This window comes from Seriola aureovittata, chromosome 9, assembly GCF_021018895.1.
Source record: "Seriola aureovittata isolate HTS-2021-v1 ecotype China chromosome 9, ASM2101889v1, whole genome shotgun sequence".
In the NCBI taxonomy this organism is placed as follows: Eukaryota; Metazoa; Chordata; class Actinopteri; order Carangiformes; family Carangidae; genus Seriola; species Seriola aureovittata.
The window spans coordinates 6,956,635-7,098,897 of record NC_079372.1 but is presented as its reverse complement, the minus strand read 5'-3'; the positions used below and the strand labels follow the sequence as shown (position 1 = coordinate 7,098,897).

Here is a 142,263-nt window from a genome sequence, read left to right as displayed (position 1 = left end):
GAGTGTTTCAGAAAAGTGAGGATCTGATATATTCTAAAGTTGCCTCTGAAAATGAACTAACTGTGTGTAATGACCTTGTTTTAAAAGGACACTGTCAGGACTCGCCTGTAAGTGTGTGTGTGTGTCTGTGTGCAAGAGCGCGTGTCTACAAGACAGAGAGGGCAGAGGGAGGCGGGCACGCCCAAACGATGGTGTTGAATGACGCCCGTCTCTTGCTTCTTGTGTATATCGGTGCGTCCTGCCATTGGCGGAGGACAGTGAAAGGTACCCAGCGCTGGCGCGCAGGGGGCGGGTGGAGGGCTTGTTTATAAACCCAGATCTCTCCCCGTGGGCGGGAACAGCAACAGTAGAGAGTGAAAGTGAGGCGGAGGGAAGAGATTGAGAGACGGTGGAGGAGACGAGGCTGTGGCGGTTGTGGTTGACCGGGGTTCGCGGAGGGGGCGAGGCGGCCGCCCCTGTATGCGTCTTCAACCGCGCATGGACGACCACCTCAGCCTCCTGCAATCACCCCCGCCGAGCGCAACCAAAACTCGGGGCGACAACCTGGTGAACCACGGATACACAGACACAGAGGCCGACGTGATGACGGTTGTGGCGTGTGACAACATGTTGGAGGAGTCGGCGGCTCTCCCGGGCCACCACTCTCTGGACCGATATGAGCCGGATCACGAATGCTGCGAGAGGGTGGTCATCAACATCTCAGGGTTACGCTTCGAGACGCAGCTCAAGACTCTCTCCCAGTTTCCAGAGACCCTGCTGGGGGACCCCAAGAAGAGGATGAGGTACTTTGATCCTCTCAGGAATGAGTACTTTTTCGATCGGAACCGACCCAGCTTTGATGCCATTCTGTATTATTACCAGTCAGGCGGGCGCATCAGAAGACCCGTTAATGTGCCCATTGACATTTTCTCTGAGGAGATCCGCTTCTATGAGCTGGGTGAGGAGGCTATGGAGAAGTTCAGGGAGGATGAGGGCTTCATAAAGGAGGAGGAGCGGCCGTTGCCAGAGAATGAATTTCAAAGACAGGTGTGGCTGCTTTTTGAGTACCCGGAGAGCTCGGGTCCCGCCCGGGGAATAGCGATAGTGTCTGTCCTGGTCATTCTCATCTCCATTGTCATCTTCTGCTTAGAGACATTGCCGGAGTTCAGGGACGAGAACAGGGATCCGATCACCATTGCGCCTGTGATAAACGGCACACTCCCATATCTCATCAGCCCCTTCTCAGACCCGTTCTTTGTGGTGGAGACGTTATGTATCATCTGGTTCTCCTTCGAGCTGCTGGTGCGCTTTTTTGCATGCCCGAGTAAAGCCACGTTCTCCAAAAACATCATGAACATCATAGACATTGTGGCCATCATCCCCTATTTCATTACCCTGGGCACAGAGCTGGCAGAGAGGCAAGGGAACGGACAACAGGCCATGTCATTAGCGATTCTGCGCGTAATTAGGCTGGTTCGGGTATTTCGCATCTTCAAACTCTCGCGTCACTCTAAAGGGCTTCAGATTTTAGGACAGACTCTAAAGGCCAGTATGCGTGAATTGGGGCTATTAATCTTCTTCTTGTTCATCGGTGTCATCCTCTTCTCCAGCGCTGTTTACTTTGCTGAGGCAGACGACCCAGATTCGGGTTTCAACAGCATCCCGGACGCGTTCTGGTGGGCTGTTGTCACCATGACCACCGTGGGTTATGGGGATATGCACCCCGTGACAATCGGAGGAAAGATTGTGGGGTCTTTATGCGCAATCGCTGGTGTGCTGACAATTGCCCTGCCTGTACCTGTCATCGTCTCCAATTTCAACTACTTCTACCACAGAGAGACGGAAGGCGAGGAGCAGGCACAGTACCTGCACGTGGGCAGCTGTCAGCCTCTGGCAGACACTGAGGATCTGAGGAAGACTCGCTCCTCTTCCTCACTCAGCAAGAGCGAGTATATGGTGATAGAGGAGCACGGGATCAACAGCGCGTTCAAACAGCAGCCTAACTTCCCCACCACCACGCAAAACAACTCGCAGAATTGTGTGAATATAAACAAAAAGATTTTCACCGACGTGTAGCCAGTTTTTAGAGTCATGGCCCTGAACACAGGAGGAGGAGGGGGGGAGGGGGGTGTGATGTGTCAACACAACAGCTGGTTCTGTGGTTGCGCACAAGCGTGTGGAAGCCCCGGTAGATCACAGGAAGCGAGAAAAGGAATAAAAGAGAGGAAAAGAAAGAGCAAATCCTGCCTGTTCAGAGACGCCGCTTTGTGCTCCATTCAAAAGAATCAGGATTTTTTTTTTTCATTTCACTGATCTGAATTCATAACTCTGTACGGTTCCATTCGCACTTGGAGAGAAAGAACTCCTTAAAGTATTAGGCCTTTACTATTCTTCTCCGAGGGAAGGAATTGACCTGTTGTGCGTTGTGCAATGGCCAATATATCATCACAACAGGTAGAAATAGAAGCTTTGTAACTGTGAAAGATGAGTCCAAATGTATGCTACTCGAAGGACACTCACATTAACATGCGTTATGAGTCGTGATTCGTCCAGTCATAGCCTATGTATACTATTGAGAATCATTTAACTATTTGTGTGTGTTTAAACACATGTAATGTCTGAAAACACAGTTCAGAGTATATTATCTCAATTAGACCGTTCTGTGCTATGCCTTTATTGCTCGTTAAAGTCTAGTCCAAATGCTACTGTCTTAAAAACAACGCCCCTACAATTTCTTAACATAAAAGGTCCTGATAGGCTGATTTAATGCGTAAACGGCACCATGTAAACAAAGGGGCCAGCCGGCTGTCAGTGTCTCATCATCGGCACACGTGAGAGAGGAGAAACACAGAGCTCTTTCACAGACACACACACAGCGATCAAAGATGGAGCGTGCTTCTCTTTGGATGCCTCAAATATAGCCCGCTGTGATGCAGTCTCCATGGCTACGGTCGTTTCCTCGGTAACCCCCAGTCACCGTTGCCATGGCGCCCTTGTTTCCACAGTAACCTCCCTGATGGCTTGGAAGCTATATTGAAGATTCTCATCTAAATAGCTTGTCTTCAGTCTCTTAAAAGACTGTCAAGTCATCACGCATGGAGTGCGTAAAATATGTGTCCAAACGTGCCCAGCGCCACTATCACTTATCACATTGACACACACACACACACACACACACACACACACACACACACACACACACACACACACAAAACAATTGGAGTAAGGAGGTCTGTTTACAAATTGCCACCATGAACTGCCCCTCAAAAACAAAAAGGAAAAATGAAAAAGGCACAACTCAGAGAGATGCCGGGAAAGGGAAAGGAGAGACAGCGTGTGAGGAATTATGAATGGACTGGGAGCACATTGTGTCTGGCTGTCCTGAGTGCGCTACTGCGGGCGCTCAGCAGAGGCTGCTGTTCTCCCACTGATAACATTGGTAAGTTCTGGGCACTGTCATGCCCCTGTCTCTTTATGAATGATCTATTTGCCTTTAGTCGCAGCCCCTGTTTTAAGTGATTGTAGATTTAAACAAGTGTTTTACACTCGTGTCAATTCATAATGACACTGGTGAAAAAGACACTTTATGAAGATGCACTAAGATGTGCAGATAAGAATAGCTGCTTATAATTCTTACATTAGTTAAAGTAAAGTAAGGAATCTTTGTTTGTTTGTTTGTTTGTTTGTTTGTTTGTTTGTTTGTTTGTTAAAAATATAGTAATATATCAGGAGTTGCAGGTGTACACATGTGTGGACCTCCATCAGTCTGAGTGTGTATGTTGGCTTTCCTGTATTGCATGATGGGTGTGATGCTCCTGCCCAGGTGGTCTTTGACCTTCAGCTGACTTTGTCTATGCAAGGAATTAAGGGCACCAACAGCAAGCCCACCCAGTTTGCCTCAGTGCTGCCCACTGGTGGCCACCAGGACAGGTGGCTCCATAACTGCTTTGTGTGACTTCTTGTCTTCTCTTGCCATCACCATCACACAAACAACACAAACACAGATGTCAAATAACAATGAAATACCAGACAGCAAGATTACAAACACAGCTGCTGGTTTGACACTGGTATTGTTGCACACATCCTGTTTTCTTATGCAGGGGGTTTACTCCGTATTTTATTTGATAAAAACTGTAAATTATCATTTGCATGCTCATATTATTTTATATTAGTGTGTTAATTGGGTTGGAAATTGTTTTAGCAACAGTGTAACCCTCTACCTCACTTTTTCTTCCTGTGCCAGATTCCTGTCTTTGAAGCTGCTGCGCTGCTATTCTTGCAGATTTATGTCTAGATTTATGTTCAGTGTCCACCCTGACTGTGATTACTCTGAACAGAAGTGAAACAGAGACGAGGGTGAGCAAGAAATAACATTAAAAAAAACGATCTAACAAGCAGTTGTGCTCTGAATCTCTTTAGTGTGGCTGTGTGCTTTTGAGCACATGTGTGGTAGTAGACTGTTAATACATATACCTCTCCAGTCATGGTTGAGTAATAATTAGGGCAGTCCAATTAGCTGTAGTACCCTAAAGGCAAAGTGGGAGGTCCTGCAGAATGACCTCCTCATTGACTATTCCTTTCCATTTTGACCCCTGACCTTGACTTCAAAATTTTTCTGTGAAAAACTCCATATTCGTCATCAGTTAAATGGTTTGCTCATTTCTCAGGTCACATAAAAGCTCCAGTGATGAGAAACAGATCTATTGATCAGTAAGCAAGATATATTACAGAGGAAATGGGAGCTCATCTTCTAATAAGATTGGTCAGTGTGGGAGCTCCTCTCATGAGCACGGGCAGGATGGATTGTTAGATACAGGACCAGGCGTACTCATCTTTTCAATTTTTACTCTGTCCACCTGTGCTAATGTGAATCCCCACAGCTCACATGAGTTTTACATTTTGTTGTCAGACTCTAGTAACTTCTCCTCATCTCCCCTCCTCTCTGTTTAGGATTGCCACAGCTGAGACATTTTGTTGATGCTTGTATACAGGTTAACTTGCAGTTAGTTAGCTACTACGATACACATCTACTTCACAGACAGTCGAATGCCTCCTCTCCTCTCCTCTCCTCTCCTCTCCTCCTGAACTGACAGTGTTTACAGTTTGATTTTTGCATGAGCAGTAATGAGACAGCAGGGACAAGAGGAGCAGCCTTGCATCGTTAATAAGACCACCGAGTTGTGTGATGGGTCTGTCTACGCTATGTGGCTCTAACAATTTTGCTTTTTCTTTTCCTCCTCCTCCTCCCCCCTCGCTCTCCCCTCCTCTCAGGTGAAAGTTGTTCCATTTTTCTGCTCAGACCTCCTGGAACCCCTGACGACCCCAATTAGACTGTATCCCATTTAGGTAAATAGACTATGTTTATAAGGAGTGTAAATATGACATGGGTGAACTAACATTCATTGATAATTACTGAGAAAGGTATTCTCATTTTAAAGCTGTATAGATTATCCATTAACCGGCAGTGACCCTTTTTCCCTGTAGGGGCACAATGACTCTGGTCTTTCTGTTGGGCCAAAGTTAAGAATTGAGACAGAACTCCCGCTGGATCAATTTTTCTTCCCCAGCCCTCGTCCTCCTGACTGGTGTCCTCAAACCTGGACTTCTAACAAGCAGTGCCTATCAGACTCCTCCTCCTCTGGAAAACCATTCAATCCAAAATGCAACAAAATGCAATCGCAAGAATGAAAAAAAAAACAAAAAAACAGACGTATAACATATCCCAAATACAGTTTTGTAGCCGCAGTTTTATGACTGCTTGTGTTCTGGAGTTAACACACTGTGAGTGTAACCATCACAGGATCAAAAGTGATTCAGACAGTGACAGAATTCAGCTGGGACCGTGTGCTATGGACTCTGACACTTCTCCATACTGCTTTCTATATACAATTCAAAAGGACAGCTACAGGAAACAGCCAGCAATTTTGCAAAGCACATTTCATTCCTGGACTTTACAAGGATTTCTACACTCTGTATTCATGTTTCTGGGAACTGATGTTCATTACGGACAATAACTGACAAACAGCTTTTGCTTCAAGTCAAAAGTGGCAAAAACTGAAGCCAACCATGATTTGCTGATATGAAACTGTGATACAAATGAAAGACTGTTAGCCATATGCCTTTGTTAGCTCTGTGTGCTCAGTATTGCTAATATGTGAAACACACACATACAGTATGTGTGCTGGTTGCTGCTATTCCCCTGACCTACACATGGAGAACAATACAGAGGCATGAACATACACACTAACACAGACACACAAACACGCACACACGTATACACATGCCTGTGGATGGCTCTCTTTTATCCCAGAGTGCACTGGTGTTTTTTTTGGGATGGGGCAGAATGTTGTCAGGGGAAGGCTGTGTATGCCAGTATTTGTTCTGTGTTATTCTGTGCTGTCTTAAACATGACCCATATAAAGAGATTACGAGTTGTACTGTCTTTATTTGAGAGGAGCTGCAGTCTGCTTTCACTCAATTACTGAGAGAATGGTACTCATGTATGTCTGGGAGAATATCTAGGTCCAACTGCAGACCTCATTGCCTTCTCTGTGTACAGTATATTTCAATTATGAAAAATATGACGAGAGGAGGTTGAAACAATATAACCCATCGTGTGTGGATGGATCACTTCTCTCATTCACTCCAATATTTTGTTTTTAGTATAAGCACTCTGATCAATTTGTGTTTTATTATTCAACAGGAAAAAGGTGCAAAAACAGGCAGAGCAAAAACATTAAAAGGTTTAAAGTAGGGCACCCTATCAAGTGTTTAAAGTACTTTATATAAATGTGATGACAAAACATTGGGACATATTTCTAATGGTTCAGTCCTTCAGTGTTCCATTCAAATTTCCTGAGTTTATCGGAGCATTAGCATCCGTTAAAATGCTGTTGAAACACAGGAAGTGTCACTGTTTAATAAGTGTTTCCCATTCAGAGCCTTGCACAGTGACCATCTTTCAGTAGTGAACAGTAGCGTCTGGCTCGCAGCCGTTTAGACGCCTGGTTACAGAACAACACACTCATGCAACAGAAGTCCCTGCTGTAGTTGTGCTGAACAGACAGAACAAGGCAACCTCTCTGTAAAAGGGTCACCGGGTGAGTCCTTTATGAGGGAATACTTCATCTTTTTGTAAACAGCAGCGAAACAGAAGGAAAATATTAAAAAGAAAGACAGCATTCTGTCTGATTTAAAAATTGCAACATCAGATGCACCAGGGATTTATATTTGGCATTGGTGGTTCCCACTTTCAATTCCATGATAAAATTATATCACGCTGTTTGGCTGCTCCCTGAAGTGCATGGCTGGGCCTTAAAGAGAAATGAATATTGTACGAGCCCAGTGGAAAACTCAAGCTCATCTCTGAGCCCGAGGTGGTAAATATTAACATTCTTACAGAGGTTTACAGCCATCACACTGTCACACTGTGTATGAGCAAGTGTTCTTTATTGTTCCAGTAAGCGCACCAGCTTACGGCTCTGCCATCCACCTTGGCTATTGTGTAAGAATCAAACTGCCTGTGTGGATGATACATTGGAAATTCAGTAAGGTAGTTCTTGAGAAAATACTACCAACGTTTTCCATTACCGCACAGTTATGGACAGGTCCCCAACTTTCTGCTGTTGCCTGTTTGCTTGTCATTGTCTTTTTCTACCTCTGGCTTTGCTATGAAAGGAGTTTGCGATTTGAGATCATTACAATCCCTATGATGTCACCAAAGCACACAACCAGCCACGGCGCTACAGCAGGAAATCTCCATAGCAACAAGGGAGGGTTGTTGGTAAGATAAAGAGAAGAAACCATATAGAACAGATTCAGCTCTCTGCAGGTGCATTGGAGGGATCACGGCTTAAGCTGTCTGTATCAGCATCAACGGCTGCTGCATTCATGTGCACGCAGCTTCTGAGAAGGACAATGTTGACTGTGTGTCATTTTTGTGTGTGTCTGTGTGTTTTGTGTATTTTATGTTTGTGCTTGTATCTCTGGCAGAGGATCAGTGTATTGCCCCAAAGGCAGATTGGGCCTCAGGGACTCCATTTGGACAGCAGGTCTAAGTAGAGTTGAGACAATGCCAACACTACCCACTGACGAGCCAACTTCAGATTATATGCACACACAAATAACACAGAGGTATTATAGGGCTGAATGCCAACAACAGCTACTGATTAAAGAACAGTCCAACATGTCCAGGAAGATGGAATGACCTAAACGTGTAATAACTTTTTATTTTGTTTTGTTTTGATTTTTTTCCACTTGGGGGCAGCAGAAATAAATTGTGAACACAGAGAAACATTATCATTCATTTGGAGCTATGTTTCAGTTGTTGTTCTGTTGCCATCTGGCAACTGCAAGCCCAATATTTACTCTCTTTTAGCCCTTTTTTTGGTCTGTACCAAGTCCTGACTGAAGAATGTGGCTCTTTAACTGCTAAATGCTCCACTAGCTGGTCACTAACTGCATCTGGTGTTAAGCAGGTAGTGTGCAGTGGGTTTTTCACTGAAAACAGCAGCTTGTTGCATCTGAAAACAACACGAGTGAACCAAAACAGTAAAGTTGCTGAGGGCTGAAACTCTCTTTAAAGCTCTGGACATTTTTTTCTCCTTACCCGAACCGAAGATGTCAAATGTTGTTCAGGTCGTAAAGCCCTCTGAGACAATTTTCTGATCTTAGGATATATACATTTGACTTGACCTGAATTTACTAAAGATCCTTAAAAACCTTTCAAAAATTGGTTGACCCCCTTCAAATAAGCACACTAACATACAGTCTATGAGTCTCACCTTTTCTTTTGTGACTTTCAATCATGTGATATTTCCATGTTCACCAGAAGGGTCACACCATTGGCAGTGCAGGGAAGGGATGGTTGCTAAGGCTGATGATGCTGTTGCTAGTGCTCCCACAAAAATCAGATTATTTCTTGATGCTGATTGGCTGATCGGTTCCCCGTTCCCAGCCACAGGCGCAGCACACCAAGTCGGACTCCCTGTCCAGACATATGTCCTCTGTGCAAACACACAAAATAAACCCATATCAGACACACACACATACAAATACTCTTAGATGCACACTAACACACACAGGCACGCATAAACACACTTTCAAAATAATGTCTGTCGCATGTTCAGACCCAGATGTTAAGTCACATTTGATTTTTTGTAGCTGTCGGAACGGGGGGGATCTGCCGCCAGTCATCTCAGGTTTTGTTGTCAAAACAAACAGATGGTAGAGACGGTGATAGTGTAAAACAGAGAGAGAGAGAGAGAGAGAGAGAGAGATGCTGCTGTGCTCTACTAGATGACTCATCACTCTGTCATTGTGACCTTTATCTGCTACCCTCTCCACCTCTATTGTCCCATGCCTCCCCGTCACTTTCATTTTCTGCACTCCTCTAACTGCATTTCCTGCTGACTATGTTACTCTCCTCACTCCCTCTTCTACTCTTTCTCTCCTCTGTGACACATATCTGCTCTTCCTGACATAACTTCAACCTTTTCCTCCCTTCGCTTTACCTTCTTGCCCCCTCAGATCATTGCTCTGTGGGGGGTGGGGGGTGGGGATGGTCAGGTGTAGTCTTTCCCAAGGGATGTACGCTGGCTCTGACACAGTGTTGCCACAAGTTGCTGTCACATAAGACACGCACGCTACAGCCCAAATGGTAGCTGATGCCTGTGGCTCCCAGACTGTGGTCATATACATTAACTGCTGATCTGATTGAACTGACTAGACAGGCAGCACTTAACTGTTGTCTGCAGTGTGGGAAGGAAACTGGGGGAGATTTTCTGTGGGTCACTGCATATTCAGGGGACGTTGCAAAAATCAGGCCAAGCTTTGATGTAGAGGAGATCTCTGGATATGCCACACATATTCACTCATGCAGTATATACATCATAAAAGTTTCCCCTCTTAGCTAAGCCACACCTCCAGATCAGTTAGGTCATTGATTTTTCTTTGTTTTCTAAGGCTGAGACAACAACAGAAAGTGAAACCACATCCAGAATCAATACCACAGTACTCTACTCTGAAGGTGAGGACATATCTCATCATGAAAGCAGTGATCATCATCAGACTGGCTGCTCTCAACAGTCAGGTGGACGTCTTTCAAGGTCACTCTCTAAATATAGGTGTGTTTGTGTGTGTGTGTGGGTGTAGGGGGGGGACCCAAAAGGGAGACACGCAAGGAGAGAGAGGAGTGAGGGGGGAAAATGGGGAAAAAAGAGTGACCATGGCAACTAATTTCCTTCGCCTTTGATACCTACATTCACTTTGAAATTAAAGGTTACAATGTCTTCTGGAGCTGTCATTCAGGAATTTAGTGTGTGTGTGTGTGTGTGTGTGTGTCTGTGTGTGTGTATGTCTGTGTGTGTGTGTCTTTGCATATGGATTTTATCTTTACATATGCGCTTGTATATATGTCTATTGTACTGCACTCTCAATAAAGAAACACGGAGTCAGCATGACTTTGTCTAAATGTGTATTTCATTGTGTTCCGGTGGTACGTGCATGCACATGCCAATGTGGTGGGTTAATACATCTGTCTGGCTGTGTGTGTGTGTGTGTGTGTCTGTGTGCGTGCGTGTGTGTGTCGCGTGTGTGCACGTGTGTGTTGTAGCTTGTAAGTGAGTGATCACCTGCTGCAGCACCAGCAGAGGTCATCCAGGACGACGCTCCTCCCCTGCAGTCTGCCGTCATGAGTTGGATCGACACCCTCTTCTCTCCTTCACCCCATTTCTTTCTCACTCTCCTCCTCCCTCGCTCACTTCCACATGTCCTGCTGCACAGAAAAGGGTGGGGATTTTAGGTGTGCAAGTCTGCTGACTCACTCACTGATGCACAAATATGTGGATTATCCCACAGCTAGGGCCCTTGCCCAGCCACTATGATGTATGAAGGAGTCACGATCAAAAAATGCCAAATTGAATCTTAAAGATGTTTTATGCGGTGAACAATGCACTGACATGATTGATGCAGTCAAGCAGAGTCATTAGTTGGAAAGCATTCTTCAGTTTCTATGAGGTTCCATTTGGTCTGCTTGGCTGAACACAAAACAGAATCAATGGTCCCATTCTTTTGAGACTTGGCACAACCTGAAGCTGAGCGGGAAGTGGAGACAGAATTAAGGATCTAAAATGGTCAGAGGGTTAATGGTCCTCAAAACTCTGGGTCATCTGTGTGCCAGTAATATAAAACTATTTATCAGGGTTTTCAAAGGCTGACACTGTGCCCCCTGATTCTCAGTCAAGTCCTGGAGTTAAAGAAAGTCTCTTTTTTCTATGACCTATGAGTAAATGTCTGGACATTTATTCATAATGGATATTGGAGCATAATGGTGTCATCAGAAAATTGATATTGCATTGGATCGAAAAATACATGTATAATGTCTGTGTATTGTTTAGACTGAGTTATGACTTTACATGAAAGTATTAGACTTTTTGTGCAAATTGCGAGAGTATAAGTATATTAAACTATTTTAACTGCCTAAATTGCCTCCATTACCTGTCACAGCTACTGCTGCAGCTCCAACTGTTGACAGGCAAAATCGACGGGAAGTGAGAAATAAGCTCAATGATATTACCTGTATCTCTTTTGAATTATGTTCATTTCCAACCACTTTTTTTTATTATTAATATGTTTTTGGCTCATAACATTTCCCTGAAACATAGCCTACTGTATCAACCTGCAAAACATTCAACAAGTGTTTTTTTTTTATTTTTTTTTATTGTTTTCTTTCTAGAAGATGTGAAGAAATTCAGGTATAGTTAAATTATGTTAAATTATGGCCCAGGTATAATATGGTTAGGGGTTCATTCTGTTATAGTTAGGCAAGGCCTCCCACTTTCCCATTGTTTTCACTGTGTCCCCTCCTACAGTTTGTCCCCGGTTTGTCCCTGTTCCTGTCTGTGTGTGTGTGTGTGTGTGTGTGTGTGTGTGTGTGTGTGTGTTTATCTGCTGAGTGTGGTATCCAGTCCCTCCTGCCACCTAATCACCCACACACACCTGAGGCCAAACTACTATGCACCGCCTGCAGCATAAAAACCCGGATCACTCTTCCACTCTTCTCAAGACCGTTGCAGTCTGCCAAGTTGTACAAACACACTCGGCCAGCTCTAGTTACCTTAAGTTTACTTCCTCATCTCTGCCCTCCAACTTGACCTTGTCTTTTTGCCTCGTCTAGCTCTCCAGCCACAGACGTCCCCTGCTCAGCCTGCCGCTGGCCACATTTCCAAGAACCACCTGCCCAGCTCCATCATCGATTCCAGACCTCCTACATCTGAAACATCTTTCACAATAAACCCACTTTTGAACTGGAGTCCAGATTTGTTACAAAACCTAACACGTTCATTCATAGTATGGTTACAGAATGGCTTAGTTTAGCCAACTAACAGCCTACCAATTGGTTTGGGTTACGGAAAAGATCACGGCCATGGTTACGAACACTGATTTATAACATGAAATGGGACATGAATGGTGCAGGCAAATGTGAATGCAAAACAGTTGCAAGAATGAAATAAAACATTACAGTCAGTATAGGATGTGACTCACCCCCTCCCCCAATGCCCACAACTCAATCCCATATCCCATACTCTAAGTGCCCTCGTGCTCGTCCCACTCATAAAAGTGTGTTATAGATAATTGCTGCGAATGTGATGGTGGATGATGAATTGTTACACTACTGACACCAAGCACTGGAAATTGGTGGCCGGGCTCTCCGCTGCCCCCCATTTAGAAATGGGCCCTCTTCATTTACATTTATGGACGATGGGGGTTTAAGAGTTCCTGGCCATCAATCAACCTGCTTATGTAACAGTGTCAATGTTTCTCATTGAGACCTTCAGCCAGAGTTGAAAACAGTAGCTCAGCTCGATGCAGAGTGACTGCTATTAATCCCTGCGGTCCCATGCCATCATCTTAATCAGTATTTCAACACTTTGATTGGACAGGGATTGCATATCACATTGAACCTGTCCTTGGGCTGTGCATGGGGGAATGGCAGAGCAAGGAGAAGGTATGAAGGAGGACATGTGGTCCTCCCTTATGTCTTCTCTAGGGAGTCGTGGAGTCTCTTGCTCTTTCGTGTGCAATTCCTGCTCTCTGCCTGAAGACATATCTGGGTTTTCACCTGGCCCACTTTCGAGCCGCGGAGGAAAGAAGGGCAGGCAAGACTGTCTGCAAGAGAACTTCACTGTAACAGTCAATTTGACCATATAATTGCTGGACTCTCGGCGTGAATTTCATCTTCAGTTTGTGATTGCATTAAGAGCTGTTAGCATCTGTCCCCTGTGAGTGCGAGCGTTCGCCTGCATGTGCTGAATAGGTGGGGGCAGTAATTAGTGGACTGTGATGCAGTACGCAGGCCTGTAAATGATCAGAGTGGAATCAGCGACTCAACAAACTGTATACTCATGCCAGCCTCTGTATCCTGCATATATTAAAGACCTCACAGGTGGCACACACTGTTTACTCATACATCTAAAATCTACTGTCATAATGTTTGTGCACATACTGTACTGTTCTATTTGTACAGACTAACAAAGCAAAGCACACAGACAAACATGCACAGACAAACACAGGCACAGGGGTTCTGTCAGTATAGCCAATCAAACCTGTACACAAATGCTCAAATCATGAGAGATGGGAAAGTTACGATAAAAATGACTCATTGGGTTACTGGAATGGCTCAGACATGCTGGCCCACTACTCTGGTGATATCCACACATGCTGCAGCTGATGGCTCACCAGTTCCTCATTCCTTCAATTCATTCCCCTTATTTCGGTCCAGAAAAAAAAAAAATCCCTGCTGTATATCTTTTCCTCATTTTTCCCTGACATTCTTCCAGAGCCAAAAAAACCCCCAAAAAAACACAACAAAGAAACCCAAACAAAAAAACACTGTTAATATTGTGTGTATTCTTTTTTTTTGCTTATTTTCTTTCTATCTTTGGACCAGAACTAATTTGCTATGCTTGCATGTATGTCTGCTGTCAAGTGTGAACGTAGCTATGGGCACTGGGCAAAGTCTGTTACCACATTTTAGGATATCATATCCCTCATCTTGTCACTTTCTACCTCCAAATGTTGTTGTGTCCTTTATTTTCTCCTGAGACGCGCGTGTTTGGTTGAAAACCGTTCCCACCCTTTGGTGGGCGATACTTCCCCTTTAATGTGGAGCAGCGAGGACAGGAGTGTCAGGGAGAGAGGGGCAGCGCAAAGGGACGGGGCGAGGCGCGCAAAGAAGCTCTTAGTATGCGCTGCGATGCCCAACTGCAGCCCACGCATCTGTACTACGGTGAATTATGGTGAAATATGAGAGACGTGGGAAGAGCCGGCAGCTCAGAAACAGTTGGTCGTGATGAGATGACACAGCCGCTGGATAGATTAGTCAAATGAGGGAAGAGGGACAGATATGAAGGAATGGACTCACGACCTCAAGGCACCTTTTAAGAGGAGACAAACTGGATAAAAAATACATGCGTCTGCACACCAAGAGAATCAGGGTGAATTCCTGCATGCCATTATCTGAAATAATGCTATAGTCAGACAGATAATGCTATGCTGCTTTGTTTAGTGCATGGAAGTCTGTTGTGGCTGTCCGCGATCCACTCAGGAGAGGGCTGTAAATGGCTTGAGCATGTCTGGCACCTGCCACTCCAAACTAACTCACCCGCGCTTGCCAATCAACTACAACACTTGCCATTTAACGTTATATCCCAGTGCATGAACTTGGCTGCTCTGTCTGAAATTTATTGACAACAACAGTTGTCCACCTATTACAAACGCCATCAGAGGACTGCGTTATTCCATGGAATGGGTTGTGAACATAAGCCTCCATTTGTTACTAATGTGCATCATTGGTGTGTTCATATGGATATTCCCCATCAGAAAAAAGATGGTGGAATTACGCGGAGATAAATTAGGAAATAACGTTTGCGCCGAGATGCAGAAACCTTCGGGCGGAATACGGACCTGTTTGGGGATCAAACAGGTGATTTCGCCTTAGACGAAATCCGCCGAAGCGACGCATGGGTGCTTCCGAGTAGAAATACTGACAGCATCGCCGCCTCCCGCAACCTCCTTTCCTCCTTAAGTCTCCGCAGATTTCAGACTAGAGGATTACCTTTGCTGCTGTGTGACAGGCGGTGGCATATTGTTCTGAAGTGGTGGAGGGGGCTGGGAGGGAGGGGGGCGTCAAATGTTGCTGATGCCAGCTTTTTAAGATTTGTTTAACAAAAATCCCTGTTCCACCACCACCAGCAGCAGCAGCAGCAGCAGCAACAGCTTCAACCTGTAGCCATAGCTGCATCACAACATGTATCTGCTGGTGACTGAGGCAAGGGAGGTAACTCCTGCATCCTCACGCCTTGTCCCCTCTCTCACTCCCACTGCTGCGTTGCTGCAGAGCCGGAGCTTCTGGTGATATATGGCTGACAGAAAGGAGCTGCTTTGACCGTGGAGGGACTGACTTTGGACCGGACACACCTGCTTCGCCCAGTTTACACATTCCCACTATAGAAGACAGACTGTAAACGCGCCTCATAAGTGCCAGTGACAATAGGTAGGACTTTTTGGATGTTTATTCAGACCTTGCTGCTTTTACTACCAAAATGACACATCATGTGGCTGTGTGATGAACAATCTAGTAGTTCTCCAATATCTTCAAACATATAGCTTTTATGTAGTGGCCTATGAAGTTTGAAGGTTAAGGTGTGGGCTGCTCAAACAGCTCTGCAGTAACACAGTGGGCCATGTCAACCACTGGCAATGACAAATATTCCTAAATATAATCTACTGATAAACTATTAATTGGATAAGTGACTTGATGAAGTTTTTCTTGGCTTTGGGAGGGAATGTAGATCACATCACACCTACAGAGGGAGGAAATTTATCTCAGAGATTGTATGGAGCACTCAGCATATAATCAGATTTGTTGCTTGTAATTGCACCCTGTGAGAGCTGATACAGTATTACTGGCTAGCATATTGATCCTACAGTGTGCTCAGATGAGAGAGAACTAATACCCTAATACACATAGACACAATGGAGCCAATGCGCTGAAGTGGTTCTGCCCCTCCTGCCTGTTATTTTCAACTGCCCTGCTCGTGCCTGTTTTCAAGAAAAGACCATGAAAAAACACAGCGTTTCTGGGAATTACTGATGGTTTTTGGTCTGTGAAAAACGAATGCATCAGAAATACATGCCAATGAATACAAGTTGTTGAATCTGCATGCTCAAATTTAGGATTAATAAATCGGTTCAAAAGTATGAGTTTTCTTGCTCATTGCATAGTAAAAACAACATGAAACGGATGGTAATCACATTAATATTGTAATCTTTCTCTGCTTTCTGTCCTGTCCTGTAGCTCCTCACTGCCTGCACCTGAACCCACGAGTGTGGGGAGTCTTTATCCTCCCTTGGCCCTACGTGGCCCCACCCTCTCTGAAAGCTGCAGGTCCCATCTCCCTCCAGCATGACGGTTGCTACCAGCGACCCTGCAGACGAAGCAGCAGCACATCCGGGTCAGCCTCACGACCAGTATGACCCAGATCCGGATCATGAGTGCTGCGAGAGGGTGGTCATCAACATCTCAGGCTTGCGCTTTGAGACGCAGCTCAAGACTCTCTCCCAGTTTCCAGAGACACTACTGGGTGATCCCAAAAAAAGGATGAGGTATTTTGATCCCCTCCGGAACGAGTACTTCTTTGACCGGAATCGCCCGAGTTTTGATGCCATTCTGTATTACTACCAATCAGGAGGAAGGCTGCGCCGGCCTGTTAATGTAACCCTGGATATTTTTTCTGAGGAGATCCGGTTTTATGAATTAGGTGAGGAGGCTATGGAAATCTTCAGGGAGGATGAAGGCTTCATAAAGGAAGAGGAGCGGCCTCTGCCAGAGAATGAATTTCAGAGACAAGTTTGGCTGCTGTTTGAGTATCCGGAGAGCTCAGGTCCCGCTCGCATCATCGCCATCATCTCTGTCATGGTGATCCTTATCTCTATTGTCAGCTTCTGTCTAGAGACACTGCCAGTTTTCCGAAATGAAGACGAGGAGATGTATAAATATTCGTCCCAGTCTATGTACAACACCACCTCTACCTCTGACGGCTCGACATATTTTACGGATCCCTTCTTCATCGTGGAGACCCTCTGTATTATCTGGTTCTCTTTTGAGTTCCTGGTTAGGTTCTTTGCCTGTCCCAGTAAAGCTGGATTTTTTGGCAACATCATGAATATCATTGATATTGTGGCAATCATCCCCTACTTCATCACGCTGGGCACAGAGCTAGCAGAGAGGCCAGAGGACAGCCAGGCAGGCCAGCAGGCTATGTCTTTGGCTATTCTCCGTGTCATTCGTCTAGTCAGGGTGTTTCGTATATTCAAACTCTCACGTCATTCCAAGGGGCTCCAGATCTTGGGGCAGACTCTGAAGGCCAGCATGCGTGAGCTGGGCCTCCTCATCTTCTTCCTGTTTATCGGTGTGATCCTCTTCTCCAGTGCCGTCTACTTCGCAGAAGCAGACGAGCCACATTCCCAGTTCAGCAGCATCCCTGAGGCCTTTTGGTGGGCAGTGGTTTCCATGACCACCGTAGGCTACGGAGACATGGTCCCGACGACCATTGGAGGAAAGATTGTGGGGTCTCTGTGCGCGATCGCTGGTGTGCTGACTATTGCCCTGCCTGTTCCTGTCATCGTATCAAACTTCAACTACTTCTACCACAGAGAGACGGAGGGCGAGGAGCAGGCGCAGTATCTGAATATCCCAAGTGTGCCTAAAGCCAGCTCAGCTGATGACCTGAAGAAGAGTGGTCGGAGCGGCAGCGGATCCACTCTCAGTAAATCTGACTATGTGGAGATCCAGGAGGCTGTGAACCACAGCACTGAGGACTTCAGACCAGAGGGCATGAAAACAGGAAACTGCACCCTGGCCAACACTAACTATGTAAATATCACTAAGATGCGCACAGATGTATAATGCGAGCTACTGTAGATGGTTAACTTCAGCTGGGGTCTGCAGGGACTGTTACAGTGAATGAAGGCGTGACTCCCTGTATTGACCAACGTATGGCGCCCGGTATGGGAGTCCAGAGGCAGATGAGTGAGATCAACGTGGAGAAAAGGTCAGTCGACAGGACCACATATTCTCCCACATCCTACGGACCTATCATTGCATATCATAGAACTGCCCCCTGTCTTATTTAGGACGTTGTCAGTGTCTGCATGGAGTTAGTCTTACTTATGTGACAGTAGTCGTCCTGCTCGCAACAGTAGCCAAATAGTAGCCTAACCAGTAATAATCAATATTAACAGTGTAAAGGGACCACAAGTTTCTACCTTCTTGCTCAAGCTGCCGTCGGGAGAAGATGCACGATGACAACAACTTCAATCAGCGTAACCTTAATTTTTCAGTGTAACTTCACGTATGAACGATTGAAAACAGGGCACAATATCAGCATTCATGAGCTACTTTAACCTGCTGCTCTAACTGCCAAGGTCCTGAGAAACAAAATCACCAAGATCACAGCTGTTCTGTCAGGTGGGGGGTGGGGGGGGGGGGTCTTTTCTTGCTTTTTCTGTGAGAGAGAAAGCTGGAGTGCACTAGCTTTACTCCCTCGGCCCTCACTAGATATTGTCTAGTGCAAGCTAGTGGCCTATGTAGAGACCTACAGATAATGACAATGCTGTTCTGTAATTCTGGACCACAATAGCAAAGCACCTCCTTTGTCCTGCCATATTTCCTTCTCTGGTGAAGCTCAAGTGGATTTATCATATGTAAACAGTCTCCAAGACTCTGCCTTTTTTCCAGCCAAAGCAGGCTAACAGGTGGACAGAAGAAATGTCTCTCCAAACAAAGTGAATGTCTTATTTATTGTTGTGTGTTCATTTGACTTGTTGTAATGTATGATTTTTTATTTTTTTTTTTAGTAATGATGATGAATGTGTGCTTCTTACATATATTTTTTATGGTTAATGTGGAAAGAAAGACTGTGAACATTTTCTCTGTAGTGTTCTGAGTGAGTGCCTATTCCTCCATCCTCTTAACTATACCTTCAAGTGTCTCTTTAGCTGTCATCTGCTCCACTGTAACAGTGAGTACTGTTTCGTTTGACCCCACTGCCCAGCATAAATGTTGCTGTTTTTGACTTCATAGCATTCCATGTTTGTAGAAATACATCAAATGAGATTAAGTGAGAGATTTAGTAACAAAACCTGGGTGAGATTTTCGTTTGTTGTTTTTGTCAGGTGCTAATTTCAGCACAGTTTAACATTTACTGCAGCAAAGCGAACTAGTTTGATGTACAATCCATTAAGGCTTTTGTTAACCCTAAAAGTTTTAAATGACCAAACACCCCAAATTAAAGAAAGACCTCGATGATCGACTAAAATAAATCTCTGAGATCTTTAAAGTCCATCTGTTTTCATACCAGCAATGCCAACTACTCTAAGCTTGCATATGATATCCAGAAGTTCATTAGCAATACTAAAATTGATTGATCTTACCTAATCAAATTGATAAATCATTTTTATCCTCTCATGCTCTCCAGACCATATATTTCTCCCTTTCAATACATCAAAATTAGTAAACTTTGCCTGCCTCTGGAACAAGTTAGAAACAACGAAAATGTTTCTTTCAGTGATTTTACTGTTAGATTTTACAGTGGTTATGTGTTGCTATTTCAATTATCAGGTAACCAAAGAAGAATGTGCTGCCACCTGGAACATTATCATATTTCTTGAATTAGATTTATTTTGTCTCAGAACTTCTTTTTTTTTTACCCATGTAGATTCAAGAGTCATTCCATTGGTGCATTTTGCCCACATAATGCAGGACCTAGAGTATGTGTCCTTTATTAGATGTTATTCTGCTACTGTAGAGCTGCATGTTCTCTGAAGTGTTCACTGTAGCATGCATTAGTATGGATAATACTCAAAAGGCAAATTTACTTCAATATATTCCTATATTTCTAGAGATGCTGGCGCTATGTGCAATATATGAAAGACAAGTGTCTTGGTTTAAGAAGTGTGAGCGATGCTTTGCATATGCATCATTTTTGCCATTTGCTATTTAAAATATTGTTAAATCCAAGTGAAGTGAAAGAGAGCGAGAGCGACAGGAAGAGAGAGAGAGAGAGAGCTGTGTTTCCATGAGAAGATTCGTTAACTTTCTCTGTGTGGAGGATCGAGAAAATGACAGCAGGTTAAACATGAGAGGAAAGAGGGGAGGTTTGATTGGTTTAAAAAAATACAGCAAGGTGACATGAGAGTCCACAACGGGGGACTTCTAAACCTACAGAACACTCCACAGTTCAGACATTAACTAATGCGCCGCTCCCCTCAGCTTTATTGTCTTTATAGACTGTCGCAAGTCACAACCCAGTAACTGTATCTCAAAGTGAAAGCACAACAACAGCTACTATCTGCCTCTAGCCCGGTGGATGCAGACAGATCCAAAACAGTTGGTTAGTCCGACTTTTTACTCAGCCAAGTGTATCATAATGCTCCGAGGGACTGTCGGAGTGCCCCCTATCTCTGACATATAGATCCATCATGCTCAGTGTGTTGTGTTGTCTGTGCATGTGTGTGTGTGTGTGTGTGTGTTTGTGTGTGAGTGAGAGATAGAGAGAGAGAGAGAGCGAGAGAAAGAGAGTGAGAGAGAGACAAAGCGACTGTGAGAGAAATAGAGAGCTTTTTAGATACAAGCTGAGCGTGTAGCTTTTAGAGACAATATGGTAGCAGTTATCTAAAACACTGCTCTTCTTGACTCCAGGCCAGAGCGACTGTGGTGCTCTGTATATTCTATTCCATCTTAGCACACTGTTTACAGACTGTGTATATACTGAACACATGCATGTGGGTATATAATACACATAAAACTGAAAGGAATGTCTTGCAGTAGAGATGAGATCTAGGAGCATGTGATTGATAGATTGAGATAAGCTGCAGTATCAGCAAGAGCTGATACTGGGAATTGAGGAGAGGAGAGATTGGGAAGGAAAATATTATAATGAACGTAAGATCAACACTGCCCACACCCTGTGCTTTTTACTCTGATATATACTTGTATTTCTCTACACTGTACTGGAACACCTATGTGACTTTATGTGACCTATAAGCTTCGTCTGGACTGCCGTCTCTTCCACTCTTGTTACCAAGTGCGCAATTGAAGTGACACTCGTCAAGACGGAGACACTCTCGTGGAAACCAACAAGACGGCACATCCGGATCTGAACCAAGGAAAACACATCTTTGCTCTTCTTCTTCTTCTTCTTCTTACTTCACAACACAAACAAAAGGACACTTGACACACACACACACACACATGCCGGACATTTGAATACATACAGCCAGTGCACACACGTGTTTGTGGTGACGTCTGCTGTCAGGTCGGACGCACAGCTGTGGTTTTATTCAACTTCGAGGACATAAACTGAATGGACTTAAACCCACTGCTGGTGGTGAACACACATAGCCATGTAAACAATGTATCTAACAGTTACAGCTGCTTTCAATGATGTCTTAAAAATGCCTAAAGCTTCAGCTTTAAAATGAGCTTCTGCCATGTACAGATTCCTGTGTAGCAGGGAATCAAAGTGTATGCTTGCTGAACTAATCCAAGAAACTAAAGTTGTATAGTAAGTGAATTATCTCCTATGTTTAGTATGCTCTAGGGACAAAGGATGGAAGTATATTAACAACAATCAAAAAGGAAATATGATTTCAGTGATAACTTCAATTCATTTGTGTCATCAGACATTGTGCAATTGATCTTTTTGTTTGTTTTGTTTTCACAATGTTTTTGTATTTGAATGGGTTGAGGTTTAACTGAAATACAGATGCAGGCCGTGGTCAAATAGATTCTTTCTGCACTGTCCTAATACATATTTACCCCCAGCCAACAACTCCCACTTTCTTCTACTTCCTCTGCCTTCTTCAACTATTCGCCGGTCAGAAATGTGTTTGATTGAGATTCAGATAATCCTCAGCTCCTTCACTCTATTATCTTCTTGTGGTGGATTCTGCTCAGCTCTCTGTATAAAACCTGATTTGTTTATTTCTTTTTCTACCATTGTAAGGAAAAGACTGATCCAAGATGCAAACTGTCCACTGATACACACAAAGGAAATATGGATCTGGACGCTTGCCATGCCCTTCACAAGGGCATACGATGAATATAAACTGATTAAAAGAAAATATCTAGAAAGAGATACTTTCATCATTCAAAATAACTGTAAATCAAAACTATTATGAATACTAATAATGGTCTCATGATTATATCAATAATAACATCTTTACAATAACCTCAAGCCTCTGTTTTGCTTCTGTCTTTCTCATTTCATGTCAACATGTTTCACAGACAACGTTTTGTGCAGACAAATAGACCTGAAATTCTAATCGTGGATTTCAATCAGTTTGTCTCATAATGATGCTTATATTATCAAGCAAGCCCAAATAATGTCACAATATATTTTTAACTACAAGGTGTTTCACCCCTTAACAACATACAGTCCGTCATACATCCAGGATAAACAGAAATTTTTTTTTCTTTTTTCAAAAAGTCTAAGTCAGTTATTGTTTACATGAAATCCAAACAACTTCCTGTATGTCCTGTGTTAAAAGACAAGAAAGCCACTCAAGCGTACAGCGTGTAACAGATTCCATTCTTCTTCAGCGCTCTTAAAGCAAAGATATTAATGCCCCGAGAAAGAAAATCTAGATGTAAAGTATAAATTCTTGTGTCCATTAAGGCATGTTTGAATTGACTATCGACCCTCACCTCCTCAATTGTTTTGTCCTGCTTCTCCCCTTAAGTCAATCTTAAGCGCTCTGTGGTTTACTGAGAAAGCAAAGTGGTCTATTTATAAAACCAGCGAGGGGGAAAGTGTGGCAAAGAGAATGAGGAAGACAGAGGAGAGCAAAACGCTCTTGACTCCTGGTTCAACTTAGAGTGGCACAAGTACAAACATTCTCTGCATCAGTGCCATTTAGTCGAGTCTAACACTGCCACTGGTAGCTGGAAATGTTTGTCTCTCCTCTCATTGTCTCTCTTTTCTGCTCTTATTACGGCGGCTTGACTTTGTTCTCTCGTTCCCCTCTCTATTATTTGCCCCTCTCACATTTCATTTCCCACACTGGCCTCTCCAGCGGCTCTCAGCACCAAAGTAATGTAGAGTGGGTGAGCTGATTCTTCTCCCAGACATATATTAGCAGGAGTGTAATGCTCCCTCTGGCCATCTCAGTTGACCGGGTTCCGGTATTCCAGCTAAGAACAGAAACTAGGCAGCCTTCCAGATAACTGATGGGTATTGATCCACTGATTGTTGTTTGATTTGCTATGTATTAAACATGAGCTTAGATCAAGCAAAGCCAGACGGACAATATTCCAACTATATCAAACATCTGTGGTTCCTCCTATCTTATAATGTGTGTGAGGTCCTCGTCCTGACTGACGCTTTTATTTTGTAGGCAACATTTATTAAATGATTTAAAGTGGCCGCAAGAAATATAATGAAATTCATATATTAGCAATAAGTTTCCCCCTCCAGTTTCTCTCCTAAGGCCTGTCATTTTGATGGACTCAAGTGCACTTGTGTTCGAATGTCGTGTGAGGCCAATAGACCAAGTGAATAGCTCACATGCTGTGAACATTTGCCCATTGCAATATGGGCTGATTTATAACCTAATACGCAGCCCAGTTAATGGCCTGTCATACTGAACTTTCTTTATAGCACAGCAGGTTCCACAGGGGAAACCTGTGTACGTACTGCGTGTACATCTGAATATTTATATGTATGTGTGTGGAGGAGGGGTAGCCCTTTTTTCATCACTCCTGTCCCAATAGTGAACCCCCCATATATTTACCTCCTCTATTAATAGCATTAGGTTCCCTTTCTGTTTATAGGGAATGCCTCCTTCTTGCTATAAATAGTTTACCAGCCGACAGACTGTGTATATTGCACAGTTTATTGTAATTCTAAGTGTGGAGAACCAAGATTTTTTTGTTGAACACAAAGAGAGAAAAAGTAAAATTAAGGTTATTTTTGATGAATGCAAACTACAGTGTGGAAAAAAAGGGTTTTCAAAAAAAGGTTAATATATGTGTCTATTAGATGCAGGGACAATGTTTGGTTGAAACAGGGAGTGAATAATAGAAGGGGTGGAGTGGGAGCAGGGTTAGATTTTGAAGAGATGAGGAGGTGGGTGTATTAGTAAAGAATGCCACTGGGGAGCTCCAGCTTGTCAATGTGTTTAATGAGCTGAATTGATTTACGGGTTTGGCCTACATTCTGCTCTCCATCATATAGCTTTACTTACAGCCCAACACAGCACTGCAAGGGTCTTCAATATTGTCTTAGCTATTAAGATGGATTTTTTTGTATAAGAAATAGCTTTTTACAGCTGTGTATAACTCTGGTGATATTTACCATTTTAAATTATACTAAATAAAAATGTTCACAAGAACATTATATTTAAACAGAGGCCTACATTTAATAAAATAGAGTGAGGAATTTCAAGCTGGTTTTTATAGGTAATGTATATTAAGTTTTTCAATGAAATTCTTTATTTCATCCAATTTCTATGGATGACTTGCAGTTGCCATCTAGCATATAGGTTCACATTGCATATGGAGAAGGAGGCATTCCCCATAAACATAAAAGAAACCTACTGCTGTTAATATTTTCAGCCATGCTGTTTCTTTACTGTACTCCATCTGTCTTTATAACAGCTATAGCAACAAAATTAGCCATTGAAGCAAAACAAACCCAAGGCCCAGAGTAAGATGTGGAGAGGATTAACAAGGTAATCTACATAACCTACCAAGCGCTGGAGCGAGCTTCAGAGAAGAAAAAAAAAAAAACTCCCAAAAATAATTCATGACAAAATAAAGGAGCAAAAGGAATACACCAGATCCCCATGCTCTCTTTTTAGCATAAACATTGTTGCATAATAAGCATTGCTGAAAGTGCAGAAACTCAGTCACACTTTACACTTGACAAGCTGTGGCGACCTCTGTGCAGACTGCGGGGGGGAAAATAAATCCTATCTAGAATCTACCACCGGGTATCTGATCTAAACCCCCCCCCAAAAAAAAATAAAAAAAAATAAATAACACTGAGCAAAGACAATAAAAAATGAAAGGTTTGGCAGTTCTGCAAAACTCAATGTCTGCCTGGACTGACCTGCTGCTGCTTTCATGAATGGCCTGCAGAGTGAAACTGAGTCATGCACAAGCAGTGTGGTCCGGCAAACATCAGGATTATTTTAAACTCGATACCAGTTATGAGGCATCTGAATTGAGTTAAAGAGCAGGGGGCCTTCATTATTCAGCCGCATGTGGGTTTCTAGTGGCTGGGTGGACAGACGGAGGGCTTCCTTAAAGGTTGCCTGTGCCTGGGCAAGTTTGCGTTTCAATTTTTGTCTTTATCGAATTTTCAGTGAGTAACTGAGTCACTGTCAGTTAACCTTTCTCTTCACTCATCGATTCCCTTGATGTTAACACATCTGCCACCTAGTGTCCACGAGGAGACATAGCTGTGTCTAGAAAAACTGAGCTGGAATCAGTAAGTATCGGGCATTAGCCAACCTGTTGAGTCACATTTAGATATGTGTCAAAGAGCTCATTTTACAAGACGGACGAATCATCACACTTTTAACTTTCTATGAGGAGCCTTTACCAAAAAATAGTGCGATTCCATTCCTTTTTGTAGTTCAATCCAAAAGAAAGAAATGAAAACTTGAAGAAATAAATAAAGAATCAAAAGAAACAAAGAAAATGAACGACAGACTGTCAAAAACCCTTAGCCTAGACACATCACTATCAAAAAACCTCACCTCCAATATGCTACAATAAACCTGCAAGATGACAGTGAGGTAACTTCCTCGCATAATGTGTTGATGAATATTAAAGAGTCTTTTACGTATGACAGGCAAGGTTGTGTGCGTCTGTGTCTGTGTGTGAGTGTGTGGCTAAGTATAATAAAAGTCACCGCAGCGAGGACACATGAAGGCAAATGATACCCACTTCCTCTCCTCCTCCCTGCACCTCCACCCTCTCATTGCTCACAGGCCCCCTAAAATGATATCGTGGGGCTTAAAATATCCCACCCGGATAAATAATTCATAAACTCAGAAACCATGTTCTGCAATCGCTCCTGGTCTCTGGTTCTCTTTCCCGTCTCTCCCTTGTTCTTTGGTCCCTGCTGCGATTGTTTCGCTTCATGCAGGTGTGTTTCGACTCTTCTGTCTCTTCTGCAGGCTCAACTTTGCTTCGTTGTATGAATTATTTTTTCTAGCTGCCTCTCCTTATACAACAACACTGTAAAATGCAGATTTTTCAGATGTGTTCATACAGGTCTACTGGACACACACACACATACACACTGGCACACCGGTTTGCTTTTGTTGTACCTCCTGGTGTATTGATCAAGTGTTACATGCCCCCCTTCTGATCATGTGATCCTCCAGTGTCACTGACTCATGGTCTGTGTTTTTCCTCTCTCCAGGTGAGGCTGCTCAGGGTGATTGAGGAGTCAATAAAGAGGGGAGAATTTTTCTCTCTCTTTTCACTCCTGGCCTGACAGCAGCAGCAGCAGGAGGAGCAGGTTTTTTTTTGTTTTTTCTTTGCCTTTTTCTGGTGGGTCCGATGGTTCAGTTTTTGCGGCTTTATTTCTGTTGTTAAGGGTTTAGTTTGGGGATGTTTGGTTATGGTAGAGGGAAGAGCCCGGTTCTGACGGCCCTGTAGGGTTGGGCCGAGGTGGCTTCCCTTCTTTTGTTCTTTTTATTTTTGCTGGCCCATCAGTCCATAGTTAATTGGGGAGGCTCTGGGGTTAGTTAACCTTTTGATTGATGGTCATGTGTCCTCTGTCTTTTTTTTTCTTTTTGCAACTCTTGACTTGCGTAACCATGTTAGACCTCTTTGGGTAACGAGTTTTCTCTCGGGGTCGTAACATCAAGTATGCATCAGAAGTGCATCACACAACAGGTGGTGACTGAAGAGCATTAGCAGTCAACGGTTACTTAGCTTTAGCATCTCTGTCTCACACTCAAGGGGCCCATTTACTTTTCCTCTATCTGCTGTGTCTCCTGTGTTCAAACAAAACCAAATCTTCCAAATACACCCCAGCCCCTCCAGCTTTGTCTTTGTAGTTATAGCCCTGCTCTCTTTGGCATATTTTTGTGTCTCTAACAGGAAAGCAGAACAGACAGAGTGATGGAACGAACAGCTTTGGGAGGAATAGAAAAAAAACAGAAGTGTGAGTGACTGAAAGAAAAGCAGGAGATCAGGCCTGTTGAGACACGTAGTAGTCTAGGATTCCTGGAAGAAGATGGCGCCACTCATAAATATGGATTGGATCGTGTAAACACACATAAACAAACAGAAGTGCCATCCACACTTGTGAAGCTGGAAAACTAGCAGTGAGATGCATGCTGCGGAGTGTGTCTGACGTACTGTATAAAGAGGCCAGCGACTTGAAAAGTTAAGATTACTTTTCAAAAAGGAAGAATGGAGCCAAGCTTCTTAAATGTGACAGTACATCCCGAATATGTATTTATGGAATTAAAAGTTAAGAGTCTCAAAGAAAAGTGCTTTTTTTTTTTTTTTTTTTTTTTTTCCTTCCCCCAACCGAAAACTGAAGATATACATGTGTTCAACTGGAAACACATGGAGCCCATATATGCAAGCAGCCAGCAGAGAAACAGCAGAGATTTTCAATAGCATAGGTGGAAATTTCCTTGAACAAAATAAGAATCAGCCTGTGTTTCTTGGGATTAGTGCACTTCTTCTTTACCTGACAGACTGTCCAAAACTGATACTTAACACAAAAGCAATCACTCAGACAAGCAAAATCCAATCTAACCAAAAGCTTAAATTTGAGAGCTCAGGCCTGAAGAGTGATGTTTGAGTGTGCCAAAGTGCAGTGCCACTAGTAGCCTGCGGAGGGCAGCCTCTCCATACTGTGCAGTCCTCCCCATATGACTCTGTGCTGATCTAGGCTCAGGAGCCCAGACAGACAGTGAGTTATGAGTATGCAATAGACGAAGTGCTGCTGGTCTATAAGGAACGCAGGATTAGAACGTATTAAAGTATAGGTTCATATCTTTCTGTCTTAAAACAACACTCACATGCCCATACGCACCCTGGGGTTTAGGTCATTATGATCATTCCCCCTGTTCATACTGGCTCTGAAAGGATCTTTTCTTAACGCAATGTCAGTGTATGTGATGGGGGACAAAATATACAAGCCTCTGTTCTGTACAGCTGAGCAGTCAAGCAAATCTGGTGGGTATCTTCCAAACAGTCTTTTAAAGAGGAACTCTGTCAATGCTGCACATCAAAGTCTGTTCACAGGTTTTGAGGAGTACTGTGCATATAAAAATGTATATGGTATTAATGCTTTGGTGGCTCCAGAGGCAGCTGCTCAAAGTCTGATATATTGGCTCGAATGATGTCACTTGAGGCAGTAGTGGTCAGAGCTTAAGACAAGTTTTAATATGAAAAAATCTAGTGGAGTTAGAAAGAAGTGTTAATGAGACCTCTGTAGCCTGCTCCTCATCTCCACTTAAGGAAGACTTGCACTGTTAGTAAGACTGCTGAAGCTTTATTGAGCTGAACTTCAAAATGCATTTTAGCAAAGAACAAGGACCTCTGTCTCAGCTGGTACTATAGGTCAATGTAACATCAGAAAGCTAGAAATGAAAATTGTGTTGACGTCAAAACCAACCTTGGCTAACTGACATCATGACATTCAGCACACACCGGGCTTTGATGATCTTTGATGACCTCATGATGACGTTGGAATGAGACATTTGGAAGATGTACCAACAACTTAACATCAGCTGTTGTCAATATTCTGGGTCAAATTGACATTGGCATCAGATGTTTTCAACCTATATTTCAACCAAATATCACCGTAACGATACTGGTAGCCAGCTGAGGTTGTGTTGTGATCACTTCAGGAAAGGATCTGTTCATGGCATCATGGACGAGAAATAATTAAAGGAAATGATATCAATGTCCATATGTCAGTATTATTTTAAGATAGCCTTTAAAAATGTGAACCTATATGCTTTAAAGACATTTTATTATGACAAATAGCAGAATGCTTCTTCAGCATTGTGATTACAAGTGGGAAAGTTATCATGACTGATGGTGGTCAAGAGAGCATAAGGCAGTCTGGCAGAGGGAGACAACCCTTTTTTAATCTCCTTAGTCTAACTGACTCTCTCTCTCTCTCTCTCTCTCTCTCTCTCTCACTCACTCACTCTCTCCCTCCCCCCCTCTAGATAAAGAGACACAGCTTTGGTTTCAGGACGAAGAAAAACAGGGATTTTGTAAGCGGGGAATTGGCCAAATTAAGCGTAATCATGTTGTTGTTATATCACTCTCACATCTGGCCCCAGGGTGATTGCCCGGGTCACGTCCGCCGTGCCTGCTGTCAGTGCGATCAGCCCCGGGGTGACAGGAAGCGCGCTGTCGCTGTGGTCAGTCGATCCAGTGCGCACTAACCATGCCTCCGGCACGGCCCGGAGCGCCAAACTTTCACCAACAACGCTCGGACGCCTGTAAGACCGTGAAGGTAGGCCACTTTCCTCTCCTGGAACCGTCTGTGACAGCAAGTGCGACAGGTGCATGTGGGATCGTTCGCCTCGATGCGGTTTTTGTTTTTTCTTTTTTTCTTTTTATATTAAATAATATTAACATTTATTCAAAAAGAATTGAGGGAGCGGCTGCACCACTTTTTTTTTATTTAAATCAAGGCAAATTTTTTCATCAATCTGGACTTTCCTCTTTAATTTAGTTGTATAAAAGGTTGGAGTTGCTCAGTGAGGCATTTGTTATGTCTATGCCTAAATCACAGCTGGTACTTAGTAGTCTGCTATACTTACAGCCTGTACCTCACTCACATCACTTCAGGACTCGTTGTAGAGCATCCTGTGCAATGATGCTGCATTAGTTTCCCCCTTTTCCATCTCAGCTGTTTTCAAAGGCACCTGGGCTTGATTTGTCTTAGACTGGAAACAGGCCTGGCATGATGAATTTAAACAGGTGTAATAGCTACAGTATAGATAGTGTTAGATGAGAGTATATACGGCATGTATTTAATGTAATATTTTCATCTCCAAGTAAGAAATAACTACAGCTGTTACACAAACGCCATCAAGTGAGAAGACGTAAGTTTTAATGCAGTGCACTGCATTGACAGAGACATGCATCTGTAGAAAGTGCTACTGCTCTTTGGTCATGAATTTCCGCTAGGGGATAAATAAAGTATCTATCTATCTATCTATCTATCTATCTATCTATCTATCTATCTATCTATCTATCTATCTATGTGTAGTTAGTTATAGTTCATGTTCATGTCAAAACGAATGACACTTTGTGTCATGTGTTGTCTGAGTGTTACCCTGAATGGAAATTCCTTGAATACTGAATTGTTTCATTCATGCCCTCATTATTCCCAGAACCCCTCAAAACTCTGCTGACTCTCCATCCTCCACTCACCTGACATGACACAAACACACACACACACACAGACACACACACACACACACACACACACACACACACACACACACGCCCCATTTTGTAGTCCATTAACAACTTGTATGACGCACAAGGTGGAGCTTAAATTATTTTTGGGATAAGAAATCTTCCTGGGGGCAAAAGTTTGTCTTGGTGGAGAGACCTGGTGGAAAGTTAGAGTGCATAAAAATAATGTTTTGTGTTTTGTTTTTTTTAAATATGGGTTATTTTTTGATAATGATGCTCATTTTTCTTCCTTTGTGATGATCATCAGCCAAAAGCTATAATCTAGTCTATTGTATTATTTAACATCACATCAGCAGTTACATTTTCTTCTAAGCTTGTGTAGGCGTCATACTGTACATTAGTAGACTTGTTACCGAGTCTTTCCAAGTTAGTGATCTGTTACTGAGGGAGAGAGATGAAGTCTTCAGGGCTGAAAGTGTACAGTATGTGTCATGTGATTATTTTATAAGCAGATGTGGAGATTCACTCAATATGCATGGTGTATTTAGGCATCTGTGTGTGTGTGTGTGTGTGTGTGTGTTGTGTATGCGAGTGTGTTACTTGTTTGTACGCCACCTGAGATTAGTGATATGTAACAGAGAGTCAGACCAGATGGCCATATTTTTCCCGTCTGGATCTGGCAGAAAAAAAAAGAAAAAAGGCTTCTAAAAAAAAATAACGTGATATTTCTGTAAATGAGACAGGCTTAATCCCCACTGTGGAGGAAGAGTGCCAGGGTGGGATTGTGAGGGGCGGAGGGGAGGGTGGGAGGATTGGGTGGGGGTGGGGGGGGTTGGCGCAGGAGGGTGACCTGGGTAGGCGGTGGGATGGATGAGAGCCTGTGTCTGTGTCTGTGTTTCATTGCCTTTGAGGTAAAACTAAATGATGGCATAGATTTCAAACAGCAGCAACTCACATGGTTTAAAGTTGTTTCTTTTGTTTTGTTGCTGTCAGTTCAACAAGAATGGACTGGACATTTCACTGCAACAAGTAATTTCAACTCAAAGACAAACTTCTCATAATGGGGACAGATAATGACACTTGTACCCTGCTCAGTTACCCTTGTTTCAAGATTTAAGAAAATCAATATCTTATTAGGCAAATCACTCGCAATGACAAAATGATTTACAGGCCTTGAAAATGTATTTTCTAGTGTTATTCCACTTTAGAGATTGTTATGTTCCCTTTTTTATCCTTTTATTGTCTGAGTTGGTAAACACATATGCCACAAACTTTTCGTCCACCAATCAGAGTTTAGCAAAATTAAAATCTGAGGAGGGTGGGCCGGTTCAAGTCACTGATCACTGTCAATCAAATCTCATAAAACCACACCCACACAATCTGGATGATGCAGAGTAGCTGACTGTTGATGGGCTATACATTTGGACCAGCCTTTATTATGAAAAATGAGATACATTTACATTTAGTCGTTTGACAGATGCTTTTATCCAAAGCAGCTTACACATAATGGACTAAAGCTTCAGTGCAGGATGAAGGAGTTGTACCATGTACTGTTTATATATAACAATGCTTTGATAATGGTTGAACTTGTACATAAATCTTCTTGTCTTGTCCGTTTTTTAAACCCAGTGTTCAGTCTTTGTCCATAATTAGAAGTAACAAGAAGCAGTTTAACTGGCTTATACATTTGCCTTTTTATTAGAAGTAAAATGTAGGCAGTAGACTGTCAGTCTGATTCCATCAAAGAGCATTCTTATTTATTCTGTTAGTCACCCTGTGTATTAGCTTCCAGTCTTGTCAGTATCTCTGTGTCTCTGTGCTATGTGCTGTTTTTAGATGCTCTACAGGAAGTTTTTAATTTATTAGGAGGTGGTTTTGGCTGTACTTTGCTTGTGATGTTGTTTGTGTGTGTGTGTGTGTGTGTGTGTGTGTGTGTGTGTGTGTGTGTGTGCGTCTTGTCAAAAGGCCAAGGGAGGATTTTGGTCCCAGCTGCTGTGCACTGGGACTTGGCCTGGAGCCTGCAGACACACCCATGTCAGCATCAGCAGCAGTGTACATCTGATGAATGCCTCACAGAGACGGCACGAAGACAACAAACCTGCTCCAGACAGAATATTTACATGTTTCATCAATATTTTCTCAGGGCATTTCATATCAGCTTTGTTTAATTCAGTTTCACATGTGCCGTCCACATATATGTACTGGTGAACACTTTCACTCATACAATTCATTATGTTTAAAATATCTATTCACTATGGGCATGTCTGAGCCGTGGGTAATAATCAAGCTACAGTTTCTTTTGGAATAATCTTCTTTAATCAGTGCCAACACACCAAGACACACAGACACAAGACAGCCAGCTTCCCTCTCTTGGTGTTCACATCACAACCCCTTTTATACTCATAGCTGCCCCCCAACAACGTTGTCTGGAAATTAAATTGACCGGAGGCAAGGGGCCATGAATGCTAGACTTCTACTACCATGTGAACACAATTATAAGTCATAATACTGGAGTATTTATGATAAAAAGTTGAAGTCTGTGGCAGCCCCAAAATAATAATGTGGAAATATACCAACTAAAAACATATTATGTACCACAGTGTTTTTAAAATGTTTTTAAAACTCAACAACTTACAATAGTAAATTAAGTAATGAAGGTAAAGCATAGGAGCATGTATAAGGCAGTATAAGGTTACAAAGACATAGTTGCAGTCTTCTATCTATCTATCTATCTATCTATCAGTCATTATCCATATTGTGCACTTATTAACAGCCTCACTGTTAATAGTGTGACACATTAACCTTTTCAACCATGTTGGACATGTCTTCCCTTGCCTGGTCTTTGCCATATAACTTGGTATTTTTTGCGTGCGTGACTGTGTTTGAGTGTTTCATCTTTGCTCGCTCTTCTCTTAAGCTGACCTCCCAGTGAAAGTGTCATTGCAGCTTTATCATTAGGAAAAAAATCAGAAGGGGAGCAAAAGAAAACAAGACCACTTTCAGGATACACAGTCACACATGCTGACATACAGTAAAAACTTACAGTATAGTGTCACATCATGTAACTGCCACACACTGAAGTACACCGAGGGTCCATTTTGCCTCTATTTTAACTCTATTAATGAGAAGCAGCGTTTGGCTCTGGTTTTGAGCACTGCATTACCAAATGGACATTTGTAATTCATATTTCAGTAAGTGATTTAAAAGGTCAAGAGAGAGGGATAAGGTTATGATATTCTAAAAATCTGTTATTCGGATAATAGGTGTTTAATAATTAAAAATATATTCTCTAATGCCAACTGTAATACTGTCTGAAAATGTTTACGGGAGGCTTGTTTGTACTGAATAGAAATGACTGACTTTGTGTACTGTAGGTTTGTTTGTCTGTGTCTGTTTTTGTATGTATTCTCATATAAAAGACATCTGCATTATCAGTTTGCATTCAATGGAAACATTTAATATGACTGCAGGAGGTAGAGTGATGTTCATTTAGTGCAGCACAAAGTAAGGGTGTGAAAGTGACATTTTTAACTGGAGGAGCAACTAACAATTACTCATTTATTATCGATTAATTTGACAATCTATTGATTAACTGTTTTATCTTTAACTGTCAGGAGATGTTATAATTTCCAAATCCAAAACCCAAATATATTTAGTTCACGCTCATACAAGAAAAAGAAAAGAGTCAAACACCCACATCAGAGAAGCTGGAACCACCATGATTAGCATTTAAATCTAATTTCTTTTAAAGAAGGAATCTTTTGTTGACCAAAAAAATCAATTTATCAACTAATCGTTGCAGCTCAAAGTGGTTTTCGTTGCTTAACCTTATCCAAACTTTAAATGGTTTAGTTTCCACACGCGGATTCTGCAGCTGGACGAAATTAACTTTCTGTCTGTATGTTTTGATAAATTAAAGAAAGAAAATGAAATGCCGTATGTGACTCAAGAAGCATTATAATTCTGTGTATGTGTGTGTGTGTGTATGATTGTGTGTGTTGCTTCTTGTGTTTGTGTGCCTATCTGTGATGGCTCGCTAGTATCTGTGTTGATCTGACGGAAGAGATCCCTCGGCTTATGGCACTGAGCTGCCCAGCCTGCATTAATCTGCTTAATAGGGTCAAAAGTGTGGTCCAAAAATACCAGCTCTACCAACCAATGCCCTCACACAGCCAGAGACCCCACCACCACCACCACCAGCACATCACAGGGGCATAACAAAGGAGTCCGGCACACAAGGTCAACCGCACTGTGTTTACTGCATCTTGAAGTGAGAGCCTCTCCACAGAATGAAAAGTTGACGGTAATGCCCACACACTTGTGTGAGCGCACTTAACAGACACACCAACTGTGCTCAGCTGCAAACATCTGGCACACTGCAGATTTATTCTTGTGATAATGAATTATATTCAGTGAAGTATGTTTGAATTTAGGCATCAGTTTGTGATGCAGTCATGTTGGGTTAGTTCATTGGTTATTAAGCAGGAGGTATGGACAATTAAAACAGCTGCAGCAGAGGCAGCTTTAAGTAACTCTGCATAACAGCATAGTAGCTAAGTAGTTGTGGTGGTGCCATTATCACAGTACACTATATGATGATGTATATTAGAGAATGGAAAGGGAAGATAAAATGGAAATAAGTATAATAAGTGTAAAGAGTCTGATTTGGATCCTGTGATCAGCTGTGACAAAAGCATCACTTGAAACTTTAATGACGCCTCAAGCTTGAGTGGAATTACTTAGAACACGCACGCACACACAGTCACACACTCACAAAGACAGAGAACAAAAAATAAAAACCTTTGAGCTGAAGTCAGAGCTGAAGGTTTGGGCGACATAATGGCTGTAATACTCTGTATTTGTGTCAAGATTGATCTCTGTATCTTTAAATACCTTCATGCCTTAAAAGACTGGAAGTCAGCAGCCTTGGTCCTCACCGGGCAACAAACAAAATAGACACATCTAAGGCATCAATGTGACATAATTCAGCTCAGTTGGAGGGAGTGAGTGTGCTGCTGTTTGCAATCCTTCTGTCTAAAGCAGTTCATACTGTTATGCTGAAAACACGGCATGTGTCTGACGCATTTGTTGATGCGGTGGTGGCAGTATCATTGCATTGGTTTATATAGGAAAATACAATGTTTTGACATCTACATGCATCTCTAGCAAAGCACAGGCTTGTAGTTAAGCTCTATGTGCCTGAACATCTGTTCATGTCTACACACATGTGCTAAAGTAACAGGGGTTAGCTTACTCAAATGTACAGTTGCTCGGATCAGCATGTAATGCGATATTTCTGATGCATTTTCCCAGGTTGCCCCACACAGGCAGTTGTTTTTTTTTTTTCTTTCTCCCCAGTGTATATGCGCCGTGCTCTCCTGTGTTTGTACGCATCAGAGCATCACATGTAGAGATACTTCTCCTGTGTATTAATAGCACGGCAAGAATAGTCAGAGCGCCATGGGTTGGTCGTGGGCCCCATATGACACCCCTGTTTTACGCTGTCCTACCACGAGTCAAGGTCACACTGCCTCCTCAGAAGCAGTTCGTCCTCACGGCTGCGCTGCACAGCTGCTGGTGTCTTTTTCCATGCATATATGAATGCATTACACCATATGATATATACGTGGAGTTAAACACACAGTTACAGCTTAAATATCTGATTATTATGTATTCAGTTCATTTTTTGTCATTGCTTTGATTTTATGACCTATTAACCCCCAAATCAACTCTTCACCCACTAATGCATTAACCCATCCTAATCCCTGGCTTTAGCACAGAGGCTTTTTTTTTTTTTTTAAATGTTGTCATTAATTACATGGAAATAAGTCTTATATTCCAGAATGTAGACAACATTTTATTAGGATGGTAGAATGAATATCAGTTTTAATCTTATTACACATATATATATATATATATATATATATTTTTTTTTTTTTTTTTTTTTTTTTTTTGCCAACATGTATCCTGTAATTCTTGAAAAAGTTCATCATGTGTTTATTTAATCCCTACATTGACTACTTTGTTTCTAGTTTCATTCTTTTTTTCTTTTGCTTGCTTGAGCGTTTGCAAATATGCAGCACATTTGCTGTCATCTGTTAACATGTGTAGATATACGGTACTGTTCAAAGGTCTGTAATAAAAACTATGAAAAGTCATATTTCCAGAGGGCCTTCTTTATATTCCTGCATGGGTACTTTTAATTCGGCCACAAGTCAAATTGAAGGCCATAAAACAGGATTTAATCCCTGTCACATTACAAAGATATTAAGGGAAATAGACATGTTGACTAAACAGCGTTGACAAGACCCTCCACAGTAGCTGTTGGCACATACTCATGGAATTATGAGAGCGGAGTGGCAGCCTCCTGACATGCCTGTGTGTATAAATATGTTTTACAGTGTGAGGACAGGGAGGTATGGATGGGTATGCCTGAGTGTCACTCTGTGGAATCTGACATAAGATCATTTATAATCTCAGAGGTTGCCAAAAGACACCTGAGGGCCCCTTAAGAGATCAAATTTCCACCTTTTTTAGTCATTTGTCATTTAGACCAGACAACATTAAAAATACATGTTCTCAACGTGTGCAGCTTAGACAGAGCTTACAGTTAAAGAGTTAAAGGAGGTGATAATATGAGAGCTCTGCTGAGTTGGAAAGCTGCGCGGGGTGAGGAAGGAAGCTTTGGTTCACTCTCTCATCGTTCTTTCTTTCTCTGCCATGTTGGACATGTTAATGGAGTTGTTAAACATGAATTATTTATTGTGATACTGTAAATAAATCAGATATAGATGTGGCCTCTGTGTGTGTGCGTGTGTGTGTGTGTGTGTGTGTGTGTGTGTGTGTGTGTGTGTGTGTGTTTGCAGGGTGAGTGAGTTAAGCATGGAGAGATCTGAGGCTCTAATCAGACCATTCCAGTCAAGAAGGCCTGGACCACATCACCCATATCACTGTGAGACAGCTTATGGCCCACCTGGAACAACACACACACACACACACACACACACACACACACACACACACACACACACACACACACACACACACACTTGTATACAAAATGAACAGTCTTTAGTATCAGATACTTTCCCACTGTTTTTCTATGCTTTCGATGAGTTGTGTGCATGCCTGTTTGAATGTGTTCGTGTGTGTGCACGTGGCCTTTGCCACAGCTCTAGTTTCTACTCCAGCATAAGGTTACCCAGTGTGGTCTGTGATAGTCATTCTGATCCCGAAAGCTGCAGCAGTGGCACAGCTTGTGGAGGACCGTTTTCTCCCTCTTCAGTTTTTGCTTTTTACAGCATATTGTACACACATGACCTGTAGACTTCTTGCTAAGTAAGGTAAGGTGTGTGTTGCCTTTTATAGCTCTGTCTGTGAGCCTGTCTGGGCAGTTTATGCTGTAGTTCCCATTACCATTACCTAGTTGCTTTCTTTAACAGAAATAGAGAATATTTTGGACTGCGGCTTTTGAAATTAAGTTCCTAAACCTGAGACCACTCTTCACGTGCCTTAAATTAGATTTAATTCTCTTTTTAAGAGGATGCAGGATCTTAATTTAAACATATAACTCAACAGATCTCCAGCTCCACTTTAAGGTAAATAATAAATTACAGGTAAATAGTTGAATCAGTGCAACCATCTTGATCTGTTCTGGAAACAATAGTCTTTCTGGAGAGTCGGAGCAGTCATACGTCTTTCAATTACTTTTAAAGACAGACATGTAAGCAGTTTCTGTCACATTAAGCAAAATCAAATAATGATGGCTTATTGGATTATTGAAAAAACATTAGGTATTGGTCAAGCAGAGCAATATCATTGGCTAACTTTCAGGTATTGATCTAGTGTTTTTGCCCAGTGGACTATTTTAAGATCATGAGAAAGTTCTGGTTGCTCAAAGGTTCAGATTACGTCATTTCAGTCATGTGGTTAAAGAGGAGAGGAGTGAAGGGGTTTGATTTGATTGATCATTTATCATTGCTATATGTTGCCATCCTACATTAGAGTTGACCTTGAAGCTGTCTCATTGATTTTTGTTGCCAACTTTTTCACATCAGACATATTTACCAGTTACAAATTAACCTTCTTCCTGTGCGCACAATCGATATAGCTTTTGTTTCTCTTACCCCCTCATCATCATCTGTTCCTTCCCCTCTTTCCTTGTCAGAGCTGCTGTCCCATCATCCTGTCTGTCCATCCACCCACCTATCAAGTCCCATTCTCTCTCACTGTCACTTTCCTTCTTTTGCATTCTGTCCTCATCCCACCCAGTCCTCCCACCCACATCCGTCACCCCAACAATTTTCATGTCATCCTTCTTATTCCCTCTCCCTCTTTCTCTCTCTCTCTCTCTCCCTCTCTCCCCCAGCAGGATTGGTATCACTGGCGTTGGTTTTAGGTGGTGACTCATCTCTGGAGTCTTTAATTAAACATCTGCGGGCGTCACCACTCGGTCACACACACACATGCACACATGTACAGTATAAGCACACTGCACTGCACACAGATGCACACTCAGACGAAAGCACGCACACACACACACACACACACACACACACACACACACACACACACACACACACCTCACTGATTGGTTTACTAACTACTGAATGATCTTCATGCTGATGAAAAGTTTGTGTAAATTTAAATGCAAAGACAAACATCATGGTTTTCCTTTACGGCTAGAGGAAATTGAGGGGCACAGTACAGTTTAAAAGTGAGGCCTGGTGTCTGGAGGAAGTTAGACCCATGCTATCACGATGCAGTCAGTTAATTATGCACTAATGTATGCGCAGCCCCAGTTACCCTGTCCTGTCTGCTCCTCCTACAGCCTGCATTGGGGTCATTACAGGGTGTAATATGGGCGAGAAAGAGAAATAATGTGTGCACATGCAGGTCAGTGAATGTATGAACTAGTTCATAATTGATACTGTGTATGTACAATAGATTACAAGGTGGAAGAGGTTGTGTTTCATAATTTGGGTGTAAAAAAATCATAAGTTTATGCCAATGACTGGACACAGTGACTTGAACAGTGATTTTAGCATTTAACAAATAAGCCCTCCATTAGCTGCACTTACATCCAAATGCTAAGCTACTCCTTTTGTTTAATGTTTGTTGTTTTCCTTTTTCAATTGCATGACTCACTGCAGTGCCTCTTCAATAACAGACTGTGGAAAGAACTTTACTACTACATCTTTCAAATCATCTCCTGCCACTGATACTGTATAATCTCTTTTTTTCTTTCTTCCCATATTCTGGCTGCCTCACCCTGTTCCTCCTCTTTCTGCCCTCATTTCTGCATCTCCCTCTCTCTCACTCGCCTTTCAGTTGCTGGTTGCCAGAGGGATGGGTATCTAAGAAACGACGAGTCATGATAGAACATGTGCTTTCAGACGTCATATTCTTATCACCTGATGACAATTAACACAAAACAAACCCTTAACCATTGACAGAATCACACTGACTATCTTTCCCTCTGTGTCTCTCGCTCTACAGGTGAAAAAAGAACAGAGGGGGCAGTCAGTTTGTCCCGTTACTGTAAGTGCTGCTGAAGACTGGTACTCTGCTGCCAAATCTGGTGACTGAGCCTCCCGTCTGTCTATCTGTGTGTGAGTGTGATTGTCTTATCCTGGGGTCCCAAGGCTTTGCACTGGCTGAACTGCAGCCATGGAGGTGGCCCTGGTAGACTTTGAGAGCCTGGATGACCTTGATGTCAGCCTTGGGGATGAGGTGGACACTTATGCTGATGAGACCACAGCTCTCACGGTGGACCTGCCCCCAGAGCACAACAGCCCAGGCAGCAACTACCATCTGCGAGCCCCTCAGCTTTCCTCTTCGCCTTCCCATCATAGTCCTGTGCCCTCTTGCATTTGGGAATCCACTTCATCTTCGCCCATTCCACAGACACAGACTCTGGGAGTACCCCAGTCCCCAACGATGCCAACTCCAACTAGGCGGGGGCGCAGTAGCTGCGCAAGCATGATCTCCAACTGGAAATTGCTACTGAGCAGTGAGGGCACTAAGGAGAGTGAGACAATCTTCAGTCGGCTCGCTAAGGAGTGCTGCGAGGATCTGTTTGTAGATAAACGAGGGCTGGATGATGGAGACCAGAAAGTCATCATCAACATTGCTGGTCTTCGATTTGAGACGCAGCTCAAAACCTTGGACCAGTTTCCTGACACACTGCTAGGAGACCCTTTTAAAAGAATGGACTACTTTGATCCAATGAGGAACGAATACTTCTTTGATCGGAACCGACCCAGTTTTGACGGGATATTGTATTACTACCAGTCAGGGGGTAAGGTCAGACGACCAGCTAATGTTCCCCTTGATGTGTTTGCAGATGAAATTTTGTTCTATGAGCTTGGAAACGAGGCCATGGAGCAGTTCAGAGAAGATGAAGGATTCATAAAAGACGTTGAGATCCCTCTACCTGTTAATGATGTGTATAGACAATTCTGGCTGCTGTTTGAGTACCCGGAGAGCTCCAATGCAGCGCGGGGTGTAGCACTAGTGTCTGTTTTTGTTATCGTCATATCCATCATTATTTTCTGCATGGAAACTCTTCCAGAATTCAGAGATGACTCTGACCCAGTTGTGCCCACACCTGTACAATCTTTCAACCAATCCAGTGGTTACTCCTCTGTGGCTCCACCTAGTGCGAAGCCCACAACTTTCTCCGATCCCTTCTTCATCATTGAGACTGCCTGCATCGCTTGGTTCTTCTTTGAGCTGTGTGTGCGATTTTTGGTCTGTCCTAGCAAAAAGGAATTTTTCCACAACCTCATGAACATCATTGACATTATATCCATCATCCCCTATTTTGTTACTGTGGTTACAGAATTGGTCACAACGCCAGAAGAGAGCTCAGGACAGAACATGTCTTTGGCCATTCTTCGTATCATCCGCCTTGTCAGGGTGTTTCGTATATTCAAACTCTCCCGTCACTCCAAGGGGTTGCAGATCCTGGGTCAGACTTTGAAGGCCAGTATGCGTGAGCTTGGCTTGCTCATCTTCTTCCTCTTCATTGGAGTCATCCTCTTCTCCAGTGCTATCTACTTTGCTGAGGTAGATGAGCCTAACACACAGTTTGTCAGCATACCCGATGGCTTCTGGTGGGCTGTGGTTACCATGACCACTGTAGGCTACGGGGACATGTGTCCCATTACCATGGGGGGTAAGATGGTGGGCACCTTGTGTGCCATCGCGGGTGTGCTGACCATTGCTTTGCCTGTTCCTGTTATTGTTTCCAACTTCAACTACTTCTACCACAGAGAGACAGAAGCAGAGGACAAGTTGCCTTTGGCAGATGCGCTTGAGGAAGCCATGAAGACTGAGACAAGTACCAAACAGGGTAGCAGCACCTCACTCAATATAGCCAATGGCATCTGGCAGAGTGACAAAGGGATATAACTGTCGAAGGAGGAGGGGAGGAGGAGAGACTTTGCCACAAAGCAAGGGAGAAATATTAAAGAAGAGAATAAAGAGGAAATTAACTGTTATGATTTCCTTTTAAAAAAAAAAAAAGGTTAAATGAGACATTTTGTTTGTACCTACTGATACTAAATATGTTTTATAATGATATACAGGACATACCGTACTTACCTCTTTGGTGTCTATTATGGAAACGACACGTTGAAAATAACAGACAAGCGGAAGAATTCCATCCATAGTCATGTTCAGGATTGTATGTCGACATATTTCAAATGCACTTTGTGTTAGGACTCTTCTTTTAGTTGCATAGAAGCAGAACAAATCCATCATTGTCATAATTCAGCACTATGTATGTTTAAAGCTGTATTTTTATAATCTTGGTCTTATTTTTATTGTCTTGGCCAATAAACCTAATGCTTATAAAATGAGATTGAGATTTTGGGCAATATAAAAGTTAAATCCTGCAAGCCAAAATGTTGATCTGATCATAAGTGTTAACTGCATTGCTGAGCTACTTCTTGGTTCATCTTATAGGACTGACCTTTCTGCTGCTGGAAAAGCTGACAAATCATTAGATTTTTATGATGAGTTATTGGTTATGGAAAGGTGAGCATTGTGTTTGTGCAGCCCACAATTTCTAACCAAAGCGAAACTGTAACTGAGATTGATATCGGACAGTTTGGGTAATGCCTTTTATCGCTCATCTTCTTCAAAACAGTTGCTTGATGCATATGGTCTGTGGCGCCCAGTAGATGCTGCTGCTGTCTGCGGATGAACTGTGCAAAATAATAACTGATAGGGATGTTGGCCAACCATACAGAAAAATGAGACCAAGGTTGTTAAAAAGGCTTTAAAAAAACACCAAAAAAAACCCCAAACACAATTTTCCTATAAATGTCTGAATGTGTAACTTGTGTATTGTGTGTAGATTATAGCCCTGCTGTATTTATTAGTTCAAAAATGTATCACAGTTCTGTTGTATCTATTCATTCTCTCTGATAAGTAGCATGGGTAAGAATCCTCCACTATTAATGGCGGTCTAACTGACTCCACGCTATGTATTATAATGGAGTGCCTTAAATTATGTATTTGTCATACTGTTGAATTTGCCATACATAATCTTACTGTAACACCTATGTTCATCATGGATAAATACGTATTTTTGTTTTCAGCTTGGTTGAAAATGTAGAAGTTAAAACCTTTCTCCATTCTAGCGTTTGTTTGTGTGTATGAGTTCTTTTCCAAAATTCTGTCAAACTAAGAAAAGAAATGCATTCTGACCTGAAACACAACCTAACATAGCCAAACTTTGTGAGGCAGAGTCTATCCTTCAAAATTTGGATTTCATGCTATTAACATCATCATTATCATCCATCAGTGGATATTTTATTGAGCGAGTAAAACTAACAGTTACACCATTATTAGAAAATTATGAAAAAACACATGAAGTGAAAAAGAGGAAGAAGAAGCCAAAGATAATTGCTTTATACAGGGGATAAAGGGAACTGTTGCAGGGCCAGGAGACATTAGACGAAAATGTCCCATGATCCGTCTTATTTTGTAGGCATAAGGCGGAAAATGATGCTGCAGCAGTGCAATGTGAGTATTTCTTTCATTAGGTTTTTCTGAATATAAAAATCTTGGAAAGTAAATCCAGACTCCAGGAATACAATATAATCTCAAACTGGTTGAGCATACCATTATATGCATTTGTATGTGTTTCCTGTGTTTGACAACCAACTTCAAGAGGATAATGATTATTACAGTGATTATACAGTATGTCCGTTTTTATGATATCGTCACTCTCTCGTCTGTGAAGCCACAGTTGTGCAATGATTCAGAAGTAGACTGGCCTGAGCTGACCTGTGTCGTCATGGCTACAGCAGATGAGGGTTTATTACAACAAGACCATGACACTGTATTTGTGTTTGGATGTATGATAGCATTTCAGTATATGATTTACTGTTATGTGGATGCAATATATTCTGAAATTTTAAATCATGTCTTCTCATGTTTTATGTGTGTTTGTGTGCACGCAGGTGTGTGTGCATATGAGAGACAGAGGGAGAGAGAGAGAAGTTTGCGTTCTTGTATTTTCTCCTTATCTCCATTGGTGTCCCCCTTCAGGGAAGAAAATCCCTCGTTATACAAGATTTCGTCATTACTTTCAGTAACCTGTCTCTGCTTTCACTGTAATGTTAGTGCCACACATACACATACACACACGCGCACACACACAAAGACAGAGGTCACAGCAACAAGGCAAGTGGAGAAACCGTATCACTGGAAGTCTTCCAGACAACAACAGGATGCCAGTGTCTGGTTGACATGGAGGAGTCTGGAAGCTATTAATGCTAGCTCGCACCACCTGATACCCTTCTCTCTGGACTCACCTCAACACCTCGTCTCAGGCCGAGAAGGCTCCTCAAAGCTTAACATATGGATTCAGTAAATACTAGAAGCAGAAAAAATAAAAAATGAAATCATTTTAGAAATCATTTCCCCATTTTATTTTCCATGTGAAAAAATATCTCACAGTCACCAATGAGATCCTAAAATAAGCATTCGTTTCCCGCAAGTGTGATGCAATGTGAAAAAGCACCAGACTCTTTATGGTGTAAGAAGTGAGTCTAATTTCTTCATACCAATTAACAACGAAAAAATATGTATCATGCATATTCATATGAGGTAGCTGGTGGGCAAAGTTTCTGTCACAATATTCAAGGAATAGTAATCTGCAGATTATTAGAGATTTCTGTTTTTGATATGCAAAAGACACAACACTAAGGGGATGAGACTAACTGCTTGTTGCAAATTATTCATAATTAATAGTTAACTTTTATATATTGCTCATAATAATCAATCAACTTGCCAAGTTCTATTTTTAGATTTAAAGTGTAGTTGCTACTTCATGATGAGAAAAAGCCTCTCAATCATGAGCAAATCTACAATATGTCGCACAACTGGTTAAAGGGTCATAGTATAATATATTAACATAATGTGGAGGGCTTCATTTCAGGAAGCTATTTTAATAGAAGAATATAATAAATGATTATGCAGAACTCACATTTTAAAAGCTAAGCAATCAGGTTTAGATGCATTTTCTTTAGTGAGTTGCTGTTACAGTGAATTCCTGCACATGTGGCTGAATAACATGTGTAGCATAAACATAGACATAAACAAAAATCTAAACTTAGATGCAGAAAATACTGTAAATGTGACCACATTATTGAGATATCAGACACGGGGACAAGTTTGACCGTGTTCATGCAGAAGATGAAAATCAAGCAATAGAGTAGACTTGCAGGGCGTTTTTTTTCAATAAAACTATCATAACAACTTTTGATTTGCAAGAAATGTCTCATTAGCAATGCAGATAAAGTTGCACTCACAGGCAACTTTAGAGCTGAATTTTGTTCTGTCATATCACAACTGCTGTGTTATTATGCAGAGTTGGGAACAATGAAACTAACACACAATGTTTCAGACTCTCAGAATGCCGCTGAAGAGAGCTGATGAGTGTTATTTGACAACTCTTGATCCGCAAATTGTTTTCCAACTGCTGTATTAAAACCGATTTGCATTTCCTCCAACCTGACAACAGGAACCCTAAACTATCAATGGATGTATGGCCCAGATTACAACCATAGGAAATGAGGGACATCCAAGGACAAAGAGTGAAAACAGAGCTGCTGATGGAAAGTGAGAAAGGAGGGATGAATGACACTTGGAAGGAGACCAGATCTGAGTGTTCACACGCCACCTGGTCTCCGGTAATGGACTGTCACCCGCATAGATAGGTTACAAGCAGGTACGGAAATAGGTTAACAAGCGATAACTGCCAGACACATAAATCGGTATGTTCACACATACGCACCCATGCTCTCGCACACAGACACACCCCCAAATGCAAAGCAAAATGATATCCTAATGTGGTGCAGCATTTGTAATTTGTGTTATTGAAGTACAAGAAGAAAAAAGTTCCAAGTGCTCCTCTGACAGTGTAAACACGCAGTAGCACTGCTGAATGTAAAACTGATAAAAGCTTTACCCCCGAAGGCACATATTTGATATTTGAACCAAAACGAGTAAAATAGACAGAAAGTTAAAACACTAACTTTAAAGTTACTTTAATGTTTAAAGTAAAGTTACTAGTTGCTATAGTTTCCGCGCTCTTGTTACAGTTTGGGAGGGAGCACAAGAGAAACGGTTTGGGAATGGACTTTTGTATTTCACCCAAAAGGCCACGTCAGCACCGAAGAGTCCTTTCCCCTTGCCTGCTTTTCCGGCGCTCTCCTCCTCTCTCCTCATGCCACTCAGAATACACCAGTACATAATGCTCTGTGTTGCTCTTGGTTCAAAAACAGCAAACAATTGTCCAAGGACATATTCAACTTTTACTGTTACTGTTAAAAGTAATTAAGATACACATATTTAACAGATGTAGACGTCTTTTCCCAGACAGGATCGTTGTCTGTGATCGTGGTTCAGGTTTATAAACTGGCAATAGCAGCTGCACTTTGAGTAGAAACTAATTTGATTTCCATGGATTCAAACTCAAATTTGAAAAGGACATTCCCATCTGAAATGTTAAATCCAAATATCATACATCAAATCAGTCAGAACTAAAAAAGCTTTTGATATTAATCTTTGAGAGTCTGTCTCGTGATTTATCCAGAATCTGTGTGTGTGCGCATGTGTGTGTGTTCCATATACTCATGGCTCTGTGGGGTTTTAACCACAGCTAGTCAATCCGACTCCATCCTTTACAAGGTCGGGTAGGTCAATAAACTTGTATTCCAGTCACCGGATACCTCATCAAAATTGTAGTCGGTAACGTAATCCAAACTCAGTGATAGTGACTTCCAGATTACTTTCTGTATTTTTTGTGTAAATAAATAGGCTACGGTATAATATATGGAATTATATCTTAAATTTACAAATTCTTAGTTTCTCACTCTCACCTCAAAACTGTTTCCCCAAACAACTGCTTAAAAGTTACTAATGAACCACACATCAATATACGCACATACACTGTATCCTCCACTGTGCCATATATGCACACAGCTCTCCCACACATATATATATATGTGTATGGGAGAGCTACTCTGAGTGTCAGGCTGCATGTGTGCGTGCGTGTGTGCATGTGTGAACGCGTGCCTCAGGATATTAGAATTTAATTGAATAGAGGGATAATATGAAGAGTTTGTCATTCCTGAAGTCTCACAGACGGTGCTGTCAAAGTTTTTAAATAATAAGGCTTCTGACTGAAAGGTCAATTCCTGCATCAGCAGGATAAATCTGTGTAGAGAAAGTGAAAGAGCTGTGTCTGCCACTCCATCATTACCACCACTGACGTGTCTTTGGGCAAGGCCCTTAAACAAAAATACCACTATTTTACCTTAGAATAATGGTTTCAAAATCATTTTGATGGTACACTGACTTGTAATAGGGAGAATGGCGCACTGAACGCCCGTTCTGGCACTACACAACACTAACTATTGGTCTTCAGCTAGCTGTGGCCTGTGCTCAGTATTCTCAGTATGGACATCATGGCAGAGGCGAAGAGACTAGCTCCTAGCATCTACATTTCAGCACACCACTGCTGTGGGTTCAGATGTTTCCAGTCAATCAGATTAGCCAAATGCTCACTTGACATGAGTGGACAGCAAGATATCTGGTTTATGCTGAGATGATGATTTTGTGTTTGTTGCCTGAGCGACTGATAGGTTTTGTTTCTGTACATAAACTGTTAGTTTATATATAAAACAGGAACGCATCGGAATTTAAAACACATAATGAGATAGAGCGCAGCAGTCATAGTGAGTGTTGGTCATACACGGGTGAAGGTGCAACAACACTCCTGATCCTGTTTGTGGAGGTGTTATCTTTTCCATGCAGTATTTGAAGTTAATCTGCTGGGAAGCCATAAGATTAAACTGCTGGGTTTACAAAGCCCCACACACACATATACAACACACACAACCAAACAACATTTACACATTCACACATTTACAGATTTGGGCTGTTCCTTATAGTGCCTCCCTGCAGTACCCAGTTTAGACAAAGAATATTTTCTTTACTGCACTTTCTCCCCTTTCTTAATGATGCGCAAATGAACTAAACTATATTGTTGACTTTTTCAAAAAAAAAAAAAAAGTGCATGTGTGAGTTTGTGTGATCAAAGGGCTGAAACTGCACAGTGGAAGATCCTTGTCAAGTGCTTAAAGATGCATGAGAGTGCTTCATCATTAACGAGATGCTTTGATGGAAAGTTCCACAGCGGAGTGAGAAAACAGACAGAGGAGGCTACAACAGGCGAAGGATGGAGCGAGAGAGTTTGTGTGACACAGAGGGAAGAACTGGCACACTGTTCAAGCCAGGGCCTTCCTACTCTGAGTGTCAGGCTGCATGTGTGTGTGCATGTGTGTATGCATGTGTGAACGCGTGCCTGTGTGTCCATCAATCAAATGTATTGAGTAGCCAAAGCAAGCGCTACATATAATGTTATATCTTTTTATATTATTACTATAGTTATTTTAATATTGGTCATTTATGTGGGCTGGATACGTTTCATCTATAGTCTCCGGATATTAGAATTTAATTGAATAGAGGGATAATATGAAGAGTTTGTCATTCCTGAAGTCTCACAGACGGTGCTGTCAAAGTTTTTAAATAATAAGGCTTCTGACTGAAAGGTCAATTCCTGCATCAGCAGGATAAATCTGTGTAGAGAAAGTGAAAGAGCTGTGTCTGCCACTCCATCATTACCACCACTGACGTGTCTTTGGGCAAGGCCCTTAAACAAAAATACCACTATTTTACCTTAGAATAATGGTTTCAAAATCATTTTGATGGTACACTGACTTGTAATAGGGAGAATGGCGCACTGAACGCCCGTTCTGGCACTACACAACACTAACTATTGGTCTTCAGCTAGCTGTGGCCTGTGCTCAGTATTCTCAGTATGGACATCATGGCAGAGGCGAAGAGACTAGCTCCTAGCATCTACATTTCAGCACACCACTGCTGTGGGTTCAGATGTTTCCAGTCAATCAGATTAGCCAAATGCTCACTTGACATGAGTGGACAGCAAGATAGCTGGTTTATGCTGAGATGATGATTTTGTGTTTGTTGCCTGAGCAACTGATAGGCTTTGTTTCTGTACATAAGCTGTTAGCTTCCGTTTCTAGCACCCTTAACCACTTGGACTCAGAGCCCAACAGACTTTATGTGACAGTGTCCTATAATTACCACTTGTGGCTGCAGAGGCTGCTGCTGATGCTCCACTAGAGCATCTGAAGGCAACAAATCACACTATGACTATTGGCCTGTTTTAACTGTGTGAATGGATCACAGGTCGTCAAGAATAACAGACGGGGTGGTTAAAAACCAAGTTCTTGTGAGACCAACTCAGAACAAAACTGTGTTTCATTGCAGCCAGTCATGGGATGCATTAAAGTGGTAAACTCTCATTCTTGTCATTTACATTTCACACACAAGTGTGTGATGATGACTCCTCTGAGTTGTTTCCAGCTAGTTATTTATTTTCAATTTATCTGAAAATCAAATTTATAAAAGCAGTATTACAATGTTGCAGTTGTTTACCAGTTTAACTGGAAAACAGCTATAGCAAGGAATGGGCCGTTTTGAACAGATCTACTTTCTCTCTGGAAAGAATCACAGGACTGATAAATACAACTTGCTATAGATTTAAAATGGTTAAAGGACTTATTTATGATGTATTTAACAGATATGATCAGGAAATTATCAAAATAATTGATTATAGTCAGTATGTGTAAAATCAAAACATGATTTTGATTATTAAAGGCGAGTATAGACATTTAATCCTGAACCTATGGACATTACACTGTGGCACATAACTCACTAGGAAATACCATCTAAATTAAAGTGATGATAAGATGAAGACGTAAGATGTCAAGAGAGGAGAAAGGTGAATATGTGAAGAGTAAAACAGTCGGAATTAAGACAAATGGAGCACCGCCAGTCTGCTTTACAAGGAATAGGCGATCCTTCGTGCGGGGCATCATCATTACACTGTGTCTTCATCTAATCAAGTGGGCTCTAAATTTAGAGGATGAAGGAGGAGGAGGAGGAAAAAAGATTAGAAACAGAAAACTGTCAATCTGCTGCTGTTAATTAGTCAGTCACATCACCAGGTCTTGCTGAGTTAGTCTAAAAGATCATACACACACATAGACATAGACACACACACACACACACACACACACACACACACATACACACACACACATACACACACACACACACACACACACACACACACACACACACACACACACACACACACACACACACTCATTCATTAAAACATGTAAGTTTTTCTCCCTGGTGAAACCTGACAACATCTGTTTAATTCTGTCCACTCAATCAACAGACATAATCTAAATGATCCCTTCCAGATCCCACAGATTACACATCTTCAAGACAGACAAACAAACACAGGGTGAAAGTTGGTCACATAAGGCTTGGGCATCTAAAGGTGAAGAATTTTCTAGAACTTAAATATCTGTTCACAATTTGGTGAGATGATAATAAATCTAAACAAGACTAAGAGTCTGCAGCCACTTTAATGGGGCGGTTCTCTGAGCTTGAGCTAAATGCCAACTTGCTAACATGCTCACACTGACAATGCTCACATGCTTTAGCAAGTGTAATGTGTCATGGTTTGCTATGGCAGACACTTTTTGTTTGTTCTGTTTTGGACTTTCTCACTTCCTGTTTTATTTTGTAATAAGGTTTCCTTGTGTCTCAGTGTTTTGCTTCCTGTCTTGGTCTTGTTTGTGTGGTGATTGTCTGCCCCTCCCTAATGTGTTTCACCTGTGTTCAATCACCCTTGCCTCCCTTGTCTATATCGTCACCTTCCTAAAATAATGGCCTAAGTCATGTTTTGACAAAAATGTTTTTTTTGCCTAAATCACCCCCTCATGATGCTGGCCACCTCTGGTAAAATCGCCTGAATCCTCAGTTGAGGGGAACATGCAATTCTACCCCCGGTTGTATAATGGCCTATGTCAAAAGTGTGACTCTTTTGTTGAGTTTTTTGTGTTTCCTGAAAAACCTGAAAAAATGACTTAGGCCATTATTTTAAGAGGGTGTCGATATAGTCTTTGTGCTCCCCTTTGTCTGTGTTGGTTCGTCTGTTTATTTCTGGATTCGTCCTCATCAGTTCACGTTTTCTGTTCATGTCTGGTTCGTCTCCAAGCTGTTCACGTCCTATTCATCTCCGGGTTTGTCCTTGTTCTGTCCTTGTTGCCTGTTGTCATCCCCTGCGGTTCCCTGTGCCTGTTGTTCTTTTGTTAAATAAACCTGCCTGCACCGTCTCCCATGTGTTGGCTGCATTTGGGTCCACCCCTACTTACCTCAAACCCTTGACATAATGTTTGCCATGTGCACCATTTTAGTTCAGCATATTATCTAACATTTGCTAATTAGTGCAGCTGAGGCTGAAGGGAATTTCATTAGCTTTGCATTTTGTGAATCTTGAAGATATACTGATGCATCTTCTTGAAGATATACCTGTGGGCTTTCTCTGCGTGTTAATAAATGTGGGGACAGCCAACGAATTAACAAGTAAGGACTCGGGTGCACTAACATGCACATGTACATGCAGTAACATGGCTACCAAAACACAGAACAGAGAACCTTCAACTGCCGAGAAGATAATCTGCCTCCTGTCTATACCGACTCACGCATGCCAAGTCTCTCACAAGTGATATGCGTTTTCAGGTGCCATAGTTCATACGTAGATTATTTCTGATACAGAGCAGTGGCCTGGACTGGCAACAGCTGGGTGCACGTATGGGGGTTTCGTTCTCTGCACAGAAAATAGTTGTTTGCTGCTATATTGTTGTTTAAAGTCTTAAAAGGCTTACCTTCAGCAGCCAGATGACGGAGAAAACATACTAGATTAACTCACTTCAACTGATAGATATACCACAGAAACACACACATATGCCCACACATGCAAGCTATACAGTAAAAAAAACTCTTTAATATCTCTAATACCTTAAACCCTCTCTCAAGTGTAAATTAGGGGCCATGCATACACAGACACAAGCTTGCATACATGTGCACATACAGTTTAATACTACAGCAGGCATTTGTATGTAGACCAGCACACACACACACACACACACACACATCTTTGAGATATGTGTGAGATGGCCTGTTTTTACATACATATGTGTGACAAATTAAAGGAAAAATCTACATAAAGAGTGATAAAGTAAAATGTTGTTCCACCATGAGCCTCCAGTGCATGATTTGCATGATGTGACTCCTGAGGTTCATGATCTGTAAAGAAGCATCTTCATCCTTAACACTTTTCCATTCAGTTATTCAGGCGTTTCCTTCTGTCATGTGTTACCCTTCTGTAGCTTCAGTAAATGGATTGCATTAATTTATCAAAAGAGCCTTTGGTGTCATCAATTCACACAAGCACTCACACAGTAGGCAATGGCCTAACCACTGGATGGAACCGATGGTGTTTCAGTGTCTTGCTTAAGGGCACTTCGACATGTAAGCAACGGGAGCTGGGAGGGAATTAGACACAGATTTAGTTTATTTACATACGTAAAGCATGGAGCATTCAAGGTGTACTATCAAGCCTTCTGTGTGTCAGATGTCACATGCCTGTGACCAAGTTCCCGTGGTCTTGCAGCGACATCACTCAGTGCTGTTTTTGAATTCCTCTGTCTTTCTTTTTCTTGCCTTTCACTCATGCTGAACTACATCCAATCGGGCATAAACAACACCTCTCCCGCCTCGTCCCCATATGATCAGCATTTGTCATCTGATAGCACAGGATCTTTTAAACAAGTAAACACACAAACACAGACTACAAAATCTTACTCAGAGAGCAACTTTCACTTGTTTTAACTTTAACTTGATAATCTGTTATATTAATGGGAGTGTGTTTTTGAGAAAGAAAGGAGAAAAAAAAATCATCATCTTAAAGGTCATCCTCTTTTCTCCTTGGTGCTCCATCTCCATTGCTCAGTAGCAGGGAGGCAATGACACTCTATCAGTATATAAACCAGCCAACCTCTCTGTCTGTCTGCCTCTCACACAGAAAAATCAAAACATTATGACAAACACCTGTCAACCTGATCATGTGCCGTCAAATCACCTAAATATGCTCTGTTCACCCTGTTGCCAGCCGGATTAGTGAAAAGGTCATTTACTTTTAGAGGTATCATCAGTAAAGAGACAGGCGGCTTCCAGCGCTCTAATTTTAGCCGTGTCAGTAATTTCTTCAAATCAAATTTTCATGGGCTTTGATAATCCAGGAGAAGAGAGGAGACACAATTAAACTTGTGATTTCTTTTCTCCTGCATATGGACCCCGACAACTATCAGTTTTACAGACCCCACACTGTATTTTCGCTCTCTCTTGACAAAGCCAGCTGACTGGGTGGATCAGTGGCTGGTGTTGGACAGCAGCAGATGTGTGTGTTATCCGTATGATCCATCCACACTCATTATATAAGAGGATCTCTCCACAGGTAACAGGCCATCTGTCAGAACATGGAGCACTGATATCAAATGGTCTGTCCCAGCCCCGTGCCAACACATGTTACCATTCAGGCAGGAGTGTTCAGGTGGATTAGCTGATCAAGTGAGTATGTGGTGTAGCTTGAGGGTTAAGGCACCGACTGTGAACATCGACACCCCAGATTCAACCCTGCCTGGAGGACTTCTTTGCACCTTTCTCTTCCTTCATTGCCTGTCAACTTTTTACTATCTATGATAAATATTTCTGTCTATGGTGTTTGTTTTTAAGTGTGTCTGCAGTGGGATTGTGGTCAGCAGATTCAGCATGATATACATTTATTCTTATTTTTCAACTACTACAGTTTTTTTTTTTTGTGCTTTATGAAATCAGTATTTCACATGTTTTTGTAATCTAGAAGTATCCTGCAGTCAGTGGAGACAGCAGGTATAGTCTACAAAGGTGGTACAGGTGCAAAGTTGAATCCAAATCATCGGACTCAAATTTTGATTGAAGATTTTATTTCTGAAGTGTTTCTTCGGTTCAAGGATTTCAAAGAAAAACAATGTTTTTATGTTTGTTTGAAGTGTATTCTCCAGGCTGGGTTTGGCTGAGAGATCTGGTAGACTTTTTGATATCACAGCAGCATGCTTAATTCCCACCCCAGCTGTACCATCCTCCACACTGCTCAACGCTCCATCATAGGGGTATTTTTTATAAAATAATATATCAGTCCAGACGGTTATTGTCAAAAGTCAGTGTTTTCATTCTGAAATCAGTAAATCCATTAAGTAAATGATAAGAAACAGGAAGAGAAAAGAGAAAGCCACTGTAAATTAATGAAAACTAATAGGGGTGAAGAGGGGTTTTGGTTTTCATTTCATAAAGAAGCGAGACTCTCCCCTCAACTTAGGAAAAACTGCAATATTTATGCAATTCTACATACAATGATAAAAATAGATATGTATTACATCTGATGATGCCATATGTAAGTGATCAGATGTTAGAATATCTTTCATAATCAAACCAATGAGTCAACCATTATGTTTGTTGGCCTAAAAGAGTTGATATAAAGCAGCAGTAACTGCAGTAAATAGCTAATAGCTAATTGTGTCTCAAATTAAGAGTGGCAGGAAGCATGGGCTGGTAGTTAATATCTATCAACAGCAACTATAAAAAATACATGGTACGAGAAAAACAAGGGTAGCATCATTTATTCATTTGAAGTCACAAACAGGATTCCAAAAACACTTTGGCTTTGGTTACAATATGTCACAATGGAGCCAAGGGAAGTCAATGATTTTTGCTCCTAAAACAGGAAAAGCATCATTGTGCGTAGTTACAAATTACATCAGCATTACTTGTTTGAATTCTTTTATTATTTCCTGCAACCATTTCCTAATTGGAAATGAGGAAGCACCAGAGGCAGCTTACACTTAAGGAGACAAGGAGTGAAAGAGTGTAGTGTTCAAATAGCACATCACAGGACTAGTTATCACCTCTCATGTGAACATAAACTTAGGAACCTTCCAGATAAGTGCCCTGCAGCTAAACTCGGAGCTTGGCTCAAACCCCAAGTGTTTTTGTCTGGGATGTTCCATTTAAAAAATGGTGGGATTCATGATTTTCTACACACAAGTCAGCTGATCAACCACTGGCATCCAATCTTCCATCAGCAGTCTGTTTTGTTTAGTGGAAACAGAATTCACTGTAAGCTGTAAAAAATGTTCTTAGCATTTTAGATATTAAACAATGTTGATAATTCTATCTCAAAATCAGGATCAGAATCAGATTTATTCGTCACTACCATAATATGCATTTCATCATATGAGCGGAATACCGTACTCCATAGATCAGGGTGCAGGTCACATTTAAAAACAACAAAAGACACATTATACACAGGGCACAGTATTTGTGTGACATTAACATAAAAAACATGAAAAGAGAGCAGCATTAAAAACTTTTTATAAGAGCAGCTTAAGATAAGATAGGAAAAAGTATAGTACAGTACCCTACAGCATAAGCTAAGTCAGCAGTTATACCTCCACCAAGGTTGCCCTCATCAGAGGGAGAAATGTTGGTTTCTGAGACCCTGTTACCCAGTGCCTCATCAGAGCAAAGCTTTCAGATTCCAAACAAGCGTAATTGTGACCGCACAATATCTGCATATTCATGTGGGCTGAAGGAAGAAATTGATTTTGGTTATCCCGTGACTTTCCACCCTTCGCCAAACTTCAGAGTAAGCATCCACATCAGTTATCCTCATTCCTGTTGCTTGCTCATTTGGAGTACGTTCGGTTAGCTTCATATACTGTAAATATTGTAACACAAATCCGGTACAATGTTGACTGGAGAAGAACCAATTACCACAACAGCTATGGATTAGTGGAGGTCTGCACTTACCTGATACATAGACACAATTTTAAAAGTATGAAAAACCTTTTTAACCAGCTTAGGTAAAATAAAGTTACCTTTATATAAAAATAAACTCAACATTCAAGACTTGTATGGTAGACTGATAATAAGGACTCAAAAAGGCTTAACTTCACATAAAAACATGCAACCTGATGTACTAAGAATACAGTGTTTACATTTCTGCTTGCTGAGCTAAAAAAAAAAAATTAGTTGATTTCTCATAATGTCATTTTGGTTTAATCTTGTGATGGAGCGATGGACTGTCAGTGCAGACTCCTACGCTTGATATTTTCTGAATGGGCAGAAAAGGAAAAGTTATTCCAAGCTGTTGAGTGACTCTGTTCTTGAAGTGTAATTTTCAGCCACTGCAAGAACAAGATGATGGGCATAACCCTAAAACACAGAGATGATTCAAGTCCAGTCGAGCTGAGTCCAACCAGGTTGAGATAAGCATGAAACAGCTGATCTTAGTTAGAATTAGTAGCAAAATAGGTAAATAGTAATTCTGAAAGAATGAAACACAATTTCAAGGATAATAATGTGTTTAAGGATGCTATGCTGTCTTACCTGTCGGCCATGTTTTTCTTAAGAGTACGGACAAATATGTTGGAAAGGAAGAAGATATAACATCTCATGGTACACCAGGTCCAGAAAACCAACTCTGGAGCCTGCCTGAACAGCAGCTCTATTCTGAGGGAGACAGAGAAGACAGAAAGTCATTACAGCACATTTGTAATTGTTAAATTTATGTCAGTCATACCGATGACCAAAACAATACCTGTGGATGAATAATTGTGGATGCCTCTCTGACTTATATTGTTTTATGCCTGTTTCTTTATGCTAAGCCTTAAATATACCAGACAGGAATGAGAATGGTATCAGTCTTGCCTGTGTTAAGTACCATATTTTCAGTGTGTTTGTTACCTCTGGCTGCTCTGGAGTACGACGTAAAACCACAGCATGACAGGAAGGAGTAGGTACGATAGGATTCTCGCAGGGAGTCCGAACATGCTCACATAAGTCAAGGGATTGCCCAGCAGAACTGAAACACATATGTTGACAGAGGCGATTTTTTACAGAGGGTAAGTGGAACAAATATAAATGTTCAGCCTCAGCTCTGAAAGTAACAAGACATACTGCAACGTCTCTAATGACAACAAAAGCTGTTAATCTTAATGTAGTTAACTCTGTGTGTGTGTGTGTGTGTGTGTGTGTGAGAGAGAGAGAGATAGAGAGAGAGAGAGAGAGTGCTGGCCATACCATTCTTTACCATGTCAAAATGGAGAGGAGATTCTTGAACTGCTTGATTTCCGTTTGAGTCGCCCATCAGCATCGTCTGCATGTGTGTGTTGCCTATAAAAGATGTCAGCGTAGCCTCCATCTTTTTTGCGTTCATCTCCTCATCTTCCTCTATGGCGGTGTTCACATGGGTCCACGTTTTACCTTGGTTATAGTTGAGCTGCTCTTGGGATAGTTTCTGTATCATAATATATGGGGCAAGATCTGCACACGAGGGGGGAAAGACATGAAAGAGAAATGAGACAGGTGGATCAGATTTAGTCTGTATGTAACAAAAATAAATGACTTTACAACTGTAATTTCCCCCTGTATTTTTACCCACCATTACGCAGAAGGAAATGAATGGCGTCTTTGTAGCCACTGTAGTAGGCTTGTTCCAGCTCCTGGAACACAATTAGATGTTACAAAATAGTCTTTCAGAGAGTCTTTGTGTGTTAGACAGATGCCGTACATTCACAATGATTCATCAAAATGACAGACTGAGATCTTCACATTTAGAGTTTAGCATCCAGTGAGATACAACAAGGGTCTGACCTCTAAAGCCATGGGGTAAAGAGCATTGATGACCCTGAAGCTGTTGGCCATGTTCATGTTCAGGGTGGCTCCACTCACTACCATTTCCCACCTGGACAGTGGTTCTGTGGGGCAGATATCGGTGTCTCCAGAGAATGGAGAAACTGTCAAGGTTTGACTGCAGGTTCCAGACAGTACAGGCTGCATGCTGGTGAAACCCCCATCTACGTAATACTGCAAGATAAGATCACGTTTATGATGCAGGCCAAACAATGTGCTCAGAGTGAGTGTGTGAGAAGGGCATCAAATACTCACATCTCCTTTGTAGGACGGAGGCTGCAGACCGCAGTAGCCAGGCACAAAACAGCTACATAGCAGAGCCTAGGGACAACACACAACAATTTGAAGTGTCCATTTTTGGGTTTCCAAACTGCTCTCGAATCAGTGAGGTGTGGACCTGTAGTGCAAACTCACCTGTACGACATCCTCTTTGGACTGAAATTCAGACATCACAGTGTTCTTGCCATCGGTCAGGCGGGTCATTGCCACAGAAAGACGACCACTAGCCAATTGGTGCGCATCCGGAGGAAGATGTTTGCGTAAAACATACTCTAACCAATGGAATACATTGATTGAGGGGTTAAACGGCCCAAGTGTAAAAGCGTTCACCTGTTTGGCAAAATTCAGCATTTCATCCCGAATGGTAACTGTGAAATAAAGAACTTTGAGTCAGAAACAATTATTACACAAACAGATTTAGAGCAAATGATAAAGTCTCTTACTTGGGTTCATCTCACAGACCACAGTAACTGCTACCAGAGATCCAGCAGATGCACCAAGAACTGAGGGTGCTGTGCGCAGTATCCAGGGTGCATAACTCAAGAAGCACTGGGCGACTCCTAACTGGTAGGTAGCCATGAATCCACATCCAGAGAAGGAGATAGATGGAGCAACTTCACCATAATGACAACTGGAAACTCCTGGAGCCATTTTCCAAAGCTTTTCAAATAGTTTTAAATGTTTTAATCGTAGATGGCGACAAGCATTTGTGCAGTGGCACAAATCCTACCGTCTTTAGAAGGAAGACTGGGATAAAGCAGGGTGAGATTAGTTCTCCAATGAAAAGTGGGTCTTTTTAAAGAAATCTCAATTAGACATACCATATTGGTCATGGCCATGTGATATAACATACAACAGTGTCAATGACTTTTTGTCTGTTTCTAGTTCTAAATACTGACACGCTTTGGTTCTGCTTATCTCAGACTGGCTTCCATGTGATTCTAAATAAAGGAAATGCTCCATATTTTTGGAAATGCTGAAGTAATAAATGAAAAGAAGAATTTAACAAATGTACAACAAAAACTGACTTTATCAATCCCTTTATTTTAGTACTTTTTTACAGACTCAAAGAAAAACAATTTTTCAGTTTTGAAAAGGACAACTAAAGCACCATAGTTATACATTATTGAGTTACATTGAAAAATATGACTGTGTGACAAATAAATCTTTGAATTTTGAATGTTACTAGTTTCAACAGAAAATATAAGTTTCTGTAATCTTTAACTGTACCCTTTTTATTCTTTTATGATCCAATTTTCGTTTTGTTTTTTCTCTATTACCTAATCAAGGAAACAAACATCAATATTTCCATCTGACTCTTGAGGGTATTAATAAGACACAAACTTAGCATGTGTTTCATAAGTTGAAACAAATCTAAAAATAAATTAAAATGATTGGGCAATTTCTGTTTCTCTTAGAGTTAGATATGTATCAGCTGCTGAGCCGCAGGTTACCATACTACCACAGCGCCCCCTGCTGGTACAGATGCCTGCTTCAACATGTGCAGAGTGCACAGTACTGTGAATGTGTGTGTGTTTTCCTTACATGTTGCCAGTGATACATTTAGCCAAAAACACGAACCTAGTTAGTAAAGGGACCGTCTACTTTTGATCTGTCTTTTTGGGGACAATGCTCCACCAATATGGTGCCTAAATTCCTGATCAAATATACTTTATACATAAATTGATTTATCAAATTTGGGTACAAGAAAGAAAGAAAGAAAGAAAGAAAGAAAGAAATAAAGAAAGAAAAGAACAACTGACAACATTTTTATGACATGCAAAATATTTATTTTACAAAGTAGGAAAAACATTGCAGATACCAAGTTTTGACTTTACAACAAGATTGATAAAGCGCAAACTATTGTGAAATAACAACTTGTAAAAACTGGCTCAGACAAACTATTCACACAAATATTTTAGTGTGAACATTAATAATCCCTCCTGCCTCATCCTGCATAAGAGGACTCAAAAAAAGTACACACACAGAATTACTGGAACAATTTCACAATTCCATCACTTACCTGCGAAATGTACAGCATATAGTATATATAGAAAATAAGTGCATTATCTGTACAGCAAGCCTGGGAAATTTGAGTTCTGATGATTATTCTGCGGGTTGAATGTAATTTCTTTCAGTATTCCTTGTCCCTTAACATTAGTGTTGTATTCACAGCAAAATGAAAAGCAATCACAGTGGAAAAATTCCTGACAACACACCCAATGTACCCAAGTGCATTCTGTAGCAGAAGATAAATACACCACAATCTCCTTCGTATTTTGTAATGATTTTTGTTGTATTGTTTTTGGCACGTTTAATGCTGTTTTTTCTATCTCGCAGGATCACCGGTTGGAGGGGTCTCTGGAGAAGCGCGATCAGGGGAAACCTCAAAATGGTCCTCACTGAGCTCATGTGCAGGACTGCTGTTTGGAAAGTCCCCGTCCGGAGGCGGAGTGCGCTCTGGGGACTCGGCTGGATCGGCCTGCTGTTTCCTGATGTCCTGTGGGAGCTTCAGAAACCTGAGGGGAGCCGTAGAGGGGGCAATAACAAATATTTAGCAAGCTGCTGTGAGGGAAAAGACGAGACATTGAATGAGAAAGAGGAAGGGACAGAGACCTGAAGAGGAGTTTTTGTCCCCGCTCCTTTTTGATGATGTTGAGCTTGTAGTAGTGCCGCAAAGCACGGGACATTTTTTCATAGGTCATATTGTCTCGGTTCTGTAGAAAAAAAAAAAAAAAGGGATCACACATCATCAGGGGTCTGCATGACGCCATTTACAGCCATGTCCCCTGTCAGATGGACCACGCAGACCTACAGTATGTGCTCACCTTGTGGTTTCCCCAGAGACGTGCCAGTCCATTGGGGTCGACCACCCTGAACACCAGGCTGTCCTGGTCTTCCCATCGTATGTATTCTTGGTAACGGTCGTCACACAGTAGCTGATACACATAGTCCCACAGAAGTCTGCACTCTGGCAATGATTAAAACAACAATAAGGCTTAGGATTAAAGAGACATCAATCTCTACAATCTCTATTAAGCAGTTGGCAAGACAAATCATTCATATGCTGCTCTGAGACTGGATTTCTAAAAGCTAATAGTGTGTCAAAAACACTGTTGCACATGTTGGGGGTGCTCGGAGGAGGCAGCCGTGCATTTTCGCAACCATCAGACACCATACTGATGAGTGAGACGTTCAAGTGTATCAAGTCATTTTGCCTCACCCAATTCTGATACCCATGTCAGATATCAATTTTTTGCCATTTCTAGCGTGTGTGCCAAGCTTCATGTGTTTTTGAGCCCTCAACAAGAACCTCCGGTTGGGGGGGGGGGGGGGGATTTTGCCGTGCCGCCACAGAATTCAATGAAAATGGTTGTAAGAGCTCTCTGACCAAGTTTGAAGTGGGTGTGGTCAATCCAACTACGAGAAGTACATCAAATTGTAAGACATGACATTTCCTGTCACCATATATGGTGCTATGATTATAACTGAATAGTGGCCTGTAGATGCCTTCAGGCCTGGACTGTCATCAAACATATAAAGTTTGAAGCTTTTTTGTAAGTCTTGGGATTTTACATGTGCCTAACGAATTTTGTATAAGTAGGTCAAACATACAGGGAAGGGGTACATCGTTGAAATTTTCTGAGGGCACACTGTAGTGCAGCTTTTAAAAAATGAACCTAACAGTACCTGGGATGCGGCCGTTGGCTTTGTGCAGTGGGCTCCGTGGCTTCTCTCGACTGGACAGGTTGAGAGGCTCCTGGAGGGTTCTCTCCGTTTGAGGACGACACTGAACCTGGCTGTGGGGCATTGTAGGGACAGCAGCTGATCCATCAAACAGGGAGAGAGAGGAACATAGAGAGAGCAACAAAAAGAGAGGGACAGAAAATCAGACATCGCAGTAAACTGCCGGCCACAATATTTGTGGTATAGTAGTTTGAAATACCCACTAATATGTGTGATTGGAGCAGGGTAAGTGTAAAAGATCAAGGGATGATCTCTGAGAGGTGACACTGGCTCTGGCTGGCTGCTCACAGTGGTTATGATAGCTGCCGACACTGCATTGGTGAAAGCGAGGGAAACTGTGAGAGAGAAATATGAGGAACTGTGAGTAAAAGCTAAACTGAAAGCAAAAGTGACTCTACATTAATGTGTGTCATGAAAGTTAATTCAGTATTTAACATGAGGCCATTTTATTACTTGAATACAGGAGGAAGAACAAAGTAATTTTTCTGGACTCTGGAGTTATAAGATCGCTGGTTACCAAGTAACCACGACGCACCCACTAAACATCTAGCTTCCTGTAATGGAAAGCTTTTGTTATGGTTGAAGCAAACGAGGAATGTGTGTGTGTTAGTATTGCTCTACTGAAGGGTGAAATGCCCTCACCAGTGCAAAGTAACGAAGTACTGTACTTGTGAAGAGTATTGAGGTGGCGGTACTTTCGTATTTCCATTTCATTTCAACTTTGCAAGGAAATGCTGCACTTTTTGCTCCTCGGCATGTATCTGATAGGTGCAGTTGCAAATAAACAATTTACATACAAAATATAGCACATTAGATATGATGCAGCGCAATCCTTTAAACCACCCACCTGGCAAGCCACTGGTCCGCGTATCAATAATAAAAAGGATAGTGGCAGGTACATTTTAGTTTAGTTTGATTTGCATATGGGTTGATGGTAGGCATGCACTGATCAGAGTTAGGTTTCAGAGTTCATGAATAAGAAGTGGATGAATGTCCTCTCAAGTAGAGCAAAACAAACGCAGGAGAGAGCATGAATTCCTGTATGTGTTTGCACATGTACATGTGACTGATCAGGAAGTATTTCAACCACAATCAAACCATGATAAACAAGTTTGATTTGATATGCCACAAAGGAGAGCAACCTACTGTGTGTGGACAAGGTGTATTTATGTGTGTGTGCTCTTATTACTACTGCAGTAGCACTACAGTCTGTACAACTATCCTGTAGATACAGTACAAAACAATCTGCCCTGTACAGAGTATAGATAGTTTGTTGATCAGAGCTTGTCTTTATATAATAGCTATATGTTTAGAATTGATTACATCTTTCTTTATGTATATATCTGTGTGTTTAAGTATATTGAGAGTTACTCATTCATGCCTTCATCCCCAGCAGGGTGAGCTGTTCTTAAATCTTTACACCGTCATGTATAGAGTAGATTTCAAAGTGTTGCTGCTGGTTTACAAAATCACAACCCTGCACAACCTTGGATCAAATACATATTCCTCTGCTTGAAAAATACAACCCCTGAGAGTCTCTAAGATCTTTAGGAAATAACCTTGCATTACTGAGAATCTGAGTCAATTTCCTTCCATGTGTCAACATACTTGGTCAGTAAAGCTGATTCTGATTCTGACTGATTCTGAATATGTTCAGAAATCTACTCTTAGACTTTACTGACCTTGGGTGTCATTGACTGTGGGAGGCTGAGGCTCTGGGGCGCTGTGAGTGGTGATCTTGAAGCTGATTGGACTCTGACTTTGTCCATTTGCCAGGGTGGGAGATGTATTTTGAGGAGGGTCACAGACAACACTCCTCCTTTGTTGTTTCACACACTGAAGGATCTCATACAGAACATCACCTACAGAAAACCAGGGAGTGCACATGAAAAACACCAGCACAAAATCAGTCAGCGTGCTCTCTTTTTGCCTACACACACATTCCTACCTGCGCTGGGGCAGCGGCGTCTGAAGTCTTCTTTGGTGAGCAGGCACAGGGCTCGGCCGTTCATCTCGAAGCGCCCCTTTTCTGGCCGGCGCAGTGAGTACTCCTTCTGAGCCCAGTGGAGCCAGTGGGCAACATCCTCCTTATCCCACAGAGATGGGTTTATTCCTAGAAAATAAACCCACATAATTCAAAAACACACAGTGTGTGCTGGTAGAGGGTGCTGCAGTCATTGCATGTTATGTGGGACGGGATCTCCCAGGTGAACAAAGCATATGTCAAACAGAGAAGAGAGTTTGACTCACGCAGCCGTCCAGGTAGATGCCACAGGTCTTCCTGAGTGGGAGCAGTGGCCAGAGGAAGCTGGTTACGGGTGGATTGATGCACACTGGGAGCAATGTTGACTTGCCTTCCATGCGTTATGGATGGACTATTTTCTCTGTTTTCTTGCTGCACAACACGAACACACATGCCCCTTTAGTACACACACACTCACTTATTATGTACAACATAAAAACAGCAGTACAGAGCAGAATTTTAAATGATTTACCAAGCGAGTTTTCAATAAAAGCAACTTACTTACAATTCACACACACTTCATCTCATAAAACAACAAAACTACAGTTATGCTCCATCTTTGCTTTTTAAAGACAACACATCGTTAAAGTGGTTGCTCCTGCGACCTGAAATTACCTTGACCAAAGGTGGCGGGGAAACGGTCTCCATTGAAATTATCTGTATCTGTAACAAAATTTAAAAAAAAAAAAACTGGGATGATTTCCTCGTAAGCAGAGACAAAAACTCGTCCAATAAATTGAAATAAACTTCAGGTTAAACCTCCCCGAATTCCATTTTAAATAAAGATTTCAAATTACTTTCGAAGAATTAAGACACAACCATACTGTTTAATTTTACATTCGACCCTTCCGGGAAATGAAAACGAAAGAAACACAATCCTTGCTGGGGGTGTGTGCAAAATAGGCTGATTGGAGGAAGCGACGGCGGAGGACATTTCCAAAAACATTTGACTGTGCTTGATCAGTAACAGGGGGCACAGTACTAAAGGAGCGGTGTGTCAGTAATGTCTTCAGGAAAATCTATTGTAGTGTTTATTCACACTTCCGTCCATTAAATATTTGAATGAACAGTTATTGTGGTGGGAAACCTAAATCAGAATTTCAGGAAGTGGGTGATTAAAGAAAACACTTGGGAGTGTGAAAAGTGGACCAGAATAGCGCGTGCGCTGATGACACAGAAATAGACTTCGGAGCTCCTCCTCATTTGACTTACAGGAAGACCGAACAAACCTGCTGCAGTTAGACCTGAGCGGACGAACGTCCCTCTGCACGGGAAAAGGTAAGATGTTAATACAGGGAAGCAGCACCAAAGACATTAAGGTTACTTCGGTTCGGGGGAAATATGACGACCTTAAAGCCTTTCCGCTATGGAAAGTACTTTCACCCAGAGTCTGTTTATAGGACAGAAATACTACAACACCGTTTCCCACAAGCACGTGCCTGGACAAAGTGTCTTTAGAGTACGATACAGTGACATCATGTTGAAGTATTTACAATATAAGGGGATATGTATGTTAGAATAACATCCTTGTTTCAGGGGCCACAATAACACCCAGTGGCCAATCTCTGTTTTGGACTAGCCTACGATAAAATCTTTGAAAATGATTACATAATGATAATAATAATAATAATAACAACACTGATGATGATAACAATAGCCAACAGCCTATCCAAATTCGACAAACAGTCAGACAAAAGTCTACCTTTTCTCTGACAGCTTTTGCCTTTTGGTCATAGGGCATATTAAACATTAACTATGTACAACGTTGAAGGAGGCGAATCAAAGTCCAACTAAGAATGACATAAATGCTAATATAAAAGGTTTCAACCAACACAGTTTATCAAAATCTTTATTTGATCCCCACATGTAGGGGTGAGGTTGAAGTTGAAGTATCTGGGTCAGAATGTATACATATTTGTTTTCCGGGAAAAAGGTTGTATAAGTATTACACAAAGTTTATTATGTCCTAATTATTTCGTCAACAATGTACTGTATATAGTAGCGTGATCCCCCACACTAATAGAAGACCAGTGTTTAAGATTGTCAAGATATGTGAAATATGAAGTCACTGACAAGGCTTGTTACAATGTTTTCTATTGCATTTTGTGGATGTAAACCTCTGAAATAGTTTAGTAAAATAAAAAGAAATGCCTACTTGTTTTTTCTGTCATATTCCTCCAGTGATGTGGGCTCAAAAAGTGGGGGAACAGCTGGGCCACCCAACGCGATCAGTAGTAGGATGGCTGGTCAGTAAGTTCCTCAAAACGTACAACCAGGTCCTCGAGGAGAATGCTGTGCGGCTGAGTGGGATCCAGCCGGGGGACACAGTGCTGGAACTGGGTCACGGCCCGGGTTTGGGTCTACAGTCAGCAGCCAAACTGCTAACAGAGCCCACAGGCCGCCTTATAGGGGTGGATTACTCAGAGTACATGCATCAGGTGAAGTATGACTTCTGACAGAGTGGAATGAAGTGTGTAAATTCAATGCATGTATGTCCTCAAGTATGTAAGAAAAAGATTGCCTCAAAGGAATAAAGTATACCATAATATTTTTATAGATGTAAAGAGCTCAAGTCTGTCTAAACCAACCACATGTGAACTGTGAGCCTCCCCGTAAAGAGCACTAATTAAGAATGAGGCAGAAGAACCCACTGGCAGACAGGCAGACAAAAACTGAGAAAAGTATAACTGCTACTCTGACAACATTTATTTGAAGAGGAGGCATTACTCACTTTTGGAATAGTATAATATTTCTCTTGTTCTTCTCTTACAGATGGCAAGTGAACGACTGAAGGAACTTGTGGCACGTGGGAAAGTGACACTACATCACTGTGATGTCGCAGCATTGCCGCTGGCAGACAGCAGTGTGGATAAAGTCTTCCACTGTAACTGCTACTACTTCTGGCCTGACCTCAAGAAAGGATCTTCAGAGATTCACCGGGTAATGAAACCAGGTAGGATATGACATTGTAACAGTGAGAGATGTTCGTCATCCAAATTAAAACCTGTGTCAGATGGTCTGGAGATTCTCTCTTACTCTTAGTTTTGACTTTCTGAGCAATCACTGTCATTTTTTCTCTCCCTTCTCCTTCTTGAACCCCCTCAGGAGGCCTGATGGTGACCTCGCTGAGGCTGTCCAGTGTAGCTGCTCTTGCAGCAAAGCGAGTGTTTCCAGGGGAAAACTGGCGTCCGGAGGCCTACATGGCAGCTCTGAGAGAATCTGGCTTCACTGATGTCAGAATGGAGGACAAACAACACAAACACATTACTTTTCAGGCTATCTACGCCACTGCCTTAAAATAAGAAATTGTGTATGCTCTACCCTACTTCTGTGATTGTGAGACTTTGTATGTTTGAACTAGTTTTTCATAGTGTATCTTTTCAAGTTGGAAAAGCTCTGCACATAATCAGAACTGTCATCTAACTGCTTTGTTGAATATTTCCTTGATGGAATTACACAATGGTACACTCTGAGATACACTTTACACTATACACTTTTATTATATCATTATAAATCCCAATGTAGCGAGTATATGTAAAGCCAAATGTTCAAAACAATTAACACTGGCCTCACTGTTGCATGTCCATTAGCCTACACCAAAATCTTTGGCAAAGTGGTTTCAGACTTTTGGACCCCACTGTATTTGTAAAACAAAATCAAATAAGCAAATCAAATAATGCTGCTGTTACTTAAATAAAACACTATGGACTAAGATTGGATCAGATAGAACTTTGTTCATGTTGAAGGACAGTTTTGTGGCAACATGCTTGATATACATGGTAACACATTGTATACCTATAAAATGTATTTACACAGTAAAATATAAATATTAGAATAGTAAAGTATAGAAAGTAAAAAAATAATACATAAAAGTAGCAATTGGGTTTTTAAACGTGGTTACAAATTACAAGCAATGAATATGCTGTAAATAAATGTGCATCTACTAGGTAAACCTAAAAAATCATCACATAGTGTCAGGGTTCAGCTCTGAACTATCCCCATGATATAGACAGATGGATCAAGTCCCTTAAGATAGACTTTGTTTGACACATACAGAGCGGAATTCATTTTTATAGGCTACTCCTACTCATAGACTACTATGAAGGAGCTGGAATTAGAAGCTTCTCCAAACAGGCCGAGGGAGACTGTCTCACCGTCATTCAACGGTAGGGGGCGAGAGCGGGCGACAAATCGCCGCCCGGAAACCAGAAGAAGAAGAAGAAGAAGAAGGCCATCAGCGAGAGGGAAAACTCAAAACAGAAGTCACGGCGTTCGTTGAAATTTGGTTTAACGTAAACAGCTGTGAAGTGGACAACAGGCTTTAAAGACGGTATACAGAGTAAGTGAATGTGATTTTATAGCAAGACAACAAGGTCTTATCTTCGGTGTGGTGATTTACAAAGTTGTACTCATGTTTCCAAAGCTCCAACGTTAGGTAGGTGTGTAAGGAGCCAGCTAGTTCTTAAATAAACGTTAAGATAGACAGGCTAACCGGTAAATGTAAACACTCAGGGTGAAGGGTAACTTTGTAAATGTATTACCATTAAGCGAGTTAACAAATATTTTTCACCTGTTTCAGTTAAATTTGTTGCGACTGGGTCCAGTATAAAACCGAGTACGACGCTGACGTCAGCTGGATCTGGTCTAATGCGGTCTAAATACAGAAAAAAAGCAGTGAAATGTCCCTTTTTGCATAATCACAAATAGGATAAAGGTTTCACGAATCCGAAACTGTGTTTTAAAGGGTCCTTAGCCTATCTGGAATAATCTAGACCAGATTAGACAAATCTGAGATTTGTGGTTTTTGATCTAGACTGGGTCTAATGCTGTCTAGATGCAGAAAAAAAACCCCGTTAAATGTCCCCTTTTTGCATTTTCACAAATAGGATAAAGGTTTCACAAATCAGAAACTGTGTTTTACAGAGTCTTTAGCCTCTCTTGAATAGTCTAGACCAGATTTGACAAGTTTGAGTTTTGTGGTTTTTGATCTAGCCGTAATCCAATGTGATCTAGATGCTGAAAAAAAAAGTGTTTGAGTCTCTCGCGTGATGTTATTAGCTACATTAATGTTATGACATGTCCAGCATGGAGCCAGAATCTGTTCCTGTTTTTAAGATAAAGTTGTCTTACATGACTCCAGACAGTTCACTCCATTCTCCGCTTTGCAGAATGCAGAGAGCATCCCGTTTGAAGCGTGAACTGCAGATGCTGAGCACCGAGCCACCTCCCGGAATAACATGCTGGCAGACGGAGGAGCGGATAGATGACCTCCGAGCACGTATGTACTCTCTGTTACTGGATGTAAAACAATTAAAGATACACTTTGTCATTAAAGTCTACCTTTTCCAATCAGTGACATGATATTTTATATTTTGTCTGTGAGTAAATTCATTCCATCTGACATGACCAGACGATAAATAATGCAGTGTCAATTTATTAGCCACACCTTGTTAAAACTAATGCAGTCTAATCCAACAGTTTTGAAATAAAACCTGCATTCATGAAGGTGATGATGTTCAGTGTTGCTGTTGAATTGTATTGCCTTATACTGATAGGTGTCCACCCCATTTATTTCAATGAAGGTAGGCTAAATAACAGAAACACCTGTCAGTGTAATGCAGTGCAGTTCAACTGACCACAAATATGACCACTCAAGCATTTGAAAATCTATTAACATGAATTTTACTGCATTAACCAGTAGAACAACCCAGGAATGTCTGAAACACATGTAAATAAAACAGGCAAATGTAACATAAGGTATCTGACACACTCAATTCAATATTCAATATTTTTTAATTTATTATTTTAAATTTGTTCTCATGATCGTACCACATATGTGCCTAGCTAAATATCTGCTTTGTCTACCCAATGATACATTTTCTTCACTTCTCCTCATTTGCAGAGATAGTGGGTGGATCAGGAACTCCTTATGAATGTGGCCTCTTCTCCTTGGAGATCAAGGTCCCTGAGAGGTAACATTGATGAGGTAGTTTTCTCTACCAATTAACAGTTACTGCACTACTGTTGGATTTACCTGCCATTTTCCTTTGAAAGGTACCCATTTGAGCCTCCCAAAATACGATTCTTGACCCCCATCTACCATCCAAACATTGACAACTCAGGACGTATCTGCCACGATGCCCTCAAACTCCCGCCAAAGGTTGTTAAAGATTTCAAGCACAAAACAAACTATATATTTTTCACCTCAATTATCTGGGTTTGTTTGTCTGCTGTCATATAAATGCAGCTATAAACCAGCTTACATGTGTTAGATTTAATGTTTCCTGCTCTTTATTTTTATTCAGGGTGCCTGGAAGCCATCACTAAACATCTCCACAGTTCTCTCCTCCATTCAGCTGCTCATGGCTGAGCCCAATCCAGATGATCCACTCATGGCTGATATAGTGAGTCACAAGTGATCTTATATCCACAAATATCACACTGTTAGAAAATGATATGTGTCATCTTTTAGAGTAACAGCTTGGATTCACAATGATGCTGTGATGGTTAATTTTGATTTAGTGACTAGTGTGATCTTAATATCGATATGCGACAACAGCACTTTATCAAATACAATACAAATTTTTTGGGACATTAGAATGGCTGAGAACTATTAATACTATGCATAAAATTTGTACCTGGAAAACAATTGAATACGCTTGTCAGTATGCCTTTTTATCGGAAGTCGCAGGTTTTCTGAATGCTAGAATAACTCTTTTATATATTGGTCTGAAACACCTTTAGTCCTTTTCATCCTCTTGCAATATTAAAATTACAGAAGAAAGCATTTCGATCATACTGTGAATGATTGTGTAACCTCACCGTATATGCCTGTAAAGAGACGCTCACATATTTTGAATGCAGTCGTCAGAGTTTAAATACAACAAACAGCTGTTCATGGAGAAGGCCAGGAAGTGGACACAGGAACATGCTGTTCAGAAAAACACGGTAAGTCACTCTGGTCTCTAGGTGATGTGGTTGTAAATCAGTTTCCTCTTAAAGCTTTTTAATTTCATTGTGTATTGACCATTCAGGTGGATTGCATTACTCTTAGTGGCTTGCATGATTAGTGACACTTTTCTTCACAGCAATGTACTGCAATTGTATTAGTTGTGTGTAGTGTAGCTTATTGTAATGGAGCTTTTTCCCACAAGGTGGAGCTGTCCTCCCCTCATTTAATGTTGTCTACTAATATTCACTTGCATGCAACAACGTGATGCAACCTGTTTGATTCATATTATATTCATAATATATTATATATGATTATCAGTGTTGGGATGTGGAGAAGCATAGATGGGCAATGCTGCCATTGTCTGAAATAGTTTGTATCTCTCCTTGTCCAGGGAGTCATGGAGGACAACAAAGAAAATACTCCAGATCAGAAAGCTTCATCCCGCAAAAGAGAGGCGCTCAGTGCACAACAGGAGGCAGAGGAGCCAGCAAAGAAAACCTGTGTGTAGTTTCCACCTCACTTGTTAGAGCCACCATTTCTCCTCTCTTCTTCTAAGGAGTGTATTCAAATTTAAATTTAGTGCTAATGCCTACTTCCATTTCCCATGTATGCATTCATCTTCTTCAGAAATATCTACATATTTTAAAAATGTTTATATGTAAATGTTAGTTTGTGTTGTTATATTAAAGTTTATTTTGAAAACTACTTGCATAGGAGGTGTGTTTCAGAATAGTTGCATAAGCAGAGTGGTTCATGTATATAACGTATGAAGATAATAATTTTATTCAGACATATGCTTACCAGTTGTATACAAAGTATGTACATCCTAAATAGTGAGACAAGTTTTTTTTTTTTTTTACAAACTAAGGATTTATTTCTTAACATATAAAATTATATATTTGCTGTTTATCATATAAAAAGGGAGACAAACATCATAAGGCTGTAGTGAGTCAATACCATGCTAGTTCAGAGGTAGTTACATTGTATGTACATATTGCTAGCCTACTCTAATGTCTGTAGAAAGATAGCTACATCCCATTCAGTCTGTATGACTGCTTGCCTCCTCATGGGCTGAGTTGCATATTTGAGATAAAAACATGTAAACCATATAAAACTGTATGTGCAGTCCGTTTCCTGTTGCATTTTGCTGCCACATAAAGGATAACATTTTTATAACCATTGTTACACAATTGCTGAGAAATATATCTGACAGTAACATTTCTGTGAGAGAAAAATGTTAGCTTACTCTGGTAAAATGTCCTGGTGTGTTTTGATGATGAATCCCTTTATTTGAAACAGATCTTAGCAATAGGATAGAACTTATATTTTAAAAAAGACAAATAAGATAACTCCACTTAAAATATAACCAAACAATCTGTAACCCCTAAGTTGCATGTCTCATGATCACATTTCAGTATAAACATTTACACTTAAAATTCTACTGGGTCTAACTAAATTCCCCCCTGGCTAAACCATTGATTTGTCTGATGCTCCTTGATTTTTCATGTGGTTAACAGCTTTTCTTTGAGTTACCTCTGTGCCATGACTGACGCATTCCACTGAGTAGTGTCTGAAATAGTCCTTTACTTTAACAGTCATGCTGTATTGTGGTGTCTCCTTTTAAATAGTCTTTATTGTGAAGGGAACCTTTAGTTGCACTCTCCATTTTTGGAGGCACTTAGTTGTGTTCTCATAGATTTCTCTAGAGTACTCTGCAGTCTCCGTGTGGACTCATTCTGAGGTGCTTGAGGATTAATTACCCAGACCATGGTCTTGCTGCTGCTGTTTGATTATGGTCTTGACTGTCCATAGTGTCCCAGTTATTCAGACAGCTAGCTTGAAAGGCTCATGGATAAGAGGTGAGAGAGGGAGTCATGGTAGAGTGATACAGAGCACAAGTGTTATGAATAACATCTTGATCCAAACTCCTCAGACATTCATTATCGTTCAGGCTTCCTCGTTCTGTTGCTCTGTCTCTATCTCTGGCAGCAGGAGTGGGTATCTGGCAAGGGATAAGAGGAACAGAGGAAGAAGAGGAGCAGTGGGAAAATCGGATTGGATCCAGTTGGGGTTGGAGAGAGGACCCCCCACTGTACAGAGCATCAGCATCAGCGAGTGATGCCTGTGTTGACGAATCGGAGCAGGAGCTCTTCTCTGTCTCCACAGAAACCAGCGAGTCCAGGGTGCGGTCCCGGCGTAGCTGTGGACGTGCTTTGGGGCGAGGCCAGAAGAAAAACTGGGAGTGATCACGTGTGAAGAGGAGAAAAAGGAGGGGGTTGAGGCAGGCAGGCAAGGGCTGGAGGAGCAAGAGGACTGATTTTAGCACCTCTTCCCCTAGAGAGAGGAGACCTAAAAGGGAACAGAGGGAGAGGAAAGCTACTGGTACGTAGAGGAGGCCATTGGTGAATATCAGCCAGGCAACATGTTTGATCATGGCACAGTCCCACAAGCCCTCACACTCCCCCCGAAGTAACTCCCAGTAAAGGCGGATGTATGAACCTGTGACTATAAGCAAGCACAGGGTGTTCATCATAATGAGTGCCAAGGGGAAGCCCAGGGAAGATGGCAGCCGAGAGGATGGGGGTGGTAGGGGTGAGGGAAGGCAGAAAGGTGAGGATCCATATTCCCCAACTCCTGCGAGTGGGAGAGAGGCCAGGGTCAGGGAAAGAGTGAGGCAGAAAAGTGCACATGTGCGTACACTTCCGAGGGACGGGGACTTCCCATATGCCCGGGCGCACGTCACGCTCACACCGCACTGCACAGCTGCAAGAGTCAGAAGCAGCACACTCGCCTCAGATGCAAACACCCAGACCCATCCTGTTGCCTGACAACCGGGACCGCCCTCCCAGCGGGCACCATGGTGGCCAAACTCTCCAAGGGTAAGAGCATCCACAAGGGTCAGCGTGCATGTACACACACCTGTCAGCAGATTGGAAGCACCCATACAGGCCACAGTGAAGCGGAGGGGCGACAGGTAGCCGGGTGAGCCGAAGAGGGACAGGAGCAAGAGGGAGTTCCCCAGCAGAGACACCAGAGAGATGGACCACAATCCCACACGAACCAGCCAGCTTCCCAACAGAGAGTCGCAGGGACGGAAAGGACCTGCAGACATACAAATCATCAGCTGTAGATAAACAAACTGTGAACGGTTCCTTATAGTTGCTGCAATCCAGTTGATAATTCATCACATCAACGAAAAGATAATTTAAGTTACCTGGCGTGGGTGTGCATTGGACACTCGTCTGTAGTTTGGATTCCTCTATTTCCAGTTGGAATTCCTCCAGGTCAGGGTCATCTGGAATAATGAATTGTTGGGGTCCAAAATCAGTCTGTCAGTCAGTTAGTTTTATAGCGTATGTGAGCCAGCGTATTCTGCATGTGTATACACAGTGTGCTAGAGTGTGTGTGGCACTGGCTGTAGGGGGTTGTTGTATAAAGGGAGGTGATCTAACATTCATTTGCACTGACAGGAAAAAAATATTTTGAGAAGATAATTGGCGCTTGCATGAAATTTGATTATCATGAATGTTTTTCTAACAATTAAAGGCGAATAAATTTTAATCAGTGGTATGCTATGGCTTAATCATCATTTGTTATTGTTACCTTTTGGTTCACCGAGCAATTGTTTATTTTCAGCTTTAGTGATGTAGAGTTAATGGTTTTAATTTCAACTTAATTTTGGTTTATTGGTGTTTATATTTTATGCCTGTCACATGAATGCATAGAAGGGTCAACACTCAAGTGTAAGAGTGTCAGCTGCCAGATAGCTGTGGTTTCAGCAAGGCTCTGACATGTTTCAAGCCAGCTTGTGTCAATAATTCGGCAGTGAGCACAGACATATGGGACTCAGATTTCCATCTATTCCTTTATCCGTCGTTGCAGGTGCGTGCCATGTGTGTTATATACTGTATATATATATATGCTTGCGCAGATACTGTGTGTGCTTTCTTACAGTGTGTGTCAGCATGGATAGGGTACATAGCCACAGTCCTCTTGTGTAGGTCCTCATCGGTGTTGCTTTGCTCTGTGTCCCACTGACTGGCAGGCTTGTAGCTATCACAGGAACCATATACACAGCACTGGTAGGCATAAGGCATCTCTATCACCCTGTAACAAACAGATGGAAGCAGTATTGACAATAGACCAGAGAGTACAATGCCACAACAGATGGTGTAAAACAGATGCACAAAGAAAGTTTAAGAAAATCTTTTATGTACAATGTTGGACTGTTCTAAAGAAAAGTCAAGTTCTTTGAATCTGTTTCTGTAACATTTAAAGGATAGGTTCACAATTTTCCAAGTCTGGGAACCTATCCTAAGTCTTAAAAAAACAGCCAGGTGCCAATAGAAACACCGAAACAGCTTTACTTCTTGTAATCATTTCTGTTGCTCATCCTGGCCCTTTAAAGAGTCCTTTTTAATGCAATATAGGTGATGGCAGACAAAACCCACAGGCATTGTTCTGTGTAAAAAGAGGGAATTTTGTACTAAAAAGACTGTAACATTGAAAGCTACCCTCTTGATTTGATTACATAAGATTGCTGAAACATCATATTAGCTTCAGATAAACTGCAAAGAACGAGCACTAATTTGGTCTCCCCATCACTTACATTGGAAGCACATTAGGAATGGATATCTTACAAATGGCCCTTGCAAACAGAAGTAATGATTACAGCAAGAGTTTGCAAAATCAACCAGAATTACCCATCATCCGTAGGGAAAACCTAGCAAAAACATTTGGTTGTCCGACATCTGGATCAACAGTACAGTTTTTTTTTAAATGGCTCTCTGCCAGGAGTTCTGTTTTGGACAATGTTCTACAGTAATGCTGACATTGCCACTTGATCACCTGCCATCGCCTATGTCTTTGAAACTCACTCTCCAATTTTATTTCACTGCACCTTTCCAGGCCTTCAGGGAGCTTTGTAACAAGAATTAACTTGCTGCCGACGAATGCTTCCTCATTGTTAGAGTTCAGTTCAGGAATGGTTTGCAGGGATGCACTGTAATTAGTCCATTGTCAACCTTGGCTGCTTTTGGTAAATTGAAGTTATTAATAGAAAGTTGTGAGAGGAAGGATAATTAAAGGGATGGGAAGGGATGCATTGTTCCTTACAGCCACAGGACACACACCTGGGTTAGTTATCATCTTAAATCAGTTTCTGGTGAGTGAGAAACCAAAATGCAAAGGTCATGTTGGGGAATACACTTAGTAAGAAAGAATAAGAGATACATGATGGTGTGTGTTTGTGTTACCTCATACGGGGGAAGTGATCAGGACTGAAGGCCTCATATAAATCTGTGTTGCCCCTCAGCTTGAGGTGGGTGAGACTCCCCAAACCTGCAACAGGGACTGAGCTGAGACGGTTCTCAGTCAGGTCCCTGAGATAAATGTAGAAAGAAATTCAGAGAAACAGAAGAGGGTGGTTGTCAGATCAGACCGAGCCAGTGTTTACGAATGTGTTTTCATTTCAGATACAGCCATGGGTCATCCTTGGTAACAAAAGTGCCTTGTCTCTTAGTTATTTTAAACTGTTCAGACAAGGCTCTCTATCAGATTCCCTTCAGATAACACTTCCTGTCAGATGTAGTGTATCTACTTGTTTAGCTAGGCATACGGTACTTCAACCAGTCTTCACACAGGAAAGCAGTTTGTATTGGCATGAGATGAGATGAGTCTCCTTGCCACACAAGTGGGGTTTTTCAAACAATAAATACATATCAGTATTCTCTGTGGACTCAGCCTAAGACAACAGGATTTCAGTGACACACACTGTTAAGTATGGATTGTTTGTATAAGGTCAAGGCTCTGACATACAGCTTAACTTTAATCAAAGATACACAAATTCGGTATGCCTGCTAGGGGATAAGAGCGGCACTGCTAAAGGACCAGATGAAAGCCAGAATAGACTTAGTGACTGCTCTGTAACTGTTGTTACTTACAGTTTAATCAAAGAGTGAAGTGAGGCAAAGGCATCTGGGTGAATCCACTCGATCATATTCCAGCTCAGATCACTGACAACAAAAAGAAAGTGAAGTGAAATGGACTGAAATTACACATTGAATGTCATACTTTGATCACCACTAGATGACAGTAATGGGTCATAAGTGTACAGAATTTTTAACTTGACCAATGCATCCCAACCCCTTTGGCTTATGACCCTTTAAATGATTCAGTGTCTACTTGAGACCCCTCATCTAAGAAAAGTGACTTTTTCTCTCCACAGACTGCTTCTCTTTAATGCTTTTCCTAGGCCTGAATTAAACTCGAAGAGGTAAAACTATCTAATATTTCACATGATAAAAAGCAAAAATCTGAGAAACAATTTTGTGCAGCAGAATTAGGATTTGTGTTTCTTCTCTCCTAATGTGTTGATCATCTGATAAAACCTCAGATATTCACAAGGTGACAAATTAAAGGAAAAGCCAACATAATGTGTCTTAGTAAGGTGTTGGGCCGCCACATGTCGCCAGAAGAGCTTCAGTGCTCGTTGGCATTGATTCCACAAGTCTCTGGAGCTTTACTGGAGGGATGAACACTGTTCTTCCAAAAGATATTCCCTCATTTGGTGTTGTAATGATGGTGGATGATGTTGGTCCATAATCTCCCATAGGCAATCAACTGGGTTGAGATCTGGTTACTGCAAAGGCCATAAGCATATGACTAATTTTCATAATCAAACCATTCAGTGACCCCTCGTGTCCTATAGTTGGGCGCATTGTCATGTCCGCTCATTTTTCAGGGGTTTTCCTTTAATTTGTCACCCGTCTGTATCTTGCAACACCTTGGTGGGGTGGTGATCCCCATGTTGGGAACCACTGATGTAGACAATGCATTTCCAAGAAAATATTTACATGCATGTTGGATAAAATGTACAATTACAACAAGAGCTGACTTACAGTGCTCTTAGAGAGGTGAGCTGCTGGAAGGTGCTTGACTCTATCCTCCTGATTTGGTTATGCTGTAGCCCTCTGTTGATGAAAATACATATTGGCATACATAAGTGAAATATAATATCCGGAGGGAAACAGAAAGTATTGATTTTGACGCATGTGTGTGTGCGGTTCAGTCGGGGGTTGAGCTACTCACATCTCCTGCAGTGCGGAGCAGTGGTAAAAACTAGGCAGATCTTCAATCTGGTTGTAAGACAGCTCCCTTCAACAATACACAAAGCACACACACACACAAAGCACACATAAACACAGTGACCAGCTGTGGATTTATAGCGTGGGAAATTATGGGGGTGACAGGATTATTTGGGTGAACAGTCGGCTCTGTGAGCAAGGCGATATAGCAGGACAATGATTTTGTGGAGGAAGGGGGGGTAGTGATTGGATTTCATAGCGAAGTGACTGTACGAATGATTGCTTGGGGGCACAACTCTCCACAGTTGGGTTTTGTGTATCAGTTTTGTACCTCTCACTCCCCCCCTCCCCGGTTTGTGTGTGTGTGTATGTGTGTGTACTCACAGAACTCTGAGGCGAGGCAGCTGCTCACATAGATCCAGAGGGAGAGCTGAGAGACCAGCCCGGGTCAACGTCCTATAGAGAAAAAGTGAATCCTCTGATCATTGTTGAAGTGCAAGCAAGCGAAAGGATCCCCCAGTTCTGTGAGTCTAACTTGGTCAGACAGGGAGCTGTAAAGGTTCGCCAAACCTGTCACTGGCTGGCATAACTAACCTACCCCTCCCTATCCCTTTTTCTGAGTCTCCTGTTCTTTTCCTAAAAAACATATTCTCTCTTTTTTTTCCCCTCTTGGCTTTCTGTGTGTGTGTCTCTCCTTCTTATCTCTGTTCACACTTTTTCTCTCATGTAAGTGGACTTATATGGGGATTGCATCTCTGCCCTCAACATCAGTGACTTCTCGCATTCTTTGTTGTTGTATGTGTTGAAGCCTCAATCGATGAAATAATACTCTGCGTGTGAGGTTCTGATGGTGTGTGTAGGGGCATAAAGGAAGGCACTCACAAAATTTCCAGGCTGGTGGTTCCTTTCAGATCTGGAAACTCTCGAATCTGGGTTGCTCCATTAAGGGAACTGCAGGAAGAAAATCTGTCAGAAAACTCTCTCTTTTTCTTTCTCTCTCTCTCTCTCTCTCTCTCTCTCTCTCTCCCTCCGGCTCTCACTCACACACATACATGCGTGTGCACACGGACCTTGTCTAACAGCTCATTGCAGCCATCAAACTTTTCCTCCAACATCAACACAGGCTGTTTTGGCTGTCTCTCTAGACATCATAAGTCACACCATTCAACATGTTCTTACAACACACTCTCTCTTACCACATCAGCACGCAGCACAGCAATACGCTAACACAACATCATTCAGTAGGCCATTACACATGTCCACTCAACTCTCACTGCAAGGGACAGAGCATGATTTAAACAGTGTTTGGGCTAACTCACTGGAATGGTTCCTACTGACCGCATACTTACAGTGTGTGCAACTTAGGTAAGAATTGGAAAGCGGATTTTCCCACAAACTGGATGGGGTTCTCATAGAAATGACTGCAAGAAAGAGAGAAATTTTGTTTTGGACATTTTCAGATAAACATGTTTTTGGAACAAGTTGTGTGGTACATAATGTAGACGTTAAATGATGTGTTCATCTAATATGTTCACATTCTAGCATTAAGAGTAAGCATTAAGCTCACATGGTTTGGAGCTGAGGGTTTCCCACGAAGGCCCTCTCAGGGATAGCTTTGATATTGTTGTTATGGAAGCCCCTGCAAATATAAAAACACTCTGTTAGTCTATCAATATGTTTCTGATTGTGTGTGTGTGTGTGTGTGTGTGTGTGTGTGTGTGTGTGTGTGTGTGTGTGTGTGTGTGTGTGTGTGTGTGTGTGTTTGTGAGCGAGAGGCAAGTCATATGTCCTCATGTTGCACCTGCCATTGCACAGCTGAAAAACATTTTTGGATACATGAGATGTAAACACGCACACATAGGCTGTATCTGTGACACATATGCACATTGCAGAACATCTGCTGAAGCTGAGGGAAAACATGGTTTGTGTGTACGTGCGCGTGCATCTGTGTGTACGTGCAGGCGAGCGGGAGCGTGGGTGTGTAGCCAGCACCTGCTTAGGGCGAGAGAGATTGTATCCGAGTGCCACATTAAAATCACTTAACGGGATTACTCGGGATAACGCAACCACGATAGTCATGTCAGGCAGGTGTGTTTTTGTGTAGGCTATGTGTGTGTGTGAGTGTCGGTACTCACAGTTCCTGAAGCTTACTCAGTGTCCTGATGGCCACAGGGAACTCCTGCAGATCATTGTAGTTTAAATCCCTGAGAAAGATGGAGAAGCAGAAAGATAAACAGTCATGATTAAATATATTTACACATTAAGTCCAGGGCATGATGGAGGTTTCATACCCCTGCAATGGAAATCATAATTCATCCATATGCAATATTCTGTGTCTGATTGCATATGTATGCGTAGCCACTTCCTCTCCACTCCAAGAGGCAGACAGCTGAAGAGTGTGAAGTCTGGATGTGACCCTTGACCTTTGCTGCTCTGACCTGATTATTTAGGTCTGTCTCTGATTAGTTTCCCAGGAAACACTGTATCAAAACAACCATTCCTACAGTTGACACAGCTCATATGCAGGTGGCAGGAAAAGGGGTCTCACTGTATTCCTTGTCTGTATATAAGTATGTACTGTGGATGTGCATGGGAAAAGTGTGTAGTGTGTGTTTGTGCATCCACACAAGTATGGACTTTGCCATATTAAGACATGTACGTGCACTGTATGTGTGCTGTCTTTGAAGATTCTCGGCCATCCAGGTCAAAGGATATCTAACAGTATTAAGTCATACTCAAATGGATTTGTTTTTATTCCTTTAAAGTAGCAGAAAAATGCCTTTGATGAAGTACTGATCGGTATGTGTGTTTTTCAGTGGGTGTTGTGAAATGTTAGTATGTCTAGGTCTGCTGTGTCTTGTTTGCCTATGCTGTTGTGTTTTCCTGCAGTCCTCTGGACGGCTCTTCGTAGTAATGATTTTATAATACACACTAGGGGCTGGGTAGGGTGCTCGTGATGCAGATGGTCTCTCGTATTTCTCATAAGCGAGGCCGCTGTGAGAGATTAACCCCTCATACCAGTGCAATCCCCACGTCAGTGACACCTGTCATCTTATCCCGCTGAATCATCTGTCTCTCCCCACCGCTGACGGCCCGAACACTTTAACACAAACTATTCTGGTCTAGAGAGCTCCATCCCTCTTTTTCTCATTCTCTGGTTTCCCTTCATCCCTTTAACCGTGGCTCCCCTGACTTACACCCGGTTCCCTCACATTTCCCAGCATGGATAATGGCTTTTAAGTTGAGTGTTAAGATGCCCATACGCTTATGAGTTCACAGGCAAAAGTACTTGCTTATCTGCACACACATGCATGTGCCCACACACATGCTCATAAAAAGGTACGCATAGTTTTTTTTACACTTCAACAGGTTGTTAAGCAGCATGCCAGAGTCATTTTTTTTTTCATCAGACCACCATGAATTTTGCCGGAGACAACGTTGCGCTGTCTCAATTTCTCTCGCTTTCTTTCGCCACCTCTTTCATAAGACTGTGTCAGTTTCCTGTGGTTTCCACAATGGTGTGTGGTTAGGATCTAACTATTGGAGCTACGGCACGTACACTCAAACAACTCTCCTGTAGCCACGCTGAGCCATTTTTGACCTCAGCGCTGCTTAGCAATTACTTTTACAAAACACAGAGGAATCTGTTGATGTTACTTCAAGGTAATCAAAGAGGAACTTTTCATCCTCCCATTGATTTGTTGGTTGTGGTTTTGAGAAACGTTCAAACACCTGCTGAAATTACCAAAACATTAATCATTATGACTTTACGATTTAGCTTTGCACTTCATTATTTTTTATGCTTGGTACATTTGATTTATAAAAACATATTAATTTCAGGTGTTCTAAGTTATGCCAAACACTTTCACACACAAAAAGAAGCAGAGCTGTAGTTAGACACACAATTTGAATAAATTGCTGGCTCTTGGTTTTATTACCTTGTTAAGGTTATACATCAGGGAGTTCTTCATATGTCTTAAGGTTATTCTAAGGCTATGTGATTGTTGTAAACACTACCATACCAAATGAATGTTGATACTTGCTGATACTTTGTCATCACAAAGCCTGCGTTAGTGTTTGGGGAAACAGAGGAGGTACTCATTTGGGTCTATGAAATCATTTCAGGGTGCATACATGTAGGATTGTGTGCGTCCTTGTGTGTGTGTGTGTGCGTGCGTGCGTGCGTGCGAGATACTCACAGTGTCTCCAGACTGTGTAAACCTTCAAAACATCTCGCACCCATGCTCTGGATCTGGTTGTTATGGAGATGCCTGGAAAAAGGCCACAAATATTTTTCAACAAATCAGAAATTACTCTCTGAAAAACGTTTCCACACTACAATCATCTCCGCCCTGTTCTAAGTCAGCGGAACAAATAATTTCTCTGGTAAGTTGAGAAACCCAGACTCAGGAGAGTTTTAAGTAAACAAATCAAGATGTCACTTACAGTACGACAAGGGCGGAGAGATTGGTGAAAGCATAGTCTGGGATGTGAGTGATCTGGTTGAGGGCCAGCGTCATGGCCTGCAGGGAGGGCAGAGAGTCCAGGGCTGTCACTGGGATCTCTGTTAGAGAGTTATCGTCCAACCACAGGTGTCTTAGAGAGCGAACCCCTCTAAAGGTCCCAGCCGGAACCTCAGACAACAGGTTAGCATCAAGACGCCTGCAGGGTGAGAGGAACTGAGCTTAGAGAGATAATTACCAAGTCTAAGTAGAGTATGTTTGCTTATGTGCATGTGTATCGGTGCTTGTGTGTGCGTTAGTGTGTCGTGGCATTGAAGCACTTTGGCTTACAGGAAGGTTATTATGAGAATTACACGCCCTTTATTCTCCTTCTTTCATCTTTGCTGCAACTTCTTAAATGTGTCTCATTATGATTTATTCCCATGCTAAATAAGCCATGTCTAGCTTCACTAGCACAGACATGTATGAAATGTAAGATGACGGAGACACAAACGAGTAGGAACGATTGTGGCGAGCCTGTTTTATTCTACCTCACTTCACCTTGTGTAAAGCCTTCTTCCCTCAACGTCTGGAAAAGGAGAAAGACAGAAGAAGGGAGGAAAAGTTCAAGATGCATCTTCAGCTGTTCTTCCCTCCTTCGCTCTTTCCATTGGAGTCTAGCTGTCGCCCTCAGTCCCTGATGTTTCCACCGCTCAGAAACAAACACAACTCCTTTCAGCTAATGAATTTATGACACCGGACGGACACACACACACACACACACTGACTTTCATCTCTTCAGCCATACAAAACCTAACAAACCTTTGTCCCCTCTCTCACTGTCTTCACCCCACAGGCAATGAGTGTGGACTGTGACACACACACACACACACCCCACGTAAATGCACACATGCATACACACGGTCCATAGTGATGAATGATCCCCTCGGGGCAGAGCTGACAAGCTGAGACCACTTCCTCCTGCTATTCTTCTTTCTTTGGCCCTTCACACTCATTCATTAATCTCCTTTTCCTCCCTCCGGCTCCTCTTGCACTCACACTTTGTTTCTTACATCTTCATTGATGCACTCCCAGCCGCCGCAAACCCCTTTGCGTCTCACTCCTTAACTCTTGTTCGTCTTTCAAACATCCTCCCTTATCAATCTTCCACCGAGGTTCTTTGATTCTCGCGCTGCAGCTCCTCCTCAGCCTCCTCACCCCTCAGAGGCTTCACCAAACAAACAGCATCATCAAAGTGAAATCTGAACTTGAACTCTGAACTCTGGGCTTTTCTCCCCAGGGAAATTTTCCATCAGGGGAGGCAACTGTATACACTGGCAGATGCTCACACACAAAGGCACACGGAGACACCCTCCAGCATACATGTAAATACACATGAATGTGTGTATGTGCACACACAAGCAGCTTCAAGAAGTTCTCATCTTCTCTACTTCCTGAGCACACACACATTTGTCAGTGCTAAAACATCGTCCTTGTGCATGCTGTGCGCTCCAACTGTGGACATTGTTTGTCCTTGACCCGAATCGCAAGATGAAAGCTACGGAAGACCCATTCAACTTCCTGGTTTGTTCTCCAGGGCAAAAATAATAATTGCTCCTTTGGGTGGACCTGCCAGGTCTCTAGAAGGTCCAGACAGAACCAGGAATGTTCCACAGAAGCCAATAAAGCTACAACTATTTCCTGTCCATCACATCAAGGTCTTAGGTACGATTATAGGAGAGAGAAATAGAGACAGAAAGAGAAAGTTCGCTTAAATGATCCTGGAGATCTGTCAATCTGCCTCCAGTGGTTTAATTTTCTAGATGGTCAAAAACGAGGAACTTGGAGAAGCACGTTTCACTACATTGATTCAAATCTATAAAAACAGGGTTATGTTGATTTAATGTGGCTTGTGGAACTCATCAGCGGTGATTACGCTGCTTAACCTGTGGGTTGGAACCCAAAACACATCTGTCTGCTGTCTGATGGCACCGAACTAAACAACAGCACTCGCACTGCATGTTGTAATTAGCCTGCTCCAAGTGGTGAGACAAATTTCTTGACTCGGTTTCAGTTCTCTGCTGACAAAAGGATTCTTGTCCGAGATTAAGTCATGATTTATTCTGGATGAAAGCCTCCTTTATACATTTATACCAATTTAAAACCCATGTGCTGACTCAGATGCCGTCTCTCTTTCTTTTTACCTGGTGTGTTTTATGTCAGTGAGAGGCGCCGACAAGCTTCACTCTCCAAAGCCTTTCCAGTAATCTCTCTCCACTGGGCTTATCATTACTGTAATGACAAGGTACGTCTCTATACACTGGCTCTGTGTGTGTGTGTGTACTGTGTGTGTGTGTTTCATTACTTGAGACGATCTCTATCTGAAGAAATTAAGAGAAGACCACACATACGCTTGTGCACACACAAAAAACACACACTCATAGACTGAAGACGGAGACATCAACATGAAAAAAAATTGTTAATTCAGACACATGCACACTCACATAAGGACAGCCTGAGCTATTGTGCCTGGGTGTGAGTGCAGTATGTGTGTACAGATGTGTGAGTGTGTGTGCAGGCTTGGTGACTGTATTAAGCGAGAGCAGGCCTGCTTTATACCAGACGGGGAAACGTTGTAGGTGGTAGAGGAGTTCCATGCGCACGCCCCTCCTATGTTACGACTCCAGCAATTTGAGAGCGTCTGTGTGATGAAGGAAACGGCTCTATGGATATTTACAAAGAATTATTAATTTGGAAAGCAGGGATGTGGAGTACGTGTGCGGTACGAAGTTGGGAGAGACGGAGTAGGGGTGAGGAATTACAGATGAGGTGGTCCACATGCACCCGCCCAAACATGCACACAGACACACACACACACACACACACACACATACAAATGTACACTGACCCCACAGATGAGACAATTAAGCCACCAAACACTCTCATTAGCCAGGGGGATAGCGGTGTGGGTGGTGGGAGAAGAACGGACGAGAGGAGCGGAGGAGGAAGAGAGGGGGAATTGATGGAAAATGGGGTTGTTTCACAGCTCATTGGAGATGCTCTCCCCGGCCTGCAGTGTCTGCTGTTTCCCTCATGGCTTCCAGATGCTACCATGAACTGCACTGACACAGTCAGGCTGTGACTCCTACCGTCAGGCAGTACAGCACTGAACGCAGAACTATTGCTGCCGGCATTGGGGTATGGTCTGTAATATGTCAGTGGTACTCTATACCTGCATTGCGGTTAGAGCTGAGATGTGTGGGTGGGTGGCCAGGGGATGTTTCATTCCCTGCTAGATGAGGTAGAGTAGTATGATTAGTGTGTGTGTGTGTGTGTGTGTGTGTGTGTGTGTGTGTGTGTGTGTGTGTGTGTGTGTGTATGTGTATATATACGTGTGCGTATACGTGTGTGTATAAGAGAGAGAGAGACTCACAAGGACAGTAGGTTGGGTAGATCCCATGGAGCATCATCAGGAAGTCTCTCCAGCTGGTTGTTTTGTAGCATTCTGAAAGGCACATGCAGATTATTCAGTTATAGGTCATACCATATGTCTATAGGTGATGGAGTGTATGTGTTGCGCGCGAGGGCACATCAGGCAGAACAAATAATTCCATAGTGAGGGAAATCTGACACAAGAAGGGAAGGCTTGAAGAGAAGCAGAGAATGAAGGTTAGAGGAAAAGAAAAAGAGAAGCTCCTTGGGTGGGCTGCTGATGTCATTCTCAGAAGAATGGAGCAAAAAAGCGAGGAGGAAGTGGGGAGCAAACAATAGTGCTCTCTCTTTCCTCTCCCTCCCTCTCTTTCTCTGTCTTTCTCTCCCTCTTTTCTTTCAAGTTTTTCATGGTGACCAGTCTCTAGTGTGTTGCTGTCAGCAGTGCCATTATGCCTTTATCGTGGCATCATGGTGCCACAGTAGCCAGTCTTTGTGAGACTGTCGGTGTAACCCCTGTAACGTCACAGCAACAGTTAAATATCTGCTCTTACAGTAAGGTTAATATGTGATAAGAATTCTGTGTCTTTTTGTCTTCGTGAGTATGAAACAATCGTGATGCTTCACTCTGAGTGAAACAGATATTTAATTCCGGAAATGTTAGTTATGCATTCATTTATTTTGCTAGAGGTGATGGATACAATGTTGGCAATGCAGTGCATTCTGCATGTCTCAAGATGTAAAGAGTATATTCTTCCAAATTCATTTACATAACTCAGTGTGTCACATAATTTCATAGTGTAGAGTATTTCACAACAGTGCTCTGTGTAAGATATGATGATTGCTTTAGGGAAGAGAAAATGCTGCTCAGGTTTGAGAGGATCAGGGGAATGTTTCCACTGGGATGATGATGCCATGATAAATACACTCTATTGAGTCTTTTCCTGTTTCAAAGAAATTCTCCATGGGGAGCTTCTCTGTACTGCACTTTGGGTTCATAACCTTTCCTCTGTGTTTCTGTATGTGTGTGTGTGTGTATGTGTGTGTCTGTGAGAGAGAGAGAGAGAGAGAGAGAGTCAGAGACCTTGTGGCTACGCTACACAAGGTCAGCAGTTTATCTGTGTTTAACACAGACTGACTTCAACTAATATATTGAGGAAGGAAACGAACAGTTCAGCTGCTCTTAAGTCAAAAAGACCGTCCAATGGTAGCTTGGGTGTCATAGTGTGAAGCATGTATGAATTCAGGATATGTGTGCATGAATTCATAGCTGGTTCACTCATTCTGTCGTGGTGAGTTACACAACACAAGGTGAGAGAAGATCGACTTGTGTTCCTGGTAATCCCCCCAGATTCCCCCAAATTACAAACCACAGTTCTCGAGCTAGGTTTATATTCTGCGGCAGGGCTTCTCAATCTTTTCTCAGCCAGGGTCCAAAAGGAATTGAGTTGGTTGCCAAGGCTCATGAAAACCTCCTTAATACCCTTGTCTTACACCCACTAGAGGTATGGCCACAACTCATTAGATGCCGCACTCACAAGTCAGAAGGTGCTATGGTTTTTATGGTTGCTTTGCACATTTTTGTGATTTAATACTTCACAGCAGTGCTAACAGTTGGTGGCCATGGATCATAAGGCTCTGAATACACTATGAGAAATGGGGTGTTAAGAGAACAGCTTTGAGTGGCTTTTTTTTTTTTTTTTTTAAAGTTCTTTTTTTTTCCTTTTTTTTTGTCACTTACAGTAATCTCGGTGGGTGGTGTGACTGGGAGGTCCCTGCATTACACCTGTGAGGGTGTGTGTGTGTGTGTGTGTGTGTGTGTGTGTGTGTGTGTGTGTGTGTGTGTGTGTGTGTGTGTGTGTGTGTGTACACTCTTGCAACTGAAAAAGGGCTTATTTAGGAATGAAGGAGCTGCAAGCAGGGCAGGTCTCCCCCAGCCCATAAACTTTAACTGCAGTTAATGATGCGTGGCCTGTGTGTTTTATTCAAGGCGGGAGCACAGCCCCCTTCCCCCTGAAAGGCTGGAGTGGAACAACCCACCTGGGATGTGGACTGAACCACCAGAGTGGGATAGGGAGGGAGAGAGAAGGAGGTTACTTACAGAACTTTGAGGTTGTGGAGACCCTGGAGAGCGTGGCCTGAGATATACCTCAGCTGATTCCCTGAGATACGCCTAGGGGAGAGACACGGAGATCAAAAAGGAGAGAACAAAATATACAAGTGAAATATGATATACAACCGCATACACAAAAACATTTATAAGTCTCATAAGAGAAGTTTTTTGCCTTTTGTTATACTCTACGTTTTTGGATTGAACTGTGATATGACTTCATCCTTGAGTTCCTGCTTCGGGGTTACTGTTGGGGCAGTATGCAAATAACAATATTCTATTCCATTCAGTGTGGTTGCTATTGGCCCAAAGCACATCCTGAAACCTTAACCAATCCTGGGAGCTCTGATGAGTGAGTAAAGACTGAATTGAATGAGACTGAGACTGGGTCAACAAGTGCAGCGTGGAAGTATATTTGCTTGTGCATATGGGGGTGTGTTTATGTGTGTGTGTATAGAGTAAGGTGTATACTATATGAGTGTGCACGAGCTGGTGTGTGCGCAGTGTGAGTGTGTGTGCTATTTTCCATGTCCTTGAGGTAAATTGGGCTCGTTCTGAGGGGCCTTGAGGACAGCGAGGGAGAAAAACCACACACATTCACACAAGCAATCCAATCAGTTTGTTTATCAAACACAGCACCTAATGGTCATTTGTGAGTGTGTATAAGATGTCCAAATAAATAACATTCAGTCCAGCAGAGTAACTCTCAAGGTCATGAGCTGGAAGCACAGTTTAAACACAGATTTTGTCTTCACAGCTCAAGACCACCCACTTTTATTAAACACACACACACACACAAAAGTTAAAAGTTACTCACTGACATCCTCCTCCTCACGCCGTTGTTCTAAAGGTGACATTTGCCTGACATTTCAGCCTTATGCTAAGCAGCCTGCCTCTGGCTGAGTTTTTCCATCAGTGCCTGGATATTGAAATATTGATATAGAGCGCTGTCTGCCTTTCCAAACCACTATCATCCAGATGGTAATGGACGAGGGCTCCCAGCAAACTCCCTCTGACATCTGACACCCATGTCAACATGTCTCAGTCTCATTACTTTGCAGTGGCAAACCGCACAACCCTCCCCTGTGCCTGCCAAATCTCACACTCAGCACAGTTTAGGACTCTTATAGAGCTCGTATTTATCAACACAAACACACACACACTCTCACCTGCATATACAGATAAATGCACACCCACACCGGCTTACTAGAACAGAAAATGGACTGATCGTTATCCAAGCTATTATGGTGGTATTTAGTCATGCCGCTCAAACCACAGTCAAAACTCATTCAAACAGACGTTGACTGCTCCACATGATGTCTCAATATTTTCTCGGAGATGAAAGACGCAGATGACAGAGGGTTAATCAGTAGCTACTGCAGTGCTTTGACCCTACAAATTCCAATATTCATTCCTGTTTAAAGATAAAGGAGTTCAATTTGCTCTAAGATCTGATTTGCACTCATAAAGAAACCTGTATACTGCCCGTTTGTTGTCCCTCTGAGCACCATAGGTCTGCTACTTCAATACCATTTCAGGTTCCGCTATTGCACAAGCTGGTCGCCAGGGAGCATTTCAATAGCTACTTTTCCAGAGGTAACTGTTTCAATAGGCCTTGCTGAGGTCCTGACACCAGTAAAATAGATCTAAGCCTCTTTCTGCAAAGACCCCTAAGTGCCTTCTTTTGGTTCCTGTTCAAATGCAATGATTGGTTACAGACGCACTGGATGGAAAAAAGATATAGGTAGCACCAAAGAAAAATAAATGTCTTTTCTATGCGGGGATGAGGAGCGCCAGTAATTTAGAGTTTTAGAAAACAAACATTGTAGTTAAGGCCATGGTATGATGTGCATATCGTACTGCCAACCCAGCCTTTCTCTATTAGCTGCACCATTGGAGCCAAAACAGCATTAGAGTGGAATCATGCTTCTTTTTTTTTTTTTTTTTTTTTGCCGACTTCATTTGTCAAATGGATAATTATGTCGAAAGTGAAGATGGATATTGAAAAAGGAAAGAATTGTTCAGGGGTTCTTGATAGACATCAACAGAACACCGGCAGTTGCCATTGACCAACTGTTTCCATGATATCAGCGTGCGTATTTATGTGTGTACGCGTGTGTAAATGATCGCACGTATGAGTGAATGTTCCGCACTTAGCCTCCTAGTCGTTCCACATCAATCTCATTCTAATGAAAGGCGCCTTGCTCTTGTCAAACCGTGGCTCCAACTGTTTTTTCTTTTAATTTGATTTGGGGATGGTTAGAATTTTTCTTGGCCCCTGGACTGCGTAGATAAAAATTCCACCTCAGCATAATTCAACTCTATTGAAGTGATTTATAGATAAAATAACAGAAGCCAGTGTAGTTCAAACGTATGGGAGAACAGAGGGAGGGGTGCTGCTCCTAACAAAGGTGAGACCACCCTGCTATCAGAGCTGATCAGTTAGGGCTTTACTGAAGCATACCAACTTCTGATTGTCCAATGTATTGCCATGTCCTATTGCCTCAAAAGAATAAACAAAACAATGGATTAAAGACCTAGAGAGAGAAGACAGCGTCATATTTTGGGATGCTATCTCAGGCAGTGATAGGACGTCATAGTGGCAGCAGGACCAGGATGGTTGATAGGAGTCAGTGATGAAAGAAGATGAAGAGGATAAACCGGTCTTATCAGAGAGAGGACAGTTCATGTGTGGGTGTATCTGTAGCTACATATGCATGTTTGACCTTTTTCACCCTTGGTCCATCAATAGAAATGTTATCCCTCCTTCTGTTCGGAGGTCCAGCCTCAGGGCCAACCACTTAACCTGGTGTTAACCTCTGAAATTACTGGAGTAAAATATAGACATGTGGAAACAGTGTGTGTGTGTGTGTGTGTGCATGCGGGTGTGTGAGATGTATGTGGGTGCGTGTTTGTGGGCGGGGAAAGAGACAAGCAGACAAAAACCAATGTTGGCAACACTAAAAGGAAAAGTTTTAATTGACCTAGATAGTCCCAGATGTGTTGTGCACCTGGACTATCAAAACAGCCAATACTGTAACCCCTTAACCCTCACCTACGTCATACTCCTGGCCTATCAGCAGACAATCTTATCACCAAGGGAAAGACAAGCAGGGCAGCATTGGCCTCCACTCACCACTTCTCTCCTCTTACATTTGGATTTCATTTGTGTGATAGCTGGAGAGCACCTTAGTGTAATCTCACAGGGCTGGAGAAGCCCAGGCAGTATGGATATTCCAGAGTGGGGCGATACTGACGAGACGGATTTATCAGAATTTCAGTGTTAAGCTGATAACCGAAGCTAGCACCATATTCTACGCACATTCATTTGCACTGATAGGGGTTTTTTTAAAAATCCAGTGAGATTGTTTTACCTGTCAGGTCGCTCTGAATGGTCTGATTTCAGCTCTGTATTTAGGAGGTGAGTGATAGCTACAGATAATGATAAGATGAGCATGAGAGACTCGGCTGATTACGAAGGGAGTCAAAAGAAAAAGGTGGAGGGAAATGTGATCTCCGGAGGTACAAACAGAATGGACTTTGATACAGATGATAGCCAGAAAGCAATGTCGCCTTCTGAGGTAGTTTTCAGGAAGGGCTTCTAGGGGGACAGTTATGCCTAAAACTACCCCCTTTTACTTCCAAGTTGCAATTAGATCACAAATAGATAGTGTTTGAAGAGAGGGGATGTCTTTGATATGTCAGGTAGATGAGCAACCAGTCTCAGAGTCTGTACCTGAGTGCGGGCATTACTGCCCTCTCATTAACCCATAGACACGCAGCGTGCCTCTCAGTCGCCTCTCTTCATGTACCGTCTGACAGTTGCGTGCAGGTTTGTGTATTTGAATTAAGAGGTGATTCACTGATCAAAGCACTAAATGAAGGCTTAATAAGAGGGATCTGAGATCATACAATAATATTTAGAAATAAGGCCTTTGAGTTAGAGAAAGGCCTGGAGGGCGGGGCGATTACACTTACATCTTATTATTAATATTAATGCCGCAATGAATCAAAGGGAGGTTTAGCCTGGCGAGATTTGCTACCTGCTTTGTGAAGTAATTTAATCACCTTATTTGAGGTTCAAAGGGATTAGTTGTTTGCACTTTGATACTAAAGAGTTGAGAACTGAGCGAAGAGATGAGAGGCAGCGTGATATCGTTTCCATTTCTGAGCAGTGCTTCAGAAAGATCCTCTCTATGTGGCTCATAAGATTTTATTCCCTCTCCTCCCCATAGTGTACAACTGAATGAAAGCTGGACTTCTTGCCATAAGCAGATGTGTTTTGGTTTGTAAGAATTTGGAGAGCACCCAAAAAAGCAGAAAAACTATGAAAGGCAGCAACTACAGCTTGCAATAGCCTGCAGTGAAATGGAGATGGGGGATACAGAAATGAATTGGAAAGGAGGGAGATAGAGTGAGGGAGAGCAGGCAGGGAGGTAGAGCCCAACATCAAACAATTTATCACTCTACCAGTCACAACATGCCTGGCCCTTGCCTTTCCCTGTGCTACCAACAAGTGCTATCGACCCACATCAAACGCTCTCTCTCAAGCCGACCATATGTGTGTTTAGAGCCTCAGTTTGATTTTCTAAGTGCTATAAGTTGTTGTAATTATAATGTGTTTACCATAACCTGCCATGCTTCATCTTTCCAAACATTCTTAGACGTGAGTGGATGTCAGAAATGTGCTTCTCCTTTCAGCCCCAGAGATGGTCAGCAGGCTATAAAAATTGGCTTTGGGGCAGGAACATCCTCCTTGGAAGAGTTACAAAGCAACAGAACGTCTCCATAAAATGTCAGAACATGAGAGCAATACAGAGGAAGGAAGATCAACAGGGTTGTAAAACACTGGGAGGATTATGTCTGGACAAACACGGCAGGTGAAGCTGCATCCAAGACCCCCACCCCCGTTTCCCCAATGCAGCCAAATGTCAGCTTTAATGTTCAGCATCACTCTGCTCTGTGTGTTTCTGATTATTACGCCATCAGCAATGTCTGACCTTTACCATTTTCACGACAGCGAAAGTTCACATCAGCAATTCAAGTAATGTCAATGAATCAAAGTCTTGAATTTAATTCTGTAACTTCAAGGTGTCATAAAACTTCGCTCAGCTTTGTTCTACTCTTCAGTCCCAGTTTGACTGTGATTCAAAGTCAACTGAATGGTTATCCAGCAAACCTTTTGCTTTCATCATCATTAGCTCATGCCTCACAGGCTGCAGCTGCAAGAATTAGCAAAGAAAACAGCGGACTGTTCAAACACCCCATGCAGACACACACACACACACACACACACACACACACACACACATACTCTGCAGGCTTCAGAAGTGAAAGAATCAGGTGAAGGCTGCAATACACACATAAGCCCCCATGAATTACTACACACTTACACACACGCATTCACACCCTTGGGGCAAATCTGCGGGCAGCCTTTGTCAAACCGAGACTTAGCCAAATTCTGCTGAGTGGTCAGATCAGATATCGGTGAGGTCCACCGAAAAATGTGTTCAAAACGTTTTGGGATTTTGCTACAGCATGTGTTCTTTCATCAGCCCTGTGAGAATGAAACCAATACTTTTGACTTTGTGAAGTGCTGACCAAACTGTGTGTTTGACTTTTGACGCAGAGGCAGAGTCAAATGAGAGTCTTGTTTGCTTATTTTGAGATCAGATATACCCAAATTCAAATCATATTTAAGTTAATTTTTACAGTTTTACAGTACAGTTTTGTTGGCAACAGATTGTTTATTTTGTTAAATTACATTTTTGGTGGAAAAATATTGAATGTTACCAACATAGAAAAGTATTAAGAATCATGTTTGTTTTGGCATTTAACCCATTTAGTGTCTCAGTAACTATATTTCTAATTAAACCCAGCCATACATACACCTAAGGCTATAAACAAAAACAAAAAAAAGATCTTTGCTCTCTTTTCTCTTCCTCAGTCCTTTCCTGACGTTCTCCTATAGTGTGTGTTTGTCTTGGCAAGGGCTCGTGTCTACGTGTATACTGCTCCTGCTGAGCTCTCCAGCTGAAACAAAGTCAAGGAGCGCAAGAAAAGCAGCGGCTTGGATGCTGAGCACAGAACCTGCTCTCTAAACACTTTGAGGACCATATATTCCCTCTCTGAGTGAATATCAGAGAGTATATTCACTCTCTGAGTGAATATCAGGTTCCCTTTCGCCTCCCTCTGTAGACATCCCACGATATACTAGTATATTGCTGCAGGCAGTTTCTTGGTAGGAGAGATCAGAGGCAGGCCAGAGTCATCAATCCCCATCACCGAGGTCTGCACATATCAGCGGCTCGGGGAACGACTGTTTCTTGTCATGAGTGAGTTGTGGCTATGGAAGTTTAATAATTGAACGTGAGGTGAATGATTTTGTACTCACAGTTCTGATAACAGGTGTAATCGGTGGAAGGCTCTGGGTTGGATCTCACTGATGTTGTTCATACTCAGATCCCTAGAGAGAGAAAACAGGGAGCATCAATATCAAAGTATCAATCAGCGTATACCTTATCGATGTTCTTTTCAGGTACTCTGGACATGTAAAATTACAGATGTTTGAATGCTTTTCACATGGAGATCAATCATCGAGAGTGGGAGTAGGACTCAGAGAGGTTAGAGGGGTAGGTAGAGAGGTTGGAGGACGAAAGGGAGGAGAAGGAGATGTAGATGAGAATTTTCCCCAATGAATCATTGTTGGGCAGCTGTAATTTCCTCCTCGTCCCAGTGACTCTTTCTCTTTTCCAGATGTCTCACAAGATACCCACTCTTATATCTGACCCCTCAGTCTCCCTTCATATCTATCTCTCTTTCCCTCTCCATCTTGCTCTCTCCCTCTCTCTCCTTTTTTTCTGCCCCAGGTTTCTCAGGAGACCACCTCCTTCCCCCTTTTGTTCAGAGCTGTAACATAGACACACTCCATTTCTCTCTGTCCCTCTGACACACACTCTGACGTGAGAGGGTGTGTTGTGGGGTGAGTGTTGACGCAGCTGCGCTGCGGTCAAAGAGGGAGAGGTGCAGGATGCTCGGATACATGCATGCATGCACACACACACACACACACACACACACACACGTTCAACACACACGGACAACTTATGTGTCAGCCTCTGGTAGAAAACATATATAACCTTGTGGCACCAGTCATGTAAGGTCATCTCTTTGATAAACACAATGAAAGCAAGGAGGTGTTACGTCACCCCTTCTTTGCTTTCACAGCCCTTGGGGTCCTGCATGAGTCTTCAAGAGTGAGGCTTGTATGTGCGTGTGTGTCTGTGTGTGCGTGTGTGTGTATCTGTGGGTGTGTGTGTGTGTGTGTGTGTGTGTGTGTATGTGTATATGACACTAACCATTGCTCATAAAGCCAGACCACCGGGCTAGCAAGTGTAAACTGTGCTCTCAGAAGCTCTTCGCATTTGGGAGTTTTGACACACGGGCTGTTTGTTTGTCAAGGCAGCCAAGCTGACGGGGGGCTGGATGGATCTATCCACAGGCGTGATCTATATTCAGCTTCAGGGGAGATGTGGAAAAAAACACTGCACAGCAACACGCTCTTCACAAATTTGGGTATTTGAGTTGCCAGTCATATTTAGCAATTGTGACAAATCCCATGCACCAACAGCTTGTTACCTTGTCAAAGTTTAACACTAGGCTCTGGGATGTGGTGGGAGGAGGTGTGTTCTCAACATTTGAAGAGCTTGCCATCTCTACCGTGTCCTTTTTGCCATGAGATTTTGTAGGTCAGATAATTATGTAGTCTTTTTACAGCCTCTGCTGACATCGACTATTTTCCTTATGAAAGCATAATGATGGCATGTTAGTTTCCATGCACGGGAATTTCCTGTTACGGATGCCCCCCTCCTGGGAGGTCCGACTGAAGAGAGAGGGGGTTCAAGGTGTTACTCAAGGACACATGCGGCCTGGATGCTTTCGATCAGTCAACCAAAAATGGTTCCATAGAACAAAGTAGGGAATTAATCTTCCCGTGTCATTACTCACATCACCATTACTTTATTGCATGTTTTGATATGCAGGTCCCTGTGTTATTTGTACCTCATGCACTGCTGGCACACCATGAGCACAGGAGTGTCATTATACACACTTATGTCAACTGTGGAGAATGGTTCATATTGATAGCTTTTGTGAGTAATGTGCCATAAAAAGGTAGCAATGGGCAAATAAAAGAGGAGAATAAGGGGATCACAAGTCAGAGTAAACAATGCTGGTTGTAAAACACTTAATAAAGGCTTTACAAATGTTTTACGGGGTAAAGGAAATTCGTTCAACTTGTTTGTAAGGCTTTAAGGATACAGACAAGGTTGCTGTGAATAGTTGAATGTAATCCAATCTTTGTGACAAGAAAAACTCCATGCATCTTTTAAACTCAAAGCGTATGTTGTATATTCTTTGAAAATGTTGCTGTTGCATGTGAATGACACATAGCTGAACTAACAAAGCAGTAAACATGGTAAATCTAGAATGTACGGGATAATCTTTTTTCAGGTGCACCTCATCAGCTTCTTTAAGCAATGTAATACGTTTCTTAAAAAATAATAAATAAAAGTAAAATAATCAAGCACATTTACAAATAATATGTGATTTATTACTTTTTACATGTTACGACCTCAAACACTGTTGCTGACATTCCCATGCTATCATGGGACCTTGAGCCTAGCTCTCCACAAACGCTCTGCGGTGATGTCATGTAAATTATATGCTTCATGTCTGTCCCATTTTTTGGCAAAATCTGCTCGAGCTCCAGGCAGTAATTTGGGAACGAATACAACAAGTGTAATGCACTACTGCTTGATTAAAGTCAGAGGTAAATATAAGTGATAACAAAGTTGCCATGGAAATTACACAGCAAGCAGTAACAGTGAATAAATTGACATAATCACAACTGGGTGACATCACTTATGACACAGGAAGCTCACACGGGGCCTCGTGAACAATATACATACACACCTTAATCCTATTTATTGTCTGTGTACTAATACTCTACTGAGAAAAATATTTATCAGAACATTCAAGAGGGATCATTAAGGCATAGCAACACACACATGCAGACACACACACACACACACACACACACACACATCACCCAGCTTCTGGGGATGCGCCCATGGATGGAGACAGCTCGCCGTTATCTGGTCCTGATTAAAGAAGCCATAAACAAACGTTGTGTGAAGTCCATAACAGCGGCCTCACTCAGACAGAATAAACACGCAGCAAAGGAGAGAGAAAATGTTTAAAAATAAAGACACACAGTGGTGAGTCATGGGGAAAGGTTGAATGCAGCTCAGCTCGGCTGTGCTCTCCAACGAGCTCATTGGGAAGCCGGAGAGAGAGAGAGAGACATTTCTGCTGCGCAGGCCAAGGCCTCCGCTGACAACTTGACGTATCGTTGGAAGGCGCTGCGCTATGGCTTGTTTTTAAAATCAAATAACAGCTGTGGCTTTTTTAAACCATGATAATTATGATTGATGACTACCACATGTGCATTGTGTCGGCTGGCGCTGTGACGTGCAGATATTTTCAACGCAAATAAACGGCCACAAAAGAATTGAGAAAGAGAGCGGTTAAAGATTTTGCAGGCTCCGCAGCGTAGGGGAGTTTCAAAATTAGAATTGGGGTTTCTGTGTCCCCATTTTATGGGCATCTCTAATGTCTGAGTGTGTGTGTGTGTGTGCGCGTGTGTGTCCTGTGAGAGAGACTGTAAGTATGTGTGTCAGTATCTGTGTCTGTGTGTGCAGTGCAGTATTTTTTCCATTTATAGGTGGCTGCGGTGTGCGTGGTAAGATGTCTGTCGCTCATTTTCACACCCCTATTGTTTTCCAGTGAGCCTGCAGATGTGGTGGGTACAGTCCCTGGTTGCGCTTTCACCACATCATACATGGACACTGCCGGGGCATGGCAACGGATTGCTCTGTGGGTCTGTGTGTGTGTGTGTGTGTGTGTGTATGGGGGAGAGAAGTGAACTACATGTGGTTTCTTCTCTTCATTTTTCCTGCAAGCATTCAGTGGGGAACTATCCTGCCCTATCTTGGCCATCACGGCGTCAAGAAAGGAGCCTGATATTGCTCGCGGAACAACACATCTCTCAACCGACAAGAGGCACACAGGCCGTCTGGTCCCCTCAGATCTCTGTCTGCCGCTGAATGACGAACTGAAGACTCCTGAGCAGCATTAGGAAGAAAGGATGCAGACATGGAGACCCATGTTCATCCCTCAACAAACACGCTCACAAATGTGCCTCACAACTTTTCTTTTTTTATCCCCCCTTTGCTCTGAATCAACAGAAGGACTGTCAAAGCCTCGGTGATCTCTTCCTGTTTCCCGGGGGGGAGGAATTCGATTTTCATGAGCGTTCATGTAATTTGTGTGTTTTAAGTACAGTGGCTTGTGTGAAATTGAGGCCAATACTGCAGCAATTGGAGGAGAAAAACGAAATGGACATTTTCCCATTCCTATTCCCTCCATTGTTCTGTGATTTGCAGATACACAATATGTTCTGATAGATGGTTTAGTATTTCCTCTCCGAAGTGTGTGCATGCTTATGTGCATGTGAATGTAAGAGAGGAGGCTTTGGCATGGGAACAAAGCTAAAGCACTAGATATTCGACTGCTTTATGCTGTGATTAATAGAGTAACCATGGTGGGGAGCTTGTCTTAAGGGGGGAACGGAAGCATGAAGAAGCAGAGGTACATTTCCATTCATCGGCCTTGGCCCTTTCTCTCTCTTCTGCCACTCTATCGCTCACACTCACTCTTTCTCTCCCCATCTCCGTTTCAAATTTCGACCAGAGCATGAGGTTACACAGTTACAATAATGTGATTTATCATATTTCCTCTTCGCCGTCAACAGAACTACTGAAGTATGTTATCGGTTGTGTGATCAAAGGCAGTGTGTGTGTGGGTGTGAATGCGCCCCTAGCTCCATTGTAGCCAATTTCAAACTGGAAGCATTTCTGACAAGAGCTGGTGATTTAGCGCAGCAAAACAACTGGCCACATCATATGAAAAACACCCCTGTTTATGTTCAGAGACGTACAGTCATACAAACACACACACACACACAAACACACACGCGCGCACGCTACATCCACAGGCACTTATACACACTCCAGGCTCCGGGTGGCTTTTGTGGGGTGGCTGACGGACCACCCTGGTGGGTGAATATACCCTCAGACTGGGACAGATGTGATCAGCAGTCAGGTGTCTGTTTCTAGCATCACTGCTGAAATGTGTCAGTCAGACAAAGCTGAGCAGGAGCTGCCTGAGGAGAGATGACTTGATACAGTTCCATTGTCTCAGGGCAAAAAAAAAAAAAAACATTGTATGGAAAAGTTAAGTACATGCAGGTACTGTACATAACAATGCAGGCGTTGCTGCCCTTGAGAGGGATGTTGTCCATAACCCTCTCTCTCTCTCTTACATATACACATCTCTTCACCAGAGCCATACCCTGAGGTCTTCCTTCTCACTTCCTCCTCTGCTCTCTCTCTCTTTCTTTCTTCTTGCCTCCCAGTCAATCCCTTTCTCTCTCACTCAGGTGGAGAGTCTTACCAAACAAACAGCCAATAATGGCAGTAAGCTCGACGCCTTTGAAGGCGGCTTATCTGTGAGGAACATTAGAGTAATAGATCTTTAGTGGAAATCAACAACCAGAGCCTTGCCCAGAGGGCAGGAGTTCTGCACTAGCGGTGCTTGAGCCACACCTTGGCTGTCTCTTACAGTAAATATGACAGTAATGTCTTCAGTCGGATTCAGCCAGTCTGATCCTCTCCGCTTAGTTCTTTGAAACAGTTAAGGCCACGATGAAAGAGGATCTTTTATGCCACACAATGAAACTGGTAGTCAATGCTCGGGCTCCGCCTTAAAGAGGGCCTAAATGGTTGTGTGAATTTGTGTGTGTGTGTGTGTGTGTGTGTGTGTGTGAAAGAGAGAGAGAGAAAATGTGTGTGTGTGTATTGTGAGTGAGGGTGAGGTCTAAGTGTGTTTGCTTTTTTTTCTATCTGAATAGACTGACTGCTCTGGCATTCAGTTTCTCTCGCAGTCACACATGAGCTTGCACACACACACACACATACGTGCACACACACAAACACACACACAGACACACACAAAGAGTCAGGAAGGAGGGTACAATGCTGTCCTGCCCTCCTCCTTCCTCTAAAGATGTGTTTTTTTTCTCCCTCTCTCCCAGACTTCCTGGGAGGGGTACACTGCCCTTTGTGTCCGAAGGCACTCTCTCTTTATCGTTCCCTCTCTTTTTCTCTCTCTCTCTCTCTCATATTCACGGGGCACAAAGAGCGAGGGAGAGGGCGAGGAGAAGTCTTTCACCTGGACAAGGAGGGCCACGGAGAGGCCTCGGCCACAAAAGAGCAGAGAAACAGAGGGGGGGGGGGGAGAAAAGACGAGATAACAAGGCCGAAAAGGAAGATGCGTCTATGTTTTTGTGTTCCCATGTTTTGTGCCCTTTTCCGCTTGCTGCGGTTTAGCGGAGAATGACAGGCGGATGTCTGGGTGGAGAGAGCGGCTGTTTAGTCTGAGGCCATGTCATGGGAAACATATTCATGCCCTCTGGGACTTATTCATACCTCGGTATACCGCACACACACATACACACGTGCATGTACACACTCTATGTCCGTTCCTTGTCCTCCCACACACACACACACACACACACATACACACCCTGTCATGAGCAAAAGGGGAGGGGGGTGAAAGGTCAAGCACTTCAGTAATGGAACAGGAAGTGTTGGAACAGTCGGCGCTACACAACCTACAACTAACTCCAACATGTGGACAGGACTGACAGGCAGCTGTTGTGGGTAGGACATAGCTTTGGAAGGCAGAAAGGCATTCATAGCCCTGCCCATAGTCCACTAATCTGTTGTTTTGCATGTATATTTTGTCTGGCTTTCATATATGTTTGTTACATGATAAGTGCCAGAGCTTTTTTTGTTTCTCTCTAAACCGAAGCTAACAATTCGTGCCACATAAAAGAAATGTTTCAAGAACACAGGATAAACACATGCCACTGATGTGTGGAAAAGGCTTACAAATTTCACCACTTTTCCACACATCCTGAAAAGGTATCTCTTACAGAGGGTTTTTTTTTTTTTTTTTTTGCTGCACACTGATTCGAGGCAGATTCTCAGCAGTGGATACAACAGTAAATGAAACCCGATGAGTATTAGTGTCAGGCTCTATTATGACTTCATTTGGTTGAATGGCAGAAACAGGAGGACACTGGATCTAGTTAGAAGACTGCTCAAATCCACTCCTGGCTCACTCCTCCTTAACTGCTGCGCTCACAGATCTATGATCAGCTCATCTGCTCCATATATTTAACTGTACCCACGGATAACATCTAGAACTGAACTTAGATCAGCACTCGATGAAATCTTATCCCATACCAATGAGGACATGTGGCTGCTGTTGGTTTAAAGAGATTTAGTTTGGCCCCTTGCCACGCATGTAAAAAGTCCAGATTTCCTCTTTTGCTCCTTCTCAGACATGTAATAGAGACATGAGTAAGTCTGGCTGCAGTTGCTGAGGCTCTGCAGTGGCCGAATTCCCTCCAGCCTCCCTTCACAGCAGATGGAAAATACACCTGTGAAGTCCAATTGTAGCGAGAAGTAATACTATTGCCTTATGCCACCAGTCAGTGACCTGACTGCTGTTTCTGCATTCAGGTCAGTTAAACGAATCCTCCGAAATTAAGACTTCTGAAAAAAGATTTTATCATTCTTTCTCTCCCTTCTACATTCATCTCTCCACCTTCTGTTTTCTACATCCCATCTTCCATTTCCTGGACATTCCTGTACCATTACCCACATTTGGCTATGCTATATATGTGTGTGTGTGTGTGTGTGTGCGCCCTGAGGTGTGTGCACATGTGTGTGACATTTAAGTGTGTCTGCGATTGCTTCTTTGTTCCCTTTAGCTAACTCCCGTCCCAGTGGCCCATTCTCCCGACCTAATCCCTGCTAGCGTCGCTGTATCAGCACTGCTCTGTGGGACGCTTTGATGCTGCACAGGGAGATTGGATAGGGCATTAACCATCATTAAGTCAGTATGTGCATGTGATTGTGATTGTGATTGTGAGTGTGTGTGTGTGTGTGTGTGTGTGTGTGTGTGTGTGTGTGTGTGTGTATATCTGTATCCAAGCAAGGATATGTGTACCTATATTCATACTTGTGTAATGTCTTTCCTTGTGTGTAATGTGCACATAAGGGTCTTGTGGGTACATGGGTGTGTGTGTGTGTGTGTGTGTGTGTGTGTGTGTGAGAAAGAGAGAGAGAGAGTGTGTGTACGCTGTTGGAAAGGGCATTAAGTATCATTAGATTTCTTACTAGTCATCACCTGCACACCGCCAGCCCCACATGAGCCACTTTAGTCAGCAGGCCTGGCCAGCGATCACACAGATACGGAGACAGAGACAGACAGACCCATGTTGAAGGAACTTAGAGAGCTATGTCTCACACACTTTGCAATCAACACTCGCGTAAACATTCTCATTTATGCATATAGCTCATAGTTTTTGGAGATTATTGAGTTCATTTGAGTTATAAAATTAGGTGAAATAAGAAAGACCATTTATTTATTTATTTTTGATCTAAACAGCAGCTCAGTTCTGTTTTCTCTTCATTCTTTTCTCAGCGTTTTAGTACCAAAAATACTTTCTGCGTCGTTAACTTTTAGAATTGTTCAAACTAGCCGTTATATAGAGGCGGGAAAAGAAAAAGGGTCAGGGTTAGAAGAAACAGACGAGATGAGACAAAAACATGAGACATTTCAATGAAAACAGTTTTAAGATGATTGTAAAAAAAAAAAAAAAACTGTGGGAGCCTCATGCCAACTTTGAGGAGCAACAACAGCAAAGAGGATCTTCTGTCATTCGAGCTGCAGTAAACAGCGTCTTCTTGCAGCAGAAAACGGAACAACTTGTGTGGAGACATAAAATCCTAAAGTTGTTTTAAACCAAACTGCTCCGTTTCAGAAAATGTGGTGAAAATTGATACGACTAGTCTAAAGCATGTTGTATCCGACCATATGTCTATACTGCTAAAACATAATAGCTCGCATGGGTCATTGGTGCACATGTGTATAGATGTACACATATGAATGTATATGCACTTGGACATTTAGGGACATTTGTCGTGGCCTGGCCCAGGATAGGACAATGCCTTCTCTGTAGTGGAAAAGAGAGGGCGAGTGCACTTGCACAGATTCATGCACACACATGCACTCACGCACGCACACACGCACAAACATTCCCATAGATTCCCAGGGTTGGAAAGGGGCTGAATAGGAATCTGGGCCATGCAGGCATTCTGAATCCTCTCAGTCAGAAGCAGCCCTTCACCCTTCGACCACACGTCACAGAGAGCACATTCCTGGCCCCCGTGTCATACTTGCGTCACGCTGGTATCACACGAAACATACGGATTCACATATTCTGTCGGTGGGCATGGGTAACCACTGCTGTTTTTAGTCCACATAGGCTTGTGACATGCAGTCCAAAGACATACTCCGCTTTACTTCCCTGATCCTCCTCCACCCTAGTTCCCTTCAAGATCTTGTGTCGTGATTGCTTTCTGCTGTTTTCTAAAGGACAGGATATGGAGCGGTAGAGTAACACTATGGCCTCTGTGTCTTCCCTGCCTGCTGATCCTGAGGGAATCGTCATTGTTTCCATTGTTGTCTTCTACCTGCCTACCTGCCGTCTGTCCCTGAGCGACATTTAAAAAGCCTCCCAGGTTGCTCTCAGGAAACCACAAACCACTGCACTATCCAACTAACTGCCTATCCCTTCTCTCCAACACCCTTTTGGCATAAATATCACTTTTGTTGCAGGCGGAAGTGGCTTTTTTCTGCTGGTGGTCACCGCAGGGCCTCCAGGGAATCTAGGAGAGAGCTGAGGAATTGACACTTTGAGGCAAACACTTCAAGTTTACGGGAAGGAAGGAACAAAAAGAGAGAATGAGAGAGCAACTTTTGAAGCGAAGCAGAATGACTATGATCGCATGTGTCACTGTTTTCTTCCTCTGTATAATCTGAGGTACGTAACTCTCTTCTCCAACTCTGATCACAGCCGACAGTTTGTTGGCTTGTGGCCAAAAGCACCCAACCTCTCCCCCACCCCCTTACCCCCGACACACATGAATACACACACACACACACACACACACACACACACCTTGAAAACATTTACACCATTTGGCTTAGGTACACACCCTTCACTTTTCTCAGCCTGCTGCCCTGAGCTATATGCATTCATTTTGAATTTCTAAGAGGCACATAACACATCAGAGACTGAACATTTGCACTTGGTGCTACATGACCAACTTCAACACCTGCTCTGAAAACGCACACACACACATACACTCACACACACACATACACATACACACACACACACACACAAGCACTTAATGTATGGATTCTTCTTCGAACTGAAGGAGGCCAGAGGAAACAGGTGAGGAAAGGAGAATAGGTGGGGGGGAGAAGGATAGACAGAGAGAGGAAGGGAGGGAGGGGAGTGTAGTTGAGGCGGAGGGCTACCATAGACGCCTGGAGCCAGGACACTGATGCTGGAGCTGATAGGCGCTGTATAGAGGACCCTCCACTGACAGTACACATACACACACACACACACACACACACACACACACACACACACACACACACGAGTTCTCTTTTCTCTACATTTCTCTTATTTTGGTTCATTCCTTCCCCCCATAATCCTCCTCCCCCCTCCATCCCTCACAATTTCTCTCTATTCTTGTGTGTGTCTCTCTCTCTCTCTCAGACATGATGTTTACAGTGTGACCCCCGGTCTCTCATGATAGGAATCATTCCATCAACATAATGGCTAAATAACACGCACACGACTGTTACAGTCACGGCCACCAAAAAGAGGCAGGATGTTGTCTCCTGCATGTGTATGTACAGTATGTGTGTTTGTGTTTGTATATGTGTGTGTGTGTGTGTGTTTGTGTGTTTGTACTCCTGCTTTACCTCAACCAAGTCTTCAAAATCTTGCAATACAACTTTTTCTGTCACCAATTTCTAATCCTCACCTTTCTCCTTGTCAGTTTTTTTCACCCCTTTTCTTCATCTTCCCTTCTTCTATTTTTCTTGCTTCACCTCCACTGACTTGAAAAAAAAACCCTTAGCAGTCTGGGTGGTCCTCACACACACACACACACACGCACACACACACATGCATGCACGCACACTCACACACTCCTTGGTTTTCCTCTGTCTGGTAATGCGCTAGCTGCGGTTTCCTGGCCTCGGCCAAAACACCGTTAGAAGTTCACCGCGCTCACCGCTACCACAAAGCATCACCTAATCGCTGCTCAACCCCAGCCCCAGACTCACATACGAAATGCACACACACTCTTTTCCTCTTACGCACCCATGCGCACACGGTGTAGACCGCTGAGGGAGGTGTGAGACGTGTAAACATGAGCACCTGACAACCTTCCAAACTGAAAGTACAGGATGTTACACCAACTGGATCATGAACATATCCATTATTTTCAACATGATTAAACATTTCTTTTAAATAGGTATGAGTCTAACAGCCTGACAGACAGACCTACTTATTGTGTGACTGTGAAGCCATTTTTTATGACAAGTTACTTTGCTTGCAGCTACACATAAAACAGCAACGATCCCCGATGTAGATACAGGACGCAGTGTTCTCCCACTCAACACACATTAACACATATGCACACAGACCCTTGGGCAGTGTCTTTCCTCTCTAATCTGATATCAAAGAGAAAGGCTTTCAAAGCATCTCACATGACAGCTCATTTCATGCGTTGCCCACGGAAACGATTATTGTCATAAATCTCTACCCACTTTGCTCTTTGAGTTGCTCGAAGCATCTTTGCCTTCCGAAGGGTTAAATTCCTTCACAGAGTCATCCTGCAATTCACCTCGGTGTTATGATATAATTGTTTATGTGTGAGTGTTTTTCTACCTATACGGAGGGGAGTCGCCCCTGAGTGTGCAAGTAAACATTAGAAAATGGAGTGAATCATGCATCGCCTGGATTGCCCTCTCGGCCGCTATAGCACGTACTGTTGCGCTCACTTTGAAGAGCTCTCCGATGACACGGGTGAATGATGTCATATACTTTCACAGTATTGTGTGGATGTGGTTTGTAATGTGGACTGTTCCCAAGCAAATCCCTGTGACCTCGGCAGCCTACAGTGTGTGCTGTGGAGGCTAATCCAGCCTCCACAGCACAGCGGGGCGTGCTGGATGGTTTGACAGATCCTGGTGGGGATTGGACCGGCTCTCCGCTGTTGTAACCTTTTACACTCCAGGACGAAATGAGAAACTGTAGCCCGCTGCGCTGGGTCCTGGGTTATGTATGCATGTGGGCAGGGTTAGGGAGGGGGGATGTTGTTTTGTTTGTGTTTGATGATTTTTATCAGCGACTCAAAAGAGTAATCTGTGATTCTTGTGTGCAGTATCTTAATTTGTTGCGGCATCTCTCCTGGTGTCTAACATTCCCTTCTTCTCTCGTCTGCAGAAATGTGTGTGTGTGTGTGCGTGCGTGTGTGTGTGCGTGCGTGTGTGTGTGTGGGCGTGTGCGGTTGGTCGCTGAGTTTATTTATCTTATTCTAAATCAGCCCTCAAACTCACTAATTGGTCCAGTTCCACCGTTAGGTAACGAGGGGAAATGAACAATTACTCTTGTGTTTGTAGGGAATGATGTGTGTTTGTGTGTATATTTGTGTGTGTGTGTGTGCGCGTGCACATAGTTGTAGTGGATAACTTATAGATTTCTACAGAGAGTCTCAGGTCATCACTGTTTTTATTTTAAGGGGAGGACCGGGAGTCTCAACACTGGTACTCCCAGGTTCATCCCCCCTTGTGTGTGTGTGTGTGTGTGTGTGTGTGTGTGTGTGTGTGTGTGTGTGTGTCTGAGTGTGTGTCTGAGTGTGTGTGCTGGCTTAGTTGTGTGACATGCCCCGTTGTTGGACCAAGTGCCTGATGTTCTCATAGGTAGAATGGTTCCTGGATGGAGTTAGTAACCATATTTCACCACCATAAACTCTGCATGTGTTTTAACTTTCAAATGAACATTGTGAAATCTGGCTGTGGCGACAGCTGAAGAGTCAGGCATCATTCAAGCTGTCGAGCTGTCTTTTATGTGTCTCTTTAAAAATCGCTCGCTACATAAACTGTTGATCTTTCCTCACTCCCTCTGAATTCTGTCCCTCCACTCTTGTAATACTTGTGGAGCCCCTAGTGAGCAACTGTTCTATCACACCCTGTTTCCTGGATTCAACTTCTATCGCTTCAATATCAGTTATCACAAAGTGTCTCTAATCTGTCCTCAGAGGCTTATGCAGTGAAGCAATTTAAAAGATCTGGCTGTAAGCCACAGCAGGGTGGTGTAAGAAACTGCTCAGATCTCTTCTCTTTTACATAATACCCTTAAAAATTCCTAAAAAATCTAAAAATCATAAAAAATAATAAATGATAAATAAATGAAGCCTTAAAATTAAGTTATCAAACAAAAAAAACTGAATTAGATTCATTTTCTGAGTCAAATCCCAACAATTCCTCTCTGTTTAACCCTTGAGTTTTGGTGTCATAGAACAGTAAGATACATGATTGTGGAATAAAACTGAAAATTAACTAATTAACCCTCAAACACATTTAGACATCTGTGTTTAAACACACAATCACATGCTTATGTCATGTGCTTATATATATATATATATATATATATACATACATACACACATACACACATGCATACATGTACACAATGGCATACACATGCGTGTACACACACACACACACACACACACACACACACACACACACACACACACACACTCTCATGCTGGGTCTCCAGTTGGCGCTCAGAAACCTGACACTGAAAGAAGTGGTCCAGTAATTTTGCTATAGTGGTCAGCACGCACACATGTTCCCACTTGGCCCTGTCCGTTTTTATCTACATGCGGGTTCTGCCGCTGTTTCCTGGTCACACATCCAACTGACTGTTGCTTTCTGCTCTATTTTTAAAAAGAGATGAAAATCCCACATACACTTCAGCAACATGAATACGAATTTTACGCTTTTCTCACTGACAAATTAATGATCAGGACTAACAGTGGGGACTCATGATTGGTTTTCATCTTTCAGATGAAACTAATTGGCAACATGATTGAATGAGAGAAGGATTCAGGATGACATGCAAAGTGCATACACAAGAAAACAATGATCGGGGTCAGGAAACAGGCCTGGAAGTGGTAAGGTGAAGACGAAACAGGACAAGATAACACAACCCGGAAGTCCCTAACTGTTGCAACAGAAACATGTTACTCACAGGTAAGTGGTGAGAGGGCTGAGGTTGGCTGGCACAGAAGATAGTCCCAACTCCGAGCAGTCCACCATGACGAATATCCCATCTTCTTCGCACTGGCACGGAGACGGGCACAGCGACGCCGCTGGCCCCTGCCTGTCTTGGATCCGTCCGTACCCCCACACTCCGGGGGCGGACCCCCAAACTCCTCCAGCCATGCACAGCAGCAGAAGCACAAGCAGCATGTCTGACTGTCCACCTGTCTGCATCTACACCTGTGGGGTTTCCTGTCTTGTCACGCTCTCTTTTGCCCTCTCTCTTGAGAGCCAGCTGTGATAACTGAGGAAGTTCCAATGCTTCTTCTCTTTACTGAGTACTCCTCTGAATGCTGCCTCTCTCTCCTGTGCAGGTCCACACTGTGAATCTGTCCCTGTCACCAGTTCTACCTCTTCATCTCTCAGCTCTATCTGCCAGTCACCACTTCATTCCCAGGGGTTCATTCCCAGGGTTGTTGTAACTTCTTTCCCGTCTTCCCTCTCACTCTGCCCTCTTCTTTCTCACTGTCTTTCTCCCCAAAACACAGTCACTCTTTCTCCCTCTCTGTCTCTCTCTCTCTCTCTCTCTCTCTCCTTGTATATTTCTCTTCCTCTCTCTGTCTCTCTCTCCTTACCTATTGTAGAAGGACCGCATGAGTTGTGAATGAGCCACCCTCATTGGCCCACAATTTAGGGATGGGCTGGAGCATCTCCGGAAAGTAGGAGGGGCCCGCGATTCTCAAACTCTTCCCTCTCTTTCTCCCTCTCTTTCTCCCTCTCTTCCTCCTTTCCCCTGTTTTACTTTGCCCAGAAGCTCTCTTGTGAGGAGAACGAGTGAGTGTTTAGTTTGAGGAAGGGAAAGGGGGAAGGGGGGGGGGTCGGGTGGCAATGCAGTACAGTGGTGTGAGACAAGATTTCTCCTTGTGGGACCTTATGAATGGAACTGAGAGAAAATGAGACAGTGTTTACAGTTGAAAGAAGGAGGAGGGGGGAAAAAAGCAAGCTCTGGAGGATAAGAATGAAGGCAGCAGAGTGTGTTTGGCTGTGTGAGAGAGATGCAGAGGGTCAGAGTGTGTGACTGGGAGTGACTGTTTTTAGGAAATTGGAATTCTGACACTTCAGCACCCCTCAGTCCCCAGAAAGAGCAGAATCCAGTGTCTCGTAAGTCACACCTTCTCAGGTTTCTGCTGCTGGAATGTCGCGATTGCACACACACACACACACAGAAAAACACACACGTATGCATGGACACCCATAGAAAATAACAGATTATGAATGACCGGCGCAAAGGAGTTCGCGTATCCATTTCACATACACACACTCCGGTCTATAGAGAGAAGAGTGTGGATTTGTGAAGAAGTGTCAGCTGCCTTGAGCTAAAGGCTGTATCTGTATTTCACAGCGCTCACGCAGAGATTTTCCACAGAATCTTGAAAATAATCTCATCCAACAGCCCTTTCTCTTATTACAGCACGTTCAGAAGACTTAATGTTCGAAATTAAAACTGGGCTTTCCATGATTCAGTAAGGGGCCAATAAACAGCAGGACAAGAATGCTGTAAAATTAGACCCCAAAAGGATGCATACAACTCTGCTTCATGTGTTACACAACCAAGCTTTACATGCTGCACACCTGTAAGTACAGGATGTTGCATAAGAGCCTAATAATGCATTCTGTAATTATGACAAATCAAAGAAAGGAAAAACTGGCTTGCCATTGAATTCAGGCCTTTTTCCCAGCCGCAAATACTAACCAGTAAAAATCTGCAATGGAGAGGGATGATAATGAATTTTTCCACTGAAAGAAACCATTACAATAAAACACTACCCACTGATAATGACAATACATTTGAGAAATTTAGCGGAAATACTAGATGGGGTTAGCATTTAATCACACATCATAACTCCAGTTTTGGTGACTTTCATGTTTTACGAAAGGGATTACATTGTCTTCAATGAGTTGATGAAATCTGACAACAACTCAGGCTCGAAATCTTTTCAAACCCCACTGGATCAACTCAAAAATGCATGGTAGTCAATGTGGACAACTAGGCTGCATTCTTAGTTCCTGGAAATCTGAGACTTTAGGAACCGTTGATTTCTTTCAGCAGCAGCAGTATGTTATATATGCACGCAAATGCTTACATGAAAAGCCAAGACCAAAGGTCCAACATGTAAATTTATGATATAAATTAGACCATGAACAAAAAAAAAATGCATGGCTGCAGAGAAGCTGGACCTATAATAAGTGCACACCATGCTATTTGAAACATAGAACAACCCAGATAAATGTCTTTGCACCCAGTTTGAGTTTGTCTACCCCTCTAGCCGCTCTGTCTGTTGCTCCATCCCTCTTCTTCTCTGTCTTTCTTTCTCCACCATTCTCTGTAGGCTGAATAGTTTCTCATTAATTAATTAACATTCCTATGCCACTGTGTTTTCTGAGGGGCCTTTGTTACGGCCCCACAAAAACTCTTTCAGAGCTGTTCTTCACACAGTCTCTCTCTCTCTCCCTCTCTCTCCCTCTCTCTCTCTCCTCCCTCTTTGTAGTAGTATGTAGTAGTCTGTTGTTGCTTCCTCTGTCTATTGACCATAAAAGTGATGTTTTATGGTATTTTTTTTTCCTTTCTCTTCTCACTGCTTCACTACAGGAACACCTTGCGTGATCTTACTGTCCACCCATGTACAGCACACTCACACACACATGCACATATACACAAAAACACGCACATGCTATTCATACACCTGCAAACTCCCACTCCCTGGGCTCTCCGCCTCTCCCCTTCTTGCGCGCAGAGGTCTGTCATCTTTTTAAATACTCTTTAATTGTCTGGCCCTGGGGGAGCCCTAAAACACACTTACTGTAAAAACCTGCATGTCTGGTCTCCTGCCTGTCTCTTTCTCCGTGTGTCTCCTCCCCTCTTCTTCCTCTTCCTCTTCTTCTTTTTCTTCTTCTTCTTCTTCTTCTCACGTGTTATCCTTCTTTCCTTCAATCACAAACACGCAAACAACCATGCATGGTGCTCCGTACTGTTAGAAAAGTAAGCTATGTATTTGTTTTCATTGCACCTGTTCTGACGCAGTTGTGATAGATGCGTGCAGGGTCAAACATGAGTCACTGTAATCCAGTCTTCTCGAGAGAAGAAGGGAGAGAATGCAGTACGCAGCTTAAGGATAGTTGTACTTTTCTACTTTTTTAGATTAGAATAAATCAATTGATGTCTCTAGTCTTCTTATTTGTTGACTAAGCAGCAACTGCACTCACACAAAGAGTCTCACTAAACTGTATTACCTTGCTAAATATATTTTCTTCTTGATTGAGTGTTTACATTTGCTGTTGACAGAAATAGTAATTGATTGTTTAATCGTAGTTTTTTGAATGAATTTTTGTCAGAAATTGTTAATGCTAGACTATTTTGTACTAAACCCACAGCAACGGAGGTGTATGTCCCGACCTTCGATCAGAGCTGCTGCTTATCCCGTAGCATCAGCAGGTAAGCTGAGCACGCAAGATACTTTTTGGTGACATGATCGATTCATCTACTGTGCAACACTCTCGTGTGTTATATTTCATAGTTAATACTAGTTTGGCCCATCAGCGGAAATTATATAATGCAGCATGACATTGTGATGGTATGCTGTGTTGATGTTGGGGTTTGGTCTGGTGGTGCTCACTTGTAGCACGTATTATGATAACATGTTCTGGAGCTCTGTATCTGACTGGAATGTGTTATGTCATTTCTAGGACTGCTCACTGTGTTAGTCGATGAGAAGAGTCTTGGTTGACCAAGTTTGCATCGGTCAGTTTGTTGTAGGAAGAAATCAAACTCCGCAGGAAGTGGCGACACTCAGTCACTCAGTCGGTCAGGGACAGACAACATACACATGGCTGCTCCCTGTGGTTATTAGAGAGTAATGTGACCAATCGGATTTGAGAGGATAAAGGTCGACCTTAAAGATCATATCATTCATCAAACACAAACATGGTTTATCATTTGAAACATAAGTAGCCCGTTGTTTGCCACTTAGCATAACCGCTGTCCTTGCCAGTTGTTCTGACACATTCAGAATCATTACTGCTTTCGTTTGTGTCATTAACAGGCAGCTCGCTTAAATATTACATTTGAAAGGCTCATTATTAGGGTATATATATACATTATATATTTAAATAATTTAATTAATATCAAAAATGTGTTACAACAATGACTACTAGTCGACTGGGATAATCTTTGGCTACGGGGCAGCTTACTTTTCCGTAAAATAAATTCCAGTAACTTTGGGGCCAGCACACACAACAACATCTTGACAACTTGTCACAATATGCCCTTGTCTTATTTCCCAGCACAGATGCACATCAGTCCTTCAGAGAAGCAGCAATTTTATCACATTCGCTTCCCTGACGAATGGGATAGAGGTCCAGCAGCAGCACTTCCCAGCCCTTCCCTGGAACTTGCTACTGCTGCTGCAGCTCTGTGATGCATCTGCTGTGCGATAAATGCATCAAACGACGTGCGGCAAAAGACGTGAGCCTCCTTTATTTGCTGTGTGCTGCACTTAAGTGATAAACAAGCTCTGTGTGTCAATAATGTATGAATTACACATCCCTGACAGTGGATCATATCAAATTCTGCTCAGACACACACACACACACACACACACAGTTGTTAGCAAGAGTGCACACATTTGTACATGCCGCTGCAAAAACTATGCATGCACTTATATTCTTTCCCTCTCTCTCCTTCCTTCCTTCTCTCTCTCTCTCTACTCACACACACGCTATCAAGCAGTCTGCATCAGATCAAAGCCAGTGCTCTCTCTCCCCCCCCCCCCCCCCCCCTTTGCTGTGCTCTCTGGGCTGTAAACACTATCCAAGCAACGGCAGCCTTGAAGACACAAAGACAAGTAGCTACCTGACACCTGACACTAACTTAAGAGCACTCACCGTGGTGTACCTGGGAATAAAGCACGCGCATGCACACACACACACACACACACACACACACACACACACACACACACACACACACACACACACAAGGCTACCTGAGCTCCTTGCAGCAAGAAGAGTCCATTCTGGGAAAGAACAGAGAAAGTAGCCGTGCAAACCCCCCCCCCCAAAAAAAAAAAAAAAAAACACACACTCCATCCCACCTCACCTCCTCACCCCGTATCCCCTAACCCACCAACACCTCGACACACTGACATAAGTGTGTGTATATTTGTGCACACCTGTATGCGCATGTCGACAGACGCATGTGCTCACAAACCTGCCTGTGTCTGTATTCCTGCATGTCTGAGCTGTGCAGGCAACTGAAGGCTAACACAGGTATACTCAGCGGAAGCAAGTGAGACGCAGTGGGTCGCCGGTGGCGGCAACCTAGGTGTGTGCTCTGGCTTTTCATGTGAAACCACCTGAAAGCCAACAAAAGGTCCTTCTCCTTCACTCCATCCCTCCCCCCTGTCCCTCTCTTCCCCTCTGCATCTCACAGTACAAAGGAAAGGAATGAATGAAAGAAAGAGCAGCAGAGGAAGGAGGATAAGGGAATGAGGATGCAAGGGTGGGGCATGGGGGGGTGTAGAGGAGGGGTTGCTGGCGAGTGAGCAAAACAGGGGTGGTTGAGGTATTTTCCTGTGTGTTTTTATGGAAAAGTAGTAAGCCTCAAGGCATGTGGTTAGTCATGGAGTTCAGCAAAGCACTGGAGTGAAAGAGATTGTTGTTGGTTTGTGTCACACATTAGGAAATATGCATTTCAGCAGTGTTGTATCCTTCATAGTAATCCAGATAAATTCACCTTTAAAATGATGATAGCTAGGATGTCCCGTTATATTCAAGCAGTGGATTTTTTATGTGTTATTTTCATTTCACTACCAGAGTTATCTTCGTCTGCAGCTAACAGCACTAAACAAACAGGACAGAACACATACTTAGAAATTTTAGACAACAGTTCATCGTGCACACCGTGTCAGCAATAAATGTAAGTCCAACTAGTTAAAAGCAAAGTTATTTGTATACAAAGCAAAAATAGTCAGTGGTTACAGAGTAGGGTAGCTTTAAGCAGAGTTTTCAGTTTGTCTTGAGAGCTAATAAATGTGACTCGTTCTGATTTCTGGTAGCACGTTTTACACAGAATGCTGAAATGCAGTGCAACAAAAGAGCGCAAAACTATCTCATGATTTTACCATATTCTCCAAATGAAGGTCGGGTGAGTCCTTTAGAATTCAATACACAAGACACAACTTTAAATATAATCTGTAATATATGTTAAAGCTGAGAAGATTGTGTTTATTTTGACACATTTTCACATCTCCATTAGCATAACATGAAAATATTTTATTTATGTAACACATGATATCAGAATTAAAAGGGGGTACATTAGTAGCAGTATTAATCACATAATCTACTGACAAAGAAATTAAAAGATTAAAAAGTTAAAACAAGAAAAAAAGGAATTTGGACATTAACAAACATACTGTGACAAAATGCAAAATGCTACACTGTAGCTTTGATATTTTTTACACTCATTGGTGCAATAACTAACAACAAACCCCAACACTGCACACAGAAGCAAACAAAGGAAGTCAAATTATTCGTACTTGAAATATTTAAGTTGAGAAAACTCGAAAATGTATCTTGTTGAGTAATAAACACACAATGCAATACATTTATCAAAACAATAAATATAGAACATTCAATGTGACATTCCCTTCCAAAAAAAAAAAGTTGTATTTTATTTCAGAGCAGGCTCTTCCTACACTTGGAAGCTGATTTTGTAGATTTTGGATGCCGGCTCACCTGTACCCAGTTTCTGCATCACCTGCTGAATGAAATGAAAACGTTTCTGATGCACGTTGGGTACTCCAGGTGCAGTTCATCGGAGGCACGACAGGATCCCTGCTTTTAACAGGTCCATGCGAGAGGAAGCCAGGTTTTGGACCTCATCTCAGTCAGTATCCTTGCACAGTGTAAGAGAAAGGACATTATAATGTCAGTCCACCCAAAGTTTAACTTTCATTTAAGCACGATCTGACTGGAATAATTGATTATTAAAAGCTCAAAATATAAAATAAAATAAAATAAAATAAAGCTAATCACAGAGCAACTCAGATACTGACAACTTGTCCACATTAATGTATGATAACGACAGAAATGCTTAACTTATTTACTGAAATATGTTGATTTTAATTGTGGAATGTCATTCAGTGACTTTAAAATTGAAACTTAATGTAATTTTCAAACACAATTTTCATGATATAAAAAAAGATCAAGGGAGAAAATTATGGAAAAAATGTTAAATATAGAACATGACAGCATTTCTGAGTATGAAGTGAAGAGAACATGGCAGTTGTTTTGTTTGTCTTGAAACAAGCACTGATCATGCTCAAACAAGTTGAGTGAATTAGCCAATTAGAAGCTGGCAGAGTGCTATAGTGGTGATAAAGGGGTGTGGTCCAGGATAAAAATGGATGTATTTAAGTCTGATCAACTCAAAGATACGAGTGAAACAATGAATCCTTCATGATACTGCAATATACTAAGACTGGTTAAGTAATGTGATCAAGCTCAATATTTTTCAACTGTTTAAGTAGAAACAAAATCCAGGCTAACTGTTCACTTTCCTTTTCATCAAGATACTGTATCTCTCAAGCAGAACTTACTGTCGTACCAAGACAAAGCATTCTTGTGTTTTGATCTCTGCTCTGCTTGTTTTCTCTGCAGTGACAGTTTGATATACGAGGGTTAATATGGTGAAACAGACTGACTGAAGCAGACAGGTCTGCACCTGTATAGTGCCAAAGAGAGAGACGCTCCACTCTGTTTGATGCTATTCTAAGCGACGCCACCGGCGCTGCAATCAGGGGGTGTGTGTTTTTGAGTGAGTTTGTAGGTGTGTGTGTGTTTGTAGGTGTGACTGTTAAACCTGTACACCAAATACCGTCTATAAAAAGTTTGTTGACCTAGTAATAAGGCAGCGATTACTGTGGCGAGGACTGCCTAATCATGCCTCTGTATGTGAGTGGAGTTCTGCAGCAGTAGGAGTGTGTGTGCGTGCGCTTGTGTGTGTGTGTGTGTGTGTGTGTGTGTGTGTGTGTGTGTGTGTGTGTGTGTTCATGTGCACTTGTGCATGCATGTGTGTGAGTGATGCATGTTTGTGCCGTCTTTGTAGTCATACCCAGTTCTGCATGATAGTATCAGCCGTGTCAGTGTGGAGGGAGACTGATGTGGAATGTTAACAGTGACTGAAAGTATTGGACTGTCTCCATAGAGTCTCGTTCATGCAGAACCTAGATAGGACTGGCAGGAGACTCAACACAATGTAGTGAGAGATGAAGAGAGGAGCTTTATTATTGTAGGTTTCACACCAGCATCAGAGAATCCCACTCATCTGAAAAGTACATAGCAGCGGCTGAAAGATTACAGCTATTAAAACAGAAATTAGGCACCTGGGAAGTATGAAACTTATCATCACTGAAAGCATGATTACAATAATCTTATTATATATATACCATTATGCTGTGTGATCTGCTCTTTATGGGATCCAGAGTCGAATTTCGAAATTAGGTGATGAAATGGCGCCATCTTCAGCCAAAAGACGGAATAACATCGGTGCAGCAGGTCAGGAAGTAAACAACCAGCTGATGGCGCGACAACCCTCTAGTCTCACTGTAAGATCCAAAATACACTGAACTGTTAAAACTCCCATAGTATTGAGCTTTCAAGATTTTGGCACAAGTTAAGATTCATATTCTTCATGAATGTCGGCAAATGAATATGCAGCTGAATTCACAGGAAATACAGTCCCATTGGACACTGATAGGTGCAGCAGCTCTCTGAACTCTCATGAGATAAGTCTAAAGTCTCTGCCATCTGAGATCGTTTCTATATGTACTTAGTTGGTGAGATTATAAGAATTTACGGAAAACGTGCAGTATATCCAACCAAGTACAGAGTACAAAAGTACAAAAACACGTGTTCTCGCATTTCTTTTCACGCACTTCTAACTGCAATGTGTAAACTGAAAACAAACTAAAACTATAGTGCTATTCTTTTTAAGTCAGTATGAAGATCTAAATGTGTACTTGTAAATTGTGGAGATTATCACCATACAATCTGAGTCACCAGTGAATGTGAGTCACGCATGTGCCAGTTTTATAGCCAATTTGCGTGGTAGACCAATAAGAGATGAAGATGAGCAAATTTAAATTTTTCCACCGCCTAACCAGCTAACCCCCGGGCACGGTCTGACTGTCTTGTCACTTTCCAATAGTGAGTCAGCGTTGCTCAGAGGGTGTATTATAACCTCTTGTATTATAAATGCAGCAATGGCTGATAAGAGTGATAAGTAAATAGCTGTTAATGCTAGCGCTGGCCATGTAGGGCTAAAAAAATCTAATTTCAATTTGGCTAGGTTGCTTTAGACTTCAGCATCGAATTAGCTTATTTACATAAAACCAATATACTTTGCTTTATAATCTACAATATGTAATGATTCGCTGACTTGTAAAGTACATTAGAAACTGAACAAATAGAAGAAACAGAACAGCCGGCACATTAAACTGTGGTTCTTTTTTCACTTTTCCTCTGTAAAAGTTAGTGTCTATAGAGAGTATGAGATTAGAATTCAGACTGGACAGTACAGCAGTTAATACAACAACAAGTCATATGATCATTTCAGCAGTTCTTCTCCTTTCTTTGGATCTTTCTATAATAAAATTCTAGTTGTGATCTAATCACACAGACATCGAGTACTTTAATTAGCGTGTTAGAATTTCTGCTCAAACAACTGCAGAAAACGAAGCTACACAACATTATCCTGCTAAATAAACTCAGACTAGGTTCCTATTGTCTTCTGCCTACTGCTTATTCTGTACTGGACTCACTGTCAGCTGTGGTCCTGAACTCACTGTGCTGCTCTGCTCCTGTCTGTGGCCGAGCAGGACCGAACCAAACATTGTTTGCTGGGGAGACAGGGACACAGAACCAGAGTGGGCCGCACAGTCTGCTCCACTGGGCTGACCACCACGATACTGCGATATCTATCTCTCTCCCTCTTGCTGTCTCTCGCCCGCGGGGCCCAAGAACTGGTCTGGCCCAACAGAAATCTTTGTGCCTTCCGATTAGCCACTCCATGCCTGACATACACCAGACTTCATAGAAAACAGTTCAAAGTCATAGTAAATGATCCAGATCCAGATCTGCCCCAAAATGTAATATGCTCTTCCCTGCCCCATGCCCCATCCCTCCACCAAGTTTGGTGCAAATCAGTGGACTACTTTTTTGCGTAATCCTGCTGACAAACAAAAACAAACAGCCATAATTGAAGACATAACCTTGGCTTAGGTAATAAAATTGCTCACAAGTCTCAAATCTTGAGTTCGAGTCAAGTTTCAAGTCTTTTGAGGACAAGTCTCAAGTCAAATTTCAAGTCACTGCGTGTGTGAGAGCGACTCCAAGTTGCAAATTCGAGTGCTCATGTGGGCTCAGTAAAACACACGCCACCAGATCTGATGATGAGAGACACTTGGTAAAAAGCCAATGTGCCTTTTTCATGGATAGGATTTTGTCAGAGGTGTAAATAGTAAAATCAATGATCACTTAATTCCATTACAGTTGCTGCTTCATTTTCAGGTCCTGCTATTGTGCATGCGGACTCACTGTCACACTGTCATGATTTACGGGGGAAAAGTGCAGTGATTAGTCGAGTCAAGTGGTCAGGTAATAGAGTAGTAATACAGTAGTAATACTGTTAATAGTGACTCTAAACAATGAACTGGGAACTACAGATAGTTTACTTCCTCCCAAATATACATGATCTACTGTTATGTCCACGTAACTGTTAGATTACTGATCCAATTTACAGTCAAGCTGAACTTTTTATAGACCCCAACCAATAAGTCATCGGGCCAGTAATCAGCAGATGATTCAGCTTCAGCTTGCTTTAGATTTATCAGTATCTGTGTATCAGGTGGCAGATGAGTAAGCAGACATTGCGGTGCAGAAATGCCAAATATGGCATTTGTTTGTTACCGTTGCATAATCATTTCACAAGCAAATACTGCCAAGTTTATTTTTCAACTCTGTCAGTATATGTTGTGGTCACAACTTTAGGGATCCTCATCAAAACATGTTTCGTATTTATGTGAAAAAACAAAGAATATCCATATATATAGAATAAATGAGTTTAACTCCTAAATATTAGTAGTGTTATCTGCCTTAAATATGCTGATTCAGTCAAGTTATATTTATTACTGGAGACAAGAAAAGTTGCCTAAGTTTACCACTATGGCAGGTTAGATAGACATTAGTTGGTGTCCACACCTGTGATTTTCCTTTGCTCTAATATCTCTTTCCCTTTAGTCTGAAGGTTTTCTCTTTCTGCTGAGGAGGCATTTTCTCATGCAGTGTGATTAGGGTCTTTTCTTAGGAATACTTCAAGATGTATTCATTAGCATCATACACAGAAGTTGTCACTCAGACAGAGAGCCCCTTTCCGGTTCCCGTCCATCAGATTGCAACAGGTACGTGTGAAATTTTGACAGCGAAACTTCACACATACTTTGCAGTAAATCAACACGTTTTAAAAGGGTATTCTTTAATACAAGTTTACTCTTCAGTATTAAGGAGTTAATAATGATAAATCAAATCAAATCACTTTAAGCCACTGAGATTCAGTGTTGTAAAAGACTTGAACACGAAAAAGTCCAAGACAGGTTAACATGCTTTATAAGAACTGTAGTTACTCTTCTGACGCAATAACTCAGCGACTGCAAATCCAGCACAAAAATTCAAACCACAGGAACTCACATTCCCACGAACACACACTGCGCTTTCATTCATTCTGCTGACCACCGGCCAATGAAGATTTCAGCAAAGGAGAAGTGAACATCCAATAGTCATTCAGACAGTGTTATGGTCTTCTGTGGAAAGAGGAAGCCTTTCCCCTGTCATGACATCACAAGCTCTCTCAAGGGCAGCCAAGCTAACCATAAAGTGATGCACATTTACTGACACAGGTATCCTGACTCCATTGGACACTCCTAAATGTGCAGAAAGCACAGCATGAAAAACCCCTACTGGAAATAGTTTCCATGGATTTAACGTGAATCAAATAAAACTGTTGAGTGCATTGTTGTAATATGTCCTTTTTGGAATTTTTCCTTCCTTTTCTCATGACTATTTCCCAAGACTTTATGTTTTATCTCTTCTTTGAATGAGACCTCGTAGGTCAGAGACGTGAACCAATGTCAGACTTAAGCGGTCAATTTGAGGATTTTAGACAGTTTGACAAAAACATGAAGTAATTGACTTAACACGAAAGACTCGAAAGCAACACTAAACATCTTAGACATCTTATATTCTGAGCATATTCCGGAGCAGAGCATTGTATAGTGTACAAGGCCTAATTGAGGGACATTAGCACTTTCATTAATGAGCTTTTGAAGGAATTTTTGTAACTTTATGGTAGGAGTTCTTTCAGGTGTTGACTTTCTCTTGTTTTCAATTGTTATTGCTTTATTCATTTCTTTATATTGTGAATTTAATTTTTGATATCTTTCTTCATTTATACAATTTTCTTATAATACTGAGCATGGAAGTTGCTCAAACCAACCATAACAACATAAAAACTTTCCTCTTCCCTCATGAGTTCATGACAACAGCGAGTACTACTGCTAGAAGCAGAATGTACTTTTTCAGAGGGGAGTTGCCTGATGACTACAGGAATGTCTTTAGGCAACATCTGAAATTCCTACCACTCTAATGCTTCTAATGCTGGGAATGGCGCAGCGAAGAGGTTACCAAAATCAGCTCCCAAGCACTTCCAAGATAATCACAGGTTCTTGAAAAAGAGGCATAAAGGGAAGAAAAGTTATCGTGGGATGAATTTGAATTGATGCATTTTGCATATAATCTTTTCATGTTCTGTTTGCACTACATGATTTTAAGGCATGTTAGCAGTATGGTCCTAGGTAACGATAATGTTGAGTTGGTCTATAATGTTGGTTCAGACTGAAATATTTTAACAACTGTTGGATGAACTGCCATGAAATAGTTTACAGTAATTTGTGGCTCCCAGGTGAGAATCCTAATGACTTTGCTGATCCCGATTGTTTTTGTTCTAGCACCTGTACAGGGTGAAATGTTGTGACAATCTATTGGATAGTTTGCCATGAAATCTTGCACAAAATGTTCGCATGCTTACAAGCTAAACTAAGATGGTAAACACTGCGGATGAATGCTAAACACCTGTATGTTCGCATCGTTAGTGTGAGCATATTAGCATGCCAGCTTTATTGAATAGCTCAAAGTTTGTTTTTAAATTCAAAATCAGTCAATTGTTGCTTGTTTGTTTTGTTGTTTGTCTCTATCAAGGCTGTTACAGTAGAACAAAGTACAAACATAACACTAGCTACAGTGTTTTTCTGTTGGGAACTGACTGACTGGGTCAGAATTACTTGTGTTTATGACCTCACACAGTAGTAGATCATGTTTTTTTTTTTCATGTTATAGTATCAGTATCATTTACTGCATTTAAAGGGCAGAGGACAGCAAAACATTTTATTCTGTAATGTTAACATCATAGTTCAAGCACCATTGCTTTCATATACCATGCAAAGCGGGACAACGGACAGATGTTACGTGTGAGTTTGTTGCTAATGAGGCAGCAAGTTCAGATGTGGGAGGTTGATAGAAAAGACAGCTATTGTTTTCGTCTACCCTCCCTTCATGACAACAGCTGCGGAGTGGAGGTGTGGGCCTCCAGCAGGAGGATACACAGTGATCTGGTCAAGCTGTACAGAGGGGTGTGTGGGCTTTCGTCTGTGCAACAGGGACTGGTTTCAAAATAGCTCATCAAAGACCCTCAGGCCCTTTTATTGTGTTCTTTGGAAGCAAGATGGAAAATCTCTTGGAGATGTTTTATTTAAGCCTTCGCAGCGGAGATAAAATTTCACTCTCTCGCTTGTAGGCTCTCTTTGTCTCTGCTTATCTCGCTATGAAAGCAGATGATTTATGTACAGTCTTCGCACTCGAGTTTATGTGTTATTCCGATAAGGCCCGTGGGTTTGTGTGCGTGTGTGTGTCTGTGTGGTTTATGAGTGTTTATTGAGACCACAGATTGCAGGACTGCCTACTGGAGGACACAAACAGTGTTCCGTGGGAATGCAAAGTCCCACCAGTTCCCAATCCTTATTTCTTATCTCCAGCATTCCCATATGAGTGATGTATATTATTCTCCTGAATCAGGATCACTTGTTAGTGACCATTTGCAAATGACATACATTTATGTGCATGCTGCAATATATAAAATTTATATTAAATATATAAATTGCAACTTGCACAAACGCATAAAAAAATATAAAACTAAAGTGATGAAGTTTACAACTTGGAACCAAACATATTAAATGAGCAAATGAATAGGTTAAATATTTACAGTGGAAATGCAGAGACAGTGAAAGTACAGAAAAAGAAAGGGAGACAGAAGCGTGTGAGAGCAATAGAGAGGCGGTGGAGGTTGTGATGTTGGGGGTCAACCTCAGGTTTTGCATACCAGCTCACGTCTCTGACACACAGTACGTATGCAAGCGCCACGGCATGTCCAACTGCCTCCTCACCTGCCAGATTGCTCACCTGACTCACCTTGCCTCCACTGGGGCCCTGCCCATGGGTATGAACATCAAACAGAGTTTTTTTCTTTTTGTTTTTTTTTTTTAACCGTTGCTGCTTAGAAATCATTCAAATCATCATTAGCTTTACCATCAGACCCACACAGATACATAATGTAATAAAGAAATTACTGTGTTTAACTCTGCAACGCAGCGAAATGTAACACGATTCAACCAAATATGTGAAATGTTGGCTGAAATGTTAACATGTTACTCAGTTCAATAATTCCACTGTGTATACAACATGTTGGTGTTCCCTCTTGGGGCGGGGGGGGGGGGGGGGCTATGGCTTTGTCACTTATCACTTGACACACACATACACACAAACATGCACACACGCCCCAACACACACACACACATGCACGCACACCGTTGTGTCTAGGCGTTAGGGGAATTCCCAGTAACCTGCATGTGTATTTGAGATTTGCGTATGTTCACTAATCTAGGGGGTTTGGCTATAACTGTAAACCCACTACACCTGGACACACACACATATACACACACACACAGACACAAACACACACACACACACACACACACAGCACCTTACTCATCGGCAGCTGATGACTGAGTTGATAAGCCAGAAAAAAACCCTTTCTTAAGTGCTGCAACACTTCACACACTAATGGTCAGCAATGTGCATAGGTGCATGTGTGTAGTTATGGGTGTGTAGTTTTCATTTCACCTGCCACTCTGTGACCGTTAAACATCCCAAGTGACTCAGACGTACTGCAGGCAAACAGCTGATCAAATCTCTCACTCTCTCTTACACACACACACACACACACACACACACACACACAAACACACACACAAACACACATACATACACGCACGGACACTGTTGGACATTCCCTGCAACATAAAAAAATATTCAAATGTAATTAAAAATTGCAGTAATAGCAATAAAATGACAGTAGTCACTTCTCTATGGCCGGTAAATACTTTGTCAAGAGGTTCATATAGAGAAATAATATATTATATAATATACTATGTGAGTAGCAGTGCTTCATTTGTTAAAGAAATAGTGTGATCTTAAGTCTCTAGTATTGTTTGGCACCTATTGCCACATATTTTCCTGAAATCTTACCCTCACCCACCCCCGTGAATCCAGTTTATTTTTAGATGCAAACTTGTATTTTTAGCTCAGACTTCCCCACTCGTTCTTACAACATACAACATTTTTTATGGCAGCTCCAAAAACACAAGTCAGATAAGCGTAATATGTATACATGCCGTGATGAGGTGACGGCTCTCAAGTTTCACCTGCCTCCATCTGTTTCTGACTGCAAGGGTCCAATGTCTCTCTGGCCTTATCACCTCGTCTGAATCCTCCAGGTGCAAGCTGAGTTATAGGAATCCTAACTGTCACCTATTTCATTGAATGCTGAGGGTTTTTCCGAACACGTTTATCAAGTCCTTTTTTATAAAGCTCTTGAGAAGTGTCATTATGTTTTGACAAATAATAACTACTGTTGCTGCTTCTTCTACTATTTCTATAGTACTGGCACCACTACCCCCAAAATTATTACAAGTGCTACTGTAGTTAGTATTACTACTACTTCTGTACCTCTACAACCCCTGGTATTGCTACTACCACTTGGGATGGACTTTGGGCAGCTCGGCCAGATTCCTATCTTTGTCTCTTTGTAACATCTGCCTCTGTCTTCCACTACTGCCACCATTTTTATTACCTGTATTTGTTTTGTTATGGATAGAGATGGCATTCCCTTCCAGATTTTTGCCCTGATCTTAATAATATAGTTCATCACCTTGGGAAATATGCTGATTTCCCACTGAGAGTGAGATGAGAAGATGCACACTCTCATATCTGAAGGGTAAATTTGAAGCTACCTCGAGCAGCCGGCTGCAAAACTGGAGACTCCTGGCCAAAATATATTCCAGCACATAATCTCCTGTAAAACTATGAAACATCATTCTTACACTTCAGCTATTGATTATTGAACAAATAAGTTATAATATATTAGTTATAAGACTTTGTAGGTGAGGTGCTGGCAGTTAGATTTTTTTCTACCTTTCTCAGCAAGAAAGCAAATAATCGTATTTCACAAAGTGTCAAACGGCTCCTTAAACCACACAAACCCTTTCCTAGTCTCACCTAACTGTAGTCTGCAACATAATCTTAAACATGTGTTTTAGTTTTAAAATCAAACTGAATTTAATTCATCTATGTGTAGATTTTTTTCTAATTTTTTGTAATAGTTCAAATAGTTTGAAGTTAGCACAAGGCAGCCTTAACTTAATTTAAGACTATAACCTAGACTCACGCTGAATTAAGAAAATCAATGAAAAGAATAAATTGATAATATCTATTTCTTTGATGTCAAATTTTTTATGTAATGTAAGTGTAACACAGAGACTTTCTCTTTGATCTGTACATACATGTATCAATAAAGAAGAATTAGAGTAGTAATAGTAGTTTGTAAGTTAGTAGCAGAGGTGGAAAAAGTACAAAAATATTGTATTCAAGTAAAAGTACCAATACTTTGATGAAATATTATTCAAGTAGAAGTAAAAGTACTCATCTGAAAATGTACTCAAGTAAAAGTAAAAAGTAGTTCATTTGAAATGTACTTTAAGTAAAAGTTACTTAGTTACTTTCTTTGTGTGGGGTGTGATGGTAGTAAAAATAGGACAAGGGGTCAGAAATCCAAAACTATTTTGTTTTTAATTAAAGAACAAGTGTAACAAATGTAAGTGCAAAAACAACAACTTCACAACAACTGAACTTCTTGTTCAGTTTAAGTAGCAACTTAAAGTTAGTTGTTTTGTAAAGTTAGTCACTGTTGGTTCTGGCCATTGGTTTACTGTCAATGGTTCTGGCGCGTATTTTTCCCCTGTAGGTTGAATTGTTATTTTTACTCAGTAACGGAAAGGATTTATAAAGTAACTAAGTACAATACTTGAGTAAAAACGTAATCAAGTAAAATAGAAAATACCGATTTTAAATTGTACTTAAAAAATACAAAATACACAAAAAAAGTATTCAATACAGTAACGTGAGTAAATGTATTTCGTTACTTTCCACCTCCACCATGAACTGTTTCTAATACTTCTTATTACTACTAACTTAGTAGTAATAAGAAGTATTAGAAACAGTTTGTGGTCTTCTCACATGTGCACTGCAATAATCAGTCTCACACTTAAAGGACCACTCAGGCTTTATACAGACGTGGTATTGGAATTAGAATTGACATTTCTACTGGTACCATGTGCGTATGGTAGTGGATTGGAATTAGGACTTGTATTGGTACTGATATTATTTAGCTATAATGTGGTCAAGACAAATGATGTTTTGATGAATAAAAAATGCATAAAATATTCAAAATAATGGATACTTTGACAAGTTATGTAAAATATGCTGCTTGTCTGAGCTTCACAGGCAAATTATTGAATGACAAATACATAGGCTTATAGATTCGTATACAGTGTGCATACTGTTTGTGTACATGTGCATGTCAAAGAGGTTACACTTACAAAGCCGATAATAAGCCAGTAAAAGAGAATTATGGTAGATGTTGATGGAGGGGGTGGAGGATGGTAAGATCTCCCCTCTAGGCAAATTTTAGGCACCTGATGTGTCACCACAAAATAAAGATTAAGGTGTTCTCCAGTTTTATTTCTGATGTATTGATTTGCTTTCATCTGTTTTACATATACAGTTAGGATCCTGAGGGTCAAAAAGAATGTATGACATCATGCGCATAAAGTACGGGAATCGCTTGTTATGTTTCACGGAAGCTATTTCTTCACCCTGCTCAACAGGTTTGTCTGAGTGCTGGTGACTCCACTGTAAGAACCGCAGCCGACTGTAAGGTCACATAAACAAACAACCGGCGTGAGGCAATAAGTTCATGATCAGATGTATCAATCAAACCAGAATCAAAATACTTAAATATTAAAACATGCACATACATATGTCTGTACGACTGTAGATGTGTTCGTGTCTGTCCGTGTGTGTGTGTGTGTGTGTGTGTGTAAACATAAATGCAGATGCACTTTGATATGCTGACCTTCCATGACCCTCCAATATTTCTTTGTGTACTCTGACAGATTTACAGTGTAAGGGCCTGTAGTAATATTTCATCGTGGTGAATTGCTACACTAAACCTTGACAATTTGCAACGTTAGTAATGTCATTTTTGTAAGCAGAGTTTGAGTTTTTATCATGTTGAGATGATCGCCCAGGAATAAAAGACAGGTTGTAAATACACTCTGCCTCTCCCATTATGTACACTTCATATATTATATCCATTTCCAAGGAAGTCACAGGCTGCTGGCACTCCATTAGGATTTATTAGAATACTGCTGATCAGGCCATAAATACCTGTCTCAAAGGTATTTTTTAAATAATATTCATATCTGCTTGGGGTTAAATTATATCAGTCAACATAAATGTTTCATCCCTCCACAGGGGATCAGCAGTCAATGACCCGTTCCCGTTCACACCTACAGTATGAACAATTAGAGTTTGTGGTTGGCCTGATGTAAATGTATTTGTGATTCCAGCTCATTCATAACTTATTCCTGACTGGTCACCCTTCCTTTGAGCACTGTTGTAGAAGTTTTCTGAATTGGTTTAGTTCATTTAACATGAGGGCCAGACTCTGTGAGTCAGTTGTATTACGCTACAGAATCTCTGCTACTTCACTATTAGAGCCTGTGTGTTTCTGACCTAGAGCGGTTTTGGGGAAGTCGCTCCGCTTCAAGACACATGTTGCACATCAACAAAAAGGAACATGCTCACCCGCGAGAAACAATGCAGCATATATTGAAAGTGAGCTATGAATGACATCATATATTCCTTAGCTGTGGTGTAATGCAATACCTGTGATTGTTTGCTTAACCGCAATTGCTTATGGGGCACAATGACATTTTGACATAGCAGCCTTCCCTTTAATTAGGAAGTTGATTAAAACACACTGTATATCAGAGCTACAGGTATGTTCACAGAATTGATCCTGGGAAGGTTTTCAGGGGGAGGGACACTAGAAGTATATGATTTTTATTCACTGATGTATTTGAGTATAAGCCCTGGCATGCCAAGCATAGCTGATGATAAATAAGCCTGCGTTAACGGTGTAAGTAAAGCTGGAGGGGGGACACAGGGGGCCTAGTGATATAATTTTAATTGAACACCCCTATGTAGCATTAAAAGCACTATATATATATTTAATAAATGGTTTATAACATGTTTTTAGCAGATGTAAGTGTCTCTTAATGTAGTTGTCAACATGTTATTCAGTTGTAATTGTTTAAAATATATATTGATAAGTCATATGTTGAAAATGTACACTATATAGTAATACACACCTAAAATGACCTTATATCTCCTTACAACTTCATTATAATGTGTTATTAAATGTTTATAATGCCTATCAATGATAACTAGAGGGGCTAAAGTGAGTTAGATTATTGCTGCCGGAAAGACAAACACAGTCCTCATTTTGTCTTGTGGAACATTTCATTCCCGAACATAAACATAAACACGTTTCTCACTCAGTCACATTTTTCCTGGTGTGACAGACCAGTATATCATTGTGAAATTTATGAAAATCTTGAGAGTATTTGTCAGCTGGGTACTCTGACAAACATTTCCCCACACATGGGGAAACTTGATGTTAAATATGTGAGCATGTTATAATTTTTTAGTACACATTTTAGATTTTACCACATATTTATTCAAACCACATACTTAGGAATAACCATTACTCCCACATCCTCCACTCGCCTCTTCATCCCATCTTTCCCCACTCCCTGTATTCGAATATCACCATCTGTCTTACTGCAAAAGGTGCTTTGTATTAGATTCCAACAGCATTGTAAAGCCACAAATATAAAGCCACATGATTATCTTCCATAGCGCTGAGCCTCTGTTGTGTCATTTGAAATGATAAGAAACCACAGATACACCACAGGTTTTGATTCCATGACATAAAACTCCACGAGGTAAAAGCATTCGCTGAAAGTCACACTGAAAATCTGTCAAGAAAACAAGTTCACCTCCTTTTTACCTAAAACCCTGCTGATGAATGTGTATTTGTTTCTTTCATAATAATAGCAATATTAGCTTACGGTAGCTCTTTTTTGAATAAGAAAAATACACTATATATTCAGAAACAATAGCCAGAAATACCCTTTACTTTGTAAACCACTCCCACCCTTGTACAAAGGGGCTTGGCCAAAAAACGACTATATAAGAGAGGTGAGGTCCAGGTCATCATACAGGTGAGCATTCACAGTCTCATGTCTCCAACCTCTACTGCCTGAGGATACTACTTCACTGTAGCAGACACAGGAGTACACCTCGGACCTAACAAGGTACAGCTGTCCTCTTCATTGTGTTCATTCACTCAGGTTCTGACTGTGCGTGTGCTGCTGTCATATGACCATCTGTCAGCGTCTGATGAGTTAGAGAAGTATGTGTGACAACTTCTTTCACTTCTCTGTTCATGTTGTGAATTATGAGCTTTGATTCTGGTGTCTAATGAGGGTGTTTTCTCTTTACAGATTGACGTTTAAGTATGTTGGCAGAAATGGAGACGGTGAGTCTGACATTATTTTTATTTTAAGGGAGGCTCCTCAAGTCTGTCCATGATTTCCAAAGAAAACTGTCTCACTAATAGTCTGCTCTAAAAAAAATAGTGAAGGTGGAGGTAAAAGGTTATTTGTAAGAATATCAGCTAAACCACACAACGTTGTCGCCTGAATGTTACATAAACACTTGCATAAATTTGCCAGTCAAACTTGGCTTGGCTCATTTCCAAGGCACAAACACTACAACGAAAAGCTGTGATCAGGTTAAACATCATAGAGTTCACTGCAGCATGTAAAAGTTATTAGTGTGTGTTTTAACAAAAGTATGCTATATATATTATATATATATATTTTATATATATATATATATATATATATATATATGTATATATATATATATATATAATATATATTTAATATGTAATATGACTTATATATATAAGTCATATTACATATTACATCTGTGCTTTTTTAACATCATGTAGAAAGTGGAAGATTGATAGACAAGTTGAAGCTCATTTAAAATTTTCACATCTCCCAGCAGCATTATTCACTGTACATGTGTGATGCACCACAGCACCAACAGTGCACCACCACAAAACAACAATGGGTTATCCGGAAAGAAAACAGAGGGTGCGTGGTCTGATAATAACAACACCTCAGGCCATGACTGACACAAGATAAATGCCACCCATCATACAAAATGTTCCAGGCCCGACAGCATCGCAAACAACACACATGCCAAGGTCAAAGCCCGGGTGTGTATGATTTCTGACAGCTGTTGTCCTGCTTTGTTTCTGTCAGATGGCCTATGTGACTGAGATAAGGCTGAGTGGAGTTCGGGGGGCCTGGAACGGAGTGGCTCCCTCCTCCTGCCCCGAGGTGGACCTGGAGGTCATCGAGGAGTACCTGCAGGAGCATTCACTGGAGGTCCAGCCCGCACACATACCCGCATCACCTCTGAGCACCATGGGGCAACAAACGCACACACACTCCCACCAGGGCACCAGGATCATAGGTTAGTGTGATGATGACCGACAGTGTAGGCGCTTATATATATTTCTACATCTTTTACCTGACTGTATGTTCGGCCCGTTTCTCCGTAGAGAACAGCTGGTCAGGCCAGCATGCATATGAGTGGCACTGTGGCTCTCACACTCCAAACAAGGAATATGAAGAGCAAGCCCCACCTCTAGCCTGGCCTAGTTCCCATGACAACCAATGGGTGAGTTCAAGAACCTCAATCTCTTCGTAAAATAAAGCTTAATTACTTCTTTCATAGCTGAGTGCTACAACACGTCACTGTGTGCGACACATTTCAGCATTTTAAGATATTTGACTGGCTTTATCCATGATTTATGAGGATGGTTACAACTGTGAATTATTAACATTTTATATGTTTTATGTGTTTGCTCTAGGACCACGTAGCATTTTCCTATGATGCACCTGCATACATTGACTCAGACTCGCAGTCCAGTAGCTCCCAGTACCAGGAATACCAAGATTCACCATCGCCATCATCCGACAGGGGAGGCAGGGAGGACAGAGACATCCTGCCTCTTGCCCCACTGTCAGGTATTAAGACATACACATATAACACACAACTCTCAACAATCCTGAACTTGAACGAGACACAGCTGGAGGGAAACAAATGATTGTTCACACACGTAAGCACATGAATCATTGTCACCTCGTATTTTTATTTACATCCCCTTCCTCCTCGGCAGGAAAGAGGAAGGAGCGGTTGTTCCAGTTCCTGTTTGAGATGCTTCAGACGCCATCAATGCGAAGTTGCATCTGGTGGGTCCAGTCCTCTGCTGGCACCTTTCAGTTCTCCTCCCAAAACAAGGAGCGCCTGGCGCAGCTGTGGGGCCGACGAAAGGGGAATCGCAAGCCCATGACCTACCAGAAGATGGCGCGGGCACTGAGGAACTACTCCCGCACCGGCGAGATTCAGAAGGTGAAGAGGAAGCTCACATATCGGTTTGACGAGAAGACGCTGAGAGGCCTACAAGGAGACTCTAATACAGTGTAGGAAGCATGATGGCTTGTGTACATAAGCACAGAAATCGAATAAGCAATGGATATTCAGAGAAAATTGCTGTGGATGTCCCTTTAATGTCCTTTCTATTGATTCTAATTCTGACATGTGGAAACAAATGAATACTGAGTATTTGAAAAGCCAGAAGATGAAACACTGAGCTTTCTGTAGATACAGAGCCATAATGGAGTTTGCATGTATGAGGGGTGAACCGGAAATGATACTGACACGAGGATGCAAACTCCAGGCATAGGTGAGGTGTGAATAGTCAGATGGCTTTAAAAAGTATGTAAATCTAAAAGGTTGTGACATAATCTACTTTATAAGTAGAACTTAAATCATTTTTAAAATACAGTTGTGGTTTTCTGTTTTTTCTGTTTTGAGGATATCTAGCAGATGTAAGATCATCTGACAGATTTACAGATGGTGTAAACATTATGTTTGTGTTAAAATATCTTCTTTTTTTTTTTAGATTAAATAAATCAGAAAATATTTTCTGAATATTTGATACATTTTGTCTGTCTGTCTGTATATATATTTATCTATCTGTTTATCTAGCCATAAGAACAAAGGCATACTCTGTAGGGCATATCAGCAAAGCAAATACAGATGTGCTTATAAACTGAAGCAAGCACACACACACACACACGCACACACACACACACACACGCACACACAATCACAAACACACACACACTCACAAACACACACACTCACAAACACACGCACACACGCACACACACACGCACACACACACACACACACACACGCACACACAATCACAAACACACACACACTCACAAACACACACACTCACAAACACACGCACACACACGCACACACACACACTCACAAACACACACACACACACACACACACACAAACACACAAAAGGCAAAAGTGTATGCAAAGTAAGCATGCGCTGAAAAACTGCCACTTTTCACAGCCCTGTTAATCAGTAACATCTAAAAAGTCCCCTCACACACACAGAGTAACAGAACACACACACTGAACACAGATGAGGTGAAGAGTGTTACTTTCTTGTTTGAAAATGAAATGAAGTTCATTTTCATAGTCAAACGATGAGGTTGTTCACATACTGTATATGCTGAAAACCAAATTACACAGGGGCAAATTACATAATATTCAACACACATGGACTGTCACACCTGACTTTGCAGGATATACTTCAGTGCAGAAGTTTTATTCAGGTGATTGTCACAAACTCCTTCTGATTTGATGTATTTGCAATGAGTGCTGTAAAGTGACTACGTACTCAAGTACTATAATTTTGAGGTACTTGTACTTTTCTTTACTTATCTCTGTTTTATGCATTCCAGAGGGAAACCTAATTTTTTCCTTAATTACAATTTCCAACAGCTGTTGTGACTAGTTACCTTGCAGATTAAGATTTCTCATATGAAACGTGATCATCTTACTGAATGTGATGCTGTTGCAGCTCAAACTCTCCAGCAGTAAATAAAGTAGTTCAGATAGCTAATACTGTCACAACATGCTGCTTTTACACATTAATTCATCCATAACTATAATTCAACTAGAGGGGTACTCTGAGAGCGCAGACCTCCGCCAAGGCCAATGTCAAACAACATACATCAGACTTCAGAGAAAAAGAAAATCATAATAAATGATGCAGCTCTTCCTTGGCTCATGCCCTCTCCTCCACGTTCAGTGCAAATCTGGTTTAGTGTTTTTTGCGTAATCCTGCTGACAAATAAACTGACACGGGTGAAAACATAACCGGAGGCAGAGATAATTAACACTTTCGATGGGGCCATTTTGCATAATGAGTACTTTTACTTTTCATTTAATACATAACATTTTGCTAACAGTAAATGTGTACATATGCTCATCATTTGCTACTTTTACTTTGTGGTTTCGCTACTTTAACTTTGCTACTTTCACCTTTACTTTCGTGAGTGTGTCACCACTGGAAATAGCGAGCACACCTGTCGTTTGAAAAATGTGATATGTCTCATTCAGAAGTCCTCTCCCTTCTCTGCTACTGAGCCACATTTATCACTGTGAGAAAAAGATTCTCACTCGCTGATGATTTACAGATGGTGTCTCCATGGAGTGCCTGTTGCTGTGTGTGCACGCAGAAGCGCGTGCATGTTTGCATATAAAAAGCATATCCTGGAGGCTTTTTTTGGTCACTTGAAGCCAAGAGCTGAAAGCAGCAATAGACTATCTGAACAACAAACGTGGGATTATGTTGGATTTTATTTTGGTGTGGGATTTGTTGCACCTATCCACAGCCCTCAAGGAAACCTGCTCAATCAAATTTCATAGATTCTCTGCCTTCCCTGCTCTCCATCTTCAGCGATGGCTGAATGGAGTTGGGTTGTTTACACAGTACTTGAAGTACTGATTGCCGTGGCCTGTTGCCTTGGCAATGTCTTGGTGGTGTGCGCGGTGTGTGTTGGTATCCGGGATTCCCTTCGGGAGCCAACCTTCTGCTTCCTGGTTTCCTTGGCGGTGGCTGACTTCCTAGTGGGTGTGGCTGCTGTGCCCCTGGCTGTAGTATTGGATGGCTGGGTGAGTCTGACCCCTGACCTGTGCCTGCTTCTCAGCTGTGTCGTGCTCGTGCTGACGCAGGCCTCTGTGCTGTCACTGCTGGCTATCGCCGTGGACCGATACCTGCGGTTACACATACCACTCAGGTGAGGTATGCTCTCTGAAACACTGGTTTACAGGTAGAAACGCTATGTGGATAAGGTGTTTGCTCAAAATAATCCTCTCTCTTCCTTGGCTTCTTCCCGTTTTATCCCTCATTCACAGATACAAAGCCCTGGCCACACAGAGGCGCACGTGGTTGGCTGTGTCTTTGTGCTGGATACTGTCCTGTCTACTGGGGTTCACCCCTCTGTTTGGCTGGAACAACTACTCCTCCCTGACATCTGATTCCACCAATACGTCTTCCTCTTCCTTCATCTCCCCACCATGCACCTTCCTCTCTGTTATTTCCCTGCCCTTCATGGTCTACTTCAACTTCCTGGGATGTGTCATGGCACCCCTGCTGGTCATGACGCTCCTCTATGTTCGAATCTTCTGGAGCCTGCAGGGCCGTCTAAAGGAGAGCTGTCCCCAAGCCCAGGCCTCTCTGCTCAGGGAGAGGAGGCTGGCCTGTTCTCTGGCTCTGGTTCTCATTTTGTTTGCCAGCTGCTGGATTCCTCTGCACCTGATGAACTGTCTGCTGCTGTCTCACGGCCCTCAAGCTGTGACACGGGGGACACTCTATACAGGCAGGTGGCAGTAACTTTACTAGACTGCAGCTAATCTTTTTTTTTTTTTTTTTTCATATTCAGTGAATATGAATGATTTTTTATGCAGGATGTTATCAAAGATCACAATACTTACCAGATCCTATTTTCCAGGTATTCTCCTCTCTCACGCCAACTCAGCCATCAACCCTGTGGTCTACGCCTACCGCATTCCAAAGATCCAGCAGGCCTACAGTCAAATATGGAGACGATTTCTGTTGAGGCTAAACTGTTGCCATGGGGACAAGCACGTTGAGCGATCAATAACAAGCAACCGAGCCACTCACACAGAGACGCGCGGATCAGGAGGGAAGACCACACCCTAACAAAGCGGTACCACGGTGTTATTTTAAGTGAAGGATGTCTGAGCTTTGAGTTCATGGGACACTCACGCACGAAAATGTGACTATCACTGTGTCCAACAACCACTTAAGGCTTTTATCACAGAAAACCATGTATGCAGGCAGCTTGTGATTGTTTGAATTTGTAAAATCCCCACTTGCAGCGTTTGGTTTGAACGAAACCCTCCAGAACTCCAGGCCCGTCGTGGCATTCGGTTGCCAACCTGTGATCTGCAAACTTTAATCTTACTCAAAGCGATCTCCTGTGTCTCCACTAGAGGGTGCTCGACACCAACAAACTCAACAGCTGCTCTTGTACACAAACCATGGCACCATCAAAGAAGGCAGTACATGAAGAACAGACAATTTCAAGACCTCATTCACTGATTTTTCGACAACTGATTTGAGGCAAGTAGAACTTTATTGAGATGTACATTTATTAAAGCAAGTCATGTGACAGGTGAAATCAGTTCAACACCAATCCTTTTGCAGCACATATGTACCTGATCCTTTTTTTTTTTTATGATGTCGGAGAATATATGTGATTTTCAGCCTTGGGAGTGTGTTCAATATTGATGAGTGTTCAGGGAGCTCCTCAGGGAAGGCAATAGACTGTATAGTTATCACCTGAGCAGGGTGCAATCCCACCCACCAAACTATACAACCTACTACCTCACCCTGACAGAGCCCAAATCAAGCACACCAACCACAAGTTCACCTGTTAGGGAGCATGACACCTAATTTTTCCACTCTAGCAAACAAAAAAAAAAAAAAACATAACAAACAATGCCTGTCACAATGCATTATTTTCATTTGCTGCAAGCATATGTTTTGATTGGACAGCATGTTTGCCCATCTGGAGATGACAGTCGGCGAGTGGCTGACTCAGCTGTCTCCTTGGGAAAGACAGTAGATTGTATAGTTATCTCAAAAAGAGGTTACAGAACCCCACAACTATTCAATCTACTACCTCAGCCCCAAGGACAGCATCCATGTTGCTTCAGCAGAAAAGATCCTCAAAGGTAAAACTCCTGCAATGGCACAAAGAAAAAGAGACAGAGAGGGTTATCTTAATTAACTAGTCTTTTCTGTAAAATACATGCAAGATAAAGCTGGATAGGAGTGTCGCTTTAGACGTGTATATTTACGTAACATTTTGGACTTGTGTTCAAATTCAATCTCCGCAGAAAGGAGTGTAATTATATTTTCAGTTTTATCTCTGTGTCTGATTCTTTGTTTTCGTTTAAATCGCTTCCTGGAAATGATTCAAAATCATGACTTATGGCAAAACCTGCTCGTGCTTCATGACAACAAGTCTTCACCTGCCAAGATTTGGAGAAACATTTACCACCTCTTCACAAAAGAAGACCCACGGAAATTTTGCATTTTGGCACATCCTCGCCGATCGACCAAGCTTTTGTTGTTGTTGAAGAGCTGAATGTCTTTAGGAAATCCATTCCATTAAAGTGGAGCAAAGACAAATAATTTAACGGTAAGCAGACATCGGAAAGTGAGAGTACTAATGTGTGAAAGCCCACCAAACAACTCACTGACTTCCTTAGACTCTGGCATGTGATCGAAAGAGAGAGAGAAAAAAAAGAACTGCTCGACTCTGTGCCAGGAATTCGTTTCCGTTTTTGCCAAAAACTGAGCTCATTCCAGTGGGCTATCCCTGTGTAGGCTGGCTGCTGCTTGTCAGACGGAGGTACACACACAGATGCCTGCAAATATGGCTTCCACCAGCTGCCTCTGATTGAATACAAGGCTGGGATTCTGCCCCCCAAAACACAACAAGGAAACACAAAATGGCGTCTCGCGCATCGGCCATTTTAGGTCTGCTTAAAAACACTATAAGGTCTACCTTTCAGGTTTTTCCCTGAGCCTGCTGTCTCATGATGAAGAAGGAGCCGCTGTTCTATCGAGTGTGATGAGGAATCAATCTTGTGCCAAGCACTGAGACGAAGCCAACAGACCCAGACGACACACTCTGTCACAGGCACTGAGTGAGAGAGCAACTAAAACATTTCTTATCAGACAGCTGGAAAGTTCACACAGAAAAAGCATCTTCACATACAGCATGTCCGTGTCTCCGTGATTTTTCCTTGTACCGTTAATTTCATCATGAAAGATGTTGCTTATCCTCCAGCCACTGTACTCTTATGGGATAAGGGTTGGGACGGGCTTGCAGGTTAACACGGCAGCGACTGAAGGGTTAATGTGTGCCAGACTAAATGCCAGACCTAGGCCTCAGATAGACAGAGAAAAGGGTTAGGAGGTACACTGGTTGCATAAATTAGCATACAGCCACAACCCCTGAGACTTGGTCCAGACCAGCCCATAGTTAGCATGCAGTAGACCCTACTAGCCTGATTACAGAAGACCAGACAGACAGAAGGGGGTGGGGGTGCGTTGGCATGATGCCCAACTCTGCCACCATGCCAGTGACAGATCTACGAGCTCTGTTTGGTCGCCAAGAAACATCCCCTGACTGGAGCTGTATTTGGAGGACGAGGGCAACAGACTAATAATGATATAACACAGTGCACTGGGGGAAATGGGTCAAAGTAATGAAGATTTAACAGGACATGTGAGCATGGCCTCGAATGAAGAAAAAAGATATAAACACGAATTGTGCGGAATTCTGTGCTTCTGGGTTAATTGCAAAAATTGCTGTCCCATTCCCTGCACAACTCCCGACTGTTTTGGAAACACTGAAACCAGACTCAGTCATGTGAGCTCCACTGGGCGCTGTTGTCTGTGATCATGGACTTTGTCTATGGCACATAAAAGGGGCACACATGGCTCTGCTGGGGCAAATCATTTTCTCTGTCAACAGCTCCAAAATAAATGCATCTCAAGCCTGTGGGGCAGCTGAGAGGATCTTGAGGAAAATACAAGAAAAGGCAGAAATGTGGCCTATTGAGTTAATCTCATCTGCCTATCAGACAGTCTGTCTGTGCATCTGTCACAGCAGAATTATGGCTAAATGGTAGTAAATTCACATTAGCACTATTCTATGTAAGCCAAGAAACGTGGACCTTGTCCTCTCTTGTCCTCTGATAACACCGCTTTGCTGTGACCAACCAGGATATGTTTTTCTGGAGACAATTTCCTGCTTGAGTATGTTAATCTTTCTCTGGGTGACAGTTACAGTTAGCTTCTTCTGGGTATTCCAAAACGTCTTCTCAGCTATGAGCACAGGCGGTCTTATCTTTTTCAATAAGTTTCAGGCAGATGTTTGGCACTTAACTTCAACATCAAATATTTGTTTTAAATAAATTCATTTTGTGACACTGCCACAACTATAAAAAAAAAAGGAAACACACATAAAATAATGAAGACAAGCCGTCAAACTATTCACTAACTCCACAACACAATTATAGAATAAGTTGAGAGAATAATATCAAAATGGCAGCTAAACTGAATTACCAGTGTTTATTATACAAGTTTCACAAACTTCCGACATCAACATAAACCTGCTGTGCTTTCAAAATACACAAAAAGAATGCATAAATAACAAGCCATGCGAAAATTCATTTGAAAAATATCGTGGAAACAATAGGCCTTAGCTTCCTCTCACACTGTGAAAGGATGCAGGATTCATCGGATTTGCTCCTCACCCAATACGCAAACGACGTAAACACACAAATTAATTAGCAAATCCCCAAACACACACAGCACACTCAGATGCCAACAAAACTCCTCAGAATTGGAGCAGATTTTCGCAGGAAGCAGAGGCAGGGAAATACCTATTGGATTGCCTGGTCCCTTGGTCCGCGAGACGGGATGAATGCTTGGCACAGACACAACGGAGGGGGCACCAGACGATTGGTACAGGTTCTTGTGTGTTTCTCTCTCTCTCTCTCTCTCTCTCTCTCTCTCTTTCTCTCTCTCTCTCTCTCTCTCTCTCTGAGCTTTGTGCCAAGAATGGCCAGTGTCTGTGTGCCAGGCAGAATTTCAATGAGGGAGGAAGGAGGTGGTGATGGTGGGCAAAGAGGAGGAGCGGTGGGCGAGCTGGAGTTGGCAAGAGGAAGTATGCCACACAATAAATGGCAGGATGAAGAATTCCCACAGTCAAAAAGATACAAACAGATGTCTCCTCTTACTCATGTCCAGTCTTACTCCACAGAAAAATTGTGTCCGGGCATCTGGCAAACACAAGAAAGAGGGCTGATCCTCAATAGATCGCTATGGTTTTGTTTAATGGTACCAGCTTTTTCACCTTCCCCGCTCCCTAAGGAATGCCTGATTTCCTACATTAAAGGACGAAGGACAGGAGCACAGAGCCTTCTCCGTGCCCACTTGGCATGTTGCCCGCTCTGATGTTCTGTATATCCTCATTAACCAAACGCAAGCACACAGCGCTCATGCTCACATGTACTGTACTGAACTGAAATACGCTGCCATATGCATGTACTTACATACAACCACACGCTGGTAGACACAACACACGCACACACACATGCACACACACACACACACACACATGCACACACAACAGTTGCTTGAACTGTGAACACAAAAGAAGCTCAGCCTATCTTATCCTGATTTACTAAATGGTAATTAAATGAAAATACTTCCAGTCCTTTTGCCATCAGCTTCTCCCTTTTGTGAGATAGAGGGCTGCACACACAAATGCTGGACTCACAGGCCTAAGAGCTAGGTAAACATGCAATGTGTCTGATGAAACGATAGTATGACCCAGATAAGGCTGGAGTATAAGGGAGCCATTGTATTGACTATCACAGTGTCCAGCAATCATTTCACCCATAGATACCCACACAGAGAAGTGGAGCAAAGTTGAATAATCAGTATAAAAACGATCAAATTTTAGATCTATACGTATTTCGGCATTTCTTAGGTTAGTTTGTTGTAAAATAAAAAATGTATTTTTATGCACATGAACTGGTTCCAACTCATTCAAGAGAATGAGTTATTATATGATAAAGAAAAAAAAGTGAGCAATCACTGACCATCAATGGTGAGTTAGTTATACCCTCCAACTACACAGATGGCCAGTGACCTGAATGAAGAAAATATACATCAAAGGTTTCTTTCCTCCTCTTCATCTACTCTCTCTATCCCCTCTCCTCTTTTTTACTTGTCTATGCTTTTGCTAATGTGCTGATGAGATGTGTGGTTACCATGGTTTCAGATGTTTCTTATAGCTCTGATGCCTGGCCTGGCATGTTGCTACACGCCCACATATTATAGCATTCACTAATGTCACACAGTGCAGGCCATACGTGCACACAACACACTAGACACAAACACTTGGAAAGGTATGCCCTTTCAAAGAGGGTGTGCGTGCATATTTGTGTGCATGTATACAGAGAGTATGCGTGCAAGAGTGCAAAGTGGTGTATGTCGGGTCGAAACAGCTGCAGCTTCCTGCATGAGAAAAGAAACTTCCTGTTGCCTCGCTGCAAAACGCAGCCGGTCAGCCAAGATATCAACCAATCAGCTATGTTGAGGCTGAATGCAGGAAGTTAGCCTGACTGCCTCTAGGAGAAAAACTCAGAAACATTATGAGGCAACACGATAAGTTCATCTGAGGATAAGAGAGGGGCGGGGAAAGAGCTCTCCCACTCCTGCCTCTCTTTCTGTCTCTGTAACCCTTGTTCTCTCTATTTTTCTCCAGCTTCTTCTTTCTCAACATTTTCCTCTCATCACTGTCACATGTCGATATGCTTAAAAAGAGGTTCTCCTCGTTCTTTTTTATGAGACAATTTGTCGCTTTATGCCAAAGCTGAGTGATTTGAAGTGACAGAGGCTGATGCAGACGAATTAGGAGTAGTTTACCCATGAATTGTGAGGGGTATGTTGAAAGGGTCTGCCCATATTCACTGTTTCTTAAACACGTGGCACGAAGGCGCCATCTTACCACCAACCCCTATTTAGATTAAGATACAGTACTGACAATAAGCAGTCCAGTTAGAGTCCTAATAGTACAGGCAATATGCAGATATTTCATAAAATTCAATCTCCCCTCTAAAAGTACGTTGAGTAATCGAATCAGTTGCTGGTTAATTTCCATATTCTGTTTAATTAAAGCACAACATTGATATTTTGCTTTTGTTTTATGGCATTCTGGCCTCTGACATGCGTCCGTAATCAAAATAAGCAGTGTAATATGAATAACAGGCTTTTTTTTCTTGCAGCTGACTAAGATACACATCAATCAGATAAATGCTACTGTTTACGTTTATATTTTTTTTTCTTTTTTTCAACAGCAGGTCAGACTAGTGATAAAAAAATCTACAGCATTACTGATAAAATGTGAAAGAATGACTGAGGAACAACAACATTAAACTGCAATTTTTCTTTACAGCGTTGTCTGTTTGTTTGACCTAACTCAGTTTCATTTCTGCCTGTGTGTCCTCCTGTAGTGTTAAGTATCATATACAGGAGCCGATGACGCAGTGTGTCAAGACAAACCACCTTTAAACAAACTGTCACACCTCTGGATCTCAGAAAGATAAATCTAACGTATAAACACACCTGTTCCTGTGAAGCAACTATCTTAGTTTTCACGTAGTCAGAAAGTGCAAACAGTGTGTGAAGCGAATGAGAAACAAAGTAAATATTGCCCTCGTATTACCTATCATAACGGCTCTGGATGATAAGAGACCTGCCAAGCGCCTCACTTGCCCTGTGGGTGCAGCTTTTCAACACTGGTCAGCAGCTAAACTTATACTGACCTGAACACAACAACAGCTCTCTGGCTCGGTCGACACTCTGAGGTCAGAAAGTAACCAAGAAGGCCTGTCCTTCCTCCTGCCAGTCTACAAAGAGACACCTGTTCAGTACGGAAAGCCACAGAAAGACTGTTTACCACCCTGTCAGAGTCTGCTGTCCAAGAGCAGAGAGGGGAGAGGAAGAGGAGGACAGGGAAAGACAGACAGACACGAGGGAAGGAGGGGAAAGAAGATGGTCAGCAGGGAGTCAAGGAGTCCCTCTAAGCTCTAGAAAAGTTTCTCCTGTTATGTCCATCGAGCCAAAATGGCGGCGAGCGGAGTGCGGCGTGGCAACCGACGACGATAGACACGTTTACAGGAGGAAGACCATGATGAAGGACAGAGAGGAGGGCGAGAGGGACTGGAGGAGAAAGATTATAGGGCAGTGGAAAAGACGGGAAGAGGTGTCGCAGGATAAAAAAGAAAAATACCTGGAGCCTGTATGTGAGCGGCGGGCTGGGCCGGA

The 142,263-nt window shown here is 42.2% G+C and overlaps 10 protein-coding genes and 1 long non-coding RNA gene across 16 annotated transcripts in view; 7 read left to right on the top strand and 4 right to left on the bottom strand.

Moving 5' to 3' along the window:
- Positions 1-6,407, top strand: part of LOC130174431 (potassium voltage-gated channel subfamily A member 3) — a 6,645-nt gene extending 238 nt beyond the window's left edge. Inside the window, exons 1-3 of the mRNA XM_056384246.1 lie at positions 1-3,418; positions 5,251-5,325; positions 5,464-6,407. The exon at positions 1-3,418 is cut by the window's left edge and continues 238 nt beyond it. Coding sequence (XP_056240221.1) covers positions 460-2,055 — 1,596 coding nt within the window. The 5' untranslated portion in view covers positions 1-459 and the 3' untranslated portion in view covers positions 2,056-3,418; positions 5,251-5,325; positions 5,464-6,407. The remainder of the gene's footprint in view (positions 3,419-5,250; positions 5,326-5,463) is intronic.
- Positions 6,408-14,178: 7,771 nt separating this feature from the next.
- On the top strand, positions 14,179-22,277 carry kcna2b (potassium voltage-gated channel, shaker-related subfamily, member 2b). Of its 3 annotated transcripts, XM_056384249.1 has the most exons (3): positions 14,179-14,474; positions 15,377-15,532; positions 16,337-22,277. In XM_056384249.1, the coding sequence occupies exon 3, from the start codon at positions 16,445-16,447 to the stop codon at positions 17,945-17,947; it is 1,503 nt and encodes a 500-aa protein (XP_056240224.1). In that variant the 5' UTR covers positions 14,179-14,474; positions 15,377-15,532; positions 16,337-16,444; the 3' UTR covers positions 17,948-22,277. The 3 variants fall into 3 exon arrangements, with proteins under 3 accessions (XP_056240224.1, XP_056240225.1, XP_056240223.1); XM_056384250.1 differs by lacking the exon at positions 15,377-15,532; XM_056384248.1 differs by having other exon boundaries at positions 14,179-15,532.
- Positions 22,278-29,247: 6,970 nt separating this feature from the next.
- Positions 29,248-43,897, top strand: kcna10a (potassium voltage-gated channel, shaker-related subfamily, member 10a). Its single transcript, XM_056384239.1, has 2 exons — positions 29,248-29,549; positions 39,962-43,897. Exon 2 carries the CDS (start codon positions 40,133-40,135, stop codon positions 41,876-41,878), a length of 1,746 nt encoding a protein of 581 aa, XP_056240214.1. The 5' UTR covers positions 29,248-29,549; positions 39,962-40,132; the 3' UTR covers positions 41,879-43,897.
- Positions 43,898-56,207: 12,310 nt separating this feature from the next.
- On the bottom strand, positions 56,208-58,651 carry pnpla1 (patatin-like phospholipase domain containing 1). Its single transcript, XM_056385158.1, has 9 exons — positions 58,444-58,651; positions 58,136-58,368; positions 57,977-58,042; positions 57,683-57,895; positions 57,471-57,531; positions 57,110-57,352; positions 56,774-56,891; positions 56,417-56,539; positions 56,208-56,214 (listed from the first exon to the last, which is right to left on the bottom strand). Exons 1-9 carry the CDS (start codon positions 58,649-58,651, stop codon positions 56,208-56,210), a joined length of 1,272 nt encoding a protein of 423 aa, XP_056241133.1.
- A 1,116-nt stretch (positions 58,652-59,767) lies between these two features.
- etv7 (ETS variant transcription factor 7) lies at positions 59,768-64,641 on the bottom strand. Of its 3 annotated transcripts, none has more exons than XM_056384253.1 (9): positions 64,386-64,641; positions 63,998-64,142; positions 63,696-63,860; positions 63,430-63,609; positions 61,951-62,082; positions 61,691-61,825; positions 60,829-60,971; positions 60,617-60,717; positions 59,768-60,519 (listed from the first exon to the last, which is right to left on the bottom strand). In XM_056384253.1, exons 1-9 carry the CDS (start codon positions 64,416-64,418, stop codon positions 60,330-60,332), a joined length of 1,224 nt encoding a protein of 407 aa, XP_056240228.1. In that variant the 5' UTR covers positions 64,419-64,641; the 3' UTR covers positions 59,768-60,329. The 3 variants fall into 3 exon arrangements, with proteins under 3 accessions (XP_056240228.1, XP_056240229.1, XP_056240231.1); XM_056384254.1 differs by having other exon boundaries at positions 61,951-62,058; XM_056384256.1 differs by lacking the exon at positions 61,951-62,082 and having other exon boundaries at positions 64,386-64,640.
- Positions 64,642-64,747: 106 nt separating this feature from the next.
- zgc:194242 (uncharacterized protein LOC100005854 homolog) lies at positions 64,748-67,484 on the top strand. Its single transcript, XM_056384277.1, has 4 exons — positions 64,748-65,048; positions 65,952-66,208; positions 66,543-66,723; positions 66,876-67,484. The coding sequence occupies exons 2-4, from the start codon at positions 65,954-65,956 to the stop codon at positions 67,070-67,072; spliced, it is 633 nt and encodes a 210-aa protein (XP_056240252.1). The 5' UTR covers positions 64,748-65,048; positions 65,952-65,953; the 3' UTR covers positions 67,073-67,484.
- A 477-nt stretch (positions 67,485-67,961) lies between these two features.
- On the top strand, positions 67,962-71,427 carry ube2t (ubiquitin-conjugating enzyme E2T (putative)). Its single transcript, XM_056384278.1, has 7 exons — positions 67,962-68,109; positions 68,939-69,048; positions 69,673-69,742; positions 69,825-69,930; positions 70,076-70,174; positions 70,635-70,718; positions 71,114-71,427. The coding sequence occupies exons 2-7, from the start codon at positions 68,940-68,942 to the stop codon at positions 71,228-71,230; spliced, it is 585 nt and encodes a 194-aa protein (XP_056240253.1). The 5' UTR covers positions 67,962-68,109; position 68,939; the 3' UTR covers positions 71,231-71,427.
- Positions 71,428-71,482: 55 nt separating this feature from the next.
- On the bottom strand, positions 71,483-108,836 carry LOC130174424 (leucine-rich repeat-containing G-protein coupled receptor 6). Its single transcript, XM_056384229.1, has 18 exons — positions 108,169-108,836; positions 94,183-94,254; positions 87,780-87,851; positions 85,683-85,754; positions 82,254-82,469; positions 82,007-82,078; positions 79,943-80,011; positions 79,375-79,446; positions 79,157-79,228; positions 78,690-78,758; positions 78,192-78,263; positions 77,812-77,877; positions 77,622-77,693; positions 76,665-76,736; positions 75,978-76,103; positions 74,675-74,829; positions 73,937-74,017; positions 71,483-73,824 (listed from the first exon to the last, which is right to left on the bottom strand). Exons 1-18 carry the CDS (start codon positions 108,411-108,413, stop codon positions 72,569-72,571), a joined length of 2,931 nt encoding a protein of 976 aa, XP_056240204.1. The 5' UTR covers positions 108,414-108,836; the 3' UTR covers positions 71,483-72,568.
- Positions 108,837-126,022: 17,186 nt separating this feature from the next.
- On the top strand, positions 126,023-132,161 carry LOC130174446 (transcription factor Spi-B-like). 2 transcript variants are annotated; one of them, XM_056384269.1, is made up of 6 exons: positions 126,023-129,181; positions 129,371-129,405; positions 130,202-130,415; positions 130,504-130,622; positions 130,816-130,972; positions 131,125-132,161. In XM_056384269.1, exons 2-6 carry the CDS (start codon positions 129,385-129,387, stop codon positions 131,430-131,432), a joined length of 819 nt encoding a protein of 272 aa, XP_056240244.1. In that variant the 5' UTR covers positions 126,023-129,181; positions 129,371-129,384; the 3' UTR covers positions 131,433-132,161. The 2 variants fall into 2 exon arrangements, with proteins under 2 accessions (XP_056240244.1, XP_056240245.1); XM_056384270.1 differs by having other exon boundaries at positions 129,179-129,279.
- Positions 132,162-132,278: 117 nt separating this feature from the next.
- LOC130174442 (adenosine receptor A1-like) lies at positions 132,279-135,526 on the top strand. Its single transcript, XM_056384265.1, has 3 exons — positions 132,279-134,119; positions 134,238-134,701; positions 134,834-135,526. The coding sequence occupies exons 1-3, from the start codon at positions 133,782-133,784 to the stop codon at positions 135,043-135,045; spliced, it is 1,014 nt and encodes a 337-aa protein (XP_056240240.1). The 5' UTR covers positions 132,279-133,781; the 3' UTR covers positions 135,046-135,526.
- LOC130174461 (uncharacterized) overlaps positions 135,463-142,263 on the bottom strand; it is a 7,723-nt gene continuing 922 nt past the window's right edge. The window contains exons 1-2 of the long non-coding RNA XR_008828595.1: positions 142,229-142,263; positions 135,463-141,845 (exon numbers count right to left, since the gene is read on the bottom strand). The exon at positions 142,229-142,263 is cut by the window's right edge and continues 922 nt beyond it. This is a non-coding gene — a long non-coding RNA (uncharacterized LOC130174461). The remainder of the gene's footprint in view (positions 141,846-142,228) is intronic.

What these genes read in the sequence shown, in the direction of transcription:
- kcna2b (XM_056384250.1), top strand. Translation starts at nt 16,445, where the DNA reads ATGACGGTTGCTACCAGCGACCCTGCAGACGAAGCAGCAGCACATCCG.
- kcna10a (XM_056384239.1), top strand. Translation starts at nt 40,133, where the DNA reads ATGGAGGTGGCCCTGGTAGACTTTGAGAGCCTGGATGACCTTGATGTC.
- pnpla1 (XM_056385158.1), bottom strand. Translation starts at nt 58,651, where the DNA reads ATGGCTCCAGGAGTTTCCAGTTGTCATTATGGTGAAGTTGCTCCATCT. An exon ending in CCAAAGAGGATGTCGTACAG is followed by an intron (nt 58,043 to 58,135) that starts GTGAGTTTGCAC and finishes TGTTGTCCCTAG; the next exon opens with GCTCTGCTATGTAGCTGTTT. An exon ending in TCATTTCCTTCTGCGTAATG is followed by an intron (nt 57,353 to 57,470) that starts GTGGGTAAAAAT and finishes CCTCGTGTGCAG; the next exon opens with ATCTTGCCCCATATATTATG.
- etv7 (XM_056384253.1), bottom strand. Translation starts at nt 64,418, where the DNA reads ATGGAGACCGTTTCCCCGCCACCTTTGGTCAAG. An exon ending in CACAGTCAATGACACCCAAG is followed by an intron (nt 62,083 to 63,429) that starts GTCAGTAAAGTC and finishes TCTCTCTCACAG; the next exon opens with TTTCCCTCGCTTTCACCAAT. An exon ending in AGCCAACGGCCGCATCCCAG is followed by an intron (nt 60,972 to 61,690) that starts GTACTGTTAGGT and finishes AATCATTGCCAG; the next exon opens with AGTGCAGACTTCTGTGGGAC.
- zgc:194242 (XM_056384277.1), top strand. Translation starts at nt 65,954, where the DNA reads ATGTGGGCTCAAAAAGTGGGGGAACAGCTGGGCCACCCAACGCGATCA. An exon ending in ACTCAGAGTACATGCATCAG is followed by an intron (nt 66,209 to 66,542) that starts GTGAAGTATGAC and finishes CTTCTCTTACAG; the next exon opens with ATGGCAAGTGAACGACTGAA. An exon ending in TCACCGGGTAATGAAACCAG is followed by an intron (nt 66,724 to 66,875) that starts GTAGGATATGAC and finishes GAACCCCCTCAG; the next exon opens with GAGGCCTGATGGTGACCTCG.
- ube2t (XM_056384278.1), top strand. Translation starts at nt 68,940, where the DNA reads ATGCAGAGAGCATCCCGTTTGAAGCGTGAACTGCAGATGCTGAGCACC. An exon ending in GAGATCAAGGTCCCTGAGAG is followed by an intron (nt 69,743 to 69,824) that starts GTAACATTGATG and finishes TTCCTTTGAAAG; the next exon opens with GTACCCATTTGAGCCTCCCA. An exon ending in ATCCACTCATGGCTGATATA is followed by an intron (nt 70,175 to 70,634) that starts GTGAGTCACAAG and finishes TTTTGAATGCAG; the next exon opens with TCGTCAGAGTTTAAATACAA.
- LOC130174424 (XM_056384229.1), bottom strand. Translation starts at nt 108,413, where the DNA reads ATGCAGACAGGTGGACAGTCAGACATGCTGCTTGTGCTTCTGCTGCTG. An exon ending in TTACACCTGTTATCAGAACT is followed by an intron (nt 87,852 to 94,182) that starts GTGAGTACAAAA and finishes TCTCTCCCCTAG; the next exon opens with GCGTATCTCAGGGAATCAGC. An exon ending in CTGCCTCGCCTCAGAGTTCT is followed by an intron (nt 77,878 to 78,191) that starts GTGAGTACACAC and finishes GTATTGTTGAAG; the next exon opens with GGAGCTGTCTTACAACCAGA.
- LOC130174446 (XM_056384269.1), top strand. Translation starts at nt 129,385, where the DNA reads ATGTTGGCAGAAATGGAGACG. An exon ending in TGTTGGCAGAAATGGAGACG is followed by an intron (nt 129,406 to 130,201) that starts GTGAGTCTGACA and finishes TGTTTCTGTCAG; the next exon opens with ATGGCCTATGTGACTGAGAT. An exon ending in GCCTCTTGCCCCACTGTCAG is followed by an intron (nt 130,973 to 131,124) that starts GTATTAAGACAT and finishes CCTCCTCGGCAG; the next exon opens with GAAAGAGGAAGGAGCGGTTG.
- LOC130174442 (XM_056384265.1), top strand. Translation starts at nt 133,782, where the DNA reads ATGGCTGAATGGAGTTGGGTTGTTTACACAGTACTTGAAGTACTGATT. An exon ending in CGGTTACACATACCACTCAG is followed by an intron (nt 134,120 to 134,237) that starts GTGAGGTATGCT and finishes CCTCATTCACAG; the next exon opens with ATACAAAGCCCTGGCCACAC. An exon ending in ACGGGGGACACTCTATACAG is followed by an intron (nt 134,702 to 134,833) that starts GCAGGTGGCAGT and finishes CCTATTTTCCAG; the next exon opens with GTATTCTCCTCTCTCACGCC.